This window comes from Neolamprologus multifasciatus, chromosome 17, assembly GCF_963576455.1.
Source record: "Neolamprologus multifasciatus chromosome 17, fNeoMul1.2, whole genome shotgun sequence".
Classification (NCBI taxonomy): domain Eukaryota; kingdom Metazoa; phylum Chordata; class Actinopteri; order Cichliformes; family Cichlidae; genus Neolamprologus; species Neolamprologus multifasciatus.
The window spans coordinates 12,645,152-12,789,330 of NC_140455.1; the positions used below are offsets into that span (position 1 = coordinate 12,645,152).

Sequence of the window (144,179 nt, forward strand, 5' to 3'; positions counted from 1 at the left end):
TCAGTAAGAGAATGTCTGGACTGTCATTTGCAGCATTTGTTAACAAGTTTAAACCCACTGGTATGGCCACTTCAGCTTAACTCTTTAATTTAATTTGGGCCATCATTCAAAATCTGTCACATCTGTCATGCCACAAATTGACTGAAGAGAATTTCCCATTATTTACTGCACACAGGAAAGCATTTAAAAGCATTAATTTTAATGAAAACTATTTCCCACAGGCACAAGTCTGCTACTGGTTAAAGACCCTGAGTATGGATGAAATGGAGTTGTTTGTCCAACAAATGCTCCGAGAACTTGTGATCTAAAAAGCAACAAGGCACAAAAAAAAAAAAAACCTGAAACCAGAAGCAACACCTTTAATTTTCAGAATGATCTGCAGTTGGGTTTTCAATGTTTTATAACATTGGGATATATGTTTGAGTATGTTATAGTAAGTAAGTAAGTTGAATTTATTGATATAGCACTTTTTAAGACAAATCTATCACAAAGAACATAACATACAAAACAATCAGTGGATCTAAGGATCCGGTTTGGCGAATAAGGGTGAAGAAGCTCGGTGATATAGGTGGGGGGCTCTCTTTGTAAAGGCATAAAAGTAAGAGTGAGAATTTTAAACTGATATCTACTCAACCAGAAGCCAGTGCAAGGGCTTTAGAGAAGAACTGTCTGATTTTCCCTGTTTTATATATCTGGTAAGATTTAGTTTGTTCAAACTGAATCATTTTGTATTGCTTTGTTCAGGCCTACTAGAAGCAGGGGTCATAGCCAAAACTCAGACCATCCGTCTTCCATGTTTCTTCTGAATTTAACATTATGCTGAGCCTTTAAAATGACAACAGATCTGTTGTGGAATCTGTCACTGTCATGGTTGGCTGTGTGGCAGGCAAGCAGAAGTGGTGGACCCAAAAATGCAGGACTCTCGGAAACGGGAATTAAACTGAAAATGCAGCATTATTGCTGGAAGAACTCTTCACAAAATAAAACTCACAAAGCAAAACAAAACTCTAAACCAAGGTGCTGGAGGACGGGACATAACAAACACACAGCAAGTTGAAGGTACAACGCAACAGGGAGCACAGGAAAACACAGGGCTTATATACACAGGGGAGTAATTAGGGAATGGGCAACAGGAGAGAGACACAGCTGGGAGAAATTAGGCTAATGAGACAGGGGAGAGGTAAAACTGAACACACTGACATGAGACATGAACTTTCAAAGTAAAACAGGAAATAAGAAACAAATCACGAAAACGCAAACTTGACACAGAGAGAAAGACAGAAAGAATAGGGCACATAAAACAGAAGACAGTGACCTAAACTAAAGGCCAGGACACCAAATAAAGTAAAGAGAACAAAACCAAGAATAATCCTTAATACAAAATCAAACAAGCACAATTCAAAAACCCAAATAATTCATATATTTAGCAAAACAAAACAGAAACAGAAAAAGCTGGGTCAAAATTGACCCAGAACCGTGACAGTCACAAACATGTGACACACCTTACTCTGGTCTTTTTCTCAGGTGACAAACATCTCAAAGGATAAGGGTGGAAAAAATCCCTTAATGAACAGCAAAGAGGAAGAAATGAAGGAGAAAAGAAATGGTCGAAAAAGGGCATCATCTGTTCTTCTGATGACAGAACAGAGGAAAGTTTAACCCTGCTGGGCTTGGGAGAGCCCGATTGTCCTGCGGAGACGTTTGCTGCCGGATACTCGATGGTCGGTTGCGTCGTGTGTCTGGCGACACTCTCGATCGAGGACAATGAACGACATCTAACAATTTGGAACCACGATAACAGAGTTCGGGCTGATTGGAGCTGGCTTGGACCTGGCTTATTGAAGAACAAGAAGTGGCTACAGCTGTTCAAAATCCCATAAGGCTGGCCAACATGATAGACGATTGGTAGGGCTGTGAGTACTCAGACTGTGTTTTGAACGCAATATGGATAACATCTTGGAGAAGAACAACGGGAATTGAGATAATTGGTGACCAGTGATGGACATTAGACCAACTGTAAAAATTGGAAGCAGTTGTTCGCACTAAACCCAAACATTCACCATCTTCACTCATGCAGCCCCCCTGGCGCCAGCTGAAGGCCTGCCAAGGTCAAAGTTGACCGGAACAACAAATTCTTCCCATGATAACAGGATTGTTGTCAGAACTCTTTGTACCTCCTTCAAGGCCACCTGGGTCCACTGGAGACTGTTAACCTTTGCTTAACCGGGCGTGGTGACACTTTCTCTCAGCTGAACACAGGATACACACACACACATGCACACGCACGGAACATGTACACTGATACTGATACGCCCTCACTATCACCCTCCCTCCCCTGAATCCAATGCCTCCTCCCTTGCTTACCTCCCATCCAATGTGGACACTGGATCAGTGGAAGGCAGCGGTCCCAGATCAGCTGTACACACTGGAATACTTTCCCATGTTGCTTGTCTGTGTTTTATTGTGTTATGGTGTGTTGATATCTGTGCATTCCTGTATTATCCTTTTGTGTTACACATTTCAATGTTTTTTTCTCCCTTGTTACCTAGCCTGACGTGTCTCCTCAATGTGATGTTTGTGTATTGTATGTATGGTCGGCAAGGTCTGTCATCTCGGTTGTGGGCAACTGCAACTGACAAATAAAGGCTATCTCATCTCATCTCAAATCTTTTGAGCATCTGAATTCTGAAAACTGCTTCCAAGAACAGACTGATGGTTTTTATTGGTCATCTTTATAAGAGCAAGTTAAAAGGGAACATGAATAAAAGTGTGAAGAAATGAGAAAAATTTGGTTGCCAGCAAGAGGCATAGATTCAAAATACATAGATAAATAATTTTATTGTGACTCAGTGCATGCACCTTTTTAAAACACCTCTTTGCCTCTGTGTTTCAGGCATGCTCATTTACTCTCCATGCACTAATGTCATCAAGTGGTGTGGAGATTGGAGGAGGGTGACATAGAAGGAGAGAAAGTTTAGGCAGTGCCATTTATAAAGCACGACCATTTATAAAGCATGGCCCTCTGCCCGTATCATAAACTGCATATTTTGGGGGGAGATGGCAGAAAAGCAGCTGCACTACAGGAGAGATGAAGACAGGATAAAAAGTCAGTCATGCAAGTCTATTTTTTTGTTCCGGAGTTCATTTTTCACCCATCGTGAATTGTTTTTGAGCAGTGCAATTGAATCTATATTTTTTGAACATGTGGACAAAGGCCAAAATACATTTAAAAAAAATACTTGTACCTAAATTCCCATGTGGACAGAGTCTGCGTTGGATTGCCTTTAAGGCATGAGGAGTTACCTAAATGTCTTTATGTCTCATGAAGAGCACTATGGATTGCTCTGTTAATGTTGTTGTAATGTTCAAATAAAGCTGAAAGGAATATTAACATAAAAGCGAGCTCTGTCTAAAGGTTTGAATGACCTTTAAGGGATTAACAAAGCCAACAATATTCATATCTGTAAAATTGGCTTAAGATGATGTAACTTCACAAAAACTGAAATAGGTTAGGCTGTCATTAATAACTCTTCCCTCTCTCGCAGTCTTTCAAAGACACACACTCGCACACAGGTCCCATTTTATCCTGGCTGTCAATGATCTGCATGACAAAATGATGGAGTAACCTACATCTATCAGACATCTCCGTCCAAAATTAGACTGTGAATTAGAAATGGCACAGTTAGTATTAGGGCTTCCCGTGGCTCTAGTTGGGTTTGGTTGGGTGAGAGTTAAGTTGCATCTCATGGTCAAGTACTGACTATAAAAAGAATTGATTTCTTTTTATAGAGAGATTAGAATTGATTTGTTTCACTTATAAGTTATTGATCTGGAGGGAGGAAAATTCTGGGCTGGTTTCCACAAATTTAAACTCACAAATTAACCAAACAGCTGTACTTTGTGGCTCTGTGTTTACTGACAGACTACAATCTTTATGAGGTCTGAATCACTAAAGGGTTCTGTGAGTATAGGAAGCCCTTCTGGAAAACCAAACCATAAAGCGTAAAAGCGCTGACAAAAGCTGAATAAAGCAGTGATATGTACTGTCAAAGCCTGACAAGAGAAGTGATTGTATGAATACTGGCAGCATGGCAAGAAGAAAGAAGGACAGCTGACCTCTCTTGATCTTTCTTTCTTTCCATGCTATTCTCTGTCGTCTTGCCCCTGTGCACCATCTGATCTATGTTTAAACAGGATAGAGTTCTTCAGGGCCAACAGGGATAAAGCTCTCTCTCGTCTCTGCATGTTGAATGTGTCAGTGGAGAGAGTTATAAGCCCTGGTCCCCCACCCCCACCTACTTCTTGGCAAGTAGCAGTCAGTCAGCTGATTTGTGCTGGTGAGGGGATTTGGTGTTCCACGTAGGCTATTTAAAAATGCACCAACACCTTTCTCTTCCGCTCTCTCTCTTTTCCACTCTGTCGCCTTCTCTTACGACCACACAACACCCCCCCCCCCCCCCCCGCCTATTCCCCTATATTGCTTGCTTTTTTTCCTGCTCCCTCCCATTACTGCTTTTATTTCCCCCACTGTCTCTTTGAGTCTACTATTTCAGGATATTGTCATGTTCAAATTGTGGACAAAATTTGAGTACTTCACTCTAAATGACAATGTTAGTAACTTGTTGGTGTTTTGTAAAGCTGAATGACATGGTGACTTGTGTTAACACTTTCTGATAGGCCATCTCTATGCTTTCTTTATGAGTTTTACTAGGAAACTAAATCTTCCTGGTAAAGGTCAAAGGTGAGTCTATTCATCCCATGTTTATCCACAGATCAGCCATGTCATGTAACTCTTAGACCTGATTTAGATTTCTGTAGGGAATCTTTGTAGCGTCTACATTGATAACAACATAACTGGCTGACACCATCGTTAGCATGTGCATTATGTGCTTCTGCATTAAAAGAACTTTAAAATGAAGATAAACAATTTTAATGCAGGAAAAGCACAGGAGGAATCGACAGTACTGAAGAAGCCTATCGCAATAGCTGTGAGCCTCAATGTATACCGTATTTCCCGGACTACAAAGCGCACCTGAATATTAGCCGCTCAAGCTAAAATCAGGGGAAAATCCTGTTTTGTACATACATTAGCCGCACCTGACTAAAAGCCGCAGGTGTTTCAATGTTGACTTATCATATGTAAGAGAATATGCACAAAGGGAATTGTCAGGAAAGAGATGGCTGTTTGGAGACACACCCCCTTTATTAATATTTTGAAAGACAAGTTATGGGTACATATTTGCATAACTTTTTAGGTATATGTACAAGTAGCGGTAATTACAAGTACGAAACATGTACTGTGCTTCATAAATGAGTAACAAATGTAGTACATAACAATAACCTACAGCACACCAGAAAAATAGATTCGGACTACCTTTTAGGCTCAGGTGCAGCGACACGGCTTTAACAAGAAGAAAAGTCAGTCATTCACCACCATCTTTCTCTTCTTCCTGCGCACTAAAACCACCAAAGTCCTCTTCTCCAGAGTCGGAAACGAACAGGCTCAGGATGGCTTCGTCATCCACTCTCCGCTTCTTTCCTTCGTTGTCACTTTCAAAACCAAAGAAATCTTTGTTGTCAGTGTCGGTGTCGAACACCCTCAGAAGGGCCGTGGCGGTGTCCTCCTCTCCATCATGCAGCAGTCCAGCCCTTCGAAATCCGTTGGTGATCATGGATGTTTTCACACTTTTCCATGCTGTCAGAATCCACTGGTGGAGTTGAGCATAACTTGCTTTTCGCAAGTTTATTGCCGCTCGTCATCCACGCCTCCCGCTGAACGCATAGCGCTACTTTGAAGTTTGTTTTTCGCGCTACTTGTACGGCACTATGTTGCCTGGCGGATGGACATGTGACCAACATACCACTCTTGAACCCCGATACTGTGTGTCTGATCACATGCCCTTCCGCCAGGCAACGTAGTGCCGTACAACAGCGGAACAAACAAAACGATATCTTCTCCAACGTCTTACGATATGACAAAAATCATGGACAATCCATAGAAAAGCTGCACCTGACTAAAAGCCGCAGGGTTCAAAGCTTGTGCAAAAAGTAGCGGCTTATAGCCCGACAATTACGGTAATTACTTTTCTATGGAGCTTCACATTAGGTTAGGCCATAGGTTAATGCGTTTCAGAGGGGTTTGCCGTTCCAACGTAGGTACAATGTAAATTTCCTGCTGACGCATAAATCTCCAGTTAAAGCTGAAACTGTGAAAATGGAGAGTAATGGGCCCATTATACCTCGGTGAAAGCTGTGTATTGGTTTTTATCGCCATTTTAATGACATATCAATACAGAAGTTCAGAGATTCCCAGGTTACACAGAGAAGTTTTGACTTTGACCGGTACTTCTGTTTGCATGCAGCACAACCAGTGCGGCGATTATAGAGGCCTAAGGTATTAACCAGGCACTGGCACCATGGTCAGGCTGGAGTTACAAGTGTCCAAGCAGATTGTGCATCCATTTCCGTGATAATAGATGAATGGTATAGTTCTTACATAGGGCTGTTGTACTTGAGCACTCAAAGTACTTTATGCATTCATTCATTCACCCATTCACAACCACTCTTTTTCTAATCCTAAAGTCTTTACACACCAGATATGTAACTTTCATGCAAATAATTTATGTCTTAATTATATTTTTTGGATTCACCTATTCTTAATGCGGCCATTTTTACCAACATCAAAGTTCTTCAGGATGAATTTGTAGCATTTATTAATTTTTTTGAATTAAGACAGATTTTTTAAAATTTCTCACATGCAAATAAATAGATCTGACCAATCAGTCTTCTGCATTTGGCAAATAGTGCCACATACCTTTAGCACTGGTACTGATGCACAGCTAGATGCTTTTGGGTGAGTCAGCTTTTTCTCTGCCTCCTTAGATGTTGTTCCATCTACGGAGTATTAGGGCCACTCCCAGAAGAAATACATATAATACATATAATATATATAAAAATATATTATGCATGTAGTCGACTGGGTGTACCCCGGATGAGCTGGAACAGGTAACCAGGGTGAGGGAAGTCTGGACTTCCCTGCTCAGGCTGCTGCTGCCGTGACCCGAAACCGGTTGTAAAATAAAATTGGGTTGCTGGAGGATGGATGGATATACAGTCTTGTCTTTCCCTTTGTCACAATGTCTATTTTCATCTCAGAAATATCTGCATTCCTCCTTTAATTGCCTCCCTTTGTTGCCGTCTGTGCTTGTTTTGGGTTTTTAACCATTTACCTCTAACATGAGTATAAATGACTTTAGGGCTATTTTGACATCCCAGTTCACATGACTAATGGGGCGACCACAAGATACCGCCAGAAGGACAATAAATTTCCGTGGAAATCGTTACAGTTGTGTCGTGATCTTATCTGTTACAAGTCAGACTCATACTGTAAATCTGTTATCTAAGTGTCACATCATGAGTCATATTTACAGTAATCTCATCTGTAATCATGACAACATGCCCAAACCAGCAGAGCCGCAAAGCAGTTTTTGATCTGACATCTTCCTGTCCAACAATTTTACGTTATTTTTTGCATCATGTCCATCTTACATCACTGTTAGAAGAATAAGTATTTGCATACAAGATGTTGCATGTCAGAGATGTGCAGCTGAAGGCGTTGTAAGTATGTAAACATAGAATTGCTGCAACGTAAAAGGGCTATATTATCATTTTATCAGACTACACCATGTCCTGCATTAAATTTGCATTTTTATTTATTAATTATGTGGATAATGGGGGTGTTCAAAGCAAATTTTAATTTTGCTAGACAAATTTGACACCTTCAGCCATGTCGCCCAGCATAAGTTCATAGAGATTAATGTGAAGCACATACCAAAATAACACTTATGAGGTATGCTTGCAATATCTTTCCTTTTCCACAATGTGAAAGTTATGTAATTTACACAGCATAATGTACATGTATGCACACAGCTCATCTTACAGACACAGAGATACAGATATATCACACACCCTGTAACACATAATCTTCCCAGTAAGTGTAACCATGCAAAACCGAAGGCTTTACATTCTGCAGAGGTCTCCAGTGCCATGACTCCCCCGTCAGCAGCGCCTGAATTTACTCAGTTACATTTACAACGGAAACAAAAACATGGCCTTGGGACTTTGTGACAATATATAACACACACAGCAGTGGGTCTCAGTATGTGTTTCCCTCCTTTGAATACATGTTTAAACATGTGTGTGTGTGTTTCTGTGTGTTTGAATTTGAAGGATAAAAGGTAGTTAAGAGTTATATTATTTATATAAGCTAGTGTAGATTCCTTGCAGTGAGATATGTATGAAAAAGTAGGCCATGGGATAATAAAAGATACCAAAAATGGACTAAGCAAACAACTGAGAAAATGGGAGGCAGAGTCATCTGGTGGAAAAGAAAAGACATTAACAAGAGCCAACAGGGAATGGCTACACGATACCTATTGCTCTGTTTTTAGTCTGCTGAGTTTCTAACTTTAAGTAAAAACACCAAATAAGCTCACCAATACTTCCTTGCAACAAAGGCACCTTCTTAAATGCAGTGAAACATTGGCTTTAAAGCTCTGTGTCCTTATAAGGGACTATCTGGATGGTGCAGAACTGTGCAGGGGTGTGGCGAGGTTTATCAGCTTACTTTTGTGCCACTAGCAAAAACACTGTAAATCTGCCAGAAGTAAGATGACTTCAGAATAAAAAACAAAAGGCTTTATGACACATGACTTGACTTGGATAGAAATCACATGACTTGAAAGGTGTGATATATATTTTTTGAGCAGAAGAAGAGTCTTTGCTGGTACACAGGGTCTGAGCATACACTGCTGATGGGTCAGTGCTCAAGCTGCAGAGTGATTAGTACTTGGGTTGATACATAAAGGAAAAATTACTTACAGCTACTTATACACATTTTAATTACAAGTTAGCTGTGTGAGGTTTATCGAAGGAGGAAAATAAAAGAAAAAATTGGGCTACGTCCACACGTACACGGGTATTTTTGAAAACAGAGATGTACTGTTTTCGTTTTAAAAAATAATCCCGTCCACACATAAACGCAGAAATGAAGGAAAGCACTGCTAGGAACATGCCAAAGCAACAGGTGGCGATATATTCCTAACCGTGTAGAAATGTTGGCCAATCAGAAGTCTAGAAGCCTCGGTGGGAAAAAGTAAACAAAGATGGGGCATAGAAGCAGAACCGAGTCGTATGTGTGGAGGGACAGTAACTGTGTGTGTATATGTAAGCATTTAAACACTGCAGAGAGTACAATTAACAGTAACAGTATTGTAGAAATTCATTTCACCGAAACAATAACATGGCGCACAGTGTGACGTCAAAAAAGGCGCACATCTTTCACGCTGCGTTTTCTCCATTTTCTCAGTTTTTCTCGTCCACACGTAAATGCAAAAACTGAGTTTTCGAAAATATCCAACCTGGCAGGCGTTTTTAGAAATCTCCGTTTTCAGTGACCGAAAAAGCTGTTTATGTGTGGACGAAAGGTGCAAACGCATAGAGAAATCTGCGTTTTCAAAAATACCCGGGTACGTGTGGACGTAGCCTTGGTTTACAGTGAAAAACAAATTGCAATTTTTGTACAAAATACATAACGCAATGTCAATTAAATCAGTGTTTAATTTAAAATAGTTTTATTAATAAAGCAATAAGAATAAGAATAAGTGCACTGAATCTTACATTTGTTGAATTAATATTTTTTGTTGTGTCCTTCTGTAACTCCGCAGTTGCCGGTCCCAAGCCTGGATGAGAAAGGAGGAGGGTTGGGCGTGGGGCTAGCAACCCTGCCCTGTAAAACCCCGACTGCTACAGAATCAGCAAACAAATCTCAGTATCAACTGAACCAGGGCGAAGATGATCGGCAACCCTTGATGACAGCGGTGGAGAAAAGCTCTCGGGTCGTCCATTGCCCAATGTGTCGATCAATTCTCGATCCAAAAGAAACTACTCATTATGGAATATGGAATGTACGGACTCTGTACCAAACGGGTAAAGTGGGCCAGCTTCTACATGAATTTGACTCAAACCAGATGGACATCTTGGGCATCTCTGAAATGCGGTGGACATGAAGTGAGAAGATGGTAAGCAATGGAAAGACAGTGCTCTACCCTGGCCATCCCCCGAGACCATGTGCACGGTGTGGGCTTTGTTCTCTAGCGACACGCAACAACGTTGTTGCTGGGCTGGAAGACCATCTCAGACCACCTAATTTTGGCTCATTTCAAAGCTGGGCATGTGAAAGTCACAGTTCTTCAAGTATATACTCCAACAGAAGAGAAAATATGGCAGCAGAATTTCAACTTGAATTGAGAAACCGCTTCCAGCTCCTCGCCAAGGAAGGAAAGGAAGGAAACAACAAAAATTCAGCTACCCTCTGGGATGAGCTAAAGGAGGCTGTTGTCGGTGCTGCAGAATCGAAGATTGGTCGCCGACAAGGTGGCTTCAAAGAACGCTGGATCTCCGACCGTTCATGGGACCTTATCGATCGGGTTCTTTTGGCAAAGTCGCTTCAAGACCAGGTGGCCACCAATCCGCATACTCCTGCAGTGTGAGAGGGCCATGGCTGGCACAGGTCAAATGCAGCTGCCGGCATGACAAGTGGATGGAAGCTAAAGGTATGGAAGACCAAGAAGCAGCCGATTGGAACAATGCCCAAACCCTATATCGCATTGTACGAGATCTAATAGGGGCTCATGGTGGCCGCGGCGTCCCAATTCAAGACAAAAAAAGGTTGAGTCCTCCTTACTGCAGCTGAGCAAGACCAACGCTGGGCCGAATACTTCCGCAATACTCTGAACCAACCCGAATCACTCCACTTGTTCGAGGCCGAAGACCTGGCACCCTCCATTGACCTTCTTCCTGTCAATATCAGACAAATCAGCATTGCCGAAGTAAAAACAGCGATCCGACTCCTCAGGAGTGGAAAGGCAGCTGGCCTGGACGAGACCCTCCCTGAAATGCTGAAGCCCAGTTGGAAGCCGCCCTTACAAGACTCCTAAACACATGTTGTTTAACATCGTGTGTACCCGATGATTGGACAAAAGGCATCATTATCAAACTTCCAAAGACAGGCGATTTGTGAGACTGTAACAACTGGCGGGGCATTACGCTGCTGTCGGTACCTGGGAAAGTGCTTAGCCTCGTTCTTTTGAATCGGCTACGACACACAGTGGACGAACGATTGCGAGAAGAGCAGGTTGGCTTTTGGAGTGGCCGGTCATGCATTGAGCAAATCCTCACCCTCCGCATGATCGTTGAACAAACATTGGAATACCAAAAGAAAATTTCTATTAATTTCATTGACTTCAAGAAGGCTTTTGACAGCGTCCACCGGCCAACTCTGTGGGCTATCCTACGTCACTATGGAGTCCCCCAGCACTTTGTAGACGCCTTTTGTGGTCTCTACTCCAACTCCCGCTGCTGCGTCCGTATGGATGGCGGCTGCACGGATTTCTTCGAGCTCAATACTGGTCTCCAACAGGGATGCGTGCTATCCCCTTTCCTTTTCCTGTTGGTAATTGACTTCATCATGCAACAATCAATTGACCAAGATGGCATCGGTGTCCCCTGACATAAAGCGCATAAGCTCACCGACTTGGACTTCGCGGACGACATCGCCCTGCTGTAAAGTAACAGGTTTTTTTAAAAACACTCAACACCGCTGACTTCATATCCCGCCCTTTTCTTCTTTTCTTCTTTGTGTCTTTTTTCCTTGTTTTAATTCTTTCCCCTCATTTTGACTTTTTCATTTTTCTTTGAGTTCCTCAGTTTTTGTCCTCTGTGCTTTTTCCTTGTAGTTTCTTTAAGCATTACATTTGCAGATTTTCTTCGATCTCATTCTCAATAACACAATCGTCCAGGATGAACTGCTTTGAATCTGAATTTGATCGTAAAAGGTTAAAGGGTGAAGTATGTGACCACTTTACTCAAATTTTTAGCATTTGCTCAAGAATTCATGAGTAAATTCACAAAATTTATCATAAATTTCAACAAACATGAAGAATAAAATGGTGATATTTTTTTCTGTCAAAAAGGTCAAGGGTCAGTTTCATAATAACATCATGATGTGATCATTATTCAATAATTTAACTCAAAAACAGATTAGAATGAACTGTTGTCAGTTACCTTTCATGCTCCCCTTGACTTTGTCGTGACTGCAGAGACCTGCCCTTCTGAACTTGTGTGTGAAGGATGTTTTATAGGAGCCTCGACAGACTAGATGTAAACTGCAACTTGACTGACTGACATACACCTGCATGACGTTAGTTATAGTTTGTGCTCTTTTTCAACTTCCTTTGCTTGTCATCTACCTGCCTCTTCTCTGTTCCATTGTCTTTAAAAAGGCATCAGGATATTGTTTTGAAATGAAGCCCATTTATTCATAGTTACCTTACTTTACAAGGTAAGAGGACAGTCTTTTCACTCCTCTTATCACTCTTTCTGTCTTTTAACCCTGTGTTTGTTTAGTAGTCTGTTCGGTGCTCAGCCACTACCTCTGCCCTCCATCGTCCTGCTGGGCAGAACAGCTGAATAAGCTCATTGTCGACCCGTGGAGAGCGCAGGTGCGCCTCTTCTTTTTCACCTCCGACCCTCGCCCCTCGACCCCACAAAGCCTTTTGTCAACTCTATTTACTGGCAACTCCAATGAAACTGCAGTCCATTACCAACATCTTCTCGCTGCCTTTCTCTCCCCATTTTCTACTCCTCTCAAGAAACTAATTAGCAACAATACAAGTAGGTTAGACTCTCTATTCAGAGTGGGCATTGTTGAATACAATACCAGGAAGCATTGTGAGCTAACAATTAGTGGCAATGGTGCAGTGTAGAGTGTCACTGACGTTGTTCGGAGTTGCACAAGGCTGGGATTGTTCCCAAAGAAGGAGTTAGACAGGGGTGGAGGACCAGAGCGGACTGTTTCCCAGGTGCTGAATTAGCCCAAACTCAGCCCATGATCTGCTTCACACAGGACGCTTATCAGTGGCACAGCTCAGGATACAGGAATGTGTCCCTGAGAGGAAGTGTTGTTTTCTTTGGGTGTAGATGTTTATGTTAAAGGTAACTCTACCTGGGTGGGATTGCCTATGCGTGCATGTGTTCCTGAATTTGTGGCTGAATAAATGTGTGAGTTCACATGAGTGAATGTGCATCAAGTTACCTGTTTTTCTGTTTTGTTTCCTGTTTTATGTGGAAATGCAGCTGACTGTATGCAGTCATGTGAGGACTCAGGAAAGGAATTGTTGGCTGAGGGTCTTCCCTCAACCTTCTGGCCTTGAGGTCAAGTGCATGCTAATGCTAACAGCAGGCTAGTTGCCATATTAGGGATGGTCTGCTGAGAAGAAGCTCCACCTACCAGCTGATTCAGTGTTAGAGGGTCACGACAAGGAGGTCAAGGGTTCAGGCATCATTGTTACACAGCCCATGTGCCTTCCACCTCTAAAAGCCCCCACTGCAGCATTACATCATAGCAGAGTCTGAAGGAGGAGGGCCAAATAGCACTGGGGGACAAAACGTCTGACAGCTGACACTGGCTGGGCTCAAGCTGAAGGCTCAAGTTCAGTAAAGAGAAAAGAGATTTCATCAGTTCTTTCTGACATGATTAGTTGTTCCAGGTAGGTTAGATGAGCTCTAATCCAGAAGCCTCTGATAAGACTTTCTGACACAAATTAGCCATTTCAGGAGCACATTTGGTAATCCTCAGTATTTGATTATTTGTAGTGTTTTGGTGACTCATCTTCCTGTAACACTGGATGGCTTACAGAGGTTAACAAAGTGAAATGACAAGAATAACATCAGCTGAAGATCTGGCTTGACTCATTTTAAACAACCGTTGTAATTACTCACAGTCCTGCGAAGCCTAATTTGAAAACAGTTCGTTTGTTTGTTATTTTCATTTAAAATTACAGTTGTGAAGCAATAGTTAGTGTCACAGCAAGAAGGTTCTGGGTTCAAATCTTCTGGTCAAACTGTGCTTTTCTGTGGGTTTCCTTAGGTGTTTCAATGTCCAAAGACAGGCTTGTTACAGTAGGTGAAGTGGTGATTCTAAATTGTCCACAGGTGTGGATGCGAGCGTGGCTATTTTAATTTAAAGAGTGATTTTAGGAAACACTCCAACCTAATGCAAGTATCAGACTACACAGATGTTTATCTTTCCATACTTTTCCTGTGTCACATATGGCTGCTATAGTGCCAGTAGTGTAGGGATCATGACTCAAAAAAAGTAATGTATTACAAATTACTGGTTACGCTTCTTAAAAGTAATGCTGCACATTAATTACTGTTAGATGAAGTAATTTGTTACACTACTCATTATGTTTCTTTCTCATTATTACATAAAATGACCTGAAACACATTGTCTCATAATTACAGATAACAATATAAATCATAGGATTCAGTCCCACACAAATCCCTTCAGTGAGATCGCCACATTGATTCCACCATAGAAACATGTACAGGGTCAGATAAGATCAGTAAAGTCAGGCTCTGGCTGCTGAGCTAGCGTCTGCATACATCATTGTGGGTTCTTTGCTAGCATTGTATTTGCATACTATTTGTGCAGACGCTTGCAAATTTGTATTAACAATAATGGTTCTGTCCTATATGCAATTTGCACTTTACTTATATTTATTTTTGAAATGTTGTCCACAATTTCTAACAGTTAGCATAGCAATTTACTCACAAAAAATAGCGACAAAACAAGAAACACAGATGATCAGAAAAGTTGCCACCAAGTTTCTGTAATCTGTAATTTCACATGTCTTTCTAGAACTGAACAGAGACAAGAAATAAATACTGGTCCAGGTTCAGAAAGTCAGAGATAGAAAATGTGTCCATATTTATAATTTATCATCATCTATTTCTCTAAAAAACAGCGAGCAGGTCAGGCACCTTGGCGTCATTTTAGACAATGATCTCAGTTCAGTTCAATTCAAATTTATTTATATACTGCCAAATACTAGTAACAGTTTCTTCCATGCACTTTATAATATAATGTAAATGCCCTGCAATAATAATAATTAAAAAATAAATATCAGTTTTGATAATCATATTAATAAGATTACCAGGATTTCCTTCTATCACTTAAGCAGGTTAGACTACTGCAACTCATTATTTGCCACATTATCCGAATTGTCATATATATATATATATATATATATATATATATATATATATATATATTTTTAAATACTTAGATTACTTTGTAATGCTCTCGCTAAGCACTGAGCACAAACTGACTGAGAATCTCTGACTACATTCAAAAACTCAGAATCTTTTTAATCTCCCGATTATAAATCTGTGTGTATGTGTTGTATGTATATTTGTATTTATACTTGCATTAGATTTCTTTGTAAAGTTTTGTTTTATTATTTTTTTATTCCCTTATAGAGCTACATAGATTTTTTAATATCTTGTAATGATAGGCAGATTATGTTTAATGCACATTTAATGTGTAATGAAATATGCTAGATAAACAAATGAAATCTGCAAACAGAACCTGGTGCTTGTCACCAAACACATCCTTTTTTTGTTTGTGTGGAAGTAGTGAAAACATACTTAAACATAATCTATTCAAGTATCTATGAAATATTTGTTTTATTTTGTTTGTTTGTTTGTTGTTTGGAAAAAACTCCAAACTCCAAAATTATGATAAGAAGTATTTCAACATCAGCTCATGTTGAGCAGGTAGTATGTATGAAGTGGTGACAGAAGGCTGAGGAGGACATGAGCTGATGTTATCATGGCTATCGTCCAGGTGGAATTTAGCGAGTGAATCTCATCTGCTTTATTAACTTAAATTTAAATAGATGTCTCCTGCCATTCATTTTGAACACCACATTCACTCTACAGCAGGCCACCATAGTCCTCTACAGCAGACTTCATCACAAGCTTTAATTTTTCAGTTTATCAAATATCACTAAGGGATCCTTACCTTTAAAAGTAACTCTTTTTTTTAGTTCTTTTTCTTCTCCTGTCCTGTCTTTGTTACATAGTTCTCGATGTCTAAGTTATCTCACATTCTTGTCTCCCTGGGAAACATAGAAGCTGCATCTTTAGCTAATAGATACACTTTGCAACAAACTACACAGAAACAGTTTGTGTGTTTGCTGATATGTTTTGAGCTGTTAGAAATATTGCATTTAAAATGACCTGTCATTTAAAAAGAAATGTTCTTTTTGGGGAAGTAATCAGTAATTAGTTACTGATTACTTTTTTCAAGTAACTTGACCAACACTGAATATGAGTAATAATTACTTTTTCTGAATAACAACCCCAACACGGATCACAGCAAAGAGGGCAAATACCTCCTACATGCACAAACATTTGCATGAATGTTTTTATTGCTGCTTGATGGTGGTGATACTCAAAGCGGAGCCAATGAGAACCCAATGAGAAGTGATACATGAATCAACAAGGAAGTAATATCGATAATTGACTCGAAATTGTACTTTTCGATTCCCATGCCTAGTAACAGAGTACTTTGTAGTTTCCCACCTCTGGTGCAGCTTCAGGGGCACACAGTCTATATGCTAAAATATACATCTGTGTGTGCTTCTTAAATTTGCACAGCTGAATGGACACTGAATCAGCAAAAGTGAGTCATCGCATTTAATTAGTGATGCAATAGTGCCAGGAGAGCCGACACACACATTTACGCACTCAGGCATATGGACATAATCCCTCCCTCATTAGGCGTATTGTGGAGATGCTGATGTAATGCAAGTTAATCTGTTGGCCTCTGGTTGGCTCAGCAGCCCAGCGGGAGCTCTTTGTGTGGGACATTACTCTAGCCCCGCCCCCTGGAGACAGGTTTATTAAGACTGACGCTGATACCCAAGTACCAAACCTTTTGTGTGTGCTTGCGTGCCTGTGTATGTGTGTGAAACAGTGTGTTTCAATCAGTTATACTGGAGACAATGCAATAAGGAGGACAGCCATAAAGGCACTGTTTTCTCAGCATGTGCCGGAGCTCACGTAGGCCACAAACCTTGATTGGTGTGCAAATGGAAATATCACTTTGTGTGTGTGTGTGTGTGTGTAGCTCATGAGACATGGCTGTGTGAAATCTGTGAAAGTGTGCCACACACAAAATACTGCCGCCTGGATGTCTCAGAGTCATAAATCTATGATGCATTCATGTTCTGTGTTCATCAAATGGGAATGCAAAGAGTGCATTGCCAGTAAGCCACTGAATAAACAATATGCAGTTCCAATGACCTGGTTTGCCGGGTTTATAAAGACATTTTCAGTATGTGCTTCAGACCGTAACTTCTCTAGTAGTTTAGAGGTGTATGAAAATGTGAGACACAATTGTTTCAGCCTTCCTTTAACCTGCTAACTTACATGTAAAAAGTCAGAGCGATGCCAGGTTGCACAGCTTATAGCCTCATGCAGCTCCAGGCAGCTGAACTGTTGAATCCTTATGGAGTATTTCCCATAGTAAGAAGTCATCAGCTGTGGAGTGAGAAAAGACAACAGTGGAAAATACTGCAAAAAAAATAGTGAAATACTGAAGTTCATGTTTAAAAATTGGTTAAGTGGCAAATCATAGGTCAAGGTTACTGGGTTTCACGCTGACTGTGGATGTTGTTTTAAGATACACACTAAAACATTACAACAAGACTGTCTTCTTTATATGCATGCAAGATGCCAGTAACCTTACAGCAAGCGTCTTCTGGTGGTTTTCAGCTCGCTGTACCACTTACGCTGCCAAAAACCTGACTAAGGAATGCTTTGTGCTCATGTTACCAGTATAAGGATCCTAACATCCTATAAAAGATACTAGCTTTAATTTCTGCTTCATCATTTACTCTCTACATCTACACAGTGTGGGGATGCCCCAGACAGTTGAGAGTCAGTGTTAGCAATTTTTTACATTTACAGCCGGGTTGTTTGTCCTCAGTTGCAGGAACTGTTAGTAAAACCTGGACACTCTAAAAATGCCTGATTAAAGCTGATTAAAGACAAGTTTCTAAATATAATTCTACATTTGAATGATCAGAAAATTTAGTAAGCCAATGTTGTACATTTCTAAGTTGAATGTGTTCCTTATACAATATCTCTATTCAACATGTTACCACAGCTGTCAGATAAAAAACAAAAATAAAAAAGTCAATGTTTAAATATTTAGTCATGTTGGTTACTTGACTTTTTCCCCCTGTAATTAGCTGCTTAGTTATTATATACCGTCTAATCAGCCAGGGATGATCATGAAATGACACATAAACAAAATCAGCCCATCTTTCCAGTCATCCCTGCAGGCTATATCCCTTCAGCCCTGCTCAAAATAAAAATAGGAGAGGGATTATTTGTGGTGTGGTTTTACCGTGCGAGATGGAGCGTGTGTTTGCTTCCCTGTGCAGCCAGCAGCACACTTAGCATGGGCTTTAAATAGCTAACTCAAATAAAGTGAGACGAGGCTGGGGATCAGAGGCTGAGAGGGACTCTGTGAGGGTGGCATTCCCCAACGGAAGCTGGGGAATGCTTCCGTTCCCCAAAGAAATCCAAATCTTTGGATTTCCAAACACCATTCGGGGCGAGCAATGCCAGGAATGTGGTGTCGTCCAGTAGCGGCGGCGGCGGCGGTGGTGGCTACTGTGAAAACCACCGTGCGACCAGGTGCCGGCGGGCTGTCTGACAGGAAGTGCAACAGGAAGTGCAAGCAGACGTCCAGCTGGGAAACAAAATGGCGGCAGGTGACTCAGCAAAGAGGGAATGAGAGCCGGGTTGAGGGTCGCTGCTGTGAGCGGAGTCTATGTCAGGCCTGTCAGAGTGAAAGCAGAGCCTCTATCAAGCCTACAAATCTCTGAATTGCTGAAAAGGGAACACGAGTCCCCCTTCGACACAGCCTCTTTCTCATCCACTAACTGTTCTTCCGCACTTTGCCTCCTTTTTTACACACTGTGTTAAATTTCTATTCTTTCTCATCCTTTTTACCTTTTCACGGCCTTCTTTGTGTTCAGGCTGTGGGAAAGTTTCCCGTAATGGTGAGGTCATCCACCACCAGTAACTACCCCCACCCCAACACACACACACACCATAACTACCCCAACCCCCCCACCCCCACCCTCCATGCTGTCCCTCCAAGCCAGGCAGGACTGCAGGACGGCAGCGTGTCCCACTTCCAGTTCCTCAGCACTCCCCACTAAGCAAGAACTTGAATAGAGCCCGATTCAGAGCTGGTATCTGATGATCTGGCCTCCTAAAGCAAGGCGCGACACACAGACACAGGCAGACATCAGTCAATCTGTGAGGCCCCCTGAGACCTAACAGGCATGTAAAGCACCCTTTTATGACAAGTGTCCCAAAGATACTCCTCATCCTCTTTAGACGCAAGCTTGGACACACACTGGCATCGGCTGGTTTTCAAGAGGGTGGTTCCTCGCGCATTTGCGGACCTGCTCAGTTGGGTCTGCAGTATTCTAATATGAAAACGAGTGCAGTCAGGAAAACGAAACCAAGAAACATCAGAAAATTAAGCAATACTTAATACTGGATTCAGTATAAGATATGGCAACTGACTGCTACCATCTGTTGACAATGCTGCAAACTACACAATGGTTTTTAAAATCTTCACCCATAATTACTGAACATCGTTTTTCACATTATATACACCAAACACACTCTTTCTAGTTAAATAAGTAAAATAAACTAATTCGGGTTACATACATCAAAGAAAAATTGCTCTTCCTTTTTTTATAACAACAGTCAAATGTATTCATCTATGCGCTCAAGTCATCCATAAGGAGGCTTGGTAGAAATATTAATAAATAGTGAATGGCATTTAAATCATCTTTATTTAATAGTTTTTTACTGCTCAACTGTTTCTGATCAGTCACTCAGTCATTCTCAAAGTGTTAAAAACCAAATTAAAACTTGATTAAACCAAGCAGAGGGAACATTATTATTGCTCCTAAGAATGAGAGGAAGAGGAAGCTCTTGTGGGATTTTATCATATTGCAAAATTCAGAAAAGGAATGACATGGAATTAATTTTGAAAGGAACTTCAAAATAATCATCGCAGTTAACTAGTTTTTGCTAAAAAAAATTAAAAAAAGGACTCAATAACAATATAGTTAAAGAAGAATGGCATTTCCATTCTTTTATACATTTCTGACACTCATCCAGACTCGGGCAGCTGTAGCTCAGAAGGTAGAGAAGGTCATCTGCTAATTCGAAATTTGATTCAAATCCTTCCTGCTCCGGTCCGCATGCCAAATATCCTTGGGCACGATACTAACCCCAAGCTGCTCCCTGATGCATCCATCACAGTGTGAATGTTAGATAGAAAAAGCACAGAACCAAGTGCTGGCATGAATGAGGCAAGTTCTATAAAGCACTTTGAGTGCTCAGGAGTACAAAAGCAGTGTGTAAGAATCAGTCAATTTACCACTCCACCTTCTCCAGTTTCCAGTCCCCATTTAAATCACTTCCACCTGCAGTGATTATAATTTTGCAGTATGGCTCTGATCTAAGACTTCTCACATGAGGAAACCAGCATAGGGATGACAGTGATTAACTCAGATGGAGCTAGAAAGAAGGATCTGAGGGGAAGTTGGGTTGCAAAACGGCTTGCAGATACATAACTGTAGACAGGCTACAGGATCTTAAATACTGTGACCTAAATGAGTGAGCCAATGTGATGACATTGAGATCAGTTGATCTGAAGTTACTTTCAGCTTGCTTAATCATAAGGGGTCACTACACCGGGTAGCTCTGCATGTCTGATTGGGCAGAGTTTGAATGGGCAGATAAAACTGTCAAGGGACACGTGTCTGCTCTCAGGATCAAACTGTAAAGCTGCGGTGGACTGAAACGGTACACTCGATTTTTGGCTTTACATCAGAGCGACAGAAACAAACAAAAGTTAATCTTTGACATGCTCCAGTAATTGAAGGGAAAAAAACATTTTGTAACATGGAAACAGTAACAATACATCAGAGATTCATCGACATTCATCAAAAGATCCAAAGAGAAAATTTAGAGCATAATAACTGTACACAAACCGGATCAATAAAAGACACATGAACAACTGTATATGTAATAGCTCACTGTGTAAAACATTACAAAGTATTTTTCCACAATTTGTAAGAAAACTCCATAAATTCTTAAGTACACTTCCTTTAATGCTAATGTACAATATGTGTTAATATACAAAAAATATATGCCAAATATATTTTGGGGAAATAAAGACAATGACACATCTTTAAAATGGATAAATATCTCAACCAGTACATAAACATGACATAAATGATTCATCTTAAGTACAGGGAAACCAAAATATTGCCTGTCATGCTAAAATATTGTTGGTTTCACTGAACATAACAGTTAGTTTACACAAAGCTGATGATGAAACCTGTTTTGACTCTTTTTACAAGTAAAACACAGAAAAATCAGAATTGGAATTGTGTTTCTGTGCGGACTATCTAATATTCCTTGATTTGAAATAAGTGTGCTACAATGGGCAGTTTTCACTGTCTGCCACAAGCAAGATCCATGTCATAAGTGCGTTTAGAATAAGTTTCAAAATAAAAGTTCAAGAAAATAGCCAAAATGTGAACTGACTTTCATACTTTTGGCTCCCTCTGGTGCTAGCATCCTGAAGTGCAAAAGACAAATGTACTCCGCAGGTAGGAATAGGAGCTGAAAGCGCTGGAGTGTAAGGTTTCAAAGTTTTTCATATTTATATGACTTTTGGGCAGGATTCCTATAAGTCCAAGTTCTTTACTCCACTGCTCAAGTCTCTTTCTCGCTACTTCTTGTGCGACCCGATCATGACCTTCGAGACAAAGTTGACAATGGCGCTCGCCGGCTGCTCAGGGTCGTGCTCAGCAAACAGATGGCACACGTTTTCAGTCTCACTCTGAGATTTTCTGGCAACAAATCCAAAGATCCTGGAAGAAAATGAGAGAGACACACAAGAGAAATTTACACAACAGCAGGGAAACTTTTCACCTCTCAGAACAGAGACTTAACGCCAAACATGGATTAGATGGAAACGAGCTGTGGTCCTCACCAAAATACAGTAAGACTCCATTTGTTTGACATTTTTAGCAATAGTTCAAAGATTAAACAAAACAACTGGATTTTCAAAATGAGTACCACTGATATTGATTGATATTGATATTGAACCAACTCTACAGTTTAATCAGCTTTAGTACATTTACAAAAGAAATTCATATGATTTTTCTAACCATGATGCACAATCTGATTAACTGACAACATGCACGAGAAGACCCTTTCTAAAGCTGACTTACTTTGCAGTGGAGCCGCTGTCTCGTGTCCACCTGTTTGGGACAGAAGAAATTAAAATCATGACACTTGTGTCAGCTTTCGACACAATATGTTCAGTGAGTTGAGTTTAGATAAGGTAACCCCGATGAATGAAATGAAAGTCTCATTGATACGAAAAAGGACATTTCAGGTACAAACTGAGGATGTGTTATTCACCACTTTTCCATGAAACGTCTCCCATTCTTCAGTAATATAACCTATTCACTTTTTTGTACTCATTTTCCTGTAAACATTGGCCAGAGTCTGTTTCGATTCTTTAAACTCTACACATTCTTCCCATGCATCCATCCGCACCCATCTTACCCTGGCAGTAACGTTGGACTATTAGGCTTTTATAACTTCAGTTGCTTTACTTGTTTTATTTAGTTTTTTAGTTTTCTTTGCAAGAAGTGACATATGGTTCTTCTCTTCTCTTTTTAGAATTAGTGTTGGAAACAGCATGGCTTAATTATCCGTTTACATGAGAAAAATACTGAATTAAATAACAAATCATATTTTTCTTCAATCATTTTGAGAGACGTTTTAGACTTGGAAGTTCTATCCATCTTATATATGCAGTTTATGGAAATGCATATGTGGATATGCACTGATATGCATGCTGCTACCATGGCTGAATTATACTAGTTGTGTTATTCCAAAGCACACTTTCTGTTCATGTTGTCTTTAGTAGCAGTTAGCATCCTATGTTTCTCACACAATTTAAAGTGGGTCATGAAGGGATGTTAACAGTGACCCAAGAAGCTTTTGTTTCACAGTTTGAAAGCCATGTTTCAGCCATAGTCCTGTAAGTATCAGACGCCTACTTCATGAGTACAGACTGAACCTGGAGAAACCTCTCTTTGTTTTGTTACACAGATGCCTTGAAGTGTGTGCAAAGCTGCATTTTTGTTATCCATGTCCAGTACTCACTTCCTGCCCTGCGGGTCCAGAGAACAGAATATGACGGTGTTGACAGCGTAGTGTCTCCTGAAGAACAACCTGCAGAGTCAAACAACGAGTCTGTGTGAACACATCAGATTTCTAATCGGTGTGTGTTTGTGTATGTTTGGCCTGCAGGTGCAAAAAATGCTCACTTCCGCTGGTTGTCAGTGAGTGTGATTCCCTGCGCTGAGACTTTGAAATGTACGACAGTGGAGGGAGGTGGAGGATCCATGAAGAGCGTGACTGTGGTCGCCTTCTGGACTGCCTGGTGTCCCGTGAGAGATTCCAGCTCTACAGAGCCCAGGTACCACACATTGCACGCTACAACGGCACAAAGAAAGAACAAGTCTGACAAGCTTCTGCTGATAATAAATGAATATTCTGTGCGCACAGATTAATTTAAAATGTCATACCAGCTCCTTGTTTGAGAAGCTCAGCTGCTGAGTTTGTTGCTGTCTGTGTAGAGGAGTCATTCAGCTCCTCTAGTGGATCTGCAAACACAAGATAGTGATGAGCTCTCTTGGAAAAACTCACAAATTACAACAGTGCGTTAACAAAACAAACTGCATTTGTAACCAAGCAGACAGGAGGTACGTAACTCCTGCTTCATCTCTAGTACATGGTAGTGTAAAAGTTTGTGAATATTCATAAGCGTGGGGATAAACCATCTAACTGAAGTATTTTTCTCAGCTTGGGCTTTTTGAATATATCGTAGTCACATGTCGAGACGTCAGAAAGAGCATACAAAGACTGTACATGGCAACATTCTTTAGCCCAATTGTGGCCCGTCCAGTTTTCTTTGGGCCACAGTCAGCCTTGACTGATGGAGTTGATTCAGGGTGAATTTGGTGTAAATGAATCCCTAAAAATACAAGCGTACTGACACGCTGGAAGAATCTGTAACCATAAATGTACAAAAATATGCAAAAAGGAAAACAACAATTGGTTTTTAAAAGTCTTTTTTCAAGTCTTGCTGTTTGCAAACAACGTAAAATCCACTCATAAAATTTAGTTTCTAATAACTATGACAAGCGTGTTCCAGATAAAATGATTTGGAAATCTGAGTGACTTCAAAGACCAGGAACTAATTTGAAAACATTTGTCTTGCATATTTTGGAAAAAGTAAACAAAATGAATATATAAGAAAATATAGATGGAAATAAATGTAAGCCTATATCAGCAGATTCAGCTCCATCCAAGCAAAGTGTGGAGAGAAATTTAATAGCGTGAGATATGGCCCATGAGTTCTTCAGCAAAATGTATCAAAGCATTTTTCTTTGTGCAAATGTATTTAGGTATTTACTGTACTGTTTTGTGAAGTCCTTTTTCATATACAGATGTCAAACAAAGAATGAAAACCAATGAAAGCCAATCAAAAAGCCCAAAGTACTCCACTTCTACTGATCAAGACCATTTTGAAAATGACAAGAAAGTCTGGATCACTTGAACCAAATATACAGAGATTAGGGGTGGCTCAGGAGTTTTGCACAGTATTGTATTTAAAGCATTTTCATTGCAGTGCCCCTAATATCCTCTGCTTAACTGACTGAGTTAATCGATTCCCAGCTCCACTTGTGTTCCCATTCTGTGATATAAATTCATATTTCGTTACCTTTGTCAGGCAGGATGAGTTTACAGGGCAGAGCCAGTGGCGTGATGGAGTGTTGACACACCAGCGCTGTGAGACTTCCTGTCAACAAAAATCATCATGTGTATGACTATTGACATGAGTCAGCTGCACGCCAGTGTGCTGACCAGTAGGGGGCAGCATGGTGCTTGTCTGTTATGACCTGGGATGGACTTTAAACAGCTATGAGGAAGCATGCTGCTCTCCTAGCTGTAGTTAGACTTTGATCAGGTCAAGGCTGTTATGTTTTACTTTTATTAAAAAAAAAAGGTATTTAATCTGGATCATAGTGTGTGCAGTGTTCTCACCAAAGTAAGGCTCATTGGGGCATCCTTTAAGCCGAACACCTTTCTGTGTGCACTCTATCAGGAAGTGTCTCACCAGCTCATTAGACAGATCTCCTCCTGCAAAACATGGCCTCATGGCTTAGTTTATTCATATCTATAAATGACATCAAAGGTTAATATTTAATTAACATGAAGTGTAAATTAAAATAGTGATAAAAGTCCAAAATACTAGGAAGCACACTCCCATTTAGCTGACTCACAGTGCTGAGGTTTGCACCTTTAAATATCACTTTTGCAGTGCTCTCTTGGCAGCTCACAGAAAGTTTGTGTATGCAGAACATGGCATTCAACCCACCTTTTTTGCTCTGTATCACTGATGGAGGAGGTGTGGCCACCTTCATGGCCAAACCGTATGCGCCACGAAATGAATGGCTGTCTCTGACAATGAACGAACCCGGCTCTTTGTCCTTCAGCACCGCGATGGCTGTTCAGTAGGTCAACAGAAGGAGGAAGCAGAGATAAGCTAAAGTTAGACTCAGTCTGCATTGTACATAGAGGAAACCTTTGCACAAGGGTGTATTATCTTCTCACAAGTGGCCATTAACCACTGTGGTCTAAGACCAATATTTACCTTGGTCTCTGGAAATGTCGGGCTTGTACCAGAACTTGGAAGTGTCCTGAACAAACTTCACAGTGTCCTGCTTACTGCCAGAGTCTGCAAGACACAGGTTAAAGCTCTCTGTTAGGTTTCACACCAGCTTTGAGCCAAATAGGACTAGACTCACAGTTAAAGGGTGAGTACACCGTGTAGCCACACAGACAAAAATATCTTCAGTTAGCCTGATTCGTGTTTTTTGGTGCCACCACTTTGCAACTCCGATTAAGATTTCTCTTAATCTTTCTATAACAAAACCTAACTAGTGACCAACGGTAAGTTAACAGCCAACATGTGGTCACGTTTGAATCATGTTCCTAAATAGCCTTGATCATTTTAACATATTTTAATATAAAACATGAAATTAGCTAATTGGATTGAAAAGGCAAAAGACCTGTGAGTGACTCAGCTTTTTCTCCCTGAAATTAAACATGACTATGGTTGTTGAACTGAGTGACTATGCTGGACAGATAGTAATGGGATATCATTCCCATTATGAAACACATTCTGTCTTCCAGATTTGACTCTGAAAACAGCTTTACATTATACACATTATTTTGGGCTCTTTGTTATTACATTTCAAACACTCTTACACCTTAATTAGCTAGCTGTTCAATTTAGTGATGCCTGTTTTGACATATTTGAGCTTTCGAAAAATACTTCTCATTGTAAATGAGGAGAAGTGCCCATCTTATCTTAAAGACCTCAGAGTACCATAATATCACCCCAACAGAGCACAGACTGCTCTCAGACTGCTGGATCACTATTACTGTTGCTCCCTCTATTCCTATGACATTTAAAAGAAGAATGGGAGGCGGAGCCTTCAGCTTTTAGGCCGCTTCCTTTTTGAAAACATATCGTCAGAGCTGGATCAGATGACCCTGAATCCTCTCTTAGTTACACTGCAATAGCTGTAGGCTCCCAGGGGCTTTTCCTTAATGCAGACGTGTTTCTTCTTCACTACCTTTCTCACTCACTATGTGTTTACAATCCTCTCTGCATTCATTTATTAGTTATTATTAATCTCTGGTTCTCTTCCACAGCATCTGTTTTGTTCTGTCTCTCTTCTCTCACCTCCAAGTGGTCATAGCAGATAGCCACTCCTTGAGCCCTGGTTCTGCTGGAGGTTTCTTCCTGTTAAAAGGGAGTTTTTCCTTCCCATCGTCACCAAGTGCTTGCACAAAGCGAGTCATCTTATTGTTGGATTTTTCTCTCTATTATTTGTAGGGTCTTTGCCTTACAATATAAAGCACCTTGAAGCGACTGTTGTTATTTGGTGCTTTCCCTGATGTGTGCATTTAGCCTTTTTTTTCTCCTTCAATTGTTGTCAACTCAGTGAAGCATTTTCTGTTTTACTTTAATGTAAACAAAGTTTCTTTTGATATTAGAATCCACCTTCAATCCTGAGGTGGAAGCATAAAATGTCCCACTGGATCAACTTTGTAATATAAATCTCTCCTGTTTTTACCATATCCTGTAACAACCCCAGCTCAATAAACCAAAAGGATAGTTTTGGATGTTTGATTTGACAAGGACAGTTCAAGAAAGCCAATTGGTGTAGCGCACAGTCTGATGTATCAGGTCAAGGAAATGAAAGTCATCTTCAGGTTAGGATGCTTGCTGCATTTGTGTGGTTCTGGTTCAAAAAGCTGTTAATAGTAAGACTGGGTTTGGGGTGGTGAGAAATTTCCATATGAAGTTTTACAAAGCTATCTTTATAGTTTGAAATGTTCATGTCAGGAACAGAGAAAATAAATTATCAGTGCCACATTCAGAGAATCTATGTGGGACTGTTTACCTGCTCCAGGTGACGAGGCCCCACTGATTCCTCTTAGGGGGTCAGGGGTCATGGAAGATGAGAAAGGGATGCTGAGACTGCTTCCACTACGAGGGCTAGAATATCCACTCAGTGAAGGGGAGCGGGAGCTAAGCTCTCCCCCCTCACCTCCCCTTCTTTTCTCAGGCAACAGTGGAGCAAGGCCCTCCTCTCCAAACAGGTTAAAACTACCAAGGCCCTCCATTGCCTCCAGCAGGCTCTCCTCCAGGCCACCATTCCCCAACAATAATGAGGACAAGTCTGTGCTGTCCCTCCCCCTGTGGGCCCCTGCAGGTCCATGAGGAGAACTGTGGGTATTGGGAGAGTTGAGAGATAGAGGAGGTGATGGCTGGGAAGGATACGGGGAATTCAGGGAGTTTGAAGTATGGTCGTGCCACACTGGAGGAGGAGTGGAGCTGTGGGAGAGAAGGTTATGATGTGGAATTTAAGGCATACACGTAAAAAAAGACAAAAGAAAAACACAAGTTCAGGCAATGCATCAGTGTGAAGTGTTACAGCCAACATACACTATATTGCCAAAAGTATTGGCTTCTGCCTTCGCAGGCCTGTGGTCTGGAGTGACATCCTGTTCTTAATCCACAGCCTTTAAAATGCTGTCAGGCCACCCTTTGCAGTTATAACAGCTTCAACTCTTCAGGAAAGGCTTTCCACATTTAGCAGTGTGTTTATGGGAGTAGTTGACAATTCTTCAGAAGCGCATTCATGAGGTCAGTGGTGTTTGATAGGAAGGCCTGGCTCACAGTCTCCGCTTTAATTCATCCCAAAGGTCAGGGCTCTGGGCCAGTCAAGTTCTTCTACACCAAACACCCTCATCCATGTCTTGAAGGATCTTACTTAGTGCACTGGTGCGCAGTCATGTTGGAACAGGAAAGGGCCATCCCCAAAGTGTTAGTCAGACAAGTACCATTCTACTGGTACCACCAAACCTAGACTTGTCCATCAGAGTGACAGATGACAAAGCCTGATTCATCACTCCAGAAAACTTGGTGATGTAATGCATGGATGCAGCTGCTTTGGCATGGAAACCCATTCCATGAAGTTCGCTATGCATTGTTCTTAAGCTAATCTGAAGGCCACATGAAGGAGTTCTGTACTGACTGATTCCGCAGAAATTTGGCGTCCTCGCCATACTATGTACCTCGGCATCCACTGACCCCGCTCTGTGGTTTTTAAGTGACCTACCACTTCATGGCTGAGTTGCTGTCATTCCCAAACACTTCCACTTTGTTATAATACCACTAAAAGTTGACTGTGGAATATTTAGTAGCGAGGAAATTTGATGACTGGATTGGACTTGTTGCATAGGTCGCATCCTATCACGGTACCATGAGGGAATTTACTGAACTCCTGAGAGCGACAGATCCTTTCACAAATGTTTGTAGAAGCAGTCTGTGTCTCTAGGTGCTGGATTTTATACACCTGTGGCTATGGAAGTGATGGGGACACCTGATTCCAATGATTTGGATGGGTGTGTGAATACTTTTGACAATATAGTGTAGGTTAAAATAAATAATTAATATAATTATTATTACTATCTCCCATGATCAGTTTAACAACGTAACATCATTAGAAAGATGAATTATTAACACAGCATGTTGTAACTTTCAAACCGTCTTGATGTGAGGTGACATCGCTAACTGCCGTGCAACTATGCAAGATCTATCACTTTTTTTTCTGTTTTTTTTTTTTTAAATCAAGCCCAGATTTCATTTTTGAGGCTGTAAGGTACAAGTTCACAAGACGGTAATCTCTACTAATCTAGATTTTTGCTGAGGCTGCAGATTTTAGAATTTGAATTTGGCATGAAGAGATCCATGACCCCAGCATGCCTTTTATCAACAGTCTAGCTTCTGCTCCTGCTGCTGGTGGATTGGGGTGGGGAATGTTTACTTGGCAGAATTTAGGCTTCTTATCAATCAATCAATCATGTCTCAAAAGCCACAATCAGTTTGTTTACATTTAGCATGTATCATTATTGACTATGTGCATCTTGTTATATTGGCTATTTTCATTCATCCTAAACTGGTTCCTTGAGCATGAAAATGGGCTTCTGTGGCTGGACCAGATCTGAACTCGAAAGAACACCTTTGTGCTTTTGGGGTGTGGTAGGAATGGAGAATCACAGCATTTGCAGCTGTAAAACTTCAGAAATGATTCTACCCAGCATTAATATGGTCATTCAAAACTTCTCGTTGGAAACCTACCCGGTGAGTATGGGTATGGAAGTGTCTGTGTACCTGTCTGCATGCGGGAGGGGGCTGCCCGATGACACTGAACACATGGAGCCAAAGATCCTCTGACAGGAAGCAGGAACGTCTGATCTGAATATCTCTCCCTCTGTGGAGCTACTGCCGTGGTTCATGCTGTCCAGGAAACTCCGGGAATCTGACAAAAAAAAAAGGAATACAAAATGAAGTAACTGCTATTCTACTGTGTTTAGTGTCCAAAACAAAATAAAAAACATACCAGGGTTCGACATAGTTCCAGAAACTAGCCCACAAAATCACTGCTAACTGGTAAGGTCAAACTTGTGGTTTTTCTTGGTTGACTATCGATAATGTGAATTAGCAATTGCTCAGTACTGCTGGGATGGACTATCACGTTGGATTGCTAAATGGCCAGACTATCACAGAAAATGAGGAAAACATAACAGGCCCACATGGCTTCTGTTTTTAATTAAGTTGCTACATAAAAGAGCTAAACATAAAGGATACATGACTGATATTTCAGTAGTGCTGACTTTACCAAACTGACCATTATTTAAGCTTTGTTTAAGAAAAAATTCTGTGTAACCATCGGGACTAACATTCAGTTAAAACTCAAATCGCACGTATAGAAGAGAAATAGTGAGAGGTTATCGGAGCCAGTCTGCCAAGAAAGTACATTTCTGTGAATTGACAGTGTGTGTGTGTCTGTGTGTGTGTTTCAGGAGGGATGGGGGTCACTCCAAACATCCATGCTGGGCATTCTGATCATGCAGTGTGTCATTCAGCAAACATGAGGGCAGGCTTCCTCAGACTGCAGACAGGACTGTGAACTACGATGAGTCACCGTGAAAATAGTCAGTCACTATAAAGAGCTCCTTGTTTGGCTGGCTGGCTGCCCCCCCCCTCCCCCTCCCCCTTCCTCTCTTCCGCTCGTTCTCTCCATTCAAGTACTGGTAGATGGAGGCATTTTGACTGAGCTTTGTTTGTGATCATACTGGACAAGCGGCATCATCTCAAGTGGATTATATAATCCTACATGCTGACAGTGAGTTAATGAATTCAAAGAATTTGTTACAAATAAGGCCCAGTGTGTAAAGTACACCGTGTGTGTGTGTGTAACAGAATAAACTGTGCAATAGTTTAAAGAGTAAAACTTAAAGTTAACTAGCTTACATTTTCTCTGTCCTTAAATTCCTAAGGTAACCTAAAAAACAATATCAACTCTCTGTGTGACAAGTCCTTAGTTATTATTAACTAACCGTGTCTGGATTCTGGTGCATATAAACAAAAAAATAAAACAAACAAAAAGCATAGTGGTATAAAGGAACATTTCAAAATTAAATCCAGGAGTAATATAGCAAATAATGAGCGTATTTTTCATCAGCCACTAGTAAAATGCTATGGCTTCTTGCCATGATGCTATGAATTTCCCACAGCTTAATGTTCACATACATTTTTACAGTGCCAACACTCTGTATGGCATAACAAATGTCCTCAAGTTTAAATGTAAGGTGTCAATATAATGGCAGCTGCTGTGGTAATGACTCATTTCAAACATATCAAAAAGTTTCTTTTGTATGCTTTAAACTATAAACTGGTGCCACTTGAATTGGCACTTCTCTGGTCAGGTGGTGACTGAATTTCTAAGCGCATCTGACAAATAACAACATTTGAATAGAAGCTAGGTACAGCTACTTGTGCTTCTGCTAAAATGGCTTCCTTTTTTTACAGAGTTTTGAAAGACTTTTGTTTGTGTTGCAGAGTGACTTTTACAGAGTCATATCTGAATGTTTATTCATCACAGCTATTTGTCTGCAGGTCTTAGAGAAAACAAATGGGTTCTTGCATATGCAAAGATGCTATTTTTATGTTACAAGGAAAAGTGCATCACAGTCCAGAAAATATACTAATAAAAGTTAAAGATAAAAATAGTTCATGCAAAAAAAAATAGATTAGTGTTATAATATCATTACTTATTGCAAAAACAATAAACCACTGTGTTGGTGTCGTTGTCTCTTACAGGGAACACACACAAACTGAAGGGAGAGCAGCAGCCATTCCCACAGTCACTGTCTATATTCCTCTCTGGGGATGATTCCAGGAATGCAGCCAATTCTCATCTCCCCACCGTTCCCACGGTCGATTATCTTCACCATGATTTTTCACATCTGTGGCTCATCGCGCCTCATCCCAGCACGTTTGCTTAATTACAGAACAGTCATACGTGTGGCAACACCAGCTGACCCCAACCTGACCTCTGACCTTAGATTCTGCTCTGTGACTGAATCCACAGACTGCTATTACACCTTTCACTGGCAGTAGCTATGCTACACAGTATCCATAGCTACACACTTTCAGGCAGGTACAAATTAAAGATGAAAAAACCCTGTGCCACGTATGAAAATAGAAAACTGATTTTTCTTGCAATATATTTCTTTACAAGTTTCTTATAAGACTGCATTGCAAAACAGGACATGTATTTTTAAGAGCATATATATAGAGACCAACTGTATTATTCTATTAAATGGTAAATGGCCTGTATTTGTATAGCGCTTTACTAGTCCCTAAGGACCCCAAAGCGCTTTACACAACCAGTCATCCACATTTTATGTGAATGGTGAAGTTAACAAACAAAACCACCGCTATTGGTCTGACACTAACCCACATTGGATGGATCCCTCCAAGACTGTTGGAACAACAAAAGTGATGGTTTGGTGTGGTATATGGGGTACAACGATAGTGGGTCCATTCTTCATCAATGGAAACCTCAAGGCCACTGGATATTTGAAATTGCTACATGATGATGTGTTTCCCTCCTTATGCACTGAAGCTGGCACGTTCCGAGTTTTTCCAGCAAGATGGTGCACCACCACATTATGGGTGCCAGGTCCGAGCATTCCTAGATGAACAGTTTCCTGGAAAGTGGATTGGTCGTCGTGGGTCAGTTGAATGGCCCCAAGGTCTCCCGATCTGACCCCCTTACACTTTTATCTTTGGGGTCATCTGAAGGCAATTGTCTATGGTGTGAAGATACGAGATGTGCAGCACCTGAAACTACAGATACTGGATGCCTGTGCTGGCATTTCTCCTGCGGTGTTGCTATCAGTGTGTGAAGAGTGGGAGAAGAGGGTTGCATTGACAATCCAACACAATGGGCAGCACATTGAACACATTTTATAAGTGGTCAAAAACTTGTAAATAACTCATGAAAGAATGAAGCTACGTTGAAACCAAGCACACCATTGTTTTTCTTGTGACATTACCAATAAGCATCACATGGCCCTCTTCCTATTGAAAAAACAAAAGTTGTATCCAAGATGGCCGACTTCTAAATGGCCACCATGGTCACGACCCATCTTGAGGAGTTTGCCCCCTCACATATACTAATGTGCCACAAACAGGACTTTAACTTTCCCATGTTATTACGGTGTATCCATATAAATGGCCCACCCTGTACAATGAATCTTGCCAGTCTAAAGAAGCTTGGAAGAAGGTAAAGCAGAAAGAAAAGTAACTCCAGGAAAGAGCAGCTGAAAGGAATTATGTGTGAAACATCTGTCCACTGAATTTTGATAGACAGCTTTCATCCAAGTCCAGGAAGATCACAGCTATCATCCAAATAAAGGCAGACATAGACATACAATAGAAAAAAAATGTATAAATTAATGGACTGATTGTTGCCAATGAAGTCTAGAGTCAAAGATACTCCACAACAAACTAAATGGACAGTGTAACCATCCAGGTTTGCCAGATACTATACACTCTGGTGGTTTAAGTAAAATGATAATAATTTGATGCTCAAAAAAAAAAAGAAAAAAATCTGTTGGCATGTAAGACATCAACTTATGTTAATAGTGTGGATTAAAAGAAGAAGATGATGTTTTGGGAAGGATAGTCATCTCTTCATTGGAAACAGAAAAAGCAACAAAATCTTTGTCAAATCCAAACTGCTGAGCCAACCTCCACTCTCAGCAACCTGTGGTTCACACTGTTTCCGCTCACAGTAAACAAGAGTCATTACTATCAATGGCAGCTAGAAGTCTCAGTTATTTGCTGGAACTAATGATTTAATCAGATTCCTTGTGTCATCCATACTCATGTTCAGGTGAAAAATGGTCTTTTGCTAATTTGCTAAATACATCAATCAATCAATAATCAAGTATACTTCTGACTAAAATCACCATTCAATAACGCTAGACTCTTGTTAACTACCATACAGTGCACATATTATTAGACCACCACCCAGTTTACGGTTTATACCACAGCTTCCCTAAATGAACTGTACTGGTAATTACCAAAACAAATTCCAAATTTACAGTTTTACAACATAGGAAAAAAAACATAAAGTACATTATTTTTTTTTGATTAAGATGGTAAAATACAGAAAAAATAGTTTTAGTCTTTGAATGTTGTGCTTTATTAAAAAGAAGTCAGGAAACATGTAACTTCTAGCTGCTTAAAGTTTTGCGTGAAAAAAATGTTTCTGTTCCTAAAACAGTAGCTCAAGATACCAGAGTTATATTGGTGGGTCCATCACTTTGGTCCAGACCAAAAGAGCTCAAGTTTTCACATGACATTTTCTGTTTCAGTTCCTTCCCTGTTGCAGTGTAAATTTGTTCATTTCATCACTTTCAGCTCTTATTGTGATATGCTAAACTTGGTTAGTAACCAATTGAGTTGCTGAACAAACTATGCATTGAAACTTTAGGATGATTTTTTTTCCTTTAGCGTTTTCCTGTGCACTGTTTTGCTCTCACTTGAACAAAGCCTCTTCAGTTTACCATTAAACCATGCAAAACCTTTTCCAAATGGCACAAGCCCACGTGGGCACAACTGCCAGGCACCTCCACCCCTCCACACACACACACACACACACACACACACACACACACACACACACACACACACACACACACACACACACACACACACACACTTTTCTGATCACAGTGAGTGATGGTTAGGTGGCTCAGACTGTGAATGCGTGTACTGTATACCTTCTTGCTTAGAACAAATATGAATCCTATTCAATAAAATAAGACCTGATCTGGAGATTATATTATCCTCAGACTGCAGAGCCTGCTGAATAAATTAGGAAAGATACAGCGGGCTAATGTTTTATCTGACAAAGAAGAACTTTGTGTAGTGCATTATTAGCAGAGAAGGCTGAGCCTACGCACATACATAAACACAAGGATGCATGCAGCTCTGCTGGAGAAACGGCATGCTGACCACAGGAATGCAGAGTGCAAGTATTCAATACACACACACACACAGACTTAGGCTGGCACGTCTGGAGTTTCACAGTATGTTACAGTACAGCTGTTCACTGGGATCACAGACTGCAGCTTCTCAGAGAAACAATGGGGGAGGAAGACACCTGCTGCTACCCATATACCCAGTGAGACTATGTGTTATGAAGAAATAATAATGTCAAAAATAGTTTAGCTTAAGTAAGGTTCTTGTTCATTCCGGTGAATTTAAAAGTTAAGCCCTGACAGCAGAAACCTTAATTTTAATGAGAACAAGTCAAACCCCGAGTTGAAGCTTAATTTCTATATATAAATCTGCCAACGTGAGTTTTTGGATGATTTAAGTATTGGTTTCCTGTTTATAAACAACTCCAATTCTGAGTGTGCAACAGGAAGGCTGAAAATATGCTGCGGTCCTAGAGATGGACTTTTTCTGTGCGTACACAGCATTTCTCAAACTTTTTGCCTGTTTGATCGATACCTGACAGCATGCAGTCGAATTTTGACGATAAATAGCAAAATACTTACAATCACTTAAAAGACAAAATGAAATCTGCATTTGTTTAGAAATCAACAGCAAATCTATTAAATAAGTTTAAAGTAACATTAGCATATGTAAGTACCAAACTTCTTGTAATTTACCAAAAATATTTACAGACTAGATACAATGGATGGTATATATGTGCAAAAACTACAGCAATTTTTAAAGCATATTGAACAAAGCACATGAATCACAATTTCCATCTGCAAACTGATGATGTTTAGGTTGGGGGAATAAAAACTGCTGGTGCTAATTCTCCGGTTGAGGAGTATTCGTTCATTACAGAAGAAGGAACAACAATTACTACATCTCTAACAAGACGTCTGTCCTCTAAAAGAAAGGCAGAAGGCATGATGGAAATATCTTTTCAGCTAGTTTAATATATTTCTGTGAAGAATCTCCACACACATTAGATGTATTTTAAGTCACTTTTTGCTAAGTTGGCTCTTGTTATGTTTTGCTTTTTATCTAAAAGCCAAATTTCAGTATATAGTTTCATATACTCTCATTGGGAGAAATTGGTTGCTGTGCTAAAAACCTGCTAATGTTTGCTTCTGGTGCTAACAGATTCTAATGGTTGCGTAGAATTTTTCATGTTTGTTGCCAAACACTCACTAACTACTAGACGAGCAGCAGTAGCACTTGGGAAATGTAGAAGATTTGCCTTCAAGTTAAAAGTTAGCTAATGGGCTTCAAAAGATACTACTTTTACTTTGAAACCAAACAGTGTCAATTTGCTGTTCGTTTTGCAGTTTTCACTACAGATCAGTGTTTGTAGACAAGTCAGTTTCTTCCCTTCAAATGACAACCACAGCAATGTGCCAGCAACCAATGCGATCCACAACCAATTCATCTGGCACATGTAAAACATTTGCTTCTGTTTTTCTTTCTTGATTTTCTAAACTGAATACAATTATGATTAAGTCTCCTTACTGTATGGGCAATTTAGCCAGGACCTAACCATCAATGAAGATGATAAGCTGCCAAAAGTATCTCCACAAACAACTTTAAACAAATTTAGCCCATTTTTCTGCAGTCGGATCAACTGTTTGTCTGAGTCTGGGGAGAGAAGGGCATGCAGCTTTCTCTTTGGTATCACCTGGCCCTAAATCAGAATGCAATCAGCTTCTGATTTAGGGCCAGGTAAGGCCTTACTTGGAAAAAAAAACTCAATCAATTTGAGTTTCTGCGGTGTCTTCCTTCCTCCTCCTCCTCCACCCATTCAGCTATTCAGAAACTTAGTGTCCAAGTTGTGGGGAGGACAAACTAGTAGGAGGTTGTATGTGAAACAGATTCCTTTGCTCTCTGTTAGTGTTCAGACTGGCAATTTTATCAACTTAGTAAAATGGCAAAGGAGAGGGAGTGAAGAATAACAACACTGGAAATAAAGTCCAGTAATCAAGACTGTGTTTGAAGGGACTAGACCATCGCTCGGGCTTTTATTCAAGAATTGTCATGATGACAATGATTTTATGGACCACAGTCAGATTCAGTGCTATGGTTTCACTCATAATATAATGACATAACTATGCAAATCAATCATCACATGCTCATGCTATTCAGTTTTAGCTCCCTCAAGATGAAGAGGAATATCAGTATTCTTCATGTATCAGTAAAGCATGTAAACAACCCAGATATTTGATCAGTTCAAGTGAAATTCCTCAAACTTGACCCGTCTGGAGAAGTAATCATGTTTTTTTTCCTCCTGGTATTGGATCCACACATGTTGGAGCCTTTCTAACACCGTGGAGACATGTATGATGCTAACTAAAAAGCAACTTGTCAATTTATTTTTTCTGTCTCAAATCACTGTAGGTCAAATAGACATGTTGATAAGTCTAATACAGCCATTCATTCAGTTTAATTCAAATTAAATTCAAATTAATTTAAAACAACAAGTAAATAAAATGCTGCACTTTTTTTTAACCTGTCTGTGTGGAAATAATGGTTATAGCAAAATAATGAATACAAAATAACTGGATGTAAGTCCTCTTCTGTAAGCATTTCTGCTGCTCCATAAGTCTATATCATTGTTTAGTTCTTCTGAGAGGTAAACCTTACCCTGTTTAAATCTGGCCATAAACTCCACCCTTGTGCAAAGATCATGTCATATGGACTGCCTACAGATTCCATACTTCCTGCTTTGTCATATGGTTCCAAAGTGCAGATGTACTAAAAATGATTGCATCATCAGCATTTGCATGCTAGACAATGTATGCTCTGGTAAGTCTCACATAACCAGAGCTTTAACACGGACCAGTTGTTGATTAATGATTGGAGGAACAAAATCCTTGTTTCGGTTTTTCCATCTTGGTGCCTGCGTCCTGAACAGGCCCTCTGTCTGCTCTGTTGTCAAAAGTTTCCATCTTGTGGTTTGATTTTCTCCATCTTTGCCCTTGCTTTCCTGCGCCACAGCAAAAGTCAAACATCTGCACAGTGTCTCTGAACAGCCTTTGTCAATAAATTTGTCCCATAGGGAAATGGAGCTTTTTTTTTAAACTTCTCTAAATTCTGAACCTGTTATTGACACTGTGCAGCTACTTATGCTAACAACAACTATCTGCAGATTCCTTGATATTTTTGCCTAGTCCTGTTCTGTCTTCCTCCCTTCAGCCCCAACTGGTTGCAGCAAGTGGTCGCTTTGGTGTTAGCTCACAGGGTTTTCTGTTTCCTCTGTATTGTTGTCCAGTCTTTACCTTACTGTATAAAATGCTTTGATGTAACTGTTTTTGTGATTTGGTGCTATGTAAATACAACTGAACTGAAAATTTAAAAAACAAACAAAAAACTTAGTGATAGTGATAGTGCTTAATTGTAGTGTGCAGTATGGTAATAAACAAAAACAAAAAGAAAATCCTTCAATTGCTCTACTTTAACCATAGTACTTAATTCTTACTACTTAATAGTGTCAAATTCTTTAGTGAATACACCTTTTTGATGATTATTAAGAATTAATTAACTGAAAATAGCTACTTGTTATAGTTATTAGTATTTGAAAAAGCTACTACACAGTAAAAGGGCTAAAGTCAGAATACTTGGCCATTTGAGGGCAGCAAAAACATATTCTGAATGCAACATTGAGGAAACATCATGACACATCCATTTCACCATAACACTCAACCATTTCTGTGGCCGTGGCTTTTATTTCGGCATGTCATGCAAGAGACTTTTGTAAGTTGCCAGTGGTAACAAAAAGAAAAGAACCCACCTCCCAAGCAGTGCACAAATGTTCCATGCGACATAGTTTTGGCAATGATGTCTGGATACTGGAGGAGACGGATTTCAAAACCTGAGACTGCTGCAGTCGTTGGAAAAGACACTGTGCCAAAAACTTTGAAACCACTTCTTTCACTTTTATCCTGACTACAGGGCACTGTTGACATCATGCCAACAATTACCAATGCATCAACCATAACAGCATCATAACAATCGTCATAGAGAGATGACTCTGTTTATTTGTTAGTTTGTAGCTGTTCTTTCTCTGTGGTGTTGAGTTTTCATGTTTCTATTGAGACATTTCGTGCTTTTGGTATTTTACTCTTGTCTGCAGTTTAAAGCAATTTAACATTTTGTAATGGAATTACACCTGTTCTTTGCCTACGCCTGACAGACTATCTCTCTTTACCCATAAATGTTGGACTGTTTTCATTAACCACAGGTGGGTAACAAAATAAAGGGAAAACAGTGACCCTTTTGACCCCTATTATTTAGGGATCTGGTCATCATGCTGTTGGGGGCAGTTTCCTGTCTATCCTGAAGGGACAAGTGAACCAAAACTGCACTACAAATCAACCCAGTGTTGTTCTGAGGGATCACCTTTATTCTGTGCCCAAGGTAGTGCTCTCTTTTACGATATACAATGCCCCCTGTTCATATAGGAACAAAGACTCACTGAAAATCCAAATCATGTGAATGATGTGAAATCCAAATCATGTGAATCATAAAACTGGATCTCAACCCAGTTGATTGCCTATGGGAGACTGTGAACCACTGTGTTTGGAAAAACTCTATACCAGTAAAATGATGGATCACTTCTCTACGGAGATGTGGAAAATCCAAGTCAAGACACACTGAAGCTGTTCTGGAGGCATATGATACACTCAAGACCTGAACTCTTACCACCATAAAGAAGTACCCTCAATGATCAGTTTTGACACCTCTGTATACATAAATAAAGATTTTGTTTGATGATAATTAGAATATTTTTTTCTAGGATAGCTGCATAGGCAGAGATCCCCCTCACTAACTTCTGATGTAAACTCAGTCAAATTTTTCTATAAGCTGGCCTTAAATATGGCAAAGAAACCACCCATTTCATAAAAGGGTTACTCCTAGTAGGCTTTCAAGGGGTGATTTTGATAACGAAGCAGGTGATTTTCTTTTAATGTGCCACTCTTCTCTAGTTATGTCTGTGCCTAACTTTCCTTCACTGTTGCAAAGCAGGTAGACGGGTTATTTCCACCGCACTGAAGAAGTCCTGGTGACCGGTTTTGTAAATTTGTATCTCATTTCCTTAAGCTTTTCATATATTTTTGCTTATCAAATGTCCAGAAATAGCAGTAAAATGCATCAAATTCAAAGGATGTGCCATTTTGTAATTTCATTTATCCAGTATTATAAAAATATCAAAAAGACCAGCTGTACTTACTCCAAGTTCAAAACCTGACTTCAACACTTAGAAATTAAAACCAAGACAAAGATTGTTCCTGGAGGAAAAATAAAAATTGCTGAAGTTTACTTGTGGCTTATTTTGTTGAGTGTGACATCCCGGGGGAATGCTGGGAGCAATAAGCACCCCCCAAAAAATGAAAATCTTCAAAGACTTTCCAGGTCAACCCAGGTCAGTAGGGCAGAAAAAAGGGGGAAACGGGGCCTCCTTCGGTTAACCACCAATACATCAGCCTCCATGACTGCACAACACAGGCCATAATAGCCTTTAAAGGGATGACATCATGAACACGGCAATGGAACAAACCACCTCACCATCCCACCAAGTGTGAGATGTCAGACGGGCTGCACGCTAAATCGTTTTTTCATGCACAAAAAGAGACAGAATGTGGGGTTTTTAAGGAGGGATGGGGGTGGCTGAAAAAGGAAAAATTCCAGGAAGTGTTGGCAAATACCAGAGACCTGGATTAGAGAGAAGAGAGGGGAAGTGTTTCTCTGCATGTGCGCCTCCTTAAAAATTCCGTGAGGGACTGAGGGAGAGATAACATTTCATAAACAAGAGACAGAATATAAGGAAAACTGAGAAAATAAAAATAAAGAACACAAGGAAACCTGTTAAAAGCTCACCGGTGTATCATGACTGTAGGTGGTTGCAGCCGGTGTGTACGCACACTTGTGAGCAAAACTATTCAATCATACACAATCATTCAGGCTTTCTGGCATCTGTGTGTGTGCGCGTACATACCAAGAGATGCAGTCATGACGGTGACACTCTCAGAAGTTGTCCCCCTGTTTGTAGGTTTCCTGTTTACCCCCAAACTTCCAGGATCTCCCCTTCCTGTTCCAAAAACCTCTATCTCTTTCTACTACGCTCTGCCTCCCTGTGTGAATGAAAGCCTCCCTGTGACCAAGAATCTCCTCCTCCTCTCTCTCTCCCTTTTTTCACTTCTGTATGCAACAAAGCAATGTGAACTCAACTCACTGGAGGTTTCTTGTGTGTGTGTGTGTGTGTGTGTGTTCAGGGGCTGGATAGTTTCGCTGCCATGCCCAATTCCTTTCGTATCCCAGATGGAAAAATGAGCTCCCCTGTTTGTTCCTGGCGTGTTTCTGACTCCGCACAACTTCTGGGTTTGTATGAAGGGAGGGACAGAAAAGAGAGGGAGGAAGAAAGAAGAGGTAGGGAATCCCCCCCCGCTCTCCCAACCCCCCACTCCCTCCCTCTTACTGACCACTGAGCATTGTTCCAGCTCAGCTACTGTGAGCACTTTCCCCCAATCAGAGTGGATACCAGAGGGGTCAGAGGTCACTTGTGGCCTTTTATGGACCATAGAGAGAGAGGAGGAGGTGGTGGGGTTTGAAGACTTTCTATGAGCTCTCTGTCAGGGCATGTGTGTCCACTCCCACCATCTGCTCACTACAAATGCAAAGGAAAAGGCATGCAGACACACTGACAGTGTCTCCTGCCATGTGTCTAATCTTAGCACCTCGTAAATTACACCATAAAGCTCCTGATGAATTGAATTGTGTTTACTTTTGCTTGAAATGAAGCATGCGCTGCATGCCTGGTTTTGACAGGAAATGAGATGGAATGGATTTTAGTTTTATCTCTATTGTTTGTTTTTTCTTTTTCCTTCTTTATTTGTAAAATGCATGCTAGCTTTACTGCTCAATTTGCTATACACTGGTGTAACATTTACAGGGATGAAGTTGACTTGAATTGCTGACTTCAATTATTCATCTACACACGCCTTAAAAAGCATCAAAAAGAGTTATCGAGTGTTGCATTAGCTCAGGCATGCATAGTCACTCAAGCTCAGCCTGCAAGCCACTTTGAAACCCACCTCCAGCTGCTTTTTGGTGTTAATGATTTCATCTTTGTCATGTCTCTTATCAGTGATGACTGCTCTGTTCTGTAATGGGATCTTGCTGTTGCTCTGCATGTGGAAGAATGTGGAGTTTTATGGCCAAATATAAATTACTTCAAATGAGAAAACAGTCTTCTTTGACTATCAGACTCCAAGCTGAGATGCACTGGGACACCCCAAGTGTGACAAACTAAGCAAAGTACTTTAGTTGCTTTGTATATCCATCTTGTATATAATCATAACTTCTATGAGACACATGTGTAATGAGTGAAATTATCACATTATTCATTATGCAAGCTATTTTGCATGACACAGTGCATACTACAGCCTGTCAATCACTCTCAAAGCAAAGGCAACTTTCAGTCTTTTGTTGACACCTGGATCATTATACTGCATGTCTACACAATGACAGTTGAAATATTTAGCTAAAGACCCTTTAGCTCACTCCTATTCACTAAGCAAAACAAAAAGCAACCATTTGAAGAGGTCGTGCTCCCCTCTGTGCTATACCCTCTGACTTTCTCCTGACCTTTCACCCTTGAGGTTCAGAAAGTCAAGTGTCTATCTGAGCAAACCATCTGACTATGTTAAACCTCAGCTCGTAACTACATCTACATTCCTTGGCTAAAGCCTGCTTCCGCTGGCTGAGACCTTCTGTATATATATCAGTGTTTATTTTGATTCATCCAAAAGTACACACAGAAATTATCATTACATAACACTTGAATTTGAGCTTGCCATCACGAGGATATGAAAGTACACAAGTGCAGAAACCACAGCAGAGTTCATCTTTAGGTTGATGATTGCCTGGTACTGTAATGTTGGTTTCCCAAAGGCTCAGATGTGAGTCCGCTGTCCATTTTAAAAATCTTAGTGTTGTTACTCAACAGCCTTAAAGCATATAGCATGTGTGGGGTATCTCTGTTTTGGTAAGAAATCTCTGTAGGCACTCATATAGTAGCATATACGCAATGCATTGACTGGTTAAAACACTTTTTATAACGACATCCCATATGTTATATGCAATGTTTGAATAATTACCACCTAACTCTGAAATCAACCCTAGTTCTATCATGTGTTTTACCCTACTATCATTTCTGGGTATGGTCCCCAACTTTATAGTTTTGGTTCAGCTTTATGATGCAGCAGCTCTTCTCTTTTGGCTATTTAGCTTTAAGAAAGAAACAATATGTTGTTTTCTGCTTTATATTATACTTTTAGATTTGGCTTTTGTGCTATTAGGGTGCTAGTAATTGCATTAAGTGTAACTGGCAAATTCTGTGACTGCTTTACCTTTTTTTTTTACATTTCTTGTCTTTTCTTTATTAGGAAATGAGAAACACTATAGTTAGATCATGTTTATGGTTAGGTAAGACTTTCAAATTCATATTCTGGTTTATTATCTGTCTAACTCTATATTGCCTATGTGTTGCTGCTTTTTTATCTTTGCATACTTTTGCTCAAGTGCTAACTGCCCTCTAACTCCAGAGATATCGAATGAGTAATAGCATCTCACTAAACTCTTGGCAAAGAAGCAAAAGACGATTCCCCCTAATTTCTATTTATTTAAATAAAAAGAACTTTCACATGTTAGTTTAATAGACTCAGTTTTCCTTTTAGACTCAAAATAGAGTAGTCTTTAAAAAAGTCTAGCAAATTCACTGGAATATTAAAATGTACACTATAATTCTACGAGCTTCATAAAAATACCAGCACATATGACACACCAGGATCTGTTGTGAATACCTTGGTAGTCGTAACTGGAGCGTTAGTGTGTCTGACTGGGTGCGCCGTTGTTTTTTAGCTGCCTGATGCTGTCCACAGCAGTAGCCTCAGGTTTTTCAAATATTTCAAATGAGGTACGTCATTGTTTTGTCCAGACAAGGCAAACTGTTTCCCAGACTGCAGTTTAATTTTAATATGGGTAACAGGAAACTGTTGTCTGATCCCCGAGCGAAAGATATTTGGTGTTGTTTGTTAATTCATCCATGCAGTAAAGAAAAAAAAAAGCATTTTTTTACATAACTGATGATTACTCTTTCAGCAGCTATTACTCCATCCTGCTGCCGCTCTGCTTTGAAAAACGTGTTTACAATAAACAGGCAGACCCGCTGTTTGAAAGCTCAAACTAATCTGCCTGCCATACAATGCAAAATGCCACCATAAATATCACTTTAATTACTATCTCTATAATAGGATATCACCATTGCAACCAGTGTTCCAAACCACCTCTGGCATTGCCATCAGCACAAGAACTGTGCACCAGGATCTTCACAGCATAGTTTTGAATAGCACAGCAACTCCTGTACATATAATGTGCGGTTGGCCTTGAGACAACATCACCATGTTGCCTTAGTATGATTAAATGCTCATTTTTGCTGATTTCTGACAGCACAATAAATTCCTCCAGCAGCTATGTGGTACACACCTCCTCAAGCAGGATGTCCCAACAACAAAAGACCCTCCCCTCTCCCCCTGTCCCCTCCCAGAACAGGACATGAGTGGACATCCTGCCAGCAGTGGTCTCTTCCTCTGTTACCGAGAAACTATTATTAGCGGATATCCAGCATCAGCTGTCCTGCATGACAAGATATCGAAATCCTTTTGGTTTAAATAATATAAAGACATAGATGAAAATAATGAAGACAAAGGTCTAGAAATCAGCCATATATCTACCCTGACCACACACAAATGACCAAAAACAAAAGCCATGCCCACATATGCAGCTAATAGCAACAAAGCATAGGCTAGGTATGTGTATGAGTGTGTGTTTTTGGTATCCTATGCCAGAAGGACATTCCAGCCAACTCTTGAACCCTGACCAACAGCAATCAGGAGCTCAAGTGTTTGGATTGAGTGCTTTTGTCAGTAACACACTCATCTATGTTTTTGGTCTCTCACACACTCCTGGCAATATGTACCTTGTGTCAAGCTGTGTTGGTCAAACTGCCTGCCTGTCCTGAGCTGGGAAAACTCTGAGAAATGTTTCACTGGAAAGAGAAGGAGAACACTGATAAGACTTCCTAATGCGAACACACTCACGAACACAAGTGTTCATTCTGACATGATCTCTTACCATAAGGCGTTGGAGGAGACACTGGGAAGGCTGGAGTGGGAGGGACGATGTCAGAGCTAACTGTCCGTCCTTGATAGTCCACACTGTTGGATTTATAGAGATGTCCGTGCTTTTTAAAAAGAAAGAAGTAAGAAAGAGGTATGAAAAAGGGGAGAAAAGTAAAAAGCCCATTTTTTCCCCCAAAGTCTTAAAAGGTGACAAGACACACACACAAGCAGACATCAGTCTTGTGATCTGTGTGTGGCTGCAGTCTGTGTTTTGGTGTAAACACTTGGGCCATTCATTCCACCCAGCTGTAAGACTCAGTGCAAAACTAAAAGACTGATAATAATAATAAAAATAAGAGCAAAGACAAAGAAACATCAACATTAAGATGTAGACATTGTTGCACAATCAGGATCTCTTTAACTCCTTGTCTGTAACAAAATTGAAAGTGCTACATCTAGTTTTCTTGATGTAATTGAGTAAAGCCCTGTCCACACAAGCATGGGTATTTTGGCCGTTCACTAGTGACGAATGAAGCACGTACTTTTGGAAAGAGGGCATTCATGCATTTCATGCATTTCATGCGGTTGCCATGTGGTTGCCAGCAGGTAGCATAACAACAGCAGCCACTGGAATAACCCCAGACGTGCATGTAAAAGAATGGGTCGAGTTTGACTACTGATTGGGCATATGCCTTACATTCAGAAGAAGACACCTTGACTACTTTTACTCAGGCATGCATTTTAAAATTTATAGCATGTTTCTAGGGTGATGGTGGCACGGTGGTTAGCACTGTTGCCGCACAGCAAGAAGGTCCTGAGTTACTCCGGCTTCCTCCCACCGTCCAAAGACATGGAGCTTGTGGGGATAGGTTAATTGGATAATCCAAATTGTCACTAGGTGTGAATGTGCGAATGAAAGTGAGTGCGAATGGTTGTCTGTGCCTGTGTGTTGGCCCTGCGACAGACTGGCGACCTGTCCAGGGTGTACCCCGCCTCTCGCCCTATGACAGCTGGGATAGGCTCCAGCGACCCTGAAAAGAATAAGCGGAAGCGAATGGATGGATGGTTTCTAGGGTGATTACTTCAAAGAATGTAGCTTTTTGAAAGCAGATGATTATGCATGATCCAAAGCAATGTTAGCTTTATAGCCAATTTGCTCATGCTTGTAGCTTACCCCTGCTTGACTTTGTGACCTACTGCATTAGATTTGCTGATTCTCTAGCACTGCTTATATTTTCTTTGCATTGTTTCAAATTAGCTGATGACGATTTGCTGCTTTTTGCTTAGTTCCATTGGTGATATTTTAGCTTTGCATATTACATTTATAGTAATGTGGTATGCTAACGTGATATGACCTTTGTGTCACACTAGCTGATACTATAGCTCAAATATTTTAGCTCTATTCTTGATAGTTTATCTGTTTCATTTAATGCTACATTTCTAATAACCCACTTACTATAGCTTACATCTCATTTCAGATTAAGCTCCTTAACTGAGGCTAGATCGTTGGCAGGTTTGCTGTGCTGTTATTTTATGTGTTATTTTATGTATTAAGATTTAAATAAAATTGTTTTTACAGATATATCCCAGTTTGTAGTATATATTTTACTAAAGTGAAACCTAAAAAGTGTGTTTACCTGAGAGGGCGAGGAAGGACTGTAGCCTGGGGAACTCCTTAGGCTTGGATGTCCACCCTCTCTCCATACTGGACTATGTTGACCAGCATAATCTGTAACATCAGTCACCTGCTTCTGTTGTATCCAACCTGATTGGAAAGCAAAGTGATAAAGACGGTTGAAGTTGGGGAGGGCAGTGGTGTGTGAGGAAGAAAGGGAGAGAACAGACAGTCAGTCAGATTATGATCTGAAATGCAGTCAACCACAGATTCAAATTCAGTCATGCCTTTTTCTTCTCCATTGCATATGCTTAAAGTTTTGTCTATTCTAATACAAACAACACTGAACAGTAGTTGCACTTTATTCTGACCGGTTGCAAATTAAGAAAGAAAAGATTCCTCTTTGACATGTTGCCTCTGACAAAAAGCTTCTATTAGTATACATGTAACAACAAAGCAGGGAGACTATCATAAGGGCAGAGCTTATATGACTAAGCAAGACTTCACTGTGACCAGATGGTGGAACATTGGAGCGGCTTGTCTGGAAAACATCTGCTGAAACAATCAGTTGTTCTCTTTTCAGATATGAGTGGATAGCCCCCTGAGCTGGATCTTATCTAACAACAGAAATACTTCAATGATCTTTCTCAAGAAGTACAACATTTGTTGTATGGAACTATGAAGAGAGTATAGTTGATAGCTAAAGATTCAAAAAGAACCAAAAGTCAACCAATCGATAAGGAAGTATGAGATCCCTACAATATTACTGTAACTTAAATCATCCTAAGAGCCTGCAACAGTTAGCTTAGTATTGGCCTCGCTGAGTGCACACAGCTTAGAAAAACAACTAGATACGTCCTGAGCTGACTAATCAAATGTAGACTGTATGAAGCCTCTCACCATTGGCTTATTGCTTAACGCATTCCCCTTTCCTTATGGTTAACCTTGCAGTTCCAGAAATTACATCACTTTAAGAAACAACAACATCCAACCTACGCACATCTGGATGGAGCAAAAAGGCAGCACTGCTTGGTTCTTTCAATGAACAGCTTTAAAGTCTTACAAAGTATTAGTCTTGCAAAACCTGATCTAACTCCACAGCTTTGTTCACAATGGTAGCGCTTGCCTCCCCATGTGCAAAACTCATCAGCAACCCACGCCACCAAACAACCATTCACTAGGTTCTTCTCTCATGTGTTGTAATAGAGGATTGTATCCCTGTTTTTGGTTTTTTAAATAAAATATTGTAACTATAAATCAGTTACCCAAATTTGTTGACAGATATTTAAAGTCAAAGTGGTAGTGTCACAAACTGACATTCGTGGAATGTCTACATTAAAGAACACAAAAAGTAAAAAAAAAAAGTAAGAAACAATTCCCGAGTTGGAAAAACAAAGCCAATGGTAATAGCTTCTGTCTTGACCTCTGTAAGCACTTTTCCTGATGAGTTTGTGGGCTCAGACCCCATTTCGCGTCATTGTCCTAGTGAGTCAATTCCCATAGGTTCCCATATTAAAATGTACCACTTCGAAGCATTAAAAAGCATATCTACAGCTAAAGAAAGGGGGGGGGGGGACAGAAGGATCATGGTTGTTTTCACTGAAACAGGCACTGTTAAAGTTAAATTCTATAATTTTTTATCTTTATATTTATATGTTTACATTTACAGCACTGCCTGCAGCTTGCTAACATTGCTTAGTAACACTAGTACACACTGAGTACACTCCTTCCTCTCACCACAGCATGATCCCTTCTAGGTACGAATTACAGCAGTCAGAACACTGACACTGAGTCCAGAAATCAGGGTTTTATGCTGTGGAGATTACATCAGTAGATTACACACAGTTCTATATGTTTCAACCAAAGAAGAAAAATATTTTTACATGCAATTGTGACCACAAAGTAAAGGCGGATTTTTAAAAAAAATATACTTGGGCAAATATTTTGGGATTATTGTAAGTTATAAAACAGTCTTACTCAACACAATCACCAAAACCACACCATAACATAGCAACCACAGACTGATGTGAGTCATAATACAGATATACTGTACATGAGATCACCCTGAGTTGTGGATTCATGTATAAACAGTGACAAGGAACACTGTGAGCTCAGCTTTCACTGTGAGTATTCATCATCTCAGAATCACATGAAAGCAAAGCTAAAGTGGACCAACTGAAACTAATCCAGTTACTGTCTGTCACACACCAGCGGGGCTGCCGAGGGAGCAGTGTCGAGTATCACTTCGTGCCCACCGTGTTTGTGAGAGGGCTATTCTCTTCTGAAGATGATGAGAGGGAGAAGGACAGCAAAGTGTTGTGTCGCAACTTCAAAAGCATTCCTGATTGCTCACAAGTTCCTACCTCGAAACATTTCCACAGTAATTAAGCAAGTGAAGTGTTAGTTACTGATCAAAATAGGCCCTTGAGAAAGATCAACCTCCAGCTTACTGATACACTTTATCAGCTACAAACATACGTTTTAAGAACCGATATGAACGATTTAGGAGCTGTCAACCTTGCAAGCTCTCAAGTGTTGGGGTGGTCTTACATGAACCACTGGTGGATGATAACATCACTTGTACACTTAACACCCACTGACCACAGATAGAAAATGACTACCAACTCAGTGGTTGGCTGGTAAATGCATTGAATTCTTTCCCATTCAGATTGCAAGTAATTGCGGCAACCATCTGCTCACATAGCGGTTGAGGGTGTTGCACGTTCAACCTCTGTGCAACCACTTTCAATTGCGTTACACAAAGATTTCAGAGTTAAGCATGCCAGATATAAACAAGCCAATTAAAACTTACGCACCCATCAAGTAGTCTGCTGAGTTAACCTGTGGGGATAGGGCCACATCAAAGTCTGTAACTATTTAACAACAAGTAAATCAGTAAACCTTAGTCCTAAATCTGCAATAAGACTAAACTGTCTCCTGACAAATGCATAATATCTTAACTTTATCCAAGAGCATCTGACATTCCCGACTGAATTAAAATTAAATTATGAAAAAGGATTGTTTTGATTCCTTTCACTGGCAAGAAGTCGAGTATGTCTGTAACCACACATACCTTATTCATGTAACCTTTTATTTCTGCCTCTGTATATTTCCATTCAAAATAAGACAGACTGGAGGGCAAACACATCATTGCATAGCAAGCAGTGAGGGCCTGATTTTACACTGCTTACATAGCAAGAATATGTAAGGCTGTTTAATCAAATGCTTCCTCCTTCTCGGGAAATACACTTACAAACACACCTTCTGTAAGAAATGCAGATGTAGCTCACAACCAAAGAGTGCATCGGCACTGCAGGCAGGGTTATAAAAGCTTCCATGTGTTCAGACTGAACCGAGCTTAACGATATATAAAATACAAGTTTCATCTGTCCACAAGCAATTTTCACAGGTGTGGTAATGGTAAATGAACTGAATCTTATATAGCACTTTTCTACTCAAAGCACTCTATACAACATGCCACATTCACCCAATCACACCCATTCACACCAGCACTGTCTTCGAAGTTTCTTAGTGCTTCCTAACTACCATTCAAACACATTCATACTCCAATGAACGCATTGGAGACCAATTTGGGGTTAGTATCTTGCATGCAGACTGGAGGAGCCAGGAAACCGCAAACCTTCTGATCAGTAGATGACCTGCTCTGCCTCCTGAGCTACAGCCAAAAAAATATGGTTAGAGATGCCACGCTGTAGGTGGCAATGCCTTAACCATATGTTTGTTGCAGGCCACTAGGGTCAATTCTATCCTTGTCAAGGGGAGTGCTAACCTTCTCTCTTTTCATACAACACGAACAAATGTGTATTGTATTTGCTACATCTGGCTTTTTAAAATTTGTTTTTATCCATCATTCTGACGTCCATCATTTGTACTCTGATTGCCAAGAATCTCGAGAACAATTTTATAAAATGACCTATTCTGATCAGGTTAGATGTTAAAGTCAACACTGATGCTAATCAATATTTTTCACTTTTACAGTAGTATTCGCCACACTTCTATGTGTACAATAAGTGGAATTTCCATTTATTTGTTCACAGAATATATTAAACTTAATCCTTAGGGGAACATAGTTACAACTGTGTGCTGGTCTTTCACTCCAACACACAACTGTCGACCTCTAAAATGTCCCTCTGGTGTTGGAGATATCTCGGATATAAGAGAGGAATTGCTCAAATTTGAGGCTTCCCATTCATTGATGAATGTATTACTTGTAATAGCTGATGTGCCATGCATTGTGTTTGCTTTTACCTGACTGATGAGTTCTTCCCTTGTTGCTGATGCCATTGCTGTGTAGGGAAGCAGAGCGAGTTAAGGGGGAATAGCAGGTAGGAACAGGAACAAAGGTGGGATCCAAATCCAGAATCAGCTGATTGAGCTGCTCTATGGACTCATCAATGTCTGTGGATAAAGACGCTAGCTCGTCGTCTTGACAAGCTGACGTTTGTGTGGTATTAGCAGAGTGTATGTTCTGTGTTTTATCTATGATATGTGCATCATTCTCATGCACCAGCCCTCTCTGCACTGCTTCCCTGCTGCTGAGTCCTCGAGGTGGAGTGTCTGGAGCAGCCACAGATGCAGCCAGAGGTGGTGGCCTCCCTTTCTTTATCCTGCTCGACTTCCCATCCCCATCAACTGTAATGAAGTTATCACTGACAGCAGCCTTTTGTTGCTGCTGTACCCAGGAGTGCGTCAAGTACTCACTTTGGGCTAGATTCTGAGTTTTGGGCAGATTTTCGGACGAGAGGGAGCAAATACTACTTGAGTTCGGAATGTCTAGAGCAGGAACTGCACCACTATCTGCTTCATCCTCATCATCCAATATGTCAGTCTCCCTCTCGCTGGACGAAGCCTCTCCATTGATTGTGTGTTCCAATCCAGACTCATCTCTAGTTATCTCCTCCTTTCTTCCACTAGTTGAAGCCAGCTCAGTCATGATGTCCTGAAGAGGCTGAGGAAGCTCAAAGTCCACCTCAGAGACCAGCTTCCCTGCTTGGGTGCACTTGTCCTGGTTGGCTTCTCTCTTCAGTCTGGCTCCAGTCAGCCCCTGTGAGGCAACAGACAAGCCAGAATCACTGCTGGCAGACGGGGCTCGGTCACTGCAACTACCACTGCAGGTAGTTAAAGGGAATGAAGCTCCTTCCTCACTGCTCGTCTTCCTCTGTCTGCCACTCAAAACAATGTTTCCAGGGTCCAGGGCATGGGGGGGAGCTGTGGGTAGATAAAACAGAATTATACCATCAATTTTTTAAAGCAAAATAAAAGTTATTTAGTCAGAGATAATATGACATTCATATTTCTGACTTTTTTATGCCACTGGAGTTCTTAATGTTTAACTGCCATTACAGGAGAGTACAACAGACAACTGGCTAATTACCTCTTTTGAAGCAGATTTTTTTTTTTCAAATTGCTAAACTGTATTACGTCAGCAGCACAATCAGAGGACACAGATGTGATATTTCAGCATAAAATGGTCAAAGCTGCATTCAGAAAACTGTATTTAAAGCTGAAAACAGCACCTTGGAATTGAACATATTCCTGCTACCTGTGATTCTGTGCCTGCACAACTACTGTACATGACTGATTACGCCAGACACACTCCATGGAGATAACACAGAGCCCCTTTGTGTTTGCTGGTTGATGCATGTGTCACACAAAGGACGTGTCTTTCATAGACGTCTACCTTGGGTCAGATACAACCGATAGCATGGTCACGCACACAGCTTTTCTATCCTTTAACTGGGTGTAGCAACAAGAGAATGTATTTGTCTTCCTGCAATTTCATTTAGATATAGCTTCAGAAATGGGACAAATTGCTATTTTTTGTCATATACGGTGGTTAACAAATTCATTAGACAACCTGTCATAAAAACAACAAAAAACAAATATGTTAGAAATCTGTTGAAAACCTGTGTAAAACTAATAATGACTGAATTCATGTTTTATATTTTGCACAAGTCACAAATTAGGTAAGTAAGGTTCATTCAGGTAGCGCTTTTCACAACAAAAGAGTGCTTTGCAATACAGAATGAGTGTAATTCACTTTAACAATCATTACTGGTAGTTTTTTTTTAGCATTAAAAATATTTTTTTGATTTAAGAGCTTATCCATGCTGGTGGATTAACCACTAAAGTATTTAATATAGCATCATATTATATTTTCAATACTTTAAACATACTTTTATGTATAAAATATTTATGGTTAGAACATAAAAGCAGTCTAATAAATTTGTTAAACACTGCATATCATATGACAGTAAGCTAGGTCTTTGATATTGTTATAGACCAAATGAAAATATCTGCAAATTGTATCCGTGAAACACAGAAAACTAAACAGTACTGTATGACTAAAAGAGCAAGTTATCTTCCAAAACAGGTTGCTGCACTTCGACAGGACTGCCCTGTATAGTAAGTACAACAATACGTACAGTGCATACCAGAGCTGTATGAAGATAGTCTCTTAAGTCCAGAGAGGCAATAAAACTCAAATACCAGACATGCATGGTAAACCCTCACAGCTGGTCTAATAGCTCTCTCACAGAGAGATGCACACAGTTTCCAAACATGCTGCATAACTCCACAATTTACAGAACTTCATCACTTTAATAGAAGTAAATAAATAAATAAATGAAGTCGAGCTTACTTTTTCGACTGCTAGGAGTAAACTTTCACTGGCCCCACTGCAGACTAGAAACAGGATGGAAATGCTTTGCTCAAGCCTAACCTCCGGAGTCACAGAAAGAGGAAAAGAGGAACAGATGACAAGCAGAATGGAAAGAGACACAGGGACGAGGGTAGAATGAAAAGGATGGAAGTGAAAGCAAAGTGAAAAAAGATTTAGGCTAGCTTCTCTTCTTTTTCCAGTGTTTGTAGTCCTCACTGTCTCTCAGGCTGCCACAGGAAGACAAGCAAAGAACATTCTTTCTCTTAAGGTGCTAAGAGCTCTCCAGTGTCCCCCCTCCTACTCTCTCTTTCCCCTCTCTCATGTCACTCTTGCACTCAGTCCCTGCACTATGAATCCCCGCCTTTGCCGTCAACACGTAATTCGCTCTGCTTTGCCTCCTTTTTTTTTTTGCCCTCCCCCCTGCATCCTGTCCAGGCTGCGACAGGTAGGCAGAGAGAGAGTGCACTCATGCATTTTTATGTCCAAAGGGGGAACTGGAGAGAAAGGAAACTGAAGGGTGGATCATTCACTAGACTTGCAATCACACACACACACACACACACACACACACACACACACACACACACACACACACACACACGAACACACAGGTGGAAAAGTGTGTACAACACACATAATGCACTTTCAAGGGGGAAAAACACACACACACACACCAAAAAAACAAAAACAAAAAGCAAACAAAGCATAAGGACCTTGAGCTCTCCAAATATGGAGAGGGGAATGTAAACATGGAGGCGGGCTTTGGAGAGATTGTCTGGAAAAAGGGGGATGGGGACACATTGGACAAATTGCAACCTGCAACTTGAACTTGAAGGTAGAAAGAGTGAGATAGGAGATTAGATAAAGGAGACAAGAGGAAGGGAGAGAGTACAAGAAGATGAGGAGATAAAGGGAGGAGGAGTGTGTGGGAGGGCAAAGCAGAACCGCCTGTGATTGAAAACAATGTTCTTGCAAGTGTCTGTGCGGCTAACCGGCATTGCACCTTCATTACGCTTATGTGTAACGTGTAATGGCTATTTGTTTGCATTCATGTGAGCGTGTGTCTATGTGTGTTTACATGCTGCTTGTAAAAGCTCTATCTAAATTACATGGCTGACCATGGGCAGGTTTAGCAAAACAGCTGGAACCGAAGCCTTAACCTTCCACTTACAAGTGATTGTTTCAGCTGTCTCGATTTTGAGGTCTTGTTTTGTATTGTTTATTTCCTTTATGTGAACATTTACTCCACCTAATGGAAACTTCATATAAAAAAATTTAAAAAACCCACAACCGCCTCCAAAACACACAGCTCTGGTCTGGCTGCGCTCTCAAAGATTGGCATTGCACCCGTTCCCAGGAATGTCAAAGAGGCCTTTGTGACCACAACAGTTGTAAGCTTACCATACTTACCATACCACTGATGACCAGGCAATTACCCACAAGACTGGCCACAGCAAAGGCCAAACAGACAATCTCGGGGATCTAAGGGTATTAACTACTACATAACAGCCAAAGGTACTGTAATGGAAAGGTTTCCAAAAAAGCTACAAAACACACACAGATATATAAATATTTGACATATCATCACCTTATAAAAAATTCTGGGATTGGACCTTAAAATCAAAAGATATGCTTGATGCAAATTTGGCAGGCATGGTCTCGTCCATCTCCAGATTGCTTGGAAGAACTATGTTCCTTGGACCACTTTCTTAATTGCATTTTCAGCACAACCTTCAGACAGCAAACATCACCTTCTCTTTCAAATTGAGATAAATATTATTTAAAGGGTATCTCTGATATATTCCAGTAGTTTTCAGTAAATGTCAATAAAATACTTTTCTAGTCCATTTTTGATATCAACAAATCAGGACACCATACATTTGTCTCTTGGGGAAAAGGCTCTTGGCAGGAATATGGCATACAGGGGGGTCTCTATTTTGCTATCTGCGCCTCACATGGTAGAGGCGCAGATAGCCATAAAAGGATTACAAGGACACAATTTAAGAGTATGGGCTGTGTTAAAAGCTGGAGATGCAAAAGGATATAATATTGAAGGGGAGTTCATCGAAGTCAGAGAAGTTTTCTTTTAAAAAAGTAACAAGACAAAGTTACACCATTCCATTTGGATAAGCAAGGCCACCAGTCCTTGCCCAGTGAAATCTAACACTGGACATTACTTAAAAACACATTAAATGAAAGTGATCACTTTCGTTTAATCTCAAACAGGATATTTTCATAAAGCTCCTGAGATACTTGCATACTGTTTTAAATTACTGTTAGTAGCTGTAATTGTGGCTGCAGTTGGCTGCTGTCGAGGGAAGCTGGCTTAACTCTGGCTGAATACAGAGCTACTGCAATCACTTTTTAAAACCCTGTCCTTCCCTAGTAGGCTACTTGAGCATTACTATAATGCTTGCTCTAGTAAAGGGTTATTTCACCAATTGTAAGCTTTTATTTTGCATTTCTTTTTCAACGCAAAATATTCTTTACAGTCTTTGCTATTGCTATTGGTGTGGCTGTATTTAGGAGGTAGAGCAGGTTATCTACTAATCAGAAGGTTGGTGGTTTGATCATTGGCTGCTCCAGTCTACCTTCCAAAGTGTCCCAAAGCAAAATACTGAACCACAAAGCGCTTTCTGCTGTGTCCATTGGAGTGTGAATGCTCTACTTGGGTGTAGAAACAAGGGCTTGTACAAAGGTGTGTGAATGGGTGAATAATATAAATCACAAATTCTCACTTTGGACAAAGTTAACCCAGATATTTTTTATGCTTTATACTGGTCTGCTTTATTTCACCAAAAGCCTCCACCAAGAGCACGATATAGAGGGATTATGTAATCCTAGATTTTGTAACATTGGACAGGGTGGCTGTAAAGCAGGTAGTAAAGCTATCTGTGTGCCCATATGGAAATTGCATCTTTACTGGTTCACTACCTGCTTAGATGTGTGTAACGTTTTTTTTTAAATGTATTTATTTTTACTTTTATTTTGCGACCGTTTCTCTATCACAGACTTTATTGTTTTTTTTCTTGTTGTATTTATATATACTATGTTAAAGCAGTGAAGACAAGCTAATCTATCTCCCCAAAGGGGTATTCAGATAAAATGTTATCCTGTTCAACCCTGGCTAATAATAAATTCAGAGGAAGTACAGAAATTCAAATAACAGGAAAAGAAATTGAAAGAAGGAGAAGAATGTGGGGGAATTTCTGATTAAGAAATATTAAAATACACCTCACCTGTTTCTAGACAAGATGTGTCCTGATAAGAGTCTCGTCTAACCAAAGGGTCCAAGGTGTCATAGTCCACTGTCACAGAGCGTCCATTGTGCCACAGCTCTCTGCCTGCACATGACAAACAGCGCTGGTCAGGAGTCAGTGAAACAACAACAAGACACACAAACACTGGTGTTAGGCAAACCTGCAGCAAATCTGATTCAAATATTGCTGTGAGCCTTATTTTGGGTTTGACTCTGATTTCTATCAGCTCATTAAGATCTGTGTGTCTGGATGTGTGTGTTTGTGAGTCCGGCTGTATGAATTTCCTGTGTGCACAGTATCTACAATCTGAATTCCTGTCAGATGTGTGTGTGTGATAACTCTGTGTATTGCTTCCTGTTGAGAGGAAAGGAGTGTGACTACAGTTGATGATGGCCAGTTTGGCCGGTGTGGTGTCCAACACTGCCCCCACCTGGCTGACCGATCATTTCATTCACAGGCAATGTGTCAGAGTGTGTTATTCTTCAGTTTGACTCCTGTCTTGTCTGCTTGAATTAAAGACACATTGAAGCCTGGTGCAGCCTTTTAATCCAAATAATATGAATATAGTCTTGCTGCATCAATTAGAGAGGCTACATGTTTGGATTTTTCAAGGTTTTTCACCAAACAAGAAAATAAAAGTCAGAATATCTGAGGGGTATCACAGAGAGACAAAAAACAGTTCATACTCACATTCACTCCTATGGCCAATTTAAAATAATCAATTGACCTAACCGCCCAACATAAAAGTCAGTATAAGATATTGTATAAAATCTTTATTCCTCAACACAGTCTGAACTCCCTTAGGCAAGCTTGGGTATAATTTCGTTAAGTAGTCTTCTGAAGTAGTTCTCTGGGCATCTTGAAGGGCATTACCAAGCTCTTCTTTGGATCTTCGGTTCACTTTCAAGTGATAATGTTGAGGTCCAGGCTCTGGGGAGGCCAATCTATGACTGACAGTGTTGCATTGGGTGATTTTCTATCCAGGTATGCTTTTACTGCACTGGCAATGTGTTTGGGGTCACTGTCATGAATCTGAATTCCAAAAGGACCTGTTGCCACTTATTTTCACTTAAAAGAAAAGTGGCCAAAATCCAAAGAAAAGTTGGAGCGCTATTACTGAAAACCATTTTAAAACTTAGAACAAAGTCCAAATGTTGCCATTAGGTTGCTGACTGACCAGCCTGTAAGCCAAGCCAACTGAAGTTACGTTATGATAGACATATTTCAGTGCTTAAAGATGGGTGTGATAAGTGACATTTTGGGGCATATCATTGCTGGTATGATTGCCATAGAAACACCCCCAAAAAAGATCTAGCATAGTTTTTATTATCCATTACCATGAGCAAAGCTAGCAATCCTTTACTAACTGTACAGCACAGCACAGAGCTCATTTTCTGTTTCATTTCCTCTTGGAACATGTTTATAATGTGATTTGATCAGCTAACTGCAGCTCTGGAGCAAATGACTAAACATAGTTTGTTTGGCTGGCAGCGCTGATGCTTGAAAAACTGAAAATGAAAACTCTAAAAGGTTATCTATATGTCATCAAGGGCTACACAACAATCAAACAGATTACAAGTAGGCGTGTTGTATAGCTGGTTGCAATACTTGTCTAAGTGTCTTGTTTTATCATCACCATTGGATTTCATCTTATGTGTCAAAATGTGAGACTTTGCAGGAACGCTTGGAAGTATACATTTAATGTAGTCCTTATGCTAGAGTTTAAGTTGTTTAAGTTGTTCCCTCAGTGCTTTTTCTGTGTGGCCCTTCAGGTTATTCATTCTATAAAGTTCTTGTCTCTGTCTATCTCTATTTCACTTCCTCTTTTATTTAGGTAGTCTTCTGTCTTGCATTTTTTGCTTCTTTTGCATCACTGTTTTGATTAATTTCAACCCTGCCTGGTTCCTTTAATTGTGTATTTATAGCCAATTTCTGTTGTTCTTTTTCAGATCATCTGTTAAGCTCTCCTCATCTGCTCCCTGTTCTCTGCAGAATTTTGGATTTTGACTTTTCCCTCTGTGGACATTTGCTTTACTGTATTACAGACTTAATTAAAGGCTAGTTTTTGGTTTAATCTGCTGGTTACCGCATTACCACATTTGCATTCTTCTGATTCCACACTTCATGACAGCTCACAAACACATATACAAAAGCAAAGAGCTGTTACACAACAAAATGCACAATCAATACAAAGATTACTCATTTTTAGTAATTTAAACATTAAAAATGTAACAATACAGAGTTACTATCTAACTTAACATGGCAACTCTCATCAATATGTTCTTTGTAAATTTCCATTATTTTATTACTTTTATTGGTAATATATGAAAAAAGCATATCACAGTAGAGTATATGTTTCTTTTTTTTTTCTTTTTTTTGGATTATCAATTTAATTCAAGTGTTAAGCTGTATGCTGACCCCAGACAAGCAGCTATCACCTAAACTCAAACAGGTAACAGGTAGCAGTAGGACTTTGTTGCTACCATTTCCAGTACAGTCGCTGTGAGGATGGCTGTGAAGTTCTCTTTGTGCTGCTTTTCAACTTTGCTGTTGGGGTTTGTGTTGATATATAAACACTAAAAGAAAGACCTTGTGTGTCCTCATCCTCAGGATAGAGATTTGTGTCAGTGTGTGGGACTCTAGCATAACTTTTGTACTGTTAACTAATAATTATACAACGGTGCATTTCATGTCCTGTTATAGAGTAACACTAAAGTAGTGTAAGAAATGACTTTCTCCAGGAAGCAACTGAATAATTTAACACATAATTACACATTAGTTAGTAATAATTAGTAAATAATTATTACTACAATAATAACTAATGTGTAATGTGCACTTATTTGGAGTAATGACTCCGAGACCGAGACTGACTCTGGATCTGGCATTAACAATCTAATCTAATCTTTTCTGTATCTTATTGTGTTATTACTGATTTAAAGAGTAGCAGGACATATTTTCTCATAGCTAGTGTGGTGATATGCAGTGTGTTCTGTGACCTGAATTATAAATGCCAGTAATAAAGGCTGCAATCCAATACTATTTAAAAAAAAAAAAAAAAAAAAAAACTTCCTCTGTTTCTGTAAGACACCAAATATTTCATCTCACTTTCTCCATCACTAGGCCAGTGAGATTTAAAAGACTGCAGCAAACAGTGAACAAGGAGCTGGTGATGCTAATGTTATTGGTGCTGTTCCAGAATTATTCAACTCCAAATTTGGAGTAAGGATGAGTTGCAAAGTTGCTTAAAGGCACACGGAAACTGTGGGCAAGCTAACGTGATATAGCATCTATTTATTTGTGAAACCCATTGCAAGGGTACAAGCTGAGCCAGTATATATATTTAAAAAAAAGGCAAATGTGGTTTGGCAATTAAATCAGTGCAGGTGAGCTTGACTTGACTTGATCTAACAGTATGCTTGACTTCTAGGAATCTGTGTATGAGTAATGCTTTCATATGAGTAATTCCTTCTACCCTGACACTAATACCCATGTGCGGTACTGACCCACTATGTCTATGCTCTTCTAGGGCAACTGTCATGCAGCGTTAACTTGGCACTAGTACATTCGTGAGTCAGATCAAGTCTTATATGAAGAAGAAATCTTTTGCTTGAGACCTGCAAATACATTTCTTTTAAGATACAGTACAATGTATCTTGGTATATTGCTTTATATTTTCCTTCCAAGGAGCCAAAGTGCTCTAGAGCAATAGTTTTCCAGGCATCTGAAAGCCTTAGAACGTTTTTAGAAGAAAGTCTGACTCATTGGTGGAGGCTCTGTCATGGTTTGGAGCTGCATTTCAGCCAGTGGTGTTGAAGATTCTGACAACACCGATGGAAATAAGAAAAAAGAAAAGCACCAGCTGTTTTTGATCAACCATCCAGTATCATCTGAAAAGCATCTGATTGGCAACAGCTTAGTTTTTCAGCACAACAATGATCCCAAACACACTGCCAGTGGAGTAAAAGCATACCTGGATAGAAAAACTGAATATTCTCAGTCATGAACTGGCCTCCCCAGGCTGGCCTCCCCACACTGCTTCGATAATGTACTTCCAAATTATCGAAGCAGTGTGGGCTCATCTCGACAGAGAACAGAAGTCAGCCAACATTCAAAGAAGAGCTTTGAATGTCCTTGAAGAGGATAACTATTCCTGAAGACTACTTAAGAAATTACACCCAAGAGCCTAAGAGAGCTCAGGCTGCGTTGAAGAATAAGCTGTCATAGCAAATATTAATTTTCAAGCTTATTATATTTGCACAAACTCGGTTTTTTTCCTCATATCCTGTATTTCCATACTTGTGCAAATATTTCAATAAAGTGCTGAATCTTTTTTCTATTTCGTAAAAAAATATAAAGGAATGAGGAGTGGATCAGGAGTTTTGAACAGTACTGTAGTTATTCTACAAATGGCAGCTGACAAACGATCTGCTTTTAATGAGTGGTGGAGTATATAAAAATGTTTTATGTTTCTAAACAGGATCAAAAGACTTTAGCTGGCTCAATGAGAATTCTTAATATCCACCAGAAACTGCAACACCTGCATCATATTTTAACCAAAATTATGATTATGCATATACAAGCTTTACTGAAGAACACATCAAAGGACAGTTTTTTGTGAGAAACAGCCTACCTGCAATTTTTTCAGGACTTTCAGAAAATAGCAGCTCTACTTTTCCATCTTCTGGGAACCAGGCATCTGGAATGTTAAGGGAGAAATCAGAGAGCTGGACAGTTAACTTGGCATTCTGTGCATATTTCCATGTGTCCTTCACACCTGCGGAGCTGATAGGATTCCAGGGTTAGTTCAGGTAGATGGAGAGCAGACTGGCTGATAGATTTATTAGTTACTGATTAAGCTTGATAGTGGTGCGGCACTAAGACAGCACCTGGCAGTGTGTAGGCTGAGGTAGCAGGTCATAAATACCTTCTCTGGCACAGTCAAGGTCCGCCTTTGAGAAAGTGAGGGCGTGTCCAGATATGAGGCCAGTGTGAAACTGGAGCCGGAAGACGACCTGACGACTGGCTGACCGGCTGTTTTTGTCATAACAAACCACCTACAAACAGACAGTGAGACGATAATAAAAACACATAAAAAATAAAACATGACTGTTCATTTTTTTTGTAAAGAGTTTTTTACAAATTACATTTAAAATTCAGGCAGATTAAAACAAAGATAGGTTTGAATGGTCAATTCTGTTTAACTTGTCCTGTTGGTGCTCAAGTAAAAAAATGTGCACTCATGCATACATGCAGATGCACAAATAAACCATATATATACATATAACTGCAAGTGTAATATTTAAATAATGCAACACAGATGTGTCCTCCAATTACAGAAATGTTTATTACTATTAGTAGTAGTAGTAATAGTGCCGGAGGGTTTAGACATGGGGCTAGATATTCAAAAATCAGTCCACAGGGGAGCATTCAATTCAGATGAAAAGTTTTAATAAACTTTTCATTCATGAAAGTTCATATTTCTTGAAGAATGAAAAATTCAAAATCAACACATGTTCAAAAATTGTTTACAAAATTAAACAATAGCTCCTTACTCTTGTGTAAACATCTGCTCATCAGTTAGCTGATAAAAATCTAAATATACAGAGTATCACAGCTCACCATGATGTCCCCTTTGAGCAGCTGAGCGGGCTGAAGCACAATGTAGAGGCGATCTGTCTCAGCTGCATTAACATGGCTGAGATGAACATGAGATGCACATATTAGTACCTTATGCTTTATGTAAGCTCCACAGTTACTGTGTTTACTGTGTGTAAATGATGTATTTCTTACTAAATTGGAGATGTGCAAACAGCTTGTAGACTTTGGTAGACCCTCAAGAACAGGAAACATCCTGAGACAACATCAACAGAGATATTATAATTCAAGTTAAACAGGGTAGTTTAAGAAAACTTTGACTAAAGATAGACAGATAAAGCAAGTTCACAACAACAGTGACTCCAAGGCACTTTATATAGCAAGGTAAAGACTTAGACCGTCACTTTTCAAGCACTTCACAGTGGACAGTGGACAGCAACAGTCTTTGGTGTACAGGCTGGGCACACAGCCTTACACTAGGAACACTCAGAGAACCCTATCCATTTACTGAATTTTTTTCTGTTACAATAACATGCAAGGCTCACCTTGGTTTTCACTACCTTGCTGAATTTTGAAATTGTGTCATGTTATGTGTAAAGATCTGATCGAGGTGTTGAGGATCTCTAGATTAAAACAATGGGTATCTTGCTAGGCTCATAAAGGCTCAAATCACATCTCTCCTTCCTCTACATTGCAAGGAAATGTCACAAACTGCAGTTGGTGAAATAACCACTTGAGGCTCGCTCCAAAACAAAAAATCCATAGATTTTCATGTCAAAATGGCTGAAATAAACAGACTGGTATAAAAAAGGTTTTGATTTCTATGACTACTTTTTCACTTTCAATGTTTATTTAGCTCACCTGTTTTAATTTTAATAAGCCATTAAGCTATGCACAAGTTTACCTTGTTGAGTTGTACATTCAGTTTTTTGGGGTGTGTCTTAAGTCTGTTTTTAATCAGCTAATATCTGCGTCCCATAATCTTATAGTGAACTACAAATGTGCTTTGCTAGCCCAGCTATCCCAGGTTAAATATATGGTCACAACTAATTGACAAAAAAAGAAAAAAAAGAGAAAAAAAATCAGGATTGCATGAGTTAAAATGCCAAACCTGTTTGTGCTGCTTACCTCCATCTGGTCTTAGTTTGGGGAGACTATAAAGAACAACACAGAGCAGGAAAGATGGAGAAGGAGACATCTTTAGTCTGCCTTTCAATATGCTGCCCAGCATCCATACATACCTGAAAAAGCAGAAAGAAAGTCTGTATCTATAATATTATTAGAAATGGAAGAGGGTATAGTTAGATTTTCACTGAATTCCCTGGTTCCATTGGTTCACAGTAGCTTTATTATGTTAACTGTTTCACAAAACGGTCAATCAGGTGATCAATGAGCATGCGATCTGAGGTCAATGGCAGATGTTTTGGTCACAGAGCAGAGGTTTAGAGTTGAACCACAGTTGAACTTTGACCTCCAGGAATCAGTCATGTAAATCTTTACCGTTTCTGCGAAGGGGTCATAAGAGCAGAGAGCGTGTCATTGTAGAACCTCCTCATGGCAAAATGGTCGAGGGAAAGGTCTGCACTGAGAGACAGACACATTTTTAGATAATGTTCTAGTGTTTCATGTTGATGTATATATATATGTATAAGAGTGAGGTGTTCAAGTATGGAACACATGCACTGTCAACGTGTCTGAAGTTTCCTCTTTTTCTGCATGTTTTTAGTGATTTGCCTCAAATTGAACTTTCCCAACATGCCATAATAAGATGTGGCAAAACAAGGACATCATTTTAATAGTTCAGCTGTGGACCATAAAATCACACATAAGCTATAGGATGATGCTATGGAGGCTCTTGTGTTTGTTCAGAGTTGGTGTAAATGTATTCACTGGTATCCAACAGAAACAGGATCCCTGCCCAAAAATCAAACATAATCACAGTTCAAAGTCTCTACTGTCAGCCGTGCTGCCCTTTGCCTGGTGGAGACACGCAGCAGATCAGCCACTATTCCCTCTGTCTATTGTTCAGTCAGCACTCTTTGATCTGCAAACATGTCCAGCACTAAATGTCACTACTGGCGCAATACTTCACAACTCCATTTCCTGCACTTTGATGTAATCAGAGATAACATTAGCAACATGTGAAGTCCAGAGCCTGAAAGGTTTTTTGGACACAACAACATATGAAAATATTATTTTTGCATCACTCCGAGAAGTCCATTTTATGAGAATTTAGGATGAATCCTTTGCAAAACTTCAATATCTGTATCAAAATGTAAGGTTATACTCCCAAGAAGAGAAGAGGCCTGTGTTTAGGCCTGATTCCAAATTTTAAAAGACAGTTTATTGATCCAGCTATCCGTGCATAGTTTCTTGATTTATTTCAGAACATAAGATGTGAGTGAGTTCAGCAGCCAAACACCAAAATGAAACAAAAAAGTTCATACTAACACTGCTGCAGAAGGTCTCAAAAATGTTTTAAACCTGCTTAGTTTCACCCTTCTCTCTAGTTCATCCAAAAACCAACTTAAGGTTTGATCCTGGAGATGTGTAACACTTCTCTCATATAAAGCCTAGACCGGTGTTGGGCAACCAAGCCTTTGGAGAACTTCAGGACATGTTGAGGAGGTTGTTTAGCCATTTGAATCAGCTGTGTTGGATCAAGAACACATCTAAAACCTGCAGGACACCGGCCCTCGAGGCCTGGAGTTGCCCACCCCTGGCCTATTATCTTGCTGTAGGATGAACTTCTTTGAAAAACCTTGAAAACTGACAGCGGGCTACATTTTATAAACAAATATGGCCTGAACCCAGTATGATGACTAGGGTGATCTAGATCCCTTTATATTAACTCCACCCCAAGGAGACTAGTGTAAGATGAGACCTAAGCCATGTGATATTGCTTTGTTTTACATAATGGAAGTGCAGTTATTTAGTCCCTATGCACAACCAATATCCAGCATAGCAGAAACTTTCCCTGCTGTTTAAAAAATCAGTGTTACCTGGCTGAGCTGGAGGTAAAGTGAATGTAGGATGCCACCAAAACTCCAAGTCGACCTTTTCCTCCCTGTTAGGAACAGTCAAAAGATCAGGATAAATAAAGTTTAGGTGCTTACGTACATCGCATAAATGCCTTTAGAGAACATGCCAGTGTCTCTGACTACAATGATGTTTACCCTGCAGTGTAACACGAGGACATGCTTTAGATGGGCGTTCAGCCAGTTCTCTATCGCTGTGCACACACCGATGATCTGATCCAGGCTGGGAGCCAAGAGATCCACCCATCCCGTGTCCAAAACCTGACGGAAAAAGCCCCACTTGCGCTATAGTACCCGCTTACAGTTTTACATTGTGACATTTAAACTGAGTGTATTAGAATTACCTTGTGGTTGATTCTGCTCACAGTGTCATGCTTTCGGGAGAGGTTGATGAGCTGAAAAAAGGGTTGTTTGCATGAGATAAAATAAAGAAATCACTTCTGCTGGTTGCATACAAGATTTTTCTGTGGTTTAACATTTATTAACTAACATTTAACCTGAATGTTTGCATCTAGGTATGAAGAACATGATGATTAGGGAAGCAAGGTCAAGTAAGGAACTTTTATAACATTTATCCTAATATAGAGATATATGTAACTTATAAAACATATCCAGTCATTCAAGGACAGAAAACAAAGACTTCCAAACATAAGACAAATTATACTACAACGAAAGGAAGAGTGTAATGAGAAAAAAATGATAAACTAAATAAAATGTTTTAAGTTTCTCATAGTATGCATTTGATTTGTGTTATGTGGTTGTTTTGATGCTTTCCATATTGTTTTGGAATAAAGAAATTAGTAAAACAACTGAATGTACGAATGGGAAGCTTCATAATTGTTTAAATTATATTTAATTTTTTTTTATAAAAGCAGGCCACTGTCTCTCAAATCTCTGAATCAATTTGGTTTGCTTTTCAATTACCTTTAAAAATAAAATTTCTCTAGCTATCTTTATTTCATCTACTTGTCTCACCATGTAGTTTTGTCCATGCTTGGACTGCAGCATGGGAATAATCTCCCATAGGTTCTGCAGATAGATCTCCTCTGGACACCCGGGAGGGGAGTATATGGTGATGATACGTTCAGTGATGTAGGTCAGATCCATTCTATGTGCTTCCTCCATAGTTGGTTTCAGTCACACAGGTGCCTGCAAAGACCCAAGTAGTGATACAGGGGGTGAAAAAAAGAATAGCTGAAGAAAATTTAGAGAAGTGAGACTTGCTTGTGTCACATTGGTTGCGCTTCTGCATTTCAGCTTACACAGCATGGGACTGAGTTCAAATGCGATCAGTCTTACAAAGCCTTTTTACATGATGTGTTGCTAAAACAAAGCGAGGTCATGGACAACCAAAATCTTAGTCACCGGAAGCCTTACTGATCTTGCAACCACAGAAGAGTTAACAATGAGCCACAAACACCAAATCTTAACCTCATTACTCATCAGCACTAAACCTGAAAACACTGATTCTGACAAGACATGGAAAATATGGCTGAGCTGTTTTCAGTCTCATGACTGGAACAGCTTGACAAAGGTCTTTTTTTAAAGTTTTAAGCATTACTGGCCCTATATTTTGAAAAAAGAAAAGTCACATCAGCAGGAACTTTTTGACTAGCTATGCTACTTTGTTTTCTGTTCCGTTATTTAGCTGACAAAGTCAGTCATTTCACTCAGTTTCTTTTTAAAATAGGAACAAGTGGGTACTAAAAATGATAATTCTAGAAAGACAGTAGCACCTCTTAGAGTTTTTAAACATGTTGATATCAATTTCAAGTGTATAAATAAATGTTTTGAAACTGATGCGATTTACTACTAAAAATGCTTTTAGCTAACTAACACTTCACTGTGTGGACAGCAACTAATATTCATACTATATTACACATGTAACATTAGTATAAAATGTAGAAGTAGCTTTCTGTCCTTAATAACATGCTTTAGATATTTACTTTTGACACCATTTGTAGACCATATATGATGTTAACAACTCAGCAAGTCACATATCAAAATTCTGTCACATTAATGCAAATATTGTAATAAGTTATAGAATTCTTCATCACTTAAAGTTATTGACAGTGATATAGTGGATAAGTGGATATAACCTGTAGTTACAAAAAGGCAGCTTCCATCTTCTCTGACCTCAGTAAATATTTTAAGTTTATGGGTTTTGCTGTTACTTTCAGGTCAAAGAGAGAACATTATGTCAATTTTCATGAATTTCCAAGAATTTCAGAGAAGAATCATCCTTGACATGCTCAACCAATGAATGTGCCGTTTCATAGAACTCATCACCCCTCGTTTAAAAGTTTGAAATTGCTCAATTCAAGGCTTTAAAATGGATCTTCCCAAACCACAGGGTCATGTCACAGGCGCCATGTTGATCTTATTTATATTTGGAACACAAGCTGTCTAGAAGTCCAACAGCGACAAAAAAAGGCTACTATCTTGTCATATTTACAATTCAGTAACTATTAGATAGTGATACTAGGTTGGGTTCACCAAATGTAGACATGGCGAGGTGAACTGTAGCCTGACATTTACTAGGAATAGATGGCTAATTTTGCTAGTTAGTAGCCCAATGCTAATTATGTTATGTCTTTATTTTGTTTATAACAGTGCTGCAGCTGACACAACAAAACAAAAATGTGCAAAATATATATAAAAAAATATATATAAAAAATATATAAAAACATGTTAAAAGCAACAGCAGAGAGGTATCGTTTGACTGTTGGTTTAAAGTGTAAAATAATATGTTTATATATATATAATATGTTTATTGTCAGTTGTGAAAGTGTGAAAAGTTAAGCTGAAAAGCTGCACATACAAAATTATATTAAAATTAGAACAAAGAAATAAAAGGTCTACCCTTTAAAATCCATAGGATAGTCTATAGGATAATCTAGCCTTCCGTTCAAAAAATTTTTTTTATGTTTTTCCACACAATATAATTTGAGATCCGAAACAATGTGATTTCTTTGCCCAATCTTAAATCCAGATAATTCTGTGTTTTCAGAGGGGTTATATGAGTATATGGAGCATGGAAATTACATTCATGCCCATGTATATCTACAGGAGTGATACCCACACACAGTAGAAGAGAAATTAGTGTGACAAGAGCAGTGGTTGACCTGCTTTTATCTTGACCATGTGACCACAGCAAAGTAAACAGAGACAGGCATTTTCATTGAAACAACATACAGGAATAATCTACTGCAGCAGCAGCCTGCGTCAGTAAAGGAACTACATTTTTTTTAATTTAGCTGCCAAAAATTAAGCTCTAAATTATGTTGTGTGTCCAAGAACTGAGTCAAAAAAAAAGTCTTCAGGACATTTTGGAGAATGTTAGTTTTTTTATTATTATTATGTTGTCTCCAACTTTGAGTGTAGTAAGCAAAAAAGACTGGCAAAGGACCAGGATTTGCTTTTACACATCTGTGCTCAGGGACCCGTTGGCCTCAGAATGCACGCATACATATACAGCGTGGTGGTTTAAATCTTAACTGTCTGTGAACTGGACTTGTTGCACTGCTGTTTTCGAGTGAGCCCTTTCTGACAGGGTTGGGTAAACAATCTTAATGACTGACTGCTCTCCAGTGATGTATTTCTGGGCTGTTTTTCCAATGTTTTAAGACTGCTGCAATCTAAATTTGTCCGCGCTCCGCCTGTGGAAGCAAAACAAACGGAAGTGTGCGACTTAACCACACACATGCATATACACATGTTGCCATAGGGAGCCCAAACTGGTCACAATTACAGCCTCTCTTTCCCCTTTTAAAGGAAGGCATTTCAAAATGGATTAGCCATCTTTATTTCTCTATTTTTCTCCTCACAAGCGAAAGACTTCCCTCTTAAATGCAGAAGGAGCAGAGCCAGGGTTTGATTTGTTAACTCAGCCAAACGGGCTGTTTGAAATTGAAAGTGTTTGCACAAAATACCACAAGTGAAATTGACAGCGATGTCCAACCATGGTTGTGGTGGTCAGGATCTATTGTCCAATCCTGTGCTCTCCGTTAAATTCGCCTTTATCCCGAGCTTTAAGCTAATCTCCCTTTAGTCCAACTGATCTCCACAGAGATTTTTTTATTTTCTTACACATTGTCCCACCCCAACCCAGAGATACACTGAATTGAATCCTGCAGCAACATTTGTATCAAAATCATGTCAATTCACTCAAAGGAATTCTCAAAGCAAGTGTTAGCAATGGAAATGAGTGGAATTATTACAGCCCCACTGGCAATGTAGGCAAGATTTTAAGACTTAATATAAGATTAAATGACTTAAGACAGACTAAAGCCCAGTGGAAACACGTCTCCTGTTCAGTGTCTTAATGTGTCAGTGGGTTAATCTTTGCATCTGCGTGGGAGTGGTAATCCTAGCCCCCCGTTTTGAATTTACCATCCATCACATGCTACCACTAAAGAGATTTGGACCAGCATCAGAGGCTACTGGATTTCAAGGAAAGCTTTCAAGCGGGAAAGCAGGGTGCTGGCTAACACTGCCGCACACTTACTGTAACATGTTAAGAGAGAACAGGAACAGGCTTACCTCGGCCTCTGGTGCTGCAAACAAGAAGTCAAATGTACAGCCTGATGAGTGAAAGTCTGTGTACATATGTGTGTGTGTGTGTGCGTGTGAGAGAGAGACTTCACAGGAGGTGGGAGGAGGGAGGAATGGAGAGCAAGAGAGAGCGTGATAAACTGCACTGTTACAGCACTGCTTGCACTTTGCCCTCTGTTGGACTGCAGTGTGACTTCACTGTGTGTCCACCCCTGTTTGCGAAAAAGACAGCTGGAACAATCCAATCACAGTACTCTTAAAAAAACAGCGAGCAACACACATGGGAGCTGACAAAAATGTTTGTTCGAAGTTATCTCCACTCCAGGGTAACTCTATTCAAATCTACTGCATAATCTCCCAACATTTCAATGTTAACTATTCACATTTTTTAAACTACAGAGTGGAGAAACACAGTCCTCTAAGATATGATTTACCTTGTAACTTCACTTCTTAAATTGTTGCTTGTATGGTTTATGTCTGCCAAGCCCTTTGAACCTTCATGTGTGATAATGGGTTATACAAATAAACTGAGTTAGGTTGATTTGACTTGTAAAACTCAATAGTTGGTGAAAAATGACTGTTTTGCATACAGTTGAACAGTTGCAATGTTAAATCTAATGTATGCAAGACCCACCACTAGATAAATAGCACAATGTTTTAGCACTGATGTGGCTACTTCAGTGGATGCTTACATTTTACTGCAATAGCATTTTAAACACATATTTTTGGTGCTATGGGACACTAACAAATTTATTTCTATAGCCAGTTTCATACAGATTAAATACATTTCATAGTGCTTTACCAGAGACTGATCACTGATCGTTATGGTAAATCGGGGTTAGGAGGACAATATGTATAATGAAAAAAAGAGTACAACGACTATAACAATATCTCAATAATAACGTCCATTTTCCACTAGATGGCGCCAGATGACGGGTTATTGATTAATAAGACCCGTACGGCATTTAACACAAATATCATCGACAGAACAATTATGAGTGTGTTGAAGAATTAAAGATCATTAATACCAGTAAAAAGATACTTTTACTGTTGAAAATTAACACGCCGGGTGTGTTAAAATCAACTAATGTAGCTACAGTTTATCAGCCAGTTTTCACTGGCTCCTACGAAGCGGATCGTAAAGTGAATTAGATGAAAACATTTCTGCAAATCATATAAGAACTGCAACTGGCAATCAATTCCCCTCTTTGTCCGTCTGCTGATTGTATTCTTTTGGATAGTCTTCAAAATATTGTCAAATCCTTTAATCCTTAGCTTGTTTTGTACAAAGCCCCAAACATATAATAGATTTACAAATATTTACTTCTAAAAATAATTTCATCTCCATATTGTATTAGACTAAAAAAAAAAGACTACATAAAGCCAAGTAAATATTTCGTAATTTCAGGAGTAAAGGTTTAGGGTGTGGTGCAGAGCTTTAACTGTCAGGTCTTTTTGTTCCTTAAAAGCCAGCGTTGGGGGGAAAAGGATTTTCCCCGTTATTTTAACTACGTTGACTGATCGTGAAGCTTTTCGTACGTTTACTGGGAAAATTCCGAGCATTCTGGTAGCAAGCGAATGTATCATAATTCATATCCGATGAGACCCCGCCCTGTCCACGGTGTGCCTCTGACCATTCGTAAGCAGTCTGTACAGTAGTGGTCGCGCCAGCTTCCATGGCGACCAGCTAGAAATGCGTTTTCTCATCTCCACCAGCCGGTAAGCTCCCGTTAGAGAGCTAACGGGCGTCCTAGGTCATGAGAAGATGTAGCGTACTAATTCTTTAGAGCAATTGCGCTGTACATTAGTATGCTAAGCTAATATAGAGCCGTTTACGTTTACCAGCCAGCAGTGACTAGGGCAAGCTAGCGGCTCTAAGCTAACTGCTAGCGTTTACCTGCGGGCTGCTGCTAACTACTCTACGCTGCTGTTGCAAGCTAACAGAATGGAAAGTGTGAAGGGAAACGAGTGTGGAGCGATTTCGTCTTCTTCGACACTGCAGGGAACACTTGATTCTAGCAGTGACAGTAACTCCGTGAAACCAAGCGGATTATCGCCGCAGCACTCTGGAAAGAGACCATCTATCGGGGAGGATGACGGAGGAGGCGCAGAAGCGAAACTCTTCGGGAAGGGGCTTGCGGCCACCTCCCTTCTCCAGATTGCGATAAGGAACGGGATTTATCAAAGCCAAGTTGCCAACGCTATCGGTGGAGCGGCCAAAAACGCAACCATGTCCGTTGTGAAAACGGCCAACATTTACAGTCTGACATCGGTGAACAGTTCCAACTCGGTAAACTCTATGCTGAGCAGGAGGCGGCACAGGCACAAGAGGAATCTGTCTCTGGGGGCTCCGCCGACCACCGGTTCGACCGGAGCGTCCTCTGCGGAGGCGGCCAGCCCAGCTCCCTCATCCTCGCCGCTGAGTACCCTCAGTCTTGATCGAAAAACCTTCCTCCGACAGAAGCAGTCGAAGCAGCTTCAGGCCTCTGATAAAACATGGGTGAGATCGGACCTCCGGCGGGGTTGCATTCACGTCCACGACTGGCTCACGCCCTGCTACCCGCGACCAGTGCTGTGTACAGTGGACACTACTTCTAACGAGGTAGCCTGTAAGCTCGAAGGAAGTAAAGCTGGGGCTGTGTTGAGAATTAACTGCAAACCTACTGCTTTAAGTGACCTCAACGATCTTTGTAAATATACTAATGGCCATGTTGATGACATGAAAAGTCTCAGTGACAGTATGGATATTAAAAATCTCCAAAGTGAGGAGAATGAACTCACAAAAAATGTGGAACTGCCTTCTAACTTGCTACTTGATGACAAAACTGCTAGTAATTCTTCATCTGAGGTCTACCTGAATGACATTGGCGTGGATTTGAGTACTGGAGACTGTTATGGAGTCTACTCAGGCTCTGACATAGAGAGCAGCACCTGTGAGGACTTCAGTGCAGGGGGACCAAGAAGCATGGAGCACGGGGACTCACTCAGCGATGGGTTGGGTTTGGGCACCGACTCTTCTGTGCTGAGCCCAAACTGTGACAGCGCTCCAGAGGGACCTGACCCATTTGAGAGCTCCTCTGATGAAACAGACCTCATCTCTTCTCCCTCACATTCAGCTATCTCTCTCTCAGACATCCCCAAGACTTCAAACCAATCCGCAAGACCAAATGTTGACACTGAAGCTGGGGCTGGTGACCACACAGATACACACATATTAATCAAACCTCCTTCTAAATGCTCCAGCAGCTCACAGGCTCGCCCTCTGACCAGCCAAGCTTCTGTCCAGCCTGAACAAGAGGTCCCTGGGGGGAGCAGAGGATGGCTTGAGCCCATCAATACAAGCCCAATGCCAGCCCTCTACATCCAGCTGCACGGTGGAGCTGTGAGGCGGCTTGGGGATGATGAAAGACCTCTGCAGATCTTAAATGAGTACCTCACTAATCTGGGGTTTGAAGATCCATGGCGAGTGCAGGAGGAGGGCATGAATCCTGAAATTGGCTGCCTGATCCGCTTCTACTTTGGTGAGCACTTTATTTTTAGTGAGAAGGAAAGGCATCTTCTCTCAGTAAAGACAACAGTTGTCCCAATTCTTATTAAAACATCCTGCAGTGTTAGATGTCAGAGCACCACAAACTACTGCAAGCCACTTTAGTTGTGCTTGGCTTGTCTCTACACAGTCATTGTTCTTCTGTTCTCACCATACCATGAGTGCTGTCATTATGTTTGGTCATTCAGACTGTTAAACAAGTGGATTCAATTGTCCCAGCAGCACAATAAGCTGTGTTGTGCATGTAAACTGGGTAAGGCAGGGAGACACATCTGGAGGTAACAGGTGTACTCTTTCAGCAAAGACCAAATCCTGAGGCATTATAGAATCAGTTTGTGTTCTTCCCTCTTCCTCTTGTTGTTGTTGTTGTTATTGATAAAGATCCTGTTTTGTCCACTGTCATGGTAAGAGGATGGAAAAACAGGGACTCTTATGGGATTAGCATTGCTGGATATTGTTTTTTGACCTCATTTTTGACCTCATCAGCAAAGGCTGCAAAATAAGAGTCGGGAGGAAATGATTGGACTTTGATATGTGTTAAAATTCCTTATATTTTAGCCCCCCCCCCTCCCAAAAAAGGATAAATAATTAAATAGACCATTACACATACCATTGCAACCCTCATAGACACACTCGTGACATGCTACAAAACTGGTTTCTCTGCACTCTGAAAATGCAGCTGGACAGATTCCCCTGCCCTCCATTCTCCTTTTATGTCTCACAGTTGTAACATAACACTAAATAGAGTTGTGCAGCTGACAGTGAGGGCCCTTCTATTAATTCAGGAGAGGACATTTTTGCTCTACGTTTTTTTTTTTTTTGTCCTGTATGTGTTTGCACAGCACGAGTTGGTTAATTCTGATGTCCCGAGCTGAGCCAAAGAAGTTTGACTCATCTGAAATCCCAGCAGCCAAATGCACATTGCCACGTTGTGCTGACGCTAAGAGAAAAGTGACCTTAGTGGAACTCAAATTTCACCTCCTCAGTGTTTCGGCTACCTCTGAGACAGTTGCAGCTGCAGGCTCCTCTTCAGCCTCAAACTGCAGCATCCAGAGGTCGCAGCTTTACTCTCCCAGACTTTACAGCCTTTTTTTTTTTGAGTCTGAATGCTTGAGTGGCATTTCCAACTTGAAACTACAACTCTCATTCAGATTTGGCTAAAATTCAGCAACTTGACACGAGAGGTGGCTCAGGATGTCAGATGCTTTTTTTTTTGGGGACACAAGCAAGAAAAAGTTGAGGTCTAGCATCAGTAGGGTGTGGCTGTTGCCTGCTTTATGAGAGACAGGATGTTCCCCATTCAGAGAACTAGACGGACGGAAAGGGCATGTATGTGTGTGTGTATTAACAACCAACATCTTACCTCCTCCGCCTAGGAAAGGGTGGACACACAATGCACATTCCTCAATGTTGTTTAGTGTAAACTGGGCTCTGTTCATTGTGTTCATGTTTATGTTAATTATATATTATTTTTTGGACTAGATACTGATCAATCTACCAATAATGACAACAATTTTACCAACCAATCATAAGGTTTGTTAGTTTAAACCCAACAGTTCACACAGATCTTTTTCTTCTAAAGCTGCAGGCTAATGAAATGAACTATAGTAACTCTCGGCTGTCTTCTTTTCAACATTCTGTTTCACTTTCAGAGAAACTCTTCTCCTTTATTAGGTTCTAGCTTATCTACATTTCAGTGCACCATTGGTGTCTGCAGAGTCAGACCTCACTGTTTCTGTTTGTAATGAGGAAATGCGCAGAACTTGGAAAAGGGGAAAAGCACATGTTAGTAGATCTTAATTATATGTCAGTCTCCTAAATGATTTCAAACACAAGTAGTGTTGAATGATATGCTAAAATAATGTTAGCTATTTTAATTATGATTATGATTATTATTATTTATTTTTTTCAATATTCCAGACATGCTGCCTCCACCTTCTCTGGAATTTGCTCCTGTTTCATCTGATATTTAGCAGTAAACTGAAATGTTTGGTGTGTAAAGCAGCAAATTAAGTATATAATCTTTTTCTATTGAATGCATAACGTATTTTACAATATATAATAAGAACATATGTTATAATATTAATATGTAATGTTTTGCATATAGCAAATTAATTGAGTTTCCTCAGATTAGGTGTGTTGCCATGGCCAGCTTTGCATTTTCCACTACAAATGTCTGCGTCAGGTTTTGAAAAGTGTAATCACACCTGAGGTGGCGTTCAGCTTGCCATTATTGCACTGTGTTTTTGTTTGATTTCGCCACACTGCAGAAGTGACATCATGGTGTCACTCTCCATCAGATGGTACTGGTACTAAAATTTTGCTGCTAATTAGGGTAGAGACATAATTCAGTTGGTACCGTTAAAAAGTATAGAGTTTGGTAACCAACTGATGATGGATGATAAAATTTGATTTGAAAAAACTGATTGCTCCATCAGTTTAAATTGGAGATGATACAGTGACAGTGAAGTTCTGGATAACTTTTTCAGGGTTGTTGTTGTTATTTCTCTTTTTGTGAGATTCTGGTTTTAGCTTTCCAGGTGTGCTGATTTTCCTCCCTTTTTTTGGTATACTGTAATACAGGGGTCGGCAACCCTAGGCACGCGTGCCACAGTCGGCACGCGAAGGGTTAACTGATGGCACAACCATAGCTGGACTGGCCATCGGGCATACCGGGCATTTGCTCGGTGGGCCGATGATTTTATTTTTTTTGGTAACGGTATAAACAATGAAACGTGGTGGATTGGCCAGATGCTGGCCGGTGTGTAAAAATAACTCAGTTGTTTGGTGGTGGTTATCGCGGAGCTTCCACAGATTGTTGTGAGGAGACCATAAATAGCATTTGTATTTTCTGTTGTACAGTTCGTTTGCTGTTATGGAGTTCTTGTTATGGATAAAAGGTGTCTTTTTTTTGTTTCAAAAACGCTGAATAACTATTTGCTGATAGCTGCCAACATCTGCAAACAAATATAATTCTATAAAGTGGTTCTATATATTGTGTAACTGTTCATATAGAGCAGGGGTGTCAAACTCAAATACACAGTGGGCCAAAATTCAAAACTGGAACAAAGTCGCGGGCTAACGATAATATTTATTGAAATATATTTATTCCTCCAGATATAAGAATGAATCTTTTCTTATGGACTCAAACACGTTTTGCTGAAAAACTGAATATGGAACAAGCAAAGCTTAATACTAAACAATATATATATTAGCTGTATAATACCAGTAGGCCAGCTCTAATAGTAATTTGGTATGGCTTCGCGGGCCAAATGTAATTAGGCTGCGGGCCAAATTTGGCCCGCGGGCCAGAGTTTGACACCTATGATATAGAGCGTTATTAAATTTATTGCTAATGCAATCATATGGCACACTGACTTCTGAGGAAATTTTAAATGGCACTCGCCATCAGAAAGGTTGCCTACCCCTGCTGTAATAGATACAAACCTCAGTGTTAGTGCTGATCACGGAAAGCATACAATTGGAAGATATTGCACCGATATAGGATTTTTAAAATTGATGCCAGTGTTCGGTGATTTAAAAATCCAATATGAATATTGAGGTCTAAAGATGTAAATGATTTTCAAATGATTTGATAAAGAATATAATCTCCAGCAAGGGCAGGAGTCAGTGAGTAATTCATAAGATATATTTTACATGATGATACAGGGATTCTATGATATGTTAGAACACAATAAATCATGATGTGTGTGAAGCTGAATTGGAAAAAGTAGCCCAAACACTAAGTTTGCTTGCTTGACTTAAGAGTCTAAAATAGGTTTAATAAAAAAATAAAAGATTCAGTTTAAGACTCTATATCTGACAGATTTAAATCCTTTGCACTTTACAGATTTCATTCAGTACCATTAAAGCACTGAGGTTCACTGAGGCATTACTGATGAGTCAGCTAAGGCTGGTGAAACCTAGGTGATGTTGTGTGTAAGTCACCGGAGGAGGCAGTAGGGAGGATGTAGGTGCTGGCATTGTAGGACGTTACATAACAAGGTAATCTGATTTCAGGCCTCTCAGTGGCTCAGACTCTTCATGTGTCTCCCTTTTTCTTATTCACTGGTAAGAGCATATAAAGTAACTTTGAGTTTCCAAGAATTTAAAAACCCTGGACAATTTAGTCAGTGCTTTAAAAGACCTAGAATGTATTCTGGCTTATACTGGCAAAAGTCAGCTCCAATTCATTACTGAAGCTAATTTGTGTCAGCAAAGGGTTAATGTAACAAATGATGACTGAGTGACTGCTCTCTGCCAGCCTACAGGCTATTGAGCTACAGTTCTCTTACATAACCACGCAGCTCTCACTTTGTGAAAGAGAAGACCATTGAGAGAGAGTTGATTCACAAAATCCCATAGAGCAAACAACAACAAAAAAGTCATATTGTCTTCTTTCCCTCCGCAGGTAAACCTCGTAGTGTGGGAGGTTCTGAGCGCGTGCAGCTGTCCGGGGTGTTTAACGTGCGGAAAGGGAAGCTGGCACTGCCTGTGAACCGCTGGTCAAAACGTCAGGTCACTCTGAGTGGAACCTGCCTCATTGTCTCGTCTGTGAAGCATGCCCACACTGGCAAGATGCACATCCTCCCTCTCATCGGAGGAAAGGTACTTTGTGAGACGTTTCATGTCTTTGACACAAAACAAGCAAGTACTGTGGCTGGGTATCTGTTTATCAGGGACAAAAATACTCTGTGGTTTAGACCAGAGGTCTTTTTGTTCCTGCTGCATCGGGGTCTTCGTTCCTAGGTCTTCATTCTAGCTTAACTGCAAGCCTTTGTTGAGATTTGGCCAGAGAGTAGTGTTTCCCACATAAAACATCTGTGCAGAACAGCAACATTAGCAATATGTTCTCAATCTTATTTTGAAAGTTCAGTCACTATTAAGCATCTCAGTCCCCGCCACTCTTGATTGTTTTTCCCGCATGGGCAAGCTTCTCAGGTCTCAGGTTGGGTTGGTTGTTGATGGTATTTGGCTCTCTTGTCCTGTGATGAGACAGACTGCAACTCCACATCTTGTACTGTAGCAGCCTATGGCAGTTTTTGTTCTGCTCTGTAGAGCCGCTGCAAGGGTGGATTTGCAGCTGGTGTAGAGCTGGTTTCCTTACACAGAGCTCACCAGGACTACAAAGCAGAACAAGGACTACTGTGACAGCTGTAATTTAAGACAGTGAAGTTAGTCTGTCTGCTGATTTGGGAATTTACTGTAAAGGTTACATTATTACATTTATGAAACTATAATGTACTGTACAAAAGTCTTGAGCCACCCTCATTTCTTTATATTTCACTTTCCAGGAGCCAGACTTTCTAGAAATTGCTTAAATTTTTTACTCTTTTTCAGTCTAGTCCTTGTACCTGACCATTTCATGAATGAAGGATTTTTTTGTTGTTGTTAAGGGAATTAATACTGACCTAATGAATCATTCAAGCTTAAAAAGTGTTTTCTACACATAATAGACAACTTGCCAAAGAAACAAGTTTATATTGCATCTGTAGGCATTAGTACTTGTTGCAAAAACACATCATTGGTTCCCATTTCTTCAATTGAATCTACAAAAAAAATCCCATAGGTGTTCTCAGTCTCAGTGGAAGAGTGGCTGTTAAGAAGGTATTTTAATGATGGAAACAGGGAGAAAATATATTAAAAAATATAGACGGTAAATCAGTCGCAACAAGTTATGGAGTGACGAATCCATATTTGAAATTTTTGGTTTAAATTGGAGTTCAGGAGAGAGGTACAACAGTGATTGTTTACAGCCATATGTAAAACATGGTGGAGGCTCTGTCATGGTTTAGGGCTGCATTTCATTTGAATGATGAGAATGTCCTTGGAGAGATAGATACTCAATAAATGTAATTTTTAATGCAGGTGGAGGAAGTGAGAAGACACAGCCACTGTCTGGCTTTCAGCTCAGCTGGTCCTCAGAGTCAGACCTACTACATCAGCTATGACTCCTACACCGAGTACCTCCGCTGGCAGAGGACAGCCTCAAAGGTACAAAGTGCAATTGTAGTCAGAGGCACATCTGAACATTTAAATAATTTGCTGTCATCATTGCTTCTGTCTGTACTGGTTACTAGTAGTTCCCTTGCTATGTGCTTTGTATGCAAGTGTAAATATAAAGCTTCTCAAAGACAGAATTGCCTTTTTGTGTTAGTATCTCTTCTGCTAAAGAATAATACTGGATATTGAGTTTCAAACTTAAGGATGTGTACTCTGTCCACATTTCTAAAGAAAATACATCATTATCTGTGACCTCCCAGAGTGTGTGAATTTAAGGTTTGAATTTAGGATTAAAACAGTATGAAACTATGGATTTATGTGACTAGTAGACTATGTTTAAGCATTGCAGCTCATGCTTGTTGGTTCCAGAAACACTCTATAATTCCAATTTCATTAATGTATAGTGGCAGAATCTGGTTTAGAGATGTTACAGGGTTAGGGTTAGCAGAGTGTTTCTGTGGGTCATACGGACCTATTTACACTTGCATACCACTGTCTCAGTTACGTGCTCAAAGGACAGTTAAGCACGTGAATGAGAGGAGTCAAAGATTAATGAACTCATTTGACAAATATGAGCATTAGCCTCATAGTTGACATACTTCTTGAGTGTTGTGTAAACAGGAAAAATAATTCCAGTAACACAAAACCGGTTTTGGTGTTGTACGAATACCTTGCTTTCGTTTTTGAAAGGCTTTTGAATGTTTCCTTTAAATGGGACCGATTCTGCTTTTCATTATTTCCTGTCACACCATTGTTACTGTTACAATATCAGAATTTATTTAATGAGTTTAGTGTGTGTACGAGTAATCCATGTGATCTAATAATAATAATAATAATAATAATTTTATTTATAAAGCGCTTTCAAACAAAGTGCAGTACAGCTATTTGAAAATGAAGACATAAATAAATAAAAGTGATACATACAAGTTAAAAACACAATAACAAGTTCAAAACATAATAAAAGTTAAAAGCGATAAAAATTTAAAAAACCAAAATGGCATAGAATTAAGACATGCAGGATAGGGTAAACAAGTGGGTCAACTTAGAGCATGCCTGCCTAATATCTTGAGGGAGGTTGTTCCACAAAAATGGGGCTTGAAAAGAAAAAGCACGCTCCCCAGTAGTCTTTTTTTCTGGCTCAGAATCCTGGGATGGGAAAGCACGGGATGGAACATAAAGGCGCAAAAGATCAGAGAGGTATGAAGGTGCCAAACCATTTAAAGCCTTGTAGGTGAGCAGCAGGACCTTATAATCTGCTCGAACCTGACAAGGTAGCCAATGAAAGGATGTGCTCAAATTTTCCAGTTTTAGTTAAAATGCGAGCAGCTGCATTTTGCACCATCTGTAAACCTAAATACTCACAGAGTTTCATACCGTTTTGTTTTGTTGTTTTTTTTTCATTAGTAAATCTTTAGTAAATATTCAGTAAATATTCCTAATATGGTCATCTCAGGCACAAAGATGGTTGTAAGCACAGCAGCCCCACTCACTATTCAAACCTTCTGTTTATGAGGGGTAGCCGAGGGGTAGTCAATGGGAAGAAACTTAGCTGAAAAGCAGAGGAGCTAAAAGTGTGTGTTGAAAACAGAGGATTAAGGGCAGCACCAAGGCCTATTATAATGAAAATAAGGATTATTTGGGACTTTGAATGTATGTATGTTATGTAAAACTAGTTTAATAGAGTCAAAGAATAAAAATTAGTCTGATGTGTCATGGAAGTAACTGCATGGCTGTTGTTATTACAAGGTATGGTATGGTCCTATTCCTCTCTCTCTCTCTCTCTCTCTGTCTCTGTCTCTCTCTCTCTCTCTCTCTGTTAGATCGCCTCTCAGAGGGTGAACTCGGTGGACCTGTCATGCTGCAGCCTGGAGGAGCTGCCTGCTCAGCTGTTTTACAGCCAGGACCTTACCCACCTCAACCTCAAAAACAACTTCATGTCCCCTCACAAAGGTGTTCCAGCACTCACCAGGTCAGTTTCTCACATCAGCTCTCCTGCACACACCGATTCTCAGAGTACGTCTCTCCCTGTGTGTTTAATGATATGGCACGGGGAGGATCTGGTAGTAAACATTTTGTGTAGTTACCTCTTTTTTTGTGTGTGTGTGTGTGTGCGTGTGTGTGTGGTTTCGTGCATGGTTATCCATGGGTGGTGGAAGCATGATGGTTTTTGGGTGTGTGTGAGTGATTAAAAGAGAGCTGCAGCAGTGATGAGAGATTTGACATCAGCTGTCTGGCCTCTTGGGCAGAGGGCTTCTCTGTGTTTTCCAGGTCAGATTAGGTGACGTCAGCTGCCGATGTCACGGTTTTATGAGGTTTAGCAGTCTTTCTCTGACTTTCTTTTATCTCTGGCTTCTTTTTTCCATACTACCTTCATAACAAAATATTAAGTATAATGTCTTGCAAAATTGTCTTGCACAGTTTTCCTGGTGTACAAACAAGCTTTTACAAAAGCTTGATTATCAGGTCTTGAAACTCGTTTAGTATCAAGGAGGAAAAACTTTCCAGGTCATAAATATGAATTAAATTTACTTCTTAATTACTTTTCAATTGGTTCATCATGGAAGTTTTCATCAGTTTCTCTTATCTATAAACAACAAACTGACCTTATTTATTTCCCGCTTCTGCTATCATGTACAGCAGAAGTGGGAAAGTGAGGTTTGGTGCTTTCATGAATCACAGAGAAAGCACCAAACCTTAAAGTTTGTTTACACAGTGATATGCAAGATCTAACATATCAGCTGAACAGATAAAACACTATTAACTCACACTGTAAACTCATCAGGAAAACACTAATAAAATTTGCCTCGCTCTTTAGTCCCTTGCTTTTTATTCTGTTATAGTTTTTTTGGAGGCTGTTTTTATTTTGAATTTTTAAAAATAAAAAACGAAAAGCAGGTTTTGTTTTTATAACGTCAATTAAAAAAGAAACTCACTGACTAAAACTCAGAATAAGGTAATTGAATAATGCTTTACTCTCAGCAGGGAATCAAAAAGTTGTTTTCCCCAACTGTACTTTGCCATGGTAGTGTGCTGCTCCTGAGCTTGCTCTGTTTAAATAAAGGATTGATCCATATAACACCACAAACTGACTGATTATCTGGAAATGCCCTTTCATTATTTCTAGAAAATCACTTAGACCTTATTGTGCAGATAAGAGCATTCCTAGTTTTTAGAGATGTTCTCACTTTACGCTGAGCATCAAAGAGACATGTATTCTCAGCAACTTAGACTTGGTCCTTGTGTCATTTTGTTATCTTGGCAGCAATTTTAAAGACATTTGACCATTCTGTAAGCTTTGATTTGCGACGTAGAGCACGAAAACTTTTCACTTTGGATGAAAATGACAACGACAGGGGTTGCACATTGTTTTTGACATGTGCGTCTTTTCAGAATTGACAGTAGTGCAGGTGTAGACTAAAAAAGTGTTTAGTAATAGTTTTGTGCTAATGAGGACATCAGTATGAGACAGTACAATCTCTATTTTCTTAAGTTTTGGTACAAAATTTGCATAGATAAGTAAAAATGTCCTGATCCTCAAATATAGCTTACACTTCTAGCATAAACTGTTTGCAGATTGTCTTGTAAAGTGACCAGCGTTACGTTTTATGGTAAAGTGGGTAAGTAAAGTGACCAGCACTGACAAACCTATTATGTACAGTCAGAGATTAGCAGCATTCATCTGAACAGCCTCGTTTTCCTTTCTGTCTGTCTTTATTTTGGCTTCTTGCATCCATGCCTGTCAAGGCAACATGACATCAAAACCTGAAATTTGCCTGATGGCAACCTCTACACGTCATTGTTTTGGCACAAGCATATGCATATCATGCAGTGTTTTAAGGACTGTATCCTTGCTGTGGTGGGCAGGTGAGTCTAACTAAGAAGAATGTGGGCCTGGATCAGCCTTTCACTCTGATTGCTCTGTGAACTGGATTAGGAGGAGAAGAGCGCCATGAATATAAACAATATACACAAGCTTCTTACCTGAAGCACAGGCTGCATTGTTCTGTTGAAAACTTGATACTTTGTGTCCTTGAACCTTTGTATTAGCTTCTTCTGTGCTGATTTTACTTTTTTAATCTGGCAGGTGTTATGTAAGTAATAGTTGTTCACTGTGTGTGTTTTTTGTTTTAAAGAAGGCCAGAGTCTTATTATAGCACAGAGATGAATATCTTTGTCTCTCTTTGTCTGGCCCTGTTCCTCTTGCCCTTCCCTCCTTCTCTCTCACACACTCTTGCTGAATACTTCTCTTTCTCTCCCCTTTTCTTTAGGTTTTGTAAACTGAGAAGCCTTAGTCTGTCAAATAACGCTCTGTCTGAGTTTCCTCTGGCCCTGTGTGACATCACCTCCCTCACGGAGCTAAACCTGTCTGGAAATCATCTCTCCTCCGTGCCTGCAGAAGTAGGAACAATGCACAAGTAAGTATATGATGATCCAAGGTTTGCAGTTTCATAAGAATGAAGCCTAAAATGGGATGTGTCCTCACTGACCTGCATTTTGCTGACAGAGACATCAGTCTGGAGTTGTTGTTAGTACCATTACGGTACATCAGCGTTGATTAATCCATCTCTGTATTGAGCGAACAGCTGGCTGTGCACCAGACTTCTGTCGTAGAAATCTAGAGGTGTTGTCCAAGTGCCCATAGTACACAGTGTCACTAACAGTGTCTCTGTGTGATGTGGGACTTTGGAGTTTCTGTGCATATGCTGGCTTTTTTTTTTCTTTTCAAATTTTTCAAAAAAACACAATTTTTATGTCTAACTTGGAATCGGTGTGTTTATTTGGAAACGGTATTTTACTTTTAATGTAAAATACTCAGCTATGTTCCATAACTGAATATAAAGTAATATTTAAAAGTTCCAAATTAAGCTTGTTTATACTTACAGACAAATCAGTAAAAAAATGTCAGAGTCCTGTGTAGTGTCTGAAGTCTTTTTTTAACACTATATTTGCATAACATGTTTTTTACACACAGTATCTGTATTAATCACGACTAAATGCCCCTCCCTCTGTTTGGCTCTGGCCAGCCTGCAGACTCTTCTCCTGGACGGTAACCTTCTGAGTTCACTGCCTGTGGAGCTGGGCTCTCTGGAGGGCTTGACCTACCTCGGCTTATCCTTCAATTGTTTCAGCTGTGTGCCCCCTGTCCTAGAGAAACTTGGAGGGATGGAGAGACTCTGTCTGGCAGGGAACAAGCTCTCTGTCTTGGACTTGGCTGGCCTGCAGTGGCTGTCTGCTCGCTACATAGATCTCAGGTAAAAATGTCCGCGCAGTAGCTTACATTTTTAGAATTGCCAATGACAAATACTGCAGTTCTGCATGACTCTCCTTTTATGTTCTGTGGTCTTTGAAATGGCAAAAAAGGTTTAATTTAGCCTTTTGAAGAACAAAATAAAGACAGAGACGGTGAAGGAAGGGAACCTGTCAGTTAATTATTTTGGTCACTACAAATGCCTAACAACTTCTCAGGTTCTGAAATGTGAAACGGGTCAGAGGTTAAAGTGTTTGTTTCTTCTGGTCCTTCCTGCCCTCTTCCTTTACTTCCCCCTTCTCTGTTCCTCTCTGTGCTGTCTGCCTCGAACAGGCTGAACCAGCTTCAGAAGGCGACAGTTGCAGATGTGGAGCAGCTGGCCCACATTGTTCATCTGGACCTGAGGGATACAGGTCTAGACGAGCTGGATGTCAGCTCTCTCTGCAAGCTGGAGCTCCTCCGCTGTGACAGAAACACTCTTGCCCTCCTCAGAGTCTGTGGCCATGCCCTCAAGAGCCTGCATGCTGCACACAACAGTACGACCACTTAATTTTTTTTAGAGAGATATTAAATCCAGAAAGACGTTCGTGCCATAAAGAGTTGTGTTGTGTTTTTAGAGCTGAAGCAGCTGGAGGTGCATCCTGTTCCAGAGAATCTGACTGTGCTGGATTTATCCTGGTATAAAAACTAAGAATACTTCACTGTCCTATTTACAATCTAGAAGAACAGAACATGTGCTTGTTGTAAGCTGGGTGCTGACTCTGTTTGTTTTCCTAAAGGAACAAGCTGGGATGTGTCCCCAACTGGGTGTGGGAGAGCAGCAGACTGGAAGTGCTGGACATCAGCCATAACTGTGTCACTGAGCTGCCTGTACGGTGAGCATCGCAGAGACACATGATTCTTATGCTTTTCATGAAAGAACAGGTGGGGAAATGACAAAAATCAAAGTGAGGGAAAGCAGCTTGGTACACTTGGTACAACAGCTGATAATAATGCATCACTGGAACTTACTTGATCTTCAATGTGCCTGTGGTAAGATTCTTAAAATATATTAAATTACATTTAAAAAGACTTAAGAACCAAACTTGCAAAAATTAAACTAAACTGAAGAGAAAGTTATTACTGAAAATAAAAACGAATGAAAAAATACAAAACTACATCTGTTTCAGGCCGTTCTTTTTTTCAAATTGTGACTCTGTATGATATTAGAGTGAGGGATATCACCTAACATTTTTAGCTATAATTTAAACGTGCCCTTAAATGTATCACATACAATAATCATAAAGTTACTGTTTAGAAAGGAGGACAGCTAAAAGGATCCACTGACTGCATGTGTCTGTGTGTCCGCGCATGTTACTTTGTTTAAAACGTGGCTGTGCAGAATGAGGAGATTGTGGGTTGCAGTTTTCTGTAGAACTTTTCATCCAAACCAAACATGAGTGGCTAGAGCCTTTATCACAGGAAACCAAAGACATCAAAATGATGCATTTAAATAAAACGCCTTGAGCTTTTCTGTGAGAACCAGTTTACATTTTTGCAGATTGGAATTCTCAAAATTTGGAAGTTTTAACTTTTTAAAATTTTGCCAGCTCCAATTTTACACTTCTTCAGGGGCCTGTGTTAGGGTTAAAACATGTTTTTAATGTTTATAATTAGAATTATATTAGGTTAGTTATTTTGCACTTATTTGTGATGATTGCAATTATGGGTAAATATGGCATTATTATCAGTGAATGTCTTCACACAGGTAGCAAAGCAAACGTGTGTGTGTGTGTGTGTGTGTGTGTGTGTGTGTGTGTGTGTGTGTGTGTGTGTGTGTGTGTGTGCCTCTCCACATACAGAGGGGAGTAGGCAGCAGTCACAGTAGGGGAAACAATGTGAACACTGTGCTTTCAGCCATAATATGGGAACTGCTCATCAAGTCTGGCCTAAAATCACCACTTCATTTATTCAGACCTAGAGTAACACACCTGCCAAGTGTTAAGCAGATCTTATGAATAGTTGTTGAGATGGGTGAAAAACAGATGAACAGACAGATTTTCTTTCATTCGTATGATGTAATCCTGCATTCACAATCACAGTTATTTGGGTTCATTCATGCTTGATGATAGTTTCCAACTACATGCTACATGAATCTCAAGCATAGATTAATTGAATACAAAGTGAACTCATTGAACCTCCATGGGAAATCAGATGGTGCTCAGCATGGTGGTCCCACTAACAGATGTACAGCACACACACTGAGTTGGCTGTGCTGTTTGTGTTTAGGCTGCTGTCCAGTGGGAGCCTGAGAAAGCTGCTGGCAGGCTGGAACAATGTGTGTCAGCTGGATGAGAGGCTGGAGCAATCACAGCTAGAAGTCCTGGACCTCCAACACAACCATCTAACTGAGCTCCCACACAACTTGTTCATCAAAGCGCAGAGGTGGACACATATTTTTCTTCCCTCCTTTTGTTCTTTTCTTGTGTGTTTCTTCCCATCAGCATGTATCCGTTATTTATCTTGTACTAAATTTGTACCCTCTGTTGGAAATCCCTCCCAGCCTGCGATACCTAAATGTGTCGGCCAATAAGCTGGAGAACCTTCCTGCAGCCAGCCTATCAGAGGATGCCTTCAGCAGCCTACAAGAGCTCTACGTGACTAATAACAGCTTGACCGACAAGTGCATCTCTCTTCTGACTGGACACGGCCACCTCAGAGTGCTTCACCTCGCCTACAACCAGCTGCAAACCTTCACTGCCAGGTGAAATACTGCACCTGATATAAACTGAGCTTTAAAATGTGTGTGTTAAAATGTTAGATTTAACTGTAGGGTTCCTTTATCATTTCAGCTCCACTATCCTCACTCACTCCACCTCTAACCACCAATCCCCACATTCCTTTGCTTTTACAAGGTGTTCTAGTCCTAAGTAAATGGTACACATCCTTCATCATCCTGTACAGGGCTTGCAAAATCGCTAGCCCGACGTTTTTCCACTCGGGCTACCAAAATCTATCTCAGCCCTGCCCGTCGGGCTATCGGAAGAAAATATATGTCAGTGCTTTTGCATTCTTTCGAAAATGTCACTGTCAACTGTCAATATGTGACATGTTGAAAATCGCGTTTGAATTTGCGCTTGTTTTTTGCTTTCACTTTGCGATCTCGCGAACGGTGTGTAGAGAGCGGCAGCACTGATTGGTGAGTGACAATTAATTGCGCACCAATTCCTCTGGCATCGTCTTATCACTCATTAGCTTACTATTCAAACGTGACAAGTGAAATCTCCCACAGCAAACTTAAATATGTGCGCAGAGAATCGCTGACCGTTATGCAAGTGCGTGTGTAAAAGCAGCAGGATTTAAGCCGGTATTTTAGTTCTGCTCAGCCAAATAAGACAGGTCAGGGTGAAGAAGGGACAGCCAAAGAAAAGCTTACCACAAAATGGAAAAGTTATGACAAATCAGACTATGAGGCAAAAAAAAGCGCAGCTTTTTTGGTTGCATGGACAAAAGAATTTCTGTGGCTGGAATATGACGAATAACATGATGTTCTGCCAGGTGTGTTGTGAGTTTCATTCAATTTCTGAGTCGACAAGCGCCTTTGTTACTGGGACCAGTAATTTTAAGAAAGACCTCATCAGAACCCATGAGAAATGCAAGAAATGCATTATTGCCCAGTCTGCAGTATCTTTCCCAGAACAAACAGCAATCGCAAAAAACATACTAAAAATAAACCAAGCACAAGAAGAAGTCCTGAAAAAGCTGTTTAGAACAGCGTACTATGTTGCAAAGAGTGAACTACCATTGGCAAAATTTAGCAGTCTTTGCAAACTTCAAAAAGCAAATGTCCTAGATCTTGGTTCCACTTACCTCTTACCAGTCACTCCAGTGGAAATTGTAAATGAACAAAAATAGGACACAAAACATAAAAAAATTGCTCTCTTTTTTATTCGGGCTACTTAAATTTATTTTGGGCTACCAAAAACTGAAGAGTGCCGGCCCGAAGGGCTACCAGGGATTTAGAAATTTTGCGAGCCTTGCTGTATAAAATCTGAGCCTTGGTGCAGGTCATGATTACTCCTTTTTACCTCCACGTCCTGCAGTAAACTAGCTCGGCTGGAGCAGCTGGAGGAGCTGGATTTGAGTGGCAACAGGCTGAGAGCGGTGCCCACGACCATTCTGAACTGTCAGCGCCTGCACACACTCTCTGCCCACTCCAACTGTATCAGCGCCTTCCCTGAAGTCCTCCAGCTGCCTGAGATTAAGGTAAATCTCAACTTAACTCTTTTTCACCTAGTAATAGGGAGGTAGCTGTAGTGTACTAATGCCACTCACTGAATTAATGCTTACCTGCCAGAAGTATTATTTGAGAGGAGGAGGTAGCTGTGGTAATGCTAATACTGGATAGATTATCCAGCATTACAGAACAGAAACAAAGAGAAAATAAAAGAATTGCAAAAAGAAAATTGAATTTATGCAGTTTATAAAACAAATTGGAAAAAGATGATAAATTAGACAAAAACACTTAATTTAATCTGACTCGTGTGCACATGTCAGGACTGACACTGTGTTTCTCTTCAGTGTGTTGATCTGAGCTGCAATGAGTTGACTGAGGTGACTCTGCCAGAGATCCTTCCTTCAAAACTCCAGGAGCTCGACCTCACAGGAAATCCTCGACTCAGCCTCGACCACAAGAGCCTGGAACACCTGAAGTATGAATCACTCGCATAAACACACCACCACCTGAGCTTGGGAATAAAAGAGCAACTGCCTGACCTGTCCTGTTCTCCCTCTCTCTGTAGTAATATCCGATGTCTGAGGGTGGATCCTTCACCTTCAGCTCCTTGTGTGAGTGAGAGCCAAGGAGTCCCTGCAGTCTGGAGTCATGGCTACACGGAGGCCTCTGGAGTGAAAAACAAGTCAGTCTTTCTTTGATGCTTCAGCCTTTTTTTGTTTTGTTTTTTTATGCCCCATCTCTGGCTTTGTGTCATTGTTCTTGTTCTAAACTGCCTCCTTCTTGCTGTTCTCAGGTTGTGTGTGGCTGCTCTGGCTCTGGACAGCTTCTGCGGCATTCATGAAGCTCTGTATGGAGTTTTTGATGGAGACAGGAATGTCGAGGTGCCTTATCTGCTGCAGTGCACCATGGGAGATGTGCTCGCAGAGGAACTTCACAGGGGCCAGAGGCAAGAGGACTACATCATCAACACTTTCCTCACCATGCAAAGGTAAACACTGACTTCCAAATGACGTGTGATTTGGAAGGAAAACAGCCTCACCTCACTCAGGATGTTGTGTGCCCATCTCCTGCAGGAAACTGGGCACAGCAGGCCAGAGGATGGGCGGGTCAGCAGCTCTGTGTCACATCAGACATGACCCGGTAGCATCCAGTGAGCATGGTGGCTGCTTCACTCTGAAAGCCGCCAACGTTGGCAGGTGCCAGACTGTTTTGTGCCGAGATGGCAAAGCTATGCAACTTTCACACATCCACACTGTCAAAGACGAGGCCGAGTACCAGAGGGTTCGACAGCATAACGCTATTATCACTGAGGTAACGACACGTTTCATATGCTGCACAAAGTGCTGAAACAAGTCCATTTATCGACACCTGTGATTCTCACTTCCAGCTCCATATTTGTATTTTTGGACTCTAATAGAGTTGTTTTGCATATTTGAAACTTTAGCCATGGTTAATATGAACAGCCAGACTTTGCATGCTTATACTATATAAATGGATAATAGAAAATAAGAAAAAAAAAAAAAAGCAAATTTTGGCCATTTAATGGAGCTAAATATTGTCTGGCTTAAGCTGTTCTCTGTCTTAAACCACACCAGTTTTTGGACTACTGATGGGGTGAATCTATTCACAGACTTTTTTGTAATGTTTTTTAAAATAACTGACAGTAAACTGTATTCAATTCATTTAGTTTGGTGAGACCAACAATATAAAGCACACAAATACTGAATCTAAACAGACAAAAAGAAAAATTAATTTTGGAACAAGAGAATATTGGTTTTGTTTGACAGCTTGTTACTGAAACAGTCAGCAGTCCATTTTCAACCCTACAAAACCATAAATAAATTTCATTATTGTCGAGTTTTGTCCCGTGGGAAAATACAAACGCTTCTGTTTGTCCTTTTCCTCCCTGCAGGATAACAAAGTGAGCGGTGTAACAGACTCCACCAGGATTATGGGTTACTCCTTCCTCTGCCCATCAGTGACACCTCACCCTCATGTTTCCACGGTGGCGCTTACCCCGCAGGACGAGTTTTTTCTCCTGGGCAGCCGGAGACTGTGGGACATGTTGTCGCCCAGTGAGGCGGTGGAGGCGGTAAGGAACTTACCAGATGCTCTGGCTGCTGCAAAGAAGCTGGTGACTCTGGCTCAGAGCTACGGCTGCTCTGATAGCCTCAGTGCCGTCGTTGTGAAGCTCAGCATCACTGAAGAATGCTGCTGCTTCTGCGAGCCGCCACCGCCGCCACCCAGCCCTGGCCCGGCAACTCAGCCCGGTTTACATCCTTATTCGGGAAGCAGTGATGGCAGCGTTCCGCTGCCACAGCCGCCGCCCACCTCCTCAGCAACAGTAAGCGAGTTGAGCAGCGAGTTGAGCACATCTGAGATGAGCAGCGAGGTGGGATCAACGGCGTCCTCGGAGGAACCGCTGATGCAGGCTGAACCCCCAACCTCTCACCTGAACCTCCCGGGGCGAGCTGGCATGCACAGGCCCGCCTGTAGGGGGAGCAGCTTCCACAGGCAGTTCTCTGGAGCACTGTCTGATAACGGGCTTGACAGCGAGGACGAGGAGCCCATCGCTGGTGTCTTCTCCAACGGTAGCCGTGTGGAGGTGGAAGCTGACGTCCACTGTCTCTTACGACACAACTGTGCTCAGTCTCAGCAAAGCACAGACAGCCCTCCCCCTGTCACGCCGCAGAGTGAGTCTTTGCCTCTGGCCTTCCCTTCCCCATCTGCCTCCCCCCTCCCGCCCTCCTCTCCCTACCTCGGTGGGGAGGCTCGGTCAGGAACTCTGGGCCGGAAGGCTCGAGGTAATGGCTCTGTGGCCTGTCAAGGCAGGAACCAGGACCTCATTGAGGAGGCTGCCGATGCTCCTGTCAAGAAGCAGGGGGGCTACTTCAACGCCCCTGCCCAGCCAGACCCCGATGATCAGCTCATCATTCCCCCGGAGCTGGAAGAAGAAGTCCGGCAGATCATCCAGCAACAGCAACAGCAGCTACAGACACACAGCCAGCAAGCACACAACTACCAGAATCCTGCAGACTACTTCCTCACACCCCTCTGACAGCTGCTCTCCACAACTGGAGTCAGTCTGTTTCACACAAGACCACAGAGTCTCTGTGAACAAGCTCAGCATTAAGTTCAGTCCAAGACCTCAGAATACTCTGACCCGGCTTTGACACTGTTTCCTTACAGCTTTTGTTTTGTTTACTTCACCTTGAAACCAATGAAACTTTTCTAACATTCATGTTGATGAAATGTTCACCTGTAAATTCATTTGTTCCACATCTTTGATTTGAAGCACTTTGCTTTGTGTTAGCCTCATTGATTTTATGATCAATGGTACCTAGAGTCGGACCTGTCTGTTTTTGTCTTAGAGCAGACTGTTTCTCTCCTTGCTCGCCATAGCTGATGGCCTTACAGTTACTGGAGTTAGCAAAACGGTTGGACTAACTCCCTTAGGAGTTGAATACTTTTAAGTGACCTCGTCACTGAAGCGTGCTAATGTTCTCTGAGAGAAAAGATGATTATTTGTGAAGGCTGATATTACAGATGTTTGTTTTTCGGGGTGTGCAGAGTCTAGTGGTGCTGCAGTGGCTACATGCTGATCAGTGGTTGACAGCTTAATGAATGTTCTCAAAACAGTGTTACAGTTTTCAGCAAACCGCACAAGAGAGCTACTTTTGCTATATAATAAAGTTTTCAGATAACCAAAACATGTCAGACTTGGGTTTATGTGTTAAAATCTTGCTCATTCAGAACCATCCACAGTATCACTTTTGTTTTATGTAATAAGATTAAAACACATCTGCTTCTCGAGCTTCCGGTTGTCACCTGCATACAGTCCACACATGCTCACTCATTTCTTTTAATTAATTTAACGTGTGTATGTGTATAGCTGCACTGAGAAGGTGAAATGATTGTATTTCCAGAATTCAACTTGTAGTGCATTTCTTCTACAAGCCTTATTCACTAATTTCTCTCACACACACACACTTACAATTAGGGCAGGCCAATATGGCCAAAAATATTTATCACGATATATATTTGAAAATTTGCGATAACGATATAACTGACGACATTGACCCGAGGCAAAAATACTTTACAACTCCACAACTTTATTAGTGCAAAAAAAAAAAATCCCATCAATGTATTTTCACTTAATCAAGCAGCTGTTTTTTATGTGCATTAAATCTATATAAAAATGTAACAGTGCAAATGCAAATTCCTTGCTGACTAAAAGCATTTCCAGTGGAAATTGGCCAACATATCCTGAGCATAACAATGTATAATATCCACAAAACTTAAAGTCACAATACGGTAATATTATGTTGAAGCACAGTACATATTACTCCGCCGAGGCTCCTGTCTATGGTAGCTGTAATGTAGTGATGTGCAATACCACTGATTTCCTTTCCAATCCCTAACCCTTCTTTCCGATAACGACGGCCCGCTTGCATGTTCTACTGAAAATTGTGCTTTGGTGAGTACTTTCGTCACTTTTTGGTGACGAAAGCCAAACCAGTTCCACACCACTGAAGTTGCAGCATTTTTACAAACCAATTCTGGTTCATCCGTTTCATTCAATCTGCTTCCGCCCTTCTCATTCTCATTTTCCGCCATGTGCGTATGAAAACAAAGGCACTGCGCATGCGCGTTTTACCCATATTCTATCGCGATATTTCATTTTATCATTGCCTAACATTATACCAGTATTACCGTGAACGGTATGATATGGCCCAGCCCTACTTGCAATGCTTTTATATTCATTTTCTTACACTTACACACCGATGCATTGGGGTCACTCAGGATTCAGTATCTTGCCCAAGGATACATGGTCACCGTGTATTTGAAGAAGATTAAGTCAATAATTGTCTAGAAGTGAAATGACTTTTACTGTTGTCTACCACATTTTTTCCTTGATTTCTAAAGATGGAAAATGCTCATCACGATTTTTTTTATTATTAGATATATAATTTAGATATTTAATTGTTAATAGCTTTATATTTATTTTTCATCACGTCCCTTTGCTGACAACACAGGAAATTGGAGCAGGAGAACATTTGCTTGTCCATCAGTTTCCTGTCAGCTAATTATTTCAGTCTGATATTTAAAATAAGAGTTATCTGCAGCCTTATTATTATTATCTTAAAACGGGTATGTTGGCAGAGCTGAGCAATTTTAAAACCAGAATATCCAAACTTAAAAGAGCATAACCAAAAGAAGAAATTTGTTAGTGCTGCTGTGATGGTCAGGCTGTCTGAAATGGTAAATTTAGAAGTCGGGTCATTTTATCACTCTGGGGAATTTTGACAAGTTTGTGTTGTCAGCGCAGTTACATCACTGCTGTCCTTTTGTATGTGTACCCTCCACTGTGTGACAGCAGTGATGTCATGGCTGGCACAGAACAGGGGAACACAAACAGCAGGACAGGCGCTCAGACTTCTGTTGCCCCCTAATGACAGTCGATTCAGCTTTTAAATGGAATCATAGTCGGTTTAATTACAGTAGATAAAATGCTGCAAACTGGTAGAAAAAAAAAAACATTAAGCAGTGTACATGTTACAATTAGAAAACTATCTCCAACAGTAAAACAGGCCATTTGAAGATTTGCTCAGCGATTTAAATTACTTGAATACACAAGCCGGTCATGTTCAGCATTACCTGAGATAACTGACACATTTCAGAACAGAAAGTTACATTTGGATAAAAGTTGTTTTTTTTTTTAAAGACACATACAAAAACTTCTACATAAAAATTGGCAAAAATGAGAGAAAATGTGCATAAAAAGCCAACATAATACATTTCATTTTCTGAGCTAACTAACAATATGTGGGGCTGATGAATGATGGCTGAGTCTTCACTTTATTTCTAGTTCTCTCCGTAAGTGGAAAAGCTTTAATATTCATCCATGTATTACAGTGCCTGAGGGAACGACAGTAAATTCACTAAGTACGAGGCAGCTTTAGTTGTCATACATTAGTTTTAGTGTTCGACTGTACTGTTTTAATCCCAAATGTATTCTAGCTATGCAAAATTTTTCTTTTTTTTTTATCCAACTGAGCCACAGCAGCACATTAGTGCTACCTCACTGTACTGTTTATGTCCCCTGATCCACAGTCACTTTTGGGTAGCAACACAGAAGTAGTTTATACTACAAAGTAGCTGTGTCCATGTGGGGACAATGAAGACTTGTAAGTTTATATGTTTCCTGTGATCCGTCAGTCTTACACATTTGGAGCCAATCCTCTTTGAATTAGTTCAGATGTCATTGTAGCAGAAACTAAAGTGTCCCCTTAACCACAGTACACAAGTCTCCCTCACACAGATGTGGTCTCGGCCCACAGCGGAGCCCTCTGTGGGTTGTTCCGATCCTGCTTTTTCTCCTCTTCCCGCCGCTTTTGTTCCTGTAGGTAACGCTTCACGTGCTGAATGGTCTGGAAAGTGAGCACTGTGCCAGCAATGTACAGAATGGCGGTGATGAGTCCAAACAGAGCCACAGCTGCATCGGCCCCACTCACGTTACAGTTCATCCAGGTGTAGCCGTTCCGCGAATACAGAATCTCCCGCTGCTTGCACACATCTGTGGAGTTGACTTTGATCATGAAGTGCAGGTAGAGGCCGACAGCCACCACATACACCACTGCGCCCACCGCCTGAAAGACCAGCGCTCCAAACAGGAGCTTTCGCGACATCCGGTGGGGGGGTTTGTTCCCAGACACCACAAACAGCAGTGAGACTATTCCAAAGGTGAGGCTGAAGGGGATGCCGCCATAGATGCTCGGTGCCCTCATTTGGTTGTACTGCATGTCTAGTTCTCGTAGCTTCTGCAGCTCAGTACCCTCAAAGTTGATGTTGGAGTTGAGGTTGAAGCCGCCCATGCTGGCTGCCGAGGACATTCCCGACGTAACCATCTGAGCTGCGACCACACAGATGAGGACCAGGGCGTTGGTCAGCACAGCGCAGATCAGGATGATACCTTTGTCAGCACACAGAACAGGCATTGGAGTTCATTTTACAGAGAAATCAATCTTTCAAATCATTAAAAATTAAAAATTAAAAAAAAAACAAAAAAACAGCACCAGCGTTTTGTGGTGAGGCGTCCTGATTTTTTTTTTTTTGCCTCATTAATTAAATATCTAAGTTTGGAAGTGGTGCTCAGACACATACAGTTTAGGACTACATTTGATTCAGCTCTTGGCACTGAAACCAATTTAAATCAAATTTTAAAAATACTCAAAATAACCCAACAACAAAAATAACAAACAAGTCACCAAATGTGTTTAATAAGAAATGTCATGAATAGTTGCTACAAACCATCCTAGAGGTTTGTGCTTGGGTGAAATCTTATAATTTAATTATTCAATTACTTAGCACCAATCAGCAGGTATCTGTGCTGTTTATGAGTCAAGCCTACCAGCAAAAACTCATAACATTAACACTGCCATCACCGTGTTTATGGTCACTTATTCCTCAAAAAGAAAAAGAACAAAACAACAACAAGGGTCAGGGTGAGAGGCTCAGTCTAAAACCAATATGTGATGTCCATCTTTTATATATAGGATTTCTCAACTACTGCTACTCCCTCACTTTGAGCTTTAAGTATTTCAAAATGTTGCACTGAAGCTTTTTACTCTACCTGTTAGAATTGATTTATAGATGTTAATGCTCACTTTTAAAATATGTCTGTGTGTAGCTCCAAGCTACAGAGTCTTACATTCTCAGGTTCTAAGGGCTGAGGCTTAAATCGAAAAGTCATCATACTTGCTTTTATTCTTCCTACTTGTACTTTTAGTTATTGACATTTGAACTTTTTAGCTTCCTAACTGATTTTTTCTCCCGAGTACTGAAATTTTTAAAGAGGCTAAAATCAATAAACTGTTATGCATCATATGGGCTTCAGAGAACTATAATGGTGGCACTTAGACTTTATTTGACTTGAGACCTAACTTCAGCTGTACATTTGAGGTCTTTATTAGTGTTCTCACAGGAGAAAACTAATCTGTGAGGCTCTGATTTCAAGTTCCCAGCTTCCCAGAATAGTGTTCCTCTGCCTAACCTCTGAAAACAAAGTTGAGTAAACACATGAAAACCGGTCAGTGCAGTTTTCATAGAAAGAATGAAGTACACTGAAACTCGAGGCCGCCATTAGACGCTACAGCTTTATTTCACACATACAGTACTGTGCAGAGCTCTTGAGCAACTCCTCATTTCGTCATACTTTGCTTCCAAGAAGCCAGACTTTCTCTAAATGTTTAACCTGGCGTCCACATATGTGGACATCACACTTTGGGTTGTCTAGACCAAAATACAAAATTTTGCTCTACAAGGGCCTGATATCCACATACGGGGACGTTATACTACGAATGTCCTCATATGTGGATCTCATTTTTCTCAGAGAAGAGAAAAAGATAAAAAAATAAAAAATCACGTCATTCTTTGTTTTTACATTCATCAAGTCCCAATCAAGGTCTTAGGAGGTTAAAGTGCTCTTGGCAATAGTTTCCAGAGGCTTTCGGAAGGTATTTCAAGGTTTTGAGGGGTTGGGGGGGGGGGGGGGGGGGGGGGGGTTAAGTTGGACATTAACATACCACAGGAATGCTTTTTATAGAAAGAAACCTAACTCCAGATTAAAGAAATTTGAAATTATATCTTTAAACACTCTTACTGGCAGCCTGTTGTAAAAAACACAGATAAAGAAAGATGTGTTCCCATTTCTTTAGTTCAATCTATTACAAATTTGGTTACAATTTTACAGACATATAATAGTATGTATAATAGTCAATATTTGTGCTCACAACACAATATTGACTTTCAAGCTCATTAGATTTGTACAAACTGGTTTTGTCTTATATACTGTATTTCCATATACACTTCTGGACATGTTTCAATAAATCACTGTTGTTTTTTCCAAGCAAACTATAAAGAGTTGAGGCTTTTGCACAGAACTGGACATCCATGGAGATCCTGACCTACCTCTTCTGGAGCAAATGTAGTTCCATTTGGAGTCACTGTGATTCACTCGTTCCCGTGCATGACTTGGATGTGAGTCAGCTTCTCGGGGGTAATATGGGGGTGATGAGGAGGACCTGAAAAAGATAACAATGAAGGAAATCATCAGCCAACTAATCTGAAACACTGACAGAAAGGCCAATGAGACAGGAACATGTGTTTTTAGCCTTTTTCCCCCTGACATGAAAGTCCATTTTTCAGGCCTTTTAAATGTTATAACAAAATTACAAACATGGTTAACTGCAGAAATAGAATATTTTCCCTACTGACAAAATTAATTTAAAAGACGGCGCTTTTAATGCTGTTTTGGAGCTTTCAACAGACCTTTCTACAGCATGTAGTTTCCTCATTTAATTAAATTTCAATTCAGTTTTATTTATACACCCCCAATTTACAACAACAGTTGCTCCAAAGTGCTTTATATTGTTAGGTAGACCCTACAATAATACATGCAGAGAAAAACGCAACAATCATATGACCCCCTATGAGAAAGCACTTTGTGACAGTGGGAAGGAAAACTCCCTTTTAATAGGAAGAAACCTTGAGCAGAACTAGACTTAGGGATGTCAGCCAGGTACCAAATTTCCTTCCGAGCTGCTTCTGAGAACAAGACTAATTGTTAATAATTATTGTTATTTTAGTTCATTTTTTTAATAGTCTCCAAGTATAACAATAATATAAATCTTTTCTATACTAAAATAGAGTGAATCACAATTTGACAACTACTGTGAAAAGGTAGTAATTAGAAAGATACGTGTGAAACAATGTTAATACACATCACAGCAGCCCTGCCCTGCAGCCTGGATCCTCACCAGTTTGCCTACAGAGCAAACCGGTCCAAAGAAGACGCTGTAGCCACAGCACTCCATGCTGCCGTAACACAACTGGAAGAGCATGGGAGCTATGTGCGAATGCTTTTTGTGGATTACTGCTCAGCTTTTAACACCATCCTTCCACACAAACTGGTGGCCAAGCTACAAGACCTGGGGCTTCCATACAGCACCTAGTCAGAGAGTCAGAGTTGGCCATCACACATCCTCAGCCCTAAATCTCAGCACTGGCTCACCCCAGGGCTGTGCGCTTAGTCCACTGCTCTACTCTCTCTACACACACGACTGCACTCCTCTCCACCAGAGCAACATCTTTGTGAAATTTGCAGACGACACCACTGTGGTGGGCCTCATTTCCAGGGATGACGAGTCTGCATACAGAGACAAGGTGGAGCAGCTGTCATTATCGTGTAAGGCCAATAACCTCCTCCTCAACACTTTAAAAACCAAAGAACTCATAATAGACTTCAGAAGGAAAAAGGCAGAGACCCAACCGCTATTCATTAATGGGGACTGTGTAGAAAGGGTGGCAAGCTTCCGCTTCCTGGGAGTCAACATAGAGGAGAACCTTTCCTGGAGTGCGAACACCTCCGAGCTGCTGAGAAAGGCCCAACAGAAACTGTACTTCCTGAGAATTCTCAGGAGGAATAACATCATACAGAGATTGCTGGTGTCCTTCTACAGAGCCACCATTGAGAGTGTTCTAACCTATTGCATATGCATCTGGCACACTAGCTGCACAGTGGCTCAGAGGAAAGCACTCCAAGGGACCATTAACACCGCCCAAAAGATCACTGGCTGCCCTCTCCCCACACTGGAAGATCTACACCCGCTGTCTTAAAAAAAGCCCAAAACGTCATAAAAGATACCTCACATCCTGGCCACTCTTGTATTAATCTATGCGCTGACTGAAGCATGTATGTGGGAATGTATATGAATGTTTGTTGATACTTCTTATTAGTACTTTAAGTATTCTATTTATTTTATTATTGAATTTTATTGTTTTATTTATATTTTGATATTGTTAGGGATGATGCAATGATCAGGGACCATTTTTAATTTCGTTGTACCTGTGACAATGACAATAAAGATTCTGAAAACAAGTCCTGATACACTGCCAAATCTGAACTCTGGATTCAGTACTGGAATTCAGATTTTTATGGCACCAGTGGACAAAGTACTCAGAAAAAAAAAAAAGCAACAAAGCAATATAACAATAATGAATTACAAGTCAGTCTTCCTCTGAAAACCTTACATCTCTGAGGCTTGAACCATGAGTAAATTGGGGATTGCTTTACTAATACAATAATATACTGTAATGAAACCAGCAAGTGAGAATTGAGAGCAGCATTTGGTTGTACTCTGATGTAACCAGAAGCAAAAGATTCATCAACTATAACAAGACTGCAAACTCTAACTCACAGCAGAGCCCATAGGTATTAATAAAGTCTGGTCCATGACCAAAAGAAAAAAATCTTTCAAGTTCTTGGACTGGGCTCAACAAAGTTTGGAAAAGTGGGTTAAAGTCATTTTAAACCAAACGTTTCCAAACTTCAGAATGAATACTTCTAAGCTTGTCCAGTTTCCTATTAAGGTCAGTTTGAATGTTTCTGAGCTGGTTATAAAAAATAAAAAATAAAAAAAAAGGGGGGGGGGGGGGCGTTTTTATGATGTTTTGTTGTTGTACGAATATTTAAATATTTAACAACAAAATATCAATCCTCTGTTGCTTCTGGGGCTCCCCTTGCCACATTCATAGTGGTAGAAGTAGAAAAGACTGAGGGCAGCTGCAACATTTTCTACGGTGTCCTTCATTACTCACAGACTACATGTTATCTTTTGATGAAAGGACATGTAAATAATTGCGCTAACAGTACAGCTTACATTTTTTCACTAATAAGGACAGGATTACAACATTCATTTTGACGCAAGAAGTCTGAGGGTCACAATTGTAATGCTTAAAAGAAAAAAAAACATTAAACAAGTGAATAATCTAATTATTATAAAAACATCTCATAATTTAATTTAAATGGACATCTTTACATGTCTATTCAAAAGCAAAAGAGTCAAGGGGATATTTTCTGTCTGTACAAATACAAGAATTATTATGAAAATGTCTTTTTTTTTGGTTTAAGAATTTCCCAAGTGCTGTTAAAAAGAGCAAGGAAGTTTGAAAGAGTTTTTCCAAACATTCTGGTTTTATTTGGAACACTTGGAAGATTTTAAATAGAAATACAGAAAGATTTATTTCACAAAAATACAAAACGTACCAGGATCAAAATTATTAGCTCCCCTTGGTACCATCAGTCAGGATATCAGTCATTTCCTTTTTGCTGGATAACAGCATGCAGTTGTTTGTAGTAGTCTAAGGAGCTTGGAAAGAAAAGCGTCTGGACTTCTTTAAGTTGCTTGAAGACGTTTCACCTCTCATCCGAGAAGCTTCTTCAGTTCAAGTTTCACACGTCTGCTGAGCAATCCCAGCTCATTCTTTATTGGTGAATCTCTCAAGCTCCTCCAGATTTGTTGGTCTTCAGTTCACCACACAGATTTTCAATTAGATTCAACTCAGGGCTTTATGCAGGCCAGTCAGTAACATTCACTTGAGTCTTCCGGAGGTAGATCTTCACAGTAGTGAATTATATTTTGGGGTCGATGTTGTGTTAGAGAACAAAGCCACGACCCAGATCCAGTTTTGTTGATGTTTGAGGTTTTCTTTGGAAATTTTCATTATATCCTTCTTTCCTCATGATTCCTTCCACCTTGACTAGACTCCCAGTTCCAGATGCACCGAAGCATCCCCACAGCTTAATACTTGCACCACTGTGATTCTTTGGGTTTTATGCCATCTTTATCTTTCTTTCATCAGGTTTCCCCAGCATACTTTAGTCTAGCTTAAAGGTGTATCTTCTGCAGAAGTTTAGTTTTTCTTGATCTGCAACCTGGCAGTCCATTCCGCTGCAGGGCTCTACTGATCGTCTTCTTTGAGCTTAAAATTCCCAGCTTGGTCTTTACTAGTCTTTTACTAGTGTTGGCAGTTGTTCCGAGCCCTTCACACAGATCTCTCACTATTTTTTTTTCCAGAGTCTTTGAAGTCGCTCACACCATACCTCTGCCAGGCTTGTTCTGTACTGTGTGGCTCTCTCTGAATTTCATTATATTTTTCACTGCATTCTTGACACTTGGAAACACTGTGATAACTTTGTAAATCCATCTGTTTTGTTTCTTGAAATAATTGTGTGACTGTGTGTCACAAATAGATATAATCTATACTTTCTCAAGAAATATAATATGTTTAAAAATGGTGTGTTGAAAATTCACTCCGTCAAAAATAAAACACTGATGGGGGGGGGGGGGGGGGGGTTAATAATGTCCTCATCTGTATGTTATATTGCTTGATAAATATGGAGCAAGAGTGACATTTATTTTGTGTATGTCAGTATGTAGGCTGATACCGTTTTAACACATGTAAAACATGATGTTTGATACAAACAAGTATTTTAATTTGTAAATGTAAATACAGACAAACAAGGTGTCCCTGATATGCCGTCCATGTTTACAATCTTTTACCCAGCAACACCTATGTAAACATGGTTGTTCTCTAAAGTACTACTGCTGGAGATTTAAATCCAGATTTAGGGAGGAAAAAAAAACACTGTGCATTCAAAAAGCATCTCCCTTATCTGAAAACTTGTTTTGTCCTTGGGAATTTCTGCAGAAATGAAGTACCTGCGCTTCTTCCACGGGCAGAGAATCCTAATGAGGGTGCGGAATAAGTGTATTTACTCTTGTTTCTGATCTGAGGAATTACATGGTGAGACAACTGCCCCAGTCTCCCTCACTTCAAAGTCTTGGTTTAAAACAACGGTGAACGCAGTGCGCACCTGTTGGATGGTGTTGACCGGTTGCCATTGTGCTGCCGGTGGTCTCCGTTCCTCTCCCGGTGCCCCCGGTTTGATCGCGGCTGCTGGCTCATTCCTGCTGACGGAAAGTGACACACTTAAACACAAAAACGACGTTTGAAAAGCACGAAAACTGTCCAGCATACTACAGGATGAAACGTATGACTCTAGAGGTTTTTATTTATCTTCTTTAACAGGAAAAAGAAAAGAACAAAAAGAAAAGGCTTTAACGTTTTAGCTCCTGTTGGCATGGAAATATAGCCTACAGCTGACGTAGAGCCCCCCACCCCACCCCAAAGTGAAAATTATGAAAACTACTAACAAATGAAAACTAGGCTGAGAAAGCGTGTAATTTTACACGAAAGCTTATATTTCCCGTCAAGCACCCGAAGAGCAGGTACTACTTCCAAACCAAAGCCAAGCTTGTGCGATACGTCAGCAAAGTAGCCAAAATGTCTGATTCAATTAGCGTTATCAAAGACAAACTTACTGTAATGTCGATAAAAAACACTTCAGACTGAAACGGCATTACTGAATCCAAATATAGTTATTCTGTCTGTTGTCAGAACCCAGGTAGAAACAACTCCACCCTACAAGGCGGAGGCGGAAGAGGAACTAACAGGTGAACAGAGGAGTTTCTGGTATGAGGTCAAAGCTACTACGAGCTTCGTGCGCCGTCAGTCCCGTCTCTCACGCCACAGAAACCTCTGTTTACTCCCTGTTTGAGGGGGTGCTGTTGGCCTTTCATTACCAGCACGCTGCAGCGGTGACGTCAAGCGGCACACCATTGGCCAAAAGCTGTCGTCTCCATCTACGTGTACGTACGTAGATCTGCCAGAAGAGGGCACTAAAAGATCTGTTTTACACTGCACAAGATATCAGACTATACATTATAATGCACAAAAAAGAAATAAAGGCAATTTTGCAACAGTTATTTACACAGTTTGAATCAAGCATAGACTATGTGGGCAATTTAACTTTTCTTACCATTTAATAATATCACTGTGTTCTCACACACCATTGTTTTCATCATCTTTTAGTAATAAAACATTTAAAAATAAATAGAAAATCAGAAAGTGTCATACTGTGGCCCTAAAATGTGATGTGTGTGTTCTGATTTCTTGATTTTTCTCCTAATATCTTCATTTTACACCTAAAATAATAATTCAAACTTTAGCATTTATTGTTTCAGGCTTTGCCACAGGTCCTTAGTACGAGGTTTCAAGAATGATCATCAAGCGCCAATGAAGCTCTAACTCAGTTGCATTTCCAGCTGAGCAAGTGTGAAAGAATTCAAAGAATTTAGTTAGTGGCCAGGGGACTGTTTTTCACACAGTATTGTCTCTGAATTTGCCTCACCTGCTGTAATTGAATTGACAGCATTGACAACCTCTTTTCATATCTTAATAATAGGATGCTTTTTATCACACACGATTGAGTATCACATACACACACACACTCAGACACACATCTTCTTTATGCACCATTTTCTATTTGTGGTTTGTTTAGTTTTTGTCTAATTGTTTGGTTTTGTCGTGTATTCTGTCGTGCATTTTCATTTTCAGCATGAAAAGGGTTCAGTGGCCAGCCATATGAACAAAGCCTCAATTAGTCATGGTAAGGTAAGATGGCTGTTTTGAATCACAGTTTCAAAACATCTGCACTTAATATGATTGAACAGTGTCCACATGTCCGTATCAAGAATTCTGTCCCTAGTTTTTGTATTTAAATACCAATTTTGCAGCAGTGCGTGAGTTGATGCTGGGGGAGCAGTTTCAGAGTTTTTCCTAATATATAAGTAGCTTTATCAAGCATGACATCAGATTCCCCTGAAAAGGCAGTTAACAAATCTGCTTCTACGTGCAAAAGAACCAGATGAAAGTTTTAACTCTTTATCTCCACAGGGTTTGTGTCAATAACAGGAAAGACTGGATCAACACACAATTACTATGCTGCATGATTCTAGTGATTCACAGTTTCTCATTTTTTCCAGTGTCTTGCCTCTGAGTTGGTGTCATGTTTGCTTGTGAAACAGGTGGAGTAGTGACAGGTCTTGGAAAGAACAGAGTCAGACCTAGCCGCTGGCACATTTAGTAGCTGTTTGTAATGCATTTCCAGTGAAATACATTCATTTCATCATGGGTGTGACAGCCCTCTGCCTTGGCCAGGCCTTCTGTGTTTTCCTCTGTTCCTTTGTGTTGTCTTGCAGGTTCCTGGTAGGCGGGGTTAATCAGTGCAACTGGGAACAACTGGCCAGTCTCCCTGGAGCACCTGTGAGCTGGGTGCTCTTGACTTTTTTCTTCATTGAAGCCAGTATCAGGGTATTTGTTTGGTTGGCTTTGCCTTGATTGTTTAAGGTTTTATATTTTACAACACTAATAATACTTATAATACTAATAACATTCAGGCACAGATCCATGTATAGATATGCTGAAAATAGCGATTAGCACACCTCATGGAGTATTTTAGTTTTCTACTTTGTTTGGTTGATAAATTGACCCAAAGGGTTGGAAAGATTAATCAGCTTGTTTTGACCTTGTCTGAAAAGTTGCTTGCCACTGGTCAGCTGGGAAATGATATTTCCAAAAATGCGTGAATCTATGATGCAGCCTGTAATGTGACACAAAACATGAAGCTCTCATGATGACTGAGAAACATCATCACAATTGAGATCTTCTGATATTGGAAACAGCAGGCCCAATGTCAGCGTGGAAGAGGTCAGATTGATGATCCAAGTGCAGCCTTATTGGCCAGTGAATCTGGCAAGTTCAAAAGAATACTTACAGGGTCTCTTTAGCCTTACCCAAACAAAGAAGAATAGAATAGAATAGAATCAATTCCTTGGGGAGGTCCCCTTAGGGAGATTATGTTTCACAAATTGACTATGTCATTGTATATGATGACTGCCTATGGGCTAAAAAGCAGAACCTGCAAAATAACTTTAGTTTAGAGGGAAACAAACAGGGGGCAAGTATAATATTTATAAGAGTGTGACCTAAATGATAAATTTACTGTTCTTATATGGTGCTTTTCTACTCCATGAGCACTCAAAGCACTTTGAAAAACTTGCCTCATTCACACAAGCACTTTTGTCTACACACATTCATTCATGCACTGGAGAGCAAGTTAGGGGTTAGTTTCTGGCCCAAGGATATTTGGCATGTAGACTAGAGCAGACAGGGATCGAACCACCTTAAGGTTAGTAAGTAACCTTCTCTACCACCTGAGTGCAGGGGCAGATCTAGAAGGGTAGCATGAGGTGGCAAGTGCCACTGGCACACATCATTTGTGCAGCATCTTATTGTTCTCTCATTTTAGTTAGAGTAATATTTTTAAATGGTTGTATAAAATAAAAAAAACGGAAGGTTATATTAGCTGCATTTTTGGATAAATAGTTGTATATGTTTACAAAATGTGTGCATATGTTTTCGAAATGTACAATTTGTATTTGCATTTCAAGTTATAAAAATAATTTACTCAACATATCTGGGGGGGGGGGGGTTTACAGTAAAAAGAAAAACTACTACTGGGATTTTAAGTTTTTTGTGTGATTTCAGATCAGTTGTGTATGTCAATGAAAGAACAAGTAAATTCACACATGTGAGGTTGAGCTGAAAAGAATGATTCGAAGGCAAGGGGAAAAAAATAAAATGAAATAAGTGAAATACAAATGTAAAATCAAAAGTACTGACAGGGACTAGAAAGAGAGAGCATATTTCTCCTGTTTTGGCTTCCCTTCATTGGCTTCCTGTTAAATCCAGAATTGAATTCAAAATCCTGCTCCTCACATACAAGGTCTTAAATAATCAGGCCCCATCTTATCTTAATGACCTTGTAGTACCATATCACCCTATTAGAGCACTTCGCTCTCGCTCTGCAGGCCTACTTGTTGTTCCTAGAGTATTTAAAAGTAGAATGGGAGGGAGAGCCTTCAGTTTTCAGGCCCCTCTTCTGTGGAACCAGCTTCCAGTTTGGATTCAGGAGACAGACACTATCTCTACTTTTAAGATTAGGCTTAAAACCTTCCTTTTTGCTAAAGCATATAGTTAGGGCTGGACCAGGTGACCCTGAATCCTCCCTTAGTTATGCTGCAATAGATGTAGGCTGCCGGGGGATTCCCATGATGCATTGAGTTTTTCCTTTCCAGTCACCTTTCTCACTCACTATGTATTAACAGACCTCTCTGTATTGAATCGTATCTGTTATTAATCTCTGTCTCTCTTCCACAGCATGTCTTTATCCTGTCTTCCTTCTCTCACCCCAACCGGTCCCAGCAGATGGCCGCCCCTCCCTCTGCCGGAGGTTTCTTCCTGTTAAAAGGGAGTTTTTCCTTCCCACTGTCGCCAAAGTGCTTGCTCATAGGGGGTCATATGATTGTTGGGCTTTTCTCTGTATCTATGAAGCGCCTTGAGGCGACATTTGTTGTGATTTGGCGCTATATAAATAAAATTGAATTGAATTGAATTGAAAAGGAGTCAAAATGGACAGTTATATTTTGGACCTGAGAGGGTTAATCCAACAAATCGTGAAAGATTAGGTTTACATTTTTATTCATGACCGTGCAGATTTCTGAAATTTTGTGTAATTTAAGCATGTAACAATCTGGGGGGTTTTTTCTAACAAAAAACCATGAAACTTAAGTTAGACTTGTGTTTGTAAATAAACCGCCCCATGTTGTGTAGCTTTCTGGATTTTATACCTATTGGGCTACATGTTTATTTATTATACCGGCTATACAGCACATAACATCGCATGTTTTATGCAACTAAAGTGTTTAATTATGTTGGCTACAGAAAATGATTAAGTTATAGACTATATTTATATGAAAAAAACATGTATACTTACTGCATTTTAATCATTTTAACCATATGTAACAAGCTGCATATGTGTTTGGTATAAAAAAAGGCTTTGATTTTGCCATCCCATTTGATTTCTTTGCCACCCTCATGCCACCCTAAGAAAATTTCTCCGGGTCTGCCCCTGCCTGAGTGACAGACACTGGAATTTTAAATGAGGAGGAATAAGCAATGCATCTACAAAGGAATCATAGCACTTCACTGCTTGTTTTTCATACATTAGTTTGTGCTGCTTCTGACAGAATGCTGGTTATTGCTCAAGCATACTTACTGGCTGGGACTTTGTGTAAAAATTATAGTAGCTATTTTAGTGCATCACCCTGCCATTGCCTTGTCATAATAGGTTGTCGTGTGCAGTATAACTGCTTCACATCCTACTGACCTCATGAATGCAAACTTAATTATACAGAACCTTGAATGTACTTTTACCAATAAATATAGTTCATAGTCTAGATTTAGAAAGCCTGTAAAGATCTATGTTCTTTATGCAGATCTGTTTGCACTAATGGGAACTAAGGGAACTGAAAAAAAGGAGGGAGGGTGAGGCACTACAACGAGAACGAACAGCTTGCAGTGTTTTGGGTGTATGGGGGCGTGGGCTCGCTCCTGAAATTCAGTTGAATTATTTCCGATTACAGTCAAATGAGAGGCCATATGTTTGACAGCTAAAGTTAACACAGAAAAAAATATACAGAAAAGGATTGCTTCAAGTTGCTACTGCTGAAAGTGGTTGCACAAAACACTAAATGATGGCATATGTTTGGGGGTTTACCGCCTTGAAATTTAGGGTTTATTTATTGTTAGATTAATAATGACAAATTGTAATCTGTCATATCTTGCTATTCATCTGACGGTGTATTTATCTGATTTTACAACCTGTTAAGGACTAGAGCATTTTTCCTATAAAAAATCTTAGTATTATATGAAGGTGTTATTTTTTGTTTTTTATCAAATAAACATTACAGCAAATATTATGTTCTTCACAATGAAAACAAATCTTACGTCATTAATTATTATTCTCTGCTCTCTACTTGTTTTCCCCACACAACATAATCTACATGGGCTCTTTAAGAGGCACGCTAGAAGTACCGTCTTATACTAGATTCTGTGCTATGTTATTCTAAGGAGGCTCCCAGGCCTCTGGTAGAGGACCCGAGCTTGAAGGACAGACCGCCCGCAGACGCGAGAGGGGAATTTTTTTTTAAATTTTTTTTTTTATGTACTCCTACTGCACTCTTCTACCACTATTCTGGGTCCGGGTTATTATATGTTTTCTTTGCCTGTCCTGGCAGTGTAGCAATCAGAATTATTGTCTGAAGGCCAAGAAAAATGCCCAACAGATTTATTTTCCCAAGTGGACTATTACGCTTTTTGCTATACTGGTGCACTTGATTGTCAAAGTTTATAAAATGTATTTATTTATTTATTTTTTAATTTGAAGTTATTACAATGAGAATGGACTGGACAGGGAGATGGGAAGAAAAAGAAGAAAAAAGAGAAGTTAGGAAAAGAGCTAACAGAAAGAGAGGGAGATAAAAATAGAGGAGAGATAGAGAGAGAGAAAGAAAAAAGACTGAAAATCTGTTTTATCACCTGCAGAGGACCACTGCAGGGGCAATCACGCCACCCACCTAGAAAAGGAGAGGAGAGCCCCCGACGGAGGTCACCCAGCAGCCACAGTGCAAAAGCCCCAGGGGGCCTGGTTTGATAGACACCAGGCTCTATGGATCTTGATGGTTCTTCCTCTTGCTCCTCTTCTTTCTCAGGTTTCTTCTGCCTGAGGTATTCACTAAGCACACCATTGATTGGCCATCTTCCTGATGTACTCAAGGACGTTTGTTGTCTAATTCTGGATTGTGATTCCAACACTCCCAAGTCACCAGTTTCCTACCTTCTGGATGCTGGATTTGGGGTGAAACCCTACATGCATGGTCAAGAGTTTCCTTGTGTTAATGTAAGTAGCCTCTATGTCTTCGTTTGGCCAGCAGGGTACCTGATCACTGACAATGCGTAGGTGCTGATAGCCTGGGATCCTTATCTTGGCTCACACCAGGGTGGCTTCCAGCGCGGTCGGCTACCCATCTACTCTGGTCTCCTGGGACTACTACCCTTACTACTATTGACCATGAGTGGGCACCCATGGTCAATAGTATTAAAAGGGTAGTATTCTGGGGCCTCCATCTTTCCCTTTCACATACCAAAAGAGAAAATGAAGGTTCAGTGATGCTTAAAAGGAGATAATTCTCATTCATTTATATTAAATCAAAAAAGCCATTGCTTTTTGTTTAAATGCACAATTGAACAAAGGGTGTGGCAAAGTGCACTGGCATAATGATTTGACAAAGGAGGAGATGAGTGTCTGAATGTTCATGTAAAAATGTAAAAACACCCAATCATCACCTCATCTGTTCAGTATATAAATTGTAGAAGTGCTCCTCAGGTTTAGTATCACAGTCCAGGGAAACTAATCTGCAGAGCTGACCTGATCATCACAATGAAGCTGACTGCACTGGTTCTCCTCTGGGCACTCTCCAGCACAGCTAACTACACTTCAGGATCTAACTTTTACAGTAAAAGAAATAATAGAAGCTAAAAATTATTTTATACAGATGTTATAGCACAGTTAATAATTGTTATAATAATAACTAATATTTCTATTTGTTAGAAACATTAATAACATTTTAATCTCCATATATACAAGTGGAAAAATCAGTTATCTTACATTAATGTGGTGAATTCACAGTAAAGCTCTTTGTTGGACTGATACAAAGTGGCTGTGGTGGACAGCGTTAGGTTACATCAAGTGTAGCAGAGATTAATTTATATGTAAACTGATGATGCTTAGATTCATTCACTGAATTCAATCTTTATTCTAACTTTATATTGTCTAGTATAAAGGCAATATACTGTATACTGTTAGTGTAGGAAATGGAACTTAGCTGAGATAGCTGTGAAACATCTTCTGTCATCTTGTTGACTTCAGTTGTGTAAATCCACAAAGAGCACGTCAACTATTCACAGTCTGTACACAAAGAAAATCGAATGTAGCTCACATTATAAATGATTGTGAGTGGTTAATATTTTCAGATAACAGATCTTAGTGTTCCCCCACTTGCCGACTCTCACTTTAACCAACTGTTCTAATTTTTCTGTTTAGGTGAAGTCTTTTTTACTGCTTGTGTTCTAAATAACAGATTCAAGCTAAGTAAATTCATTAGAATTAGCATTTACATTCGATTTTCCCATTTACTAATATTATTCTAATACTACATTATTATAGCAGAAAGTCTAATTACCTATGCCTAAAAATAGATAGTAGAATTGTCCTTTTAGGAGTTACTTTTTACTTTAAGTACTTTTTAGAGCATTTACTTTTTCACTTTTACCTGCATAAAGAAGTTGCTTCAGTACTTAAACTTTAATTGGACTATTGTTAACATATGTATATGTACTTCTACTTAAATGCAGCATGTCTGTACTCTTGCCATCTTTGCTGCCTGTGGATAAGGAGGTAGATGAGATCAATGAATAAATAAAAGGTTGGTAGGACAATCTCTGGCAACATGTCAAAAAAGTATTCTTGGGGGGGGGGGGGGAGTTGGATTGTGACTTTTAAGCAGTGTTGGGACTAACGCGTTATTAAGTAACGCGTTACAGTAACTACGTTATTATTGTGGTAACGAGCACGGTAACTAGTTATTATGCCAAAATCAGGAACGCGTTAGTCGCTATTGGGATTTAGATAGGGTCGTTACTCGTTACTTCGTGTGGTGGCTATCGCGGAGCTTCCACAGATTCAGTAACATTAGCAAGTGGTGGAGGCAGCAGGTGGATGAGGGAAAGGGGAGGCAGGAGGAAAAGAGACCCGAGGCGGCCGCCGGTCCAAGTGTGAACTGAACTTCAGGTAAGAAGTTATGACCTGCAGTCTATCTGGGTCAGATATAAACCAGGTTTAGGTGGAGTTTATTTTCGTTGTGCTGACTTTTTCCGTACTGCGTACTAGCTAGCATGACGGAGTTTCTATACAGCTGGGTGGGTGCTATGAAGTTAATGATGTTGAACTTTATTTTGTTCATAAGTTATTAGAGTTGCCAACGTCCCGTCTGGTATTCAGAGAAAATATTACACGTTTCTTATTGAGGTGAAAAGGAACAGTTTGTCCCGTAATTCAGCTACAATGAAAAAGACACAAAGCTGGAGTTATTCTGTGTCTTTGCTGCACAGCTGCCTCTTCTTCTCTCATTCTTACCCTCCCTCTCCCGTTTCTACTTCAATCATGAAAACAGATCAATGATCAGCAGATCGGCTCTCTTGTTTGTTTATCGCCCACTTTGCGCCAGAAAGAGGAAACCAGCGGATGTCGCGCTAAACAACAGCCGCACGTTTAAGCTTGATCAGCTGTTGTTAGAATTTATTTAATATTAATTTCTAGTATCAGCTGATGTTTGCTGGAGCCACAGCTGCAAAAAAGCTGCTGGTCATGATATCAGTTTGGTTATCTGGTGAGAGGGAAACATGAAGATGAAACCAGGAGATGTCCTTACTGAATCATCAGAGCTGAACAGGTGATGGAGATACAGGTTTACCTTTTAGGTGACATGAATGAGTTGAAGGGAAGTTATGAACTGTTTCTGAGAGACAGATAACCCCAGGATCCTTTTTTAGGTAGCTGACAGCTGGTAACTGTGCAGGGGCGGATCTAGCAAAGTTTTGCCAGGGGGGCCAGGTAGGGCATTAACAGGGAGAGGGGGGCACAAAGAAATACTTTTCTTTCTTATTCTCATTTAAAATGTCTAGCTTTTAAAAAATAACAAACAATTGATAGATTGATACATATATACCATCAAGACAGTGTACATCACTGTCACAACAGCGTTTGTTTTCATTCAAAGGCTTTATGATTTTTCCTATAACGGTGGGCCGGTCTCTAGTCAAAATGCCCTGGCCGATTTTTTGTCCCAGTCCAGCCCTGTATGCAGCTCATCTGCAGTCTGGAGTTACCTACATCTTCCTATTCAGAAGGCAGAATTTCCGAGTTCTGAGTACAATCAAAGCACCACGACTGCAGTTTTTGTGTTGGATGTAAAAGGCGCACATGACGCTGTGACGTAGGCTAGAATCATGGCAGCAGTCAATGACGGTCCAGGCGTGGGATTTCTCTTGTGGAAAAATGCACATTATCTTTTCCTTTCTATTGGTAGGTGGCACAGTGCACTTGTGGCAAGTAAGCAAGCTAGAAGACTGGCAATCTTGCTGGGTATCCAGTTACAGAAGCAACACATTAACAAGAGAATTCTGAGTAAAACCAAAGTTACTTTCCCTAGTAACTAGTTACTTTGAAAGTAACGAGTAACTTGAAGTAACTGAGTTACTTTTGATAGAAGTAACTAGTAATGTAACTAAGTTACTATTTTAAAGTAACTTACCCAACACTGCTTTTAAGTAGAACATACTTAGATATAAAAATAAATAAAGAAATAAAGAAGTATATAAAAGTTATTGTGAGATTGGTTTAATGAGACGTGGCTTTACGTGCTCGATTGGCACAATGTTATGTAAGAACCAACCAAAATATAATGCCACTTACTGCATTTCAGCAATTTGGGTAATTGTGAGAAAGAGAAGACATAAAGATTCTTGTATAATGCCAGTATACTGGGGTATTTAAAAACCTGTAATGTTTCATTTTGACTTCAGTCCTTTCAATTTTTCTCTCCTGATTGCAGCTGGAGCCCTTCAGTGTCAAAACTGCACAAATCATACGTGTTCAAGCACAGTACCAGTTACATGTTCTTCAGAGGTCATGTGTGTTAGAGCTACTATTTTAAGTAATCTTTTCTTCATATTATCTGATACACTTCAGTAAATTACAAATACTGTGAGGTTATGCGTACTTTCATTGTGGTTGGGGAAGCTGTTGTTGTGGTGGTTGTTTAATAAAATTCTTATGAAAAATATTATAATCAGTTTGAATTTACAGCAACCTCATCTGGAATCACGGCAACACAAATCTACAAGGCATGTGCATCTTCCTCCCTGTGTCCAGCTACGGGCTCTCAGACATTTTCAGCTGACCTGGGTGTTCAAAGTGCTCTTGCATCTGCCATGTGCTGCAACACAGATAACTGCAATTCACAAACTCTGGCTGGTAAGCACAAATCAATAAGTGTTTTATTAAAGACACAGTAACAGAAAGAGATAAGAAATATTATTCTGATATTTGTTAATATTTGATAAATGCTCTCAGTTTTAAAATGAAATGATGTTCTGTTTCAGCTCCTGCTCCTCAGTCAACTAATGGCCAACAATGTAACGCTTGTTACACCCCCCCTCTGTGCAATACTCCAATACTGTGTCGCGGAGTGTTTTCAATCAATCAGTGAGTCTTCTTGATGTATACTTGATGTATACTTTAACAACGATCATTTTTCTAATCGGAAAAATTGGAAACATTATGAAGCATTTCATCGGTATATGTAATAAATTTTGTACATCTTTATAGATGAAGATCAGGATTTGCTAATTAGTTTATGAAATGATACAGATTTCCCCACAACATATACACATACACATGTATGTATGTATGTATGTATGTATGTATGTATGTATGTATGTATGTAGTTAACAAGTATTCCCCAAACATTTTAAGAAAGTATATCAAACAAGAGCAAAGTAAAAAACATACACATGAAAATATCAAGAGTAGCACTTTCATTTCTTGTTGATGGAAAAATCAGTTACCTGCTCTAAATGAAAAAGAACAGTTTACGTGATAATAGAACACCCAGTGGAGAAACACTGTTCACTAAAGGGAAATCACTTTGGCTTCTGACATATGTTGTGGAAGTTTTCCACTTAAATAAAGCCTGCAGACGAGCGGTGAGCGGTAGCTAACATTCTTTAATCCAAGAACACAAAGACAACATACAAACAAGCTTGTGGAGCCCCCATGGCCGCGGGACAGACGGTCAGCAGAGTTCTCACTGAGCCTAGCATGGCTCTCAGTTAAATACCTTCTCCGGGAACAAAAGGCAGTACACAGCAGTTTCACACCTCAAGGTTCACACTCCCTTGCTACTTCCCAGAATCCTCGAAGAGACAAAAGACTGGTCCTCTGGAGTTCCTGTTTCCCCCCAACAGCCTTACTACACCCCCTACCATTTGTCTTACAGTATGAGTGTCAGACATGTTAATACAATAAAATAATGTCATTAATATCTAGGTGAAAGAAATTCCTATACAATCCCACCCTTTGATTCTAAAATCAAGAATCACATTAAAACCAGAATTTCTTTCCTGACATTCTGTATATCACATCAACATTATTGTACACTTAAAGGAGTTTCACACTGTGTATCCTCACTTCACTGTTCTCCCACCACCCTTTGTTCATTTTTTAATCTTCCCCACAATCTAAGCTCCCACATGCAAATGAAAACAACAATGATACAGAGGAAAGGTCTTCTCCAGAGTGTCAAAGTACTTTGCATGGCAAAGTGAAACAGCATTAGGTGGTCAGTCTCAGTCACAGTCATGGCTCCTGGTGTCTGTGCCATTTACAGAGTCATAATTCCAATGCTGATCTTCCTTGCGCTGTCACTTTTGGAGCTTAGCACGCTCTCTCCATCCCTCGATTTCTGTTCCAACGCAGCTGTAGATTTAAGGCAGAGCATGTCGTACACCTTAGCTGTCTTCCTCAGCGTCAACGTCGAAACTCTTTCATTTTATTTTTAAGATTTTGCTGTTCAAAATCTCCTCATGACAATCCTTTGGAAGCCCACTGTCGTTTGTCTGTTGTCCTGCAGATGGTCCCTGCTTCTCAGTGGTCCTCTTGAAGCGTTCTCTCCTAGTCATAGTTTGCGTCTGCGCCTCAGTCAATCCTTCCATATCCCTCATGTCACGGTTCCTGCAATTTAAAAATGAAAACTTCCCCGGAAAACCCTCTTTTGCCCTATGTCAGCTTAGCACAATTAGACATGCACAATAAAGTTGTGCATTGTCTCTTAAAAATTCTCAGGGCTTCTCCCCTGAAGTAGCTTCACTCCAGGCCCTGTTGTAAGAAAAAACATTAGCCAGTGGTGTGTCCTGCTGTAAATCATGTAATTAGATCATATGATTAACCCTTTGCTGTGGAAAAAGTGATATAGATGTTAGCGCAGCGCGTCTGTATGCACACTTTCTCACAGTGACCTCTGCACTGTAAACAATACAAGGTCATGAATAACACACCGCTGGTAAATTCACAAAGACACAGAAAGTGGCAATTAAAAGGTTAAGTCAGCACGGCCCAAAAGCCCATGCAACCCAGGATGTTGCTGTCACCTTTCTGCTCCTGTAACAAAGAAACATACATACATCCACCCTTTTGTCTCTCTGGGTGGAGGTGCAATCTTGCATATTGGTGTCAAGTCAGTCAAGTTTTTGTCAGTGCAGTCAGTCCCCGTGTTTATTGCTGATAGCAGAACCTCTTGTGTCGCATTAAGTTTCTACTGCCAGCAATATGACGACATTTCAAAAAGAACAAAAAAAGAATTTTAGAATGGATTACCTCGCTGAATCCTTTTAGGCAGGGACTCATTATCTGATTGCATCCCAAATAAGTGACTTTCTCCAGAGCCCATTTTAATTTTGGAGAAGCTCACTTGCGATTGATCAACATGTTGTGTAGCGCTTTCGATTCCCAAACCCAAATTTCATTCCCACACTACAACAGCCTTCCTCCATGTTGTCCCCTTCTCCTTTGAATGTGGTCTCATCTCATCTCTCCCCCTTGCAGCAGTCCAGTGAGAGTCAGTTGTCTTTCAGCTTTGTCCTGTGTTTTCCACGGTCTCATTTTGCCATTTTGCGCCAAAAGTGGCAAATGTCCAACTCAAGCAGTCTTTTCAAAAGTCCATTCACACACAGTGAAGGTGCAGCTCATTGGAAATGCACATCCATCCATCCAGTCATGATGATGCCATTTTTCTCCTTGCTGTCGCTGTCTTGCACAGCTGTTGCTGCTGGACCTTTTCTTCACTGCTCAGGATGCTGCTGTGAGCTCTCGAGATCCATCTCGTTGTTCTGAAACTGCATTTCTTGTCTTCAGGGAGAGATTCTTGGAGCTTGTGTTCTCAGGGTGACAAACACATGGAAGTTAAGCTGTAAAACAATTCAGCCAAAACTTGGCTTGAGCGTTTCTAATGGTGTTAACCTATAATTTTCTTCCGACTGCTGCACGTGGAAAATTGATCCGGGTCTGCTCTTCACCTGCAAGTGACACACTGAGACATTTTGATCATTCTTCTCATTGCTTAAAACAACACGTCTCCCCTCTCTGGTTCTGAATTCCCCTTTCTTAAAAACCCAGAGAGATTGTAGTTGTTCTACGTTGAAAAACACCAAACCCTCTTCCTATTTTGCTTATTTTTATCAACAATTCTGCTAAAAAAAGAAATTTTCGTGTGTCCACCCTAGGGGAGCTGGTGGCCTGCAGTACCACCTTCTCCCTCTAGTTGGAAACAACTGTTACACACATTTCTACACTCCTCTCTCTTTTTTTTTTCTTGTTTTTGTTCCCCATTTTCAACATTTTGTAACCCAATTTTTCACTGTTTTTACACACACATCAACGTTTCCCACACAACCATTCTCTGCAATCTTACACACACCACACATCTACTCAATTCTTACCATACAGTCACGTATTGAGTTTCGTCTCTGGCCGCCTGGTGGAACGTCTGCCGATCTACTGGATCTAGATCCCATTTTACTACACGAGGCGTCCCCCGCGAGGTCCTTGCCTTCTACGGACCAAGGAACGAACACCGCCACTCCGTGCACTATAGTACACAGAAATGGATTCCGACAGTGTACCCAAACCGCTGTCCCTGTGACGTACTTGGACCGAACACAGGTCTGGGCCGGCTTCTCCCCAACAGCGCGCTCGAGCCAATGTCCTTGTGATGGGCCATACCCAACACAAGCCTGGGGCCTCAAACCACCAGGTTTTTCCTCCCGGAGACTCGAACTCCGGGGTCGGCCAGCGTTCCCCCCCTCGGCCAGACAAAAAACTGTTAGGATGCCTGGGTCGTTGACCCAGGGTTTTTGAGTTTATTATATTATTTATCATTTCTAGTCTTTGGGGTTTCGTTAGAGTCATGTCTTATGGTTTGTCTCTGTATAATCCTTAGTTGCTGTCTCCCCTGTCTGCTATATCCCCGTGTCCAGTCAGTGTCTGTGTCTGCCCTGGTCCCACATCTCTGCTCCCTCTGTTGTAGTGCCTGCATGTGAGTCTGTGTCTTTTGTTCAGTCTGTGTTATGTGTTTCCTGTTTTACTTTGAAGGTCTCTGTCTTATCTCAGTGTGTTCAGTTTACGCTTCCTTGTCTCGTCAGTTCTGATTTGCCCCAGCTGTGTTTCCCTCCTGTTGTCCATTCCCTGATTGCTCCCTCTATGTATTTAAGCCCTGTGTTTCAGTTTGTCATTGTCGCGATCTACCGTTTATCTAGCTGTGTGTTCTGTCCGTGTAAGTTATTTTTTGGATACTCAGTTTTGTTACTTTTTTGAGTTTAACATTAAAGCTGTTTTGAGTTACTTTCTGTCTCCGGAGTCTGCACTTTGGGTCCTTCTCCTGCCTGCACACAGCCGTCACATAACAAAAACTCTCCATGACTGTATACAAGTTAGCTACAACTCACCCATCTGCAGAGGTCCCCTCAAAATCAATGATCTCGGTGGTGACTAAAACACACGGCTCCGTGACTCCTCCATTTCCTTTGCTTCAACAGCTGGTAGGACAAAGGTACCTTTTCCCTCAGGGGTGATCAGCCCGTCCACGGAACCGTTGTTCAGCGACCACATGGACCACCCTGCTCACAGCGCCATTTTGTTGTGGAAGTTTTCCACTTAAATAAAGCCTGCAGACGAGCGGTGAGCGGTAGCTAACATTCTTTAATCCAAGCACACAAAGACAACATACAAACAAGCTTGTGGAGCCCCCATGGCCGCGGGACAGACGGTCAGCAGAGTTCTCACTGAGCCTAGCATGGCTCTCAGTTAAATACCTTCTCCAGGAACAAAAGGCAGTACACAGCAGTTTCACACCTCAAGGTTCACACTCCCTTGCTACTTCCCAGAATCCTCGAAGAGACAAAAGACTGGTCCTCTGGAGTTCCTGTTTCCCCCCAACAGCCTTACTACACCCCCTACCATTTGTCTTACAGTATGAGTGTCAGACATGTTAATACAATAAAATGTCATTAATATCTAGGTGAAATAAATTCCTATACACATATTAAGTACAGGCTCTGTTCTTCTCTCTGATTAAAAAAATATTACTGGTGGGTGTGGTATTATGGCATCAGAAATGTTGAACAAACAACTACATACACCCTTTGAGGGGTTTTTAGAGTACACCCAAAAGTCACTGCAGTGAGATTTGAAGATGTGTCTGGGCACAAAAAAGGCTAACTGTAAAACTGCTGTATGAATGTGTCTGAACTGGTAAACATGAGTTGCAGTAAAACTTAAATTGGGGGCCTTATTAGAGTAGAAAACAGCAATAAATGTATCAGCTGTTTTTAAGGCTGCCACAAATTATTATTTTGATAGTCGACTAGTCACTGATTATTTTTGTGATTAGTCAACTAATCAGATCATGTGTCCACTGGACATAAAACGTACAGCTTATTGCACCAGCATGCGCCTGCTCTTATATAACTATCATTATCTTACAGCTTGAAGTGTTTAAGGTATGTGCTAACTAAAAATAAAGACAAGATGATAGTTTATTAAACTTTTAATTAAATTTGCAGATTGTCTCGGTGACATTTAATAAACTCAGCCATCTGCTCTTTGAAATCTAAAATATAACAGGACACTGTTTTCATCCAGTAACGAGTAAATTCTCGACCATCTCACACTTCTGTTTAATCAGTTTTCTGTTTGACATTTATTCAGCTGTGTAAAAACTATAACTTTCATCTCAGCCAAACCGATTTACTGAGGATCAAATAAAACACTGAAAAAAGCCAAACAACAATATTTTTAAGTTATCTAAAGTGACTTAAATATAATTTTTAACCTGAGTAGACCGCGGGGGGTTTGAAAATGATGTATCGGGAGTTTTCGCTGTTTTTGCCGGCTGTAGTGAGCCTTGAACCCCGACTAGCTAGCTGGTGGGCAACAGATGTCTCTGAAAACGTTGGAGAACTTTTACAAATATGTGATGTCTTGATAAATGAAGCAGATATTTTAAGTTTACACAGCTACTTCTGACCAGAAAATATGTTAAAAGTTTATTTTGTGACCCAGAAATAGCAATAAGAGTAATATTAAAACTAAGTAGCTGCCACCATTGTTGGAAACTGGAATTGGCTGGGCCGCGCTATGAATCCTGTGATAAGGTGGGCCACGAAGGATACACCCAATCCATCCTTCAAATCTGGGGAAATGAAGGATGCATTTTTCGGCTGCGTTTGGGGGAGTCTTCGAAGTTATACAGCCTACACGGCGTCGCTGTAACGTAATCGGCCTACAAATGCGGCCTCCGAAGGATGCGGCCCCTGAATTTGGACACAGCTACGATACCGGAAACTGCTTCTTCTTCTTCGGGGTTTAATGGCAGCTGGCACCCTTATACATGCAGTGCTGCCATCTTCTGTTTCAGTCCGTTATTACACTCATAAATCGTACTACTGATTCCTGCGTCTTTCGGGATCTTACAAAGCTTCAAATGACCATCGACTATTAAATTAGTTGTCGACGATTTTGATAGTTGACGTAATCGTGACTAGTCAACTAATTGTGGCAGCTCTAGTTGTTTTACCATTTAACATGTCTTGTGACTTACAAAAAGGCACTAACCAACATAATAATACATATTACTGGATATAACCAAACAGATTTTTTGGATGTACTGAGTAATGCTTTAAATATGATGATATGTCGTTACATTGTGACATTTAAAATGTATAAAATTTTTCATCTGCAGTGAGAGACCACATCAATACTTTCCCAGCTTGCGGCTGTGCATCTACAAACCTGTGTGATGCTGCCCAAAGCCTGGGTTCGCTACTTTTCATGCAGAGCGTTGGTACCATAACAAGTGGATGAACCTGTACTTCACCCACAGCGACTGTAGCATCAACCACAACCACAGCTGACCCAACCATAATAACAGGTGCTTCAACCACAACAACAGCTGCTTCAACCAAAACAACAGTGGCACCAATCACAACAACTGCTGCTCCAACCACAACAACTGCTGCTCCAACAACGACAACAGCTGCTCCAACCACGACCACAGGAGCTCCAACTACGACAACTGCACTGACAACAACAACAACAGCAGTACGAACTCCAACCATGACTGAACCAACCAAAACAACACATGCTTCAACCACAACAACAGTGACACCAACCACAACAAGTGCTGTTCAAACAACGACAACATCTGCTCCAACCACAACAGCTGCCCCACCCACAACATCAGCGGCACCAACCACAACAACTGCCGCTCCATCTACAACAACAGCTGCTCCAACAACAACAGCAGTGGCACCAACTAAAACCACTGTGGCATCAACCACAACATCAGCTGCCCCAGCCATGACTACAGCTGGCCCAACTTCAACTGCTGTGGCACCAGCCGCATCAACAGCTTCACCAACAACAGCAACAGTGACATCAACCACCACAACTGCTGCTCCAACCAGAACAACTGCTGCTCCAACCACAACAACAACTGCTCAGACCCCAACAGCTGCCCCAAACACAACCACTGCCACACCATCAACAACAACAGCTGAACCGACTACAGTTGCAACACCAACCACCTCCGTAACAACCACGATCACTGCTGCACCAACCAGCACAACTGTTGAGCCAACCACCACAACTGCTGCAGCAGTCACTAATACTGCTGAACCGACCACAACAACAATTGCAACAACCACCACAACAGCTGCCCCAACAACCACAACAGCTGCCCCAACCAAAACAACAGCTGCACCAACCACGACAACAGCTGCACAAACAACCACATCAGCTGCCCTAACCACAACAACAGCTATACTAACCACCACAACCTCTGCTGCACCAACCATGACCAGTGCTTCATCAACCACAACCATGGCAGCACCAACCGCCACAGCTTCTGCAACAACCACCACAACAGCTTCCCCAACAACCACAACAGCTGCCCCAACAAAAACAACAGCTGCACTAACCGCAATGACCTCTGCTCCACCAACCATAGCCAGTGTTGCATTGCCCACAACCACAACAGCACCAACCACCACAACTTCTGCACCAGCCACCACAACAGCTGCGCAAACAACCACAACAGCTGCCCCAACCACAACAACAGCTGCACTAACCACCACAACCACTGCTGCACCAACCATCACCAGTGTTGCATCATCGACAACCAAGGCAGCACCAACCGGCACAACTTCTGCACCAACCACCACAACTTCTGCACCAATCACAAACACTGTGGCACCAACCACCATGACTGCTGCAGCAGCTACGACCACTGCTGCACCAACCAGCACAACAGCTGCACCAACCACGACAACTGCTGCACAAAGCACGACCACTGCCACATCAACAAGAACAACAGCTGCACCAGTGACCACAGTTGCTACACCAATGACAACCACTACTGCACCAACCACCACAGTAGGTGCATCAGTTCCCACAACTCTTGAGCCAACAACTACAGCTGCTGCGCCAACCACCACCACCTCTGCACCAACCTCAACCACTGCCTCATTAACGACCACAGTTGCTTCACCAACCATGACCATTGCTGCACCAACAGCCACAACAGTTGCACAAACCTCAACAACTGCAGCACCAACAGTCACAACATCTGTACCAACCACCACAACTGCTGCACCAATCATGACCACTGTGGCACCAACCACCACAACTACTACAGCAACCACTACAACTGCTGCACCAACTACAATAACAGTTGCACCAACAACCACAACAGCTGCCCCAACCACAAAAACTGCTGCCCCAACCACAACAACAGCTGCACCAAGCATCACAAACACTGCTGCACCAAACATAACCAGTGGTGCATCTGTCACCACAACGACTACAGGGCCAACCACGACAACAACTGCAACAACTATGACCACTGCTGCACCAACCACCACAACTACAACTATACCAAACACTACAGCAAGTACAACATCAACCAGCACAACAACTTCACCAACTATGACTACTGCTGCACAAACCAACACAACAGCTGCAGCACAAACCATCACAACAATCTCCCTAGCTGCTACAGCAACTGCAGCATCAACCACTACAACTGCTGCACCAATCACAATCACTGCTGTATTAACCACCACAACAATAGCTTCCCCAACCTTGACCACTGGTGTACCAACCACCTCAACAACTGCCCCAACCACAATAACAACTGTTTCAACCATGAAAACTACTACACCAACCACCACAACAGCTGCGCCAACCATGACCAGTGCTGCATCTACTACCACAACAGCTGCAGCACAAACCACCACAACAACCTCCCCAGATGCTACAGCAACTGCAGCATCAACCACTACAACAGCTGCACCAATCACGATCACTGCTGTATCAATCACCACAACAATACTAGCACCAACCAGCACAGCAGCTGCACCAACCACAACCCCTGTTGCCCCAACCACCACAACAGCTGCGCTGACCACAACAACTGGTGAACCAACCATTACAACAATAGCTTTACCAACCACCACAAAAACAGTTTCTCCTACCTCAGCCACTGGTGCACCAACCACCACAACACTTGAATCAACCACAATAACAACTGTTTCAACCATGACAACTACTACACCAACCACAACAACAGCTGCATCAACTACAACAATAGCTGTACCAACCACCACAGCACCAACAACACCAACCACCACAACAACAGCTTCCCCAACCACAACCCCTGCTGCCCCAACCACCACAACAGTTGCACCGACCACAACCACTGGTAAACCAACCATTACAACAACAGCTTTACCTACCACCACAACAACAGTTTCTCCTACCTCGACCACTGTTGCACCAACCACAACAACAGCTGCATCAACCACAACAACAGCTGCATCAACTACAACAATAGCTGCACAAACCACCAAAACTGCTGCACCAACAACGACCACTGCTTCAATAACAACAAGCAATGCATCTTCTATTAAAATGAATGTAATTTCTTCTGTTTTTGGAGTCCTTCTCTTTATCCTCTATTAATAAAAGGAAAATCACGCATGGAAACCCACGAGACCCCTAAAAAACTGTGAAAGGACCTATTGATACACAACCAGTTTACTTCTACTTGTCTTGTATAGTTGGGTTTTTCTTACATCTTATCATATTTAAGTGTCTCGGTAAAAGTGGAGAAATATTTAAGACACTATTACCCTTTTCCAAGTGACTTTAAAAATGTAATTGTTTACATAATGTTTTAAATGCAAATATATTTATTTATCTATTTATTAGAGTCATTGTTTAAATGTGTTAAATAAATGTAGTAGTATGCAATGCTATGAGTACAAATAAACATCTATATACTGTACCCATAACTAGTGATCTGGAAAATGTTTGTCATAACTTAATATATCACCAGTGTTCTATTCCTAAAAAAGAAAAATTAAATGATATAACTATTCAGGACAGCATTTCTAAAACTAGTGCCACCAATAACACCAAAAAACAAAGCAAGAAAACAACCAACTGTGACAGTAATGAAGATATAATATATCTGACATAAGGATGGAATTATTTGTGCAACAATCTCATTGATGAGAAGTATAGGAGACAAAAAATGAGCTATGACAATATTTTTGGTTTCTATAATATAATCAGTGTTGGGTAAGTTACTTTAAAATAGTAACTTAGTTACATTACTAGTTACTTCTATCAAAAGTAACTCAGTTACTTCAAGTTACTCGTTACTTTCAAAGTAACTAGTTACTAGGGAAAGTAACTTTGGTTTTACTCAGAATTCTCTTGTTAATGTGTTGCTTCCATAACCAGTCTTCTAGCTTGCTTACATGTTAGCACTATCCTGCCACACAGCACTGTGCCACCTACCAATAGAAAGGAAAAGATAATGTGCATATTTCCACGAGAGAAATCCCACGCCTGGACCGTCATTGACCGCCGCCATGATTCTAGCCTACGTCACAGCGTCATGTGCGCTTTTTACATCCAACACAAAAACTGCAGTCGTGGTGCTTTGATTGTACTCAGAACTCGGAAATTCTGCCTTCTGAATAGGAAGATGTAGGTAACAGCAGACTGCAGATGAGCTGCATACAGGGCTGGACTGGGACAAAAAATCGTCCCGGGCGTTTTGACTGACCGGCCGCCATGATAGGAAAAATCATAAAGCCTTTGAATGAAAACAAACACTGTTGTGACAGTGATGTTCACTGTTCTGATGGTATATATGCATCAATCTATCAATCTATGTTGTAAGATTCAGATAATTATTTAATAAAAGCGAAACATTTTAAATGAGAATAAGAAAGAAAAGTATTTCTTTGTGCCCCCCTCTCCTGTTAATGCCCTACCTGCCCCCCTGGCAACACTTTGCTAGACCCACCCCTGCACAGTTACCAGCTGTCAGCTACCTAAAAAGGATCCTGGTGTTATCTGTCTCTCAGAAACAGTTCATAACTTCAACTCCTTCATGTCACCTAAAAGGTAAACCTGTTTCTCCATCACCTGTTCAGCTGTGATGATTCAGTAAGGACATCTCCTGGTTTCATCTTCATGTTTCCCTCTCACCACATATCCAAACCATCATGACCAGCAGCTTTACAGCTGTGGCTCCAGCAAACATCAGCTGATACTAGAAATTAATATTAAATAAATTCTAACAACAGCTGATCAAGCTTAAACGTGCTGCTGTTGTTTAACGAGACATCGGCTGGTTTCCTCTTTCTGGCGCAAAGTGTGCGATAAATAAACATGAGAGAAAAGCCGATCAGCTGATCATTGATCAGTTTCATGATTGAAGTAGAAACGGGAGAGGGAGGGGGGAGAATGAGAGAAGAAGAGGCAGCTGTGCAGCAAAGACACAGAATAACTCCAGCTTTGTGTCTTTTTCCATTGTAGCTGAATTACGGGACAAACTGTTCCTTTTCACCTCAATAAGAAATGCGTAATATTTTCTCTGAATACCAGACGGGACGGTTGGCAACTCTAATAACTTATGAACAAAATAAAGTTCAACATCTTTAACATCATAGCACCCACCCAGCTGTATAGAAACTTCGTCATGCTAGCTAGTAGCAGTACGGAAAAAGTCAGAATAACGAAAATAAACTCCACCTAAACTTGGTTTATATCTGACCCAGATAGACTGCAGGTCATAACTTCTTACCTGAAGTTCAGTTCACACTTGGACCGGCGGCCGCCTTAGTTCTCTTTTCCTTCTGCGTCCCCTTTCACTTCCACCTGCTGGCCTGCTGGCCTCCACCACTTGCTAATGTTACAGAATCTGTGTAAGCTCCGCGATAGCCACCACACGAAGTAACGAGTAACGACCCTATCTAAATCCCAGTAACGACTAACGCGTTCCTGATTTTGGCATAATAACTAGTTACCATGCTCGTTACCACAATAATAACGTAGTTACTGTAACGCGTTACTTAATAACGCGTTAGTCCCAACACTGAATATAATTAATATGGATGTCACTTATTTTTGAGTTTTCTCAAATAAGGTCCCACATTTTAATACCCTGCTTGTAGAGCCCATTAAATTACAGAGCAATTTTAGGTGTATGTTACTTAAGATGATATCAGTAAAAATGTCAATCTCTGGTCTACAGTGGCTCTAAAAAGCCCTCGTGATTTGTTTCTTTTTTTTTTTATAACTTGTATGTACAGTAAAGTAAGTAGTAATAAGTACAGTAACAAAGTACAATTTTCTGGTATCTGTACTTTTTACTTTTACTCCCTACATTTTTACTTCTGTACTTTTTACTTCTTACATTTTCAAAACGGGTTACTTTTGGTTTAAGACATTTGAGGGGAGTGAATATTTCACTGCAAGCCTTCAAACATCAAACCGATTTGAGCCTAATCATTAAAACATGAAAGACAATTCTCATAGTGTATTAATCACCACGGATGTTGGATAAAAGAGAGGAAAGAGGCAAAATTGTGTGACATAATCAGGGGTTAAAATGGGCCAGGTTTTATTATTTTAATCTATTTAATTATTTTTGGCAAAACACTAGAACAATTGCAGGTGTCCATCTAGCTAGCCCTAAAGAAGAGGAGTAAAAAGGGATTCAGGTTTTTTAAGTGTTGGGTAATTTCAACTGCAACATTACTGTCAGCTCTACAGGGCCGTGCAGAGATGTTTAATAAGGGGCACAACAAACCAGGCTCAATGACAACAACCCACATTCATCAAGAATCTAATTTGGAATTGCATCATACTACATCACTGTCATCAGGTGGGGACAATGCAAAGCAAATGCAGCATGTGTTTTACCTGATGGGGTACAATGTTGCTGTTGAGGAGTTGCTCTCCTTCTGCCAATAGTGTTGGAGGGCACAGCTGTGTTGATCTGAGACTGTAGACATTAAAAAGATAGGAGAGGTGATTTCTGATTAAACAAGTGTTATGAGATAATAATAAAATGCAAAGATTTTCCCACCCTTGCCCTTCCGCCCACCAATATGAGTCATGGTCTGAGTAACCCTTTCAGGCCAGTCACACACAGACTCTGTACTCAGACCAAGTTCTTTGTACTACTTCCAAGCACTTTGGAACATGTTCTATAATGTGTGCCTTTTCCATTGTCCTATTAACCTGTGGCAAGTATAAAACTTTCTAAAAGTAAACACAGGATAGCCTATAGCTCTTCTCTGTTCGTAAATTATTTAATAAATGACCAACATACCGACTTAATCTGCCCAACAGAAACCTTATAGCACAAATATAAATGTTAGTTTAAATTACTTAGCAATTCTGAGTAATTAATTTGATAAGAATCAATGATAAGGGAATTGATAAGAATTTACCAATTCCGATTCCATTATCAATATCAACTATGAATTCAATTCTCTTATCGAATCTCATTAGGTTATCATTGGCTCCACTTTGAGAGTTACCATCAATACCAAGCAGCAATAAAGACATTTTGAACTGCATGCTCTATGGTCAAAGGTTTGACAGAAGTATTCCCCGTCACTCCTGTGATCAGTTTTAGGGTCATTACTCAAAAAGGAATTATTTACACATATTACACAGTACACTTTTCTTAAAAGTAATGCAGTACTTTTCTTAATTACTCCCAGGCAAAAGTAATTTGTTATACTACTCCTTACATTACTTTCATGTTTCTCTGTAAAATGACGTGAAACACATTGTCTCATAATTGCCATTTACCAGAATAAGCCTATAGACTACAGTCCCACGCACAAACAAAAAACTATTCTAATGAGGCAATAAATAGGACCCTTCTTTTTGTATTGACATAAGAACACAGATGGCACAAAGCAAAAATGCAAACCAACATAAAGAAACTTTAAAAAAGAAACAAGAATAGGTAGAAACACAGGCAACAGCCTGACTCTTCATCGCTGCATCTGTTAACTGTTGAAGTTTTGGGTCTGGCTGTTGGGCTGGTGTTGGGATTAGCTCAGGTTTACCATTATTCTGGGGCTTTGGCTAATTTAGCATTAGCGTGCTGTTTGTGCAGGTACTTGCAAAGAGCTGAAGTTTTGTTAGGAGCATAATGCAGCCGTTTTTGTCCTGGATGCAGTTTACCATCACAGTCTCATCCTCTTCTGGAACAAAACATAAGCAAAATGTCTATATCCATACTGTAGACTGTGCTGATATTTTTCTCCTCCTGCACACAAACTAAAACCAAAGTGGGATCGATAGGCAAACAGACAAAGATATTCAAAGAAATTGAACTACTGGGTTTCCCATTCCTAATCCCAAGTCATACTAACTGTCAGAATAATCAAGGATGATTGACAACAATCTTCCACTCCAGCTTATTAATCAACCATAGAACCAGACAGAATTCTAATTGATTTGAAGTTTGAGTCTTATCCTTGTTCACCCTTTCATGTATGCCATAGAAACATAACATGTGACAGCATTCCCTGAAAACCCTCTTTTGTCTGATCATTTCTCAGTAACATTTACATTTACTCTAACAAGTTACACAGAAGTGGGAAAAAGTGTTTGTTGCTATGACACTATTCATTACTGGTAGAAGAAAATAAGAACCCCTTAAACAGGCGTTTACGGTCAGACAAAAATAAAAAATAAAAAAATGACACAACCTGAAATTCATACACAATTCAAATGCAGATGACAAGCCTAAATGACACACAGCAGGAGACAGTTGTCATTCATTTAATTTTAGAAATGAATGTAACTGTTTACCCTTTTTTGTTTTGACAGTGTTAAATGCAGGATTAAAAGGGTGTGGGACCTGTACTTACGTCATGATTTTGCAAAAGAGCGAACTGCATGTTTGGAATTTACAAAATGTAAACACACCCAGTCTATTCAGCATATAATTATATATTATGTAGTTAATAACATAACCATTAAAGTGTATAATTTAGAACACAGAGTAACAGAGAAAACAAAATAGAGTAATGAAGAGGAAAAGGCCAAAAAGGACTATTTAAATTTTCTATATCTTTTTTTTTTTTTTTTTTTTTTTTTTTTTCCCGCCTGTCCCATTTGGTTCTTTAGCCGTCAGAATTGTTGTCTGAAGACCAACAAGGATACCCAATGGATTTATTTTGCCAAATGGATCATCATGGCATTGCCGTATTGGTCCATTTGATCGACCTTTGTTTTTATTGTTTATTTTATTTTCAGTTGTTACAGACGGGACAGACATGAGTGAGGGATAGGAAAGGGAGAAAGAAAGAGGAAGGAAAAGAAAAACAGAAGGGGAGAGGGACAGTGAGAAAGGGGGGAAGAAAAAATATCTCCGGGATCACCTGTTGAGAGAAAAAGGATAGAAAACAAGCAAAAAAAACAAAACAATGCAACATACTATACACAACACCATCGCATTAATCTAGCTAAGTGTAAACAGCAGTAAATACTAAATATTGAATGTTGTTGTGCAGCACGCAGGACAGACAGCGCACAATGTGCTTTGAAGTAGCAGCCAAGAAAGGTGTGATTTAAGTCTACGAACAGTGAACACCCATGTGCACACCTGTGTGGATCGGCGCGCTTGTATTCAAATGGTTTCCCCATGTAATGGTCTGCTAGAGGATGTACAGAGCCATAGCCCTGTCCCCCAGGGCATGAAGCAGGCATGGAGAAGATCCAGGCCCCAGACATCCAGAGGCCCCAGAGTGCAAGAGCCCAAGGAGGACCACCGGAGGGGCATCCGTGCCACCTTCATGGGAAGGGCTGAGGATCCCCAGATGAGGGGTCACCCAGTAGCCACCGGGCAGAAGCTAGAGGGGGCTGCACCGGCGTGCCCGCCGGCTCCGCCGGCAGCCAGCTGTGCCAGAGTGAACCGAGCCGCAGGCACAGAGGCCGGAGGCCCGAGGGCCCCCCGCGCCCCGGAAGAGGCCTGACCGAGCAGCAGGCGCCAGGCCCTGCCAAGTAGCCACCGGGAGTGAGCTGGCACATGACCTGAGCGCCCAGCCCTGGACACCAAGAACCAACAATGCACCGACCCCTGAGGGCATCAGTCACCGGCAGGGAGTGTGGTGAGGGGAGATAGGCCTCCACACTTTGGAGGGCCTTGGAGTTCCCAGAGAGGTGGAGTCTAAGACCCGACCTGACATATAGACACAGACAAACAGGCACACACAGACACAGACATTCATTCCCACCCTCATGCACACATATACAAACACTCAGCACTCGCCCAACGTAGGAATAAATGTAAATGGACATGTACACACAATCATACTCCCCAAACATACTCTATACCCCGGGTCCAGGTATCCTCGCCCCCAGAGGTGGAAACGGCACCCAGACCCAAGAGATGTTACCCTTCCCTCCGGGGTGGAGGCAAGCAGACCGCCCCAGGCTCCGCAGCAGCAGGGAGGCCAATCGGACAGCCAGCATCTCTTCCCAGCCCCCCCGCCCCGATGGCTAGCAGAGAACGGGGTTGTGTTAAGACCCCATACCTCCCTCCTCCCGCTCAAGTGTAGTGTTGCTGCGTGTTGCTCTAAAGTGTATTTAAAACAAGGGAGAGCATGGTGCTGCTGCCAGAGAGCAGCAGGTGTTAGCACGGCCCCTCCCGAGAACCCTCAATGTCTACATGGATTTAAAATTGAGAGGTGGGCACCGGCGCCAGAGGTAGGTTTGAATACACAGACCGTCTACTGGACGCCGTTAACGTGCCCACCCTCAAGGCCCTATATATATATATATGTGTGTGTGTTATGAGAGTGTAAGTAATGTGGATGTCTAAGTTGTGAGATAAAATTGAGGCACAGGTGGCCAGAAGAGGACGGGGGGGGGGGGGGGGGGGGGAATGTCTCCCCTGCACCCTGGTGACACACCCGCACCCCAAAGCCCTACCTGTGTGGGTGGGTGTGGTGGAGCGGGAAGAGGGAGGCAGCCGGGGATGGGGAGGAAAAGAAGGGAGGGGAGGGTGTCCCTCCCTAGGGCCAGCTCCCCCGCTGACCCCAATATGCACCCCCGTCCTCTGGTATCCACCAAGGCAAGGGAGCCCAGGCCCATCCAGACCGGGGCCTACGGCAGCAGCACCGCCAAGCCCCACAGGACCCGGGGCAGCCCACCCCACCCCACCGCAGAGGAAACTGTACCCACCCCAACATTCAATCATCTCCCAGACTACACAAGACACAGACACCCAGGTTAAGTTTATTCTCCACCTCTCCTATGTCTCTCCCCCACCTGCAGAGTGGACTCCTGCAAAGATGGAACAACCTCCCTGCCAGTTCAAGAGCCCCCCGGTTAGGCCGATGCACAAGAGGCCCCCTGCGCCAGGGCTGAGCCCCCGTGCACCCACCCGCCCACAACCTCGGCGACACACCGACGAGGACCGAAGCCCCCAAGGCCCAGCCAGAGCCCCAGCACGGAGGCGAAGCACCCCCGAACCCCAAACCCCCACGCCCGCCCCGGATCCACTCAGGGGCAGCCAGGCCACCAGGCCAGTAACCTACGTCCGCCAGCACAGACCATCCTCCAGCCCCGCTGCACGCGGCCACGAGGAGAACAACCTCTGAGAGCGACCAGAGCCACTAACCAGGTTATGAACACAACCCCCGGGTTAAGCCCTCCAGGGATAACGTCTCTAGGAGTCCTCCAGGTGCCCTAAGCCCATCCCAACCTCCACATCAACCACAATAGCCAAGGCGGGACCAAACCACGACCCCCCACCCCCGCTAGGTGATGGAGCCGATCAAAGGAGCCCAGAGGGATTGATCTAATGTGGTGGCAGAGGCTATATCGAGACTAATGTGATCTATTAGATAGTTTCTATATTGGCTAGAATTAAGATTATTTTTATTTTTCCAGTTCATGAGGACCGTTTTCTTGGCGATGCATAGGGCAATAAAAACCATGTGGACTGTATTAATTTCTGTAGTGACATCATCCAAATTTCCCAACAAGCATACTAAAGGGGAGGTTGGAATTTTACATTTCAGACACTTTGATAAGTCCTCACATATCTCGTGCCAAAACTTCTGCACTGGTGGACAGAACCAAAGAGCGTGGATGTAACTGTCTGGTGTATTGCCTTGACAGTGTGAGCAGTTGTTGGCGGATGTAAAGCCCATCTTAAACATTCGATGACCTGTATAGTGCACTCTATGCAGTATTTTGTATTGTATTAATTGCAGATTGGGATTTTTAATCAATTTAAAGGTTTTTAAGCAAATCTGAGACCAGACGTTTTGGTCTAAGCTGACTGATAAATCTGCTTCCCATTTTGCAATAGGAAGGGATATTGATTCATCTATTTTAGAAAGTGTTCTGTATATTTTAGATAATAGTTTGGGGGATTTAAGAGTAAGAAATTGAACCACACTTGGTGGTGTTTGTAATTCAACTTGACTGAGGTTAAATTTCTTTTTTACTATGGATTTAATTTGTTGATATTCTAAAAATCTTTTCTTGTTGATCCCATATTGTGTAACTAGTCTGTCAAATGGAATAAATTCTGTTCCCTCTAATATATGTTCTAAGTATTTAATTCCTTTACAACTCCATTCTGGGAAATTAATCATATTTTTGTTTTGTAATATGTCAGGGTTATTAAATTTTCTATATCAAGAGACAGGCACTTGCGGTGGCAAGAAAGGAAATGCTTCTAATTCCATTTCCTGAAAACTAAAAATTGTTTCCTCATTTTTTGTTTTCAGTCCTGCTTGCCTTACTTGTCCTGACAGAATGCCACTCCCAGTGCTACGTATTGTATGTTTGCCTATTTAGCTGCAGTAATAAAGTCTATTTCTACAAATATTACCATCACCTGGATGACTGAGAACCTATACAGACATAGAAATTACTATGTCTGCGTAGGTTACAATGCAGATAGACATTAAACACATAAAGAGAGTAAAAACAAACCAACAAACAAAAAACAGCACTTTTCTTTGTGTATTTAAAAAGTTAAAAAAAAATCCTTTCTAGGAAAATGCTTCCTAGAAAGTAGGTAGTGGTTATTATCCAATTCAAGCTATACTTATACTTTTCCAGCCAAAGGTTAATTATCATTTCTTTAGAATGATCATTATTTTAACTTCTAATTAGAGTTGATTGGGATAAAGTGATCGATAGAAGAAATTCTACTTCAGTCGTTAAACAAAGTGGAGGAAAGGCGTTACACTCAGTAACTATCCAGCAGGTAAATAAAAGAAAATAAGATTTAATGTATAGACTATGGAGCAGTTATCCTGCACAGGTCAAATTATTATGGTGAAGTATTCATAGGGTGATCTACTAGCAGTGTGGTGTAATTTAGACACAAAGACCCAGCAAGTTCACTTCAGTAATGTACAGTGTTCTGCCAGGAGGAGCCCAAACTAACATCTCAAAAAAATGAGCAGACCAGGTAAGGTCGCTGAGGGAGCGAGTAATAACCTATTAACAAAAAAAGGTTTCAATTCAATTTGATTCAGTTTTTTTATACAGCACCAAACCACAACGACAGTCATCTCAAGGCACTTTATATTGTAAGATCGACCCGATAATAATAGAACACAGAAAACCTCAACAATCATATGACCCTATGAGCAAGCGCTTTGGCAACAGTGGGAAAGATAAAACACGCTTTTAACAGGAAAAATCCTCCAGCAGAACCACGCTCTGCCATCTGCTGCATTTAGTCGGGGATGAGAGGAGGAATTCAGGACAAGACCCAAGGACCATGACAACATTGTTTGTGTGTGCACGCATTTTTTATTTGTTTGTTTGTTGGGGTCTTTTTGCCCAGCTGTCATATTGTAATATTCAGACTTTATTATGTAGCACATTAACACGGTTTCATTAATATTTGTATTTTGGCAGACATTTCCCTTTGGTTTTTTATGCATGAATATGGAGAAATGGTTTGCTGAAAAGACAAGTTAGTTCAATAAAATCAATCTCTGTTTCAAAACTGTCATGGTCCTGGGTCCTTTTGACCCAGCGTTTTGTGTTTTCCATTAGTGTGATTGTTGGTTCTGTTCTTCCTCTGTTTAGTGTTTACTCTGTTCTGCCCGTGTGTTCCTGTATCAAGACCACGTTTCTTAGTCTGTGTCCTTGCATGTGTAAGTTCCTGTTTTATTGTGAAGGTCTGCGTCTTATGTGAGTGTTTTCAGTTCGCCTCCCTAGTCTCGTCACGTTAATCACTCCCAGCTGTGTCCCCCATCTGTGTGTAATCTCCCTGTGTTCTCTGAGTGTATTTTAGTCGTGTCTTCTGTCTTAGTAGTTGCTGGTTCGTCTGTGTTGTTTCCTCTCGGTCTCCCTGCGTCTCTCCATATGTATTTCCCCGGACCTCCCTGCATCTTCGTTTCTGGTTTGTTTTTTTAGTTTTACCCAGTTTAGGTTTTCCAGTTTCATGTTCACCCACCATTGCTGTTTGTACCCACTCCTGTAAATAAATACTCACCTGCACCAGAGCTGCCGCCTTTTGGGTCCTTTCTACAACTCCACACGTCTGCCACACCGGACGTGACAAAAATGGTATTTCTGAAGAACAGAAATGAGTGGGGCTTGGGTATAAACACTCAGCGTAAGGATTAAGTGAAGAATTTTAGGATAGAGCTAACAGTTTGACATCACAGGCATAACTTAATTTCACCTAGAAGCAGCTATCTTAATAACATCAGGCATAAAACATACGCTGCTTTTTTTTTTGTCATTGAATTTAGACATTAATTTAACTGTATCGCCAGCTTTGTAAATGACATTCTCAGTTACATTGCCTGCCTAAAATATAACAATAAGGACATGTGATAAAGTAAGATGTGTATTTTGTTGTCCTTCTTTTGCACATTATAGTTTCAATTAGGCAGGCATTTGACATTAAATTGTTTGAAGGCTTGTGTAATATCATTTGTAGAACCCTCCTCTTTTTCCCCTAAGTCCTTAATGATTCCCCTACCCAACCTTGAAGATTTGTCAGGTAAAGGTCAGGTTAGGAAAAGGGGGTACTTCTAAATGCACTCTGTGTGTTAAAACAAAAATGCCAAGGAGGAAAGACATAAGCCATATTATGTCTTCCTGTTTCTGTCCATAAATCTGGCAAGGATTAAACCAAGTTCTATCATTCTGCATTAAGAAATATTATTCACAAAGGGAAAATATTCAAGACACTTTCCAGGAAATCCACTAATTGGAAAACAAGAGCAGTGTTGGTTCCTGGTGCATTACGACAGGTGTTATGTAACTGCATTCTTTATGCTCATTGTAATATAAGTGTGCATAAAGCGATACTGGTATCTCTTCATAGTGTCTTTAACTGGGAGGACAGCTCTTTACTCAAGTTTGGAGTGGAGGAAAATCAGAACGTGTTCTTAGGTTCTACACTCAGATAAGCAAATATATGTAGATGCAAGATTGCTTTTAGAGGGCGGCTACAGGCAAGAGACAGGAAAAAAACTTGGAGCCACTCAATCATCTTACCGTAGGGGAGCTTTTCCCAAAATGAAGAGTGCTGCAGCTCACTTTAAAAACCAGAAAATAAATCCCAATACTTTGTATTGGATACATCTTGGATATAGCAAAGCATTAAGTAGCTTCAGTTCAGAGAGTAAAGAGTCTCATGAAAACAGCTATTGAACAACAAGAACAACCAGAATCTAAAATAAAACCATCCTGCATGCATCTTTGTTGTCCTTTTACAGATGCACAAAACACACACAAAACAGAAGCCAAAATCTAAAAAAAGAAAAAACAAAACAAAACATGACGTGCCTAGGGCAGGGGTGTGTGTGCCTGTGACACACACGCAGACCCGATACAAAGAATACCTTATGTTTGATTTCCAACATGCTATTATTAAGATATAAATAGATTATACCTCAACAAGAGAGGGTGCAGCAATGTCATCAGAAAGTAGAACTTTGCTGTGAGAATAACAATTCCCGTGTTTGCTGTTATTTAACTTATTACACTAAATACTTTCAAATATTTTAAGCTTTTATTAGAGTCACAGTACCATCTGTACTTGGTGATGTGTGCAAACTGTCAAAGTAACATGTTATTAGCAAAATGAACAAAGTGCAAAATATACTTTTCAGTTTATGAAAAATAAAACCGAAATGTTTGAGCTAAAATATACTTAACTACAGCAATGGAGTAAAAGTGCAGTTCCTTCACTTTACAAATATTAATGTGATACTCAAAGTGAGACTGCTGCCACACCTGCTGCTGGAGTAGTTTTACACCTCTGTCTGATTAATTTAACTGAACAGATCGGTTACCTGGTTTATCAACATCTCAGATTAGCAGGAACAACAAAAGTACAAGTGAGCCATGAATCTAGTGATATTACATCTGCATTATAATTTGCAGATCACAGTGGCTCTATAAAGGCAAAATGTATAGCAGTGCATTTATTCATGAGGGGGGAAAAGCATCATGATAAATTAAGAGTATAATTGAAACTTGATTTCACACTGTCTCTGTAAGTTATAGAAATAGGATGTGTGTTTGCATATAAGCTTTGACTGTTTGTAGCTCCAGTGAAAAACTTGCATTGATTATGGGTTTACACTAACTACAGTGGGACAGACAAGCATCCATGGCCAGTGCCATTATAGCCAAAACTTTGTTTGCTGTACTAAGCCTTTAGAAAATAGTAGTGAGGAACAAATACATCTGTATGTTAAACTGTACATAAATGTACATTAAATCTTCAAAAGGTGTTGAGGGATTTCTAAAATAATGCTGGGCAATATTTCATGTAGTGTGATGTAGAAAAGATCTCACCATGACTATTCATTCCTTACTCTACAAGTTTTTACGACTATGATAAGTAATCATGGACTCATATTAATTTAGTGAATAAAGAAATGCAAAACACGGTAAATAAAAAAAAAAAAATTTACATAGCAAAAGAGAAAATAAAGGCTCAGTGACGCATTATAAGAAACTACTCGTTCATTTATATTTAGAAATTAAAAAGCTGTTGTGTACCCTTTTTGTTTAAATGCACAATTGAACACAGGGTGTGGTAAAGTGCGCTAGCAGAATGATTTGACAAAAGAGGAGATGAATGTCTGAATGTTCATGCTGTAAAAATGTAAACACACCCAAACCTGAGCTCACCTGTTCAGTATATAAAGTGTAGGAGTGCTCCTGAGATTTAGTATCGCAGTCCAAGGAAACTAATCTGCAGAACTGACCTGTTCATCACAATGAAGCTGACTGCTCTAATTGTCCTTTGGGCACTCTCCAGCACAGGTAACTGCTCTTTTTCTTATCATTCAGGATTTAATTTAAACATTTAAAGTCTAAATTTTACAATAAAATAAAAAGAAAACCTTAAAGTTTATTTTATATAGATATTAAATGTCCTTTTCCAAGAACATCCAAACAGTTTACAAGATTAGGTAACTACATGAGCATCACACCACAAACATAACTAAGTTTCCTCTCAAAGCATTATCAGGAAACCAAATATCTGTCAGCATATATGTAGAGAAAATAGATCAATGAGCATGATACACCCAATTAAAGAGCAAACAAGCAAAAAAAAAAAAAAAAACCCAAGAGGCTCTGACAAAGATATGCCATACATTTTGTTTTAGTTTATAAATTCTGTTTCTGAATCTGTTTGGCAAACTGATGTGGAAATCTTTTACTTTCGCCAAATCATTTCACTGAGTGGATAAGTTCTACTTCATGCTGAGCAAAACTGGGAAGTGGACATTTCTTTCAGTGTGGACATCTTGATGCATGGCTTAACACTTTGTTCAGTTTGTGATGTGGATGTCACAACCTGTTATCACGTGAACTGTTTGTGATTGGGAAAACAGGTTTAACCCAGAGATAACTGGGAGTTAAAGTCCACCTTAATATTTCATATTGCTGATTGCATTTAGTGGTCAGATTCTTTTCTCACACTAGGTGGTGCTACACATGCCATAAAAATGATAACATTTTATATATAGTTTTACAAACTGTTAAATGTTGGAAGGTTTTTAGAGCAGGCCTCCATGGTGTAAATTATCCTTAATAGATTAACCTTAAATTAACTTTAATGTAGTGTTTCATGTCGACTTTATTAAAAATATTTATACACATGTTAAAGAGATTAACTGCATTTCATCAATCTGTGTAACAGTGTAAAGAAATCAAAGAGATAAAGATTCTTTAATTATGCTAGTATGCTGGGGTATTTTAAAACCTTTCATTTTTCATTATGACTTCAGTCCTTTTATTGTTTCTCTCTTGATCGCAGCTGGAGCCCTTCACTGTCAAACCTGCACAGATCAGACGTGTTCAATCACAGCACTACTTCCATGTTCTTCAGAGACCATGTGTGTTACAGCTACTATTTTAGGTAATCTTCTCTTCATATTATGAAATTTCCCCTTGTGGGACTAAAGGTATATCAAATCAAATCAAATATTATGTGATAAACTTCAGTAAATTTCAATGACTTTGAAATTATGTGTACTTTCCATTGACATTAATAAAATACACTTTGAATTTGCAGCTACTTCATCTGGAATCACGGCAACACAACTCTACAAGGCATGTGCATCTTCCTCCCTGTGTCCAGCTACGGGCTCTCAGACATTTTCAATTAACATGGGTGTTCAAAGTGCTCTTGCATCTGCCACGTGCTGCAACACAGATAACTGCAATTCAGCAACTCTGGCTGGTAAGTACAAATCTATAAGTGTTTTATTAAAGACACAATAAGAAACAATATTCTGATATTTGCTGAAATGTTCTCAGTTCTGAAATGAAATGATGCTCTTTTCTTTTACAGCTCCTGCTCCTCAGTCAAGTAATGGCCAACTATGTAACATTTGTTCCACCCTTATGTGCGACACTCCATTACAGTGTCAGGGAGTGGAGGACCAATGCTTTCAATCAACGAGTGAGTCTTCATCATGTGTACTTTAACAAAGATCATATTTAAATTGGCTTTTATACCTAAAATAAATTCAAAAACATATATATATTTTTTTTAATTAGTCAGTGGCAACATTATGAAGCATTTCATCAGTATTTGTAAGACATTTTATTTTGTACCTTAAATCTTTGAAGATGAAGGTCAGGATTTGATAATTAGTTCACGAAATTATATATATGTATTAGATAACAGGTATTCCCCGCACAAAAATAGAACACCCAGTGTAGGAACACTATTCATTAAAAGGAAATCACAGTGGCTTCTGAAATTGTAACTACATGTTTTCATAAACGTGAAAGTCACTATAAAAATTGACTGAAAATCAGGCTCTGTTCTTCTCTCTGATTAAAAAATGTTTACCAGTGGCATTAGAAATGTTAACCAAACAACTACACCCTTTAGTGGTGTTCTCAGGTCACTGCAGTGAGATTTTGAGTTTCAGCAAACAGAACACAAACAGATTTTAGATTACTCTTTGTGTGAAAGATATTCAAGATAGGTACAAAGCATTTCCCTAACCATTTGCAAACCAATAATGATGGTCAATGCCCACAAATCTACAGTTGATCTACAGTGTAGCTTCATGATTTTCTTTTGACTGAAAAATGATTAGAAGCTCTAAATAAAATGTAACAGAACATATTTAATAATAAATTGCTGTGACAGGAGTGTTAGTGCATAAAAAAGGAAACCATTTTAATTATAATACTCTGAGTACATGTTTGGATTGTCACAGGCTACTACACAGGCATGTTTGTCTTCTTATACATTTTTTGGAGTTCACATGTCAACACGAAAGATTCTGAACATCAAATTAACCTCATGCATTATCAGTGTTGCGCACAACAGTTAGAGAGCACAAAAATAGGCTAACTGTAAAACTGCTGTCTGAGTTTCAAGTTTTATTGTCATGTACATATAAACAGTGTAGCCACATTTACCCGTAGTGAAATTCTTTGGCTCGTGCTCCTCAGCTTTATATGAACATATATAAGTCTGCAGTTATATTTAAAAAGAAAATAACCACAACAACAGCAATAATAATAATAATGATAATAATAAAGATAACAAATAACAAAAAACTAAAGTATTAATATTAAGAGAATTTGAGACAGTTGTTCAGAATTTAGTTTCGTATTTAGAGTTGTGCAAAAAGTATGCAGTGAGGATATAAAGTGGCAGTGTGTAAAGTCTAGTAATTGTAGGGAGTGTGTAATGGTCAGAATCTTTATTGTCATTTATACAGGTACAATGAAATTAAAAATGGTTCCCAATCAATGCATCATCCCTAACAATATCAAAATATAAATAAAACAATAAAATTCAATAATAAAATAAATAGAATACTTAAAGTACTAATAAGAGGTATCAACAAACATTCACATACATTCCCACATACATGCTTCAGTCAGCACATAGATTAATACAAGAGTGGCGTGATGGACATTTTTTGTAGCAGTATTCAGATGTGTTATTGCAGTTGGATAAAAGCTGTTTGAGCCTATTAGTCCTTACACTGATTGCTCTGTACCGTCTGCCTGAGGGAAACAGTTCAAACAGGGAGTGGCCAGGATGTGAGGTATCTTTTATGATGTTTTGGGCTTTTTTAAGACAGCGGGTGTAGATCTTCCAGTGTGGGGAGAGGGCAGCCAGTGATCTTTTGGGCGGTGTTAATGATCCCTTGGAGTGCTTTCCTCTGAGCCACTGTGCAGCTAGTGTACCAGATGCCTATGCAATAGGTTAGAACACTCTCAATGGTGGCTCTGTAGAAGGACACCAGCAATCTCTGTATGATGTTATTCCTCCTGAGAATTCTCAGGAAGTACAGTTTCTGTTGGGCCTTTCACAGCAGCTCGGATGTGTTCACGCTCCAGGAAAGGTTCTCCTCTATGTTGACTCCCAGGAAGCGGAAGCTTGCCACCCTTTCTAAACAGTCCCTATTAATGAATAGTGGTTGGGTCTCTGCCTTTTTCCTTCTGAAGTCTATTATGAGTTCTTTAGTTTTGAAGTGTTGAGGAGGAGGTTATTGGCCTTACACCATGACGACAGCTGGTGTAAGAATGTCAGCAGTTCAAAAGCCTGATGGCTTGAGGGTAAAAACTATCCTTGTGTCTGCTAGTGCAGTTCTGAATGCTCCTGAACCATCTGCCGGACAGCAGGAGTATGAAAAGGCTGGGGTGCTTGGGATCACAGAGTATCCGCTGCGTCTTCCTCATGCAGGGCTATCTATTTAGATCCTGCAAAGCATGCAGCTCAGTCCTGGTGATGCGCTGTGCTGATCTCCCCACCCTCAGCAGAGCTTTGCGGTCGGGAGCATTACATCTGCCATACCAGGTGGTGATGCAGCTGGTCAGAATACTTTCAATGGTGCATCAGTAGAAGTTTGAAAGTATTCTGGAGTTCATGCCAAATCTTCTCAGGCGCCGGAGGAAGAATAGCCGCTGTCTTGCTGCTTTTGTGATCACACCAACATGGTGTGACCAACTCAGATCCATGCAAATGTAGATGCCTAGGGACTGAAGAAGCTGACTCTCTCCACCTCTGCTCCTTCGATGTGAATGGGCGTGTGCCTTCTTCTCTGTAGTCTCCTGTAATCCACAATGAGCTTCTTGGTTTTGCTGACATTAAGCAGGAGGTTGTTGTCATGGCACCATGAGATCAGGGCTCTCACCCCTGCCCTGTATGCTGTCTCATCTCCATCAGAAATGCAGCCAATGATGGTGGTGTCGTCTGCAAATTTAATGATGGTGTTGGAGCTGTGTGTTGGTGTACAGTCGTGGGTGAACAGGGTGTAAGCAGGGGGCTAAGCACGCATCCCTGGGAGGCACCTGTGCTGAGTGTGAGTGTGGATTAGGTGATGCTGCTGATCCAAACCACCTGAGGTCTGTCTGTCAGGAAGTCCAGGATCCAGCTGCACAGGGAGGAGCTGATGTTCAGATCACAGAGTTTCATGATGAGTCTGGATGGTATGATGGTGTTGAAGGCGCTATAGTCAATGAACAGAATCCGCACATATGTGTTTTTCTGGTCCAAGTGTGAGAGGGCAGTGTGGAATGCAATTGCTATTGCGTCGTCTGTAGATCTGTTTGGCCTGTAGGCAAACTGGAGGGGATCGAGTGAAGCAGGGAGTAAAGGTGTGATGTGAGCTTTAACTATGCGCTCAAAACACTCACACAATGGATGTGAGTGCTACTGGGTGATAGTTATTTAGGCAGCTCACATTAGTTTTCCTTAGGACAGGGATGATGGTGGTCCTCTTAAAACATTTTGGGACAACAGACTGGAGCAGAGAAAGGTAAATGTGTGTCTGAACTGGTAAATATGACTTGGTGGAAAAATTAAATTGTAAAATTAAAGTAGAAGACAACAATAAATGTATCAGTTGTTTTACCATTTACCATGACTTATGACTTACCAAAAGGCACTAAACCAACATAATAATGAATATTACTGGTGTAAGATTCTTATTTTATCATATGTTATCCTATCCCTATAATCGAACTGTGTGAATCATTATACTGCTGTAAGCCACACCCTACTCCATATTATAGAGAGTATAATTAGTATGTAGTTTTAATTTGCATTATACCTCTAGATTAAGAAATTGTGAAAATCATTAGATTTATTAGATATGTCTATATTATCCTATACTGTTGATTTACTGTGAATGAGTTACACTGTTTCATTGCATGTCATATTGCTGAGTTAAGAAGAGAATATTGTGTGCAGAGGGCCTTGTTTTCTGATAGTGGAGGAGACAGACCACATTCCACAGAAGTTCTACCCCCACCTTTCTCTATGTCAGAAAGACAGGGAGCCAAGGTCATAACACAGGCTCACTGAGAGTTAGAGGGTATGTAAGTTTAGGCTTTTTACGACTAGGTGGGGGTCAACAGAGGCTATAAAAGCATTGGGTAACGCTCCACCATTTTGAGATTTGCTGTGCCGCTCTGCATGCATGTCTCCCCATCCAGATGGTTTGTGCTCATAAACTGTTGAATTGTATGGAATAAAAGATTGTTGATTGAGCATTTATACACCGAGTATTGTCCTTCCTTCGGTCCAAAGAATAAAAGAATTGGGAGGATTTAACACCTGATATCAGCAAACTAATTTTTAAGATGTCTTAACTAATGCTTTAAATATGATATGTGATGACATCATGACAATAAACATTTTTCATCTGCAGTGACCGACGGCACCAACACTTTCCAAGCTTACGGATGTGCATCTACAAACCTGTGTGCAGCTGCCTCAAGCTTGAAATCTCTACCTTTCATGCAGAGCGTTGGTAACATAACAACAGGACCAACCTGTAATTCACCCTTGACAACAGCTGCTCCAACAACAACCACAGCAGCTCCAACAACAACCACAGCTGCTCCAACCAAAACCGTTGCTGCTCCAACCACAACAACAGTTGCTCCAACCACTACAACAGCTGCTCCAACAACAACCGCAGCTGCTCCAACAACAACCACAGCAGCTCCAACCACAACAACTGCTACTCCAACCACAACAGCAGCTGCTCCAACAACAACCACAGTTGCTCCAACCACAACAACAGTTGCTCCAACCACAACAACTGCTGCACCATCCACTACAACTGCTGTTCCAACCACAACAACAGTTGCTCCAACCACAACAACTGCTGCTCCAACAACAACCACAGCAGCTCCGACCACAACAACTGCTGCTCCAACCACAACAACAGCTGCTCCAACCACAACAACTGCTGTTCCAACCACAACAACAGTTGCTCCAACCACTACAACTGATGCTCCAACAACAACCACAGCTGCTCCAACCACAACAACAGCTGCTCCAACAACTACAACTGCTGGTCCAACAACAACAACTGCTGCTCCAACAACTACAACTGCTGCTCCAACAACAACCACAGCTGCTCCAACCACAACAACATCTGCTCCAACAACAACCACAGCTGCTCCAACCACAACCACAGCTGCTCCAACAACAACAACAGCTGCTCCAACAACAACAACAGCTGCTCCAACAACAACCACAGCTGCTCCAACCACAACAACTGCT

General features: G+C 40.5%; 5 protein-coding genes and 1 non-coding gene across 9 annotated transcripts in view; 3 read left to right on the plus strand and 3 right to left on the minus strand.

Annotated features, from left to right (window-relative positions):
* Window positions 1–19,776: 19,776 nt before the first annotated feature.
* On the minus strand, window positions 19,777–71,423 carry LOC146499029 (tensin-3-like). Of its 3 annotated transcripts, XM_085137123.1 has the most exons (27): window positions 69,943–71,423; window positions 66,376–66,549; window positions 65,745–65,795; window positions 65,539–65,661; window positions 65,365–65,429; window positions 63,863–63,946; window positions 63,491–63,603; window positions 62,558–62,618; window positions 62,387–62,462; window positions 61,692–61,821; window positions 61,398–61,463; window positions 56,747–56,851; window positions 51,095–52,054; window positions 46,848–46,975; window positions 45,224–45,332; window positions 45,069–45,137; window positions 29,852–29,999; window positions 27,576–28,009; window positions 25,754–25,837; window positions 25,478–25,606; window positions 25,144–25,239; window positions 24,821–24,898; window positions 23,622–23,699; window positions 23,361–23,529; window positions 23,197–23,265; window positions 22,251–22,280; window positions 21,099–21,887 (listed from the first exon to the last, which is right to left on the minus strand). In XM_085137123.1, exons 2-27 carry the CDS (start codon window positions 66,523–66,525, stop codon window positions 21,746–21,748), a joined length of 3,747 nt encoding a protein of 1,248 aa, XP_084993249.1. In that variant the 5' UTR covers window positions 66,526–66,549; window positions 69,943–71,423; the 3' UTR covers window positions 21,099–21,745. The 3 variants fall into 3 exon arrangements, with proteins under 3 accessions (XP_084993251.1, XP_084993249.1, XP_084993252.1); XM_085137125.1 differs by lacking the exon at window positions 45,069–45,137 and having other exon boundaries at window positions 19,777–21,887; XM_085137126.1 differs by lacking the exons at window positions 66,376–66,549; window positions 69,943–71,423 and having other exon boundaries at window positions 63,863–63,941.
* On the minus strand, window positions 50,510–50,637 carry LOC146499030 (U6atac minor spliceosomal RNA). Its single transcript, XR_014870460.1, has one exon. It is a non-coding gene; the product is annotated as a U6atac minor spliceosomal RNA (small nuclear RNA).
* A 178-nt stretch (window positions 71,424–71,601) lies between the features above and the next one.
* LOC146499031 (PH domain leucine-rich repeat-containing protein phosphatase 1-like) lies at window positions 71,602–94,685 on the plus strand. Its single transcript, XM_085137122.1, has 17 exons — window positions 71,602–73,475; window positions 77,913–78,109; window positions 79,370–79,495; window positions 81,325–81,473; window positions 83,773–83,919; window positions 84,529–84,756; window positions 85,086–85,288; window positions 85,370–85,430; window positions 85,532–85,627; window positions 87,021–87,176; window positions 87,295–87,495; window positions 88,835–88,997; window positions 89,313–89,443; window positions 89,534–89,650; window positions 89,762–89,956; window positions 90,042–90,279; window positions 90,881–94,685. Exons 1-17 carry the CDS (start codon window positions 71,900–71,902, stop codon window positions 92,024–92,026), a joined length of 5,130 nt encoding a protein of 1,709 aa, XP_084993248.1. The 5' UTR covers window positions 71,602–71,899; the 3' UTR covers window positions 92,027–94,685.
* Window positions 80,913–103,465, minus strand: LOC146499032 (MARVEL domain-containing protein 3). Of its 2 annotated transcripts, none has more exons than XM_085137129.1 (4): window positions 103,194–103,465; window positions 102,686–102,782; window positions 97,939–98,051; window positions 80,913–95,941 (listed from the first exon to the last, which is right to left on the minus strand). In XM_085137129.1, the coding sequence occupies exons 2-4, from the start codon at window positions 102,775–102,777 to the stop codon at window positions 95,283–95,285; spliced, it is 864 nt and encodes a 287-aa protein (XP_084993255.1). In that variant the 5' UTR covers window positions 102,778–102,782; window positions 103,194–103,465; the 3' UTR covers window positions 80,913–95,282. The 2 variants fall into 2 exon arrangements, with proteins under 2 accessions (XP_084993255.1, XP_084993254.1); XM_085137128.1 differs by having other exon boundaries at window positions 102,686–102,779; window positions 103,194–103,464.
* A 17,327-nt stretch (window positions 103,466–120,792) lies between these two features.
* LOC146499033 (uncharacterized) lies at window positions 120,793–124,411 on the plus strand. The gene has a single exon (XM_085137127.1). It carries the CDS (start codon window positions 120,902–120,904, stop codon window positions 123,803–123,805), a length of 2,904 nt encoding a protein of 967 aa, XP_084993253.1. The 5' UTR covers window positions 120,793–120,901; the 3' UTR covers window positions 123,806–124,411.
* Window positions 124,412–137,048: 12,637 nt separating this feature from the next.
* The window catches only part of LOC146499034 (uncharacterized), a 22,363-nt gene continuing 15,232 nt past the window's right edge, over window positions 137,049–144,179 (plus strand). Inside the window, exons 1-5 of the mRNA XM_085137121.1 lie at window positions 137,049–137,443; window positions 138,444–138,545; window positions 138,702–138,869; window positions 138,981–139,091; window positions 143,317–144,179. The exon at window positions 143,317–144,179 is cut by the window's right edge and continues 15,232 nt beyond it. Coding sequence (XP_084993247.1) covers window positions 137,398–137,443; window positions 138,444–138,545; window positions 138,702–138,869; window positions 138,981–139,091; window positions 143,317–144,179 — 1,290 coding nt within the window. The 5' untranslated portion in view covers window positions 137,049–137,397. The remainder of the gene's footprint in view (window positions 137,444–138,443; window positions 138,546–138,701; window positions 138,870–138,980; window positions 139,092–143,316) is intronic.

What these genes read in the sequence shown, in the direction of transcription:
- LOC146499033 (XM_085137127.1), top strand. Translation starts at nt 120,902, where the DNA reads ATGACTGAACCAACCAAAACAACACATGCTTCAACCACAACAACAGTG.
- LOC146499031 (XM_085137122.1), top strand. Translation starts at nt 71,900, where the DNA reads ATGGAAAGTGTGAAGGGAAACGAGTGTGGAGCGATTTCGTCTTCTTCG. An exon ending in GGCAGAGGACAGCCTCAAAG is followed by an intron (nt 79,496 to 81,324) that starts GTACAAAGTGCA and finishes TCTCTCTGTTAG; the next exon opens with ATCGCCTCTCAGAGGGTGAA. An exon ending in GCTCGCTACATAGATCTCAG is followed by an intron (nt 84,757 to 85,085) that starts GTAAAAATGTCC and finishes TGCCTCGAACAG; the next exon opens with GCTGAACCAGCTTCAGAAGG.
- LOC146499032 (XM_085137129.1), bottom strand. Translation starts at nt 102,777, where the DNA reads ATGAGCCAGCAGCCGCGATCAAACCGGGGGCACCGGGAGAGGAACGGA. An exon ending in CGGTCAACACCATCCAACAG is followed by an intron (nt 98,052 to 102,685) that starts GTGCGCACTGCG and finishes TATCTTTTTCAG; the next exon opens with GTCCTCCTCATCACCCCCAT. An exon ending in CTACATTTGCTCCAGAAGAG is followed by an intron (nt 95,942 to 97,938) that starts GTAGGTCAGGAT and finishes GTGCTGACAAAG; the next exon opens with GTATCATCCTGATCTGCGCT.
- LOC146499029 (XM_085137123.1), bottom strand. Translation starts at nt 66,525, where the DNA reads ATGGAGGAAGCACATAGAATGGATCTGACCTACATCACTGAACGTATC. An exon ending in GTTTGCACATCTCCAATTTA is followed by an intron (nt 62,463 to 62,557) that starts GTAAGAAATACA and finishes TGTTCATCTCAG; the next exon opens with CCATGTTAATGCAGCTGAGA. An exon ending in GGGAAGAACTCATCAGTCAG is followed by an intron (nt 46,976 to 51,094) that starts GTAAAAGCAAAC and finishes CTTTCCAATCAG; the next exon opens with GTTGGATACAACAGAAGCAG.